The following is a 121,896-nucleotide window of genomic DNA, read 5'->3' as shown; positions in this document are numbered from 1 at the left end:
AATGTAAATTTTGGTCTGAAAGTTCATTTTCATATAAAGATCATGTTGAACAATTTAGATCAACCATTTAGACTTTGAAAACCAAGAAATGAATCCATAATGCAGCTTGATGTGCACATTGAAAATTACCATAGCCTCACTCAGTATCCTATATTTAAATTTTAAAGCATAATAAAAAATAGGTGGAATGCAACTCTACGCAGATAGATTATTTCTACAAATATAAAAACTTATTCTAGAGCAAAATCAAAGACAATGGCTGACATTCACAAGTCCGCAGATACACAAAGAAAAAAAAGAAAAATAGTAAATTCCAGCAAAAAAGGAATCCTATTAATCGAGTCTACAAGTACACAACTTCACATTTCTCTATAACTAAGGGTGGTCCTACAATAGCAAATAATACAGTAGCCCCTCTGAAACAAAAGGACTAATAGAAGGAATATTGAAAAATTTGCAACTACATCCAATGTAAATGTGCATCAAAATGCGTGCACAGCTTTGCCGGTATCATATTTAGGCATAAGAGCAGTCAGCTGTGTGATAAAAAGATCTCCAAGGGCCCCACGTACATCCATCTGCATTGAATGAAGCATAATTTATCTGTTTATACCAATCAATATTTGCATCTCTAAAAACCGGCAAAATGGACAACTTTTTGCAAATAACCCCAAAACTTTTATCGCATATGCTAAGAAACACCACCCTTCCCAACAAACACTTCCTAATGTTTTCTGTGGATACAGTTGCACATATAACAAACATTCTTGGTGTAGATTTACAATGAAGCACAAAAATTCCATGTTTTTGCAAAGTTAGGGGTACCTGATCGCAGCAGATGAGTTTGGTAATCAAAGGATAAAATTCTCTTAGATGCCTCTTAAATATGTCAGAATCCATAATGCACATTCCCTTCAGCACCTGAAGATATACCCATAAAAAATAGTATAAGAAAATGCATGCATATATATCTGACATGATGCAAAAAGCACATAGTGATGTTTGGTTGTGGACTGAAGTTACAGAGAGGAGTAAAACTTGAAAATAGTCACTGACAGTGGGTCCAGGTGGAACACAAAATTAAGGTACCAGGGGAGGTGGTTTAGTTTAGCCAGTTTATGCCAGCCTAACTTTAGGCTTAGGCCTAGTTAGGCAGCCTATTTAAGGCTTGTTTGGTGGAATAACTGAGGACTATACCCCTTATTCCATTGTGTAGGCCTCAACCAAACATGACCTAGTAGAAAAGCACGTCTTATGCATTGGTGTCAAGAAAATGTGTACCTTAACAATTATTGGAGCTCTTAGATCAAGTACACGGTGTATGTCAGCACCAGTAGTAGAACCAGCTGCTTCAACAGTATTAGGTTGTAGGTCAGAGGCTTCTCTCAACACATTTCCACAAAAAGAGACCAGTTTCTCCTCAGCTAAACCCTTCAGTTTTTGCTCTTCCTCGAGACCGTCAAAACTGGCACCGTTCAACTCTTTGCTGGTCGATTTGTGCAATATCTCTAGGTATATGGTCATGCCAGATATCTCTTGGCGAAGTAGATTCAGCGGTGGTCTGTTTTTGCACCACGTAATAGTTATTTTAAATGAAGGATGAGCATTCAACTGTTTTGTAATACTCTTAATAAAACTCCACATTTCTAAGCTTTTGCATCTAATATCTGATATTGTAAAATTATTGCAACAAGCATTCTAATGTTAGCTTAGCTTGATTGCATAAGAGAAATCCAATACATAGTAATTATTCCACTCACAACATTATAAGATTTATATTTTCCTAGACCTAAAACAAAACAAGATCAAGTGAAGCACTTAAATTTTGTTCTGTAAGTTTATATAATCGCATAATTAATTTCTTGAGCTAATATGAAAAGAAGAAAGAATATAATTATTTTGTTCAACTTAAACTTGATACAGATGGTTGAGTCTAATTGACATCTAATACAAAGACTAGTGGGCCTAAATTGCAGATATGAGATATTGTCACTGTTATTTGCACTCCAGTGAAACAACAGGTGCAATTCCCTTACTATAAATCAGATCCAACCATTATTTGGAAGCTTGTCCTGATAAAATATTCCACGTGCCAAGTGAAACTTGCAAAAATAGATCTTAAAAAACTGTTATACCATGACTTGTGAGTTTCTGTTAATGCCAAAAGGTCATTTCCTAAATTCAAAACCTCTACAAGAAAAGAGTTCTCATAAGAAATACCGTTCAGCTGATGTGTGATGCATTCGTATTCTGAGATTAGATGGAGAATTATATGATGCTGCAAACTCTAAGAGAGACAGGAGAGTATCCATTACTGCCATTTTGTGTCCTGTTTTCAGCTTGCCCCAGTATTTCATCTGCTCATTTTCGAATAGTCAGAACTTACATCACAAATGATCCTAACAATTTTTTTTTTAAAAAAAAAAAGGAAAACAGAGCATGCGAGTTTGTTACAGTTGTACCTGAATACTGTTAATGGCACCAAGAAGAAGTAGCTGGGTAATGCACTTGCTTCTAACAGTCTCCATTACAGGGTTATCTTCTTCTTCCTCTTCTTCTCCAGTACTATCAGGTACAGAAGACTCCTGTGCCTGTTAACAGCTTCCAGTAAATATTCAAATCTCAAAAGAAAAAAGTTATATTCACTCAGGGCGGAAACGTAAAATGTACAATATGTGAAAAATACATAATATGTGGTCATTGGGATTGTCCGCAACTGCTAAATGGGTTTCCAACCACTGGGCTACAAGCACACTTTATCATTTTATGAGGGGGCTGAACTATATAAAAACTTTAAGAAGAAAATGAAAATTCAATTAAATATCAATATATATGATTAAAAAGTTTTAAATCATGGGGGTGGCTAAGCAGCCCTTGAGCTATACGTAGATCCGCCTCTGTCCACGCTGTAACATTCTCAGACTTCCTTTCTTAAGTACTGATTTTGTATATTGAGGTTTGCTTCCCGTAATAAACGAAAAAAAACAGAGACTATGTTAGAGGAATATATGTGTACCGGTTGAGGGCTAGCGGGCTCATCAGTGGGAACTCTAGATTTGGTAGTGAGGTTGCGCAATAGAAGGTTGTCCATAATCCTTTGACTAAAGGATGGCGCTGCCTTGTCAAAAGTTGCGACCTGTTCTCTCCCTGACGGCGATGCCAACCCTAAGGAAATTTTAAGCAAATATGTGTGAAATATAGAAGTTAATCCGTCCTTTAAGTTGATACAGTGTCTAATTGGAGTCTAATTGATTCAGCATTTAGCTAATTAGAGTAAAACTAGGGTGTTCTTAAGCTCACCAAGTTTTGGTGAGCTTAAACTTCAAAACCTGTAGGAATGACATCCAATGACAAATCAAACTCATTAAAAAAGAATCTACTTCACTAGTGATGCATTTACACGTCAAATTTATAAATGTTCAATTAATTTAGTATAAAGTCAAGCGATAAAAAAAAAAAATTAATGAATTAACATCAATACGTTCTTTTTTCATTGGATTTTTACCGCTTGACTTTATACTAAATTAATTAAAAAATTACTTCTTGGTGAGCTTAAGAATACCCTAGATAATTAATTACCTTCAGAATCTGCAGGGCTAGCCTGGTCATTGCTTTCATCGGGTGCCTGTGATTGAGTATTAGTCTCAACATCAGAGTTGTTCGCACTAGCGGCAACACCAGATTCACTTTCTTTATCAAATCTTATGGAATTGAGAAGCTCAAGGGGTTGAGTTGTGTATGTGGCATCCCTGCCATATCAAACCATTTACATCTCATTATAATCAACATTACCGGAAAAGAAAATAATAATGACAACAACAAGCAAAGAAAGAAAAGAAAAAAAAAGTGCCTGATGCTCTTGAGTAGGGTATCCCAGTCAGCTTCACTAAAGCGGTTACCGCCAACTTCAATGAGATGCACCAAGGCACCAAGAGCTATTGATACTACAGTTTGGTCTGTTTTCTTTGCACAATCAAGTAGTAGACCCAGCAACGGCGGAAGCATGAAAGAGACCTCTTCATAGAATGTATTGAAGAGGTTGCAAACCAATTGGAGAGAATGGATGCTGGTCTCACGGATCCACTCTTCCCCGGATGAATCTACAGAACCATCCCTGCCGGCATGTCTCACATGGTCAAATATAGGGAACAGCACTCGATGGAATATACTCTCCCAGAAGGCGGAAGAGAACTTGTGCCCTCTCTCATTCAACAGATCAAACAACACCTCCAAGGCACAACTCCTAACCTCAGTTCTCGGGTCCAAAGTCAGATCTGATAAGCCAGCAAGCATAGGGAACCAGTAGTGCTCTGTTATGTCAAAGTGCATCTCATCTGGCCCAGAATCAACTGGTTTCAGTGCCCCTCCTGGTATGAAACCCTAAGCAATGAAAAAAGACAGAAAATGAGAAAGTGGCGCTCATGTTACCTGATGCAGGCCTGAAAAAAAAACATCGAAAACTAGCCTGAATCTTACATTACCTGACCCAATGTTTTCTTAACATAATGATCTATGACCACGCCAAATGCAAATAAACAGTAACTTGACTAACCAGCAGTCAAGCCTTACTTGGTCTGATCTGATTTCAACCTTATATATTGGTCTGATCTGAGCACTCCACTTTGCCACCAATTTTCCACTCGGCCACCCCCCAACAGAAAAAAAAAAAAAAAAAAAAATGGGCAAAAAGAAAGGGAAGTTGACGCAATACAAAGCTGAATAGACCTGCCTGTTTGGCAATTGGGACAAGTGACTAAGAAAAAAGATGTACCTCAGCTAGGCGGTCCTCACAGATACGGAGAAGAGCAATAGCCTTGAGACTGATACGAGGAGAAGTCTTGTTATTGGCGAAGCCAATGAGACAATTGACGCAATCCATGAAGCAGTCACCAACGACCTGATCGAAATGCTCCAATATGACCTGCTCCACGTTCTCAAAAGCACTGTCGACGATTCCCTCCTGGTCATCATCTGCAGCAGCAGTGAATATCATGAACACGCTCTTCCAGCCCGACTTGATGCTCCCCACTTTCGACCTTATCAACTGCACAATGCAGTCAACTATCAGCCCCCGGATCTTGTCGTTGCGGCTGTTCCTCATGAGCACAACAAATGGTTTCAAAATGTCGTTTTGGAAAGTGAACTTGTTCAGCTCTGCTCGCTCCAAGTACTTCATGCCCAGTTGCCTTAGAGAGTCAATGGCATACATCGCCACCTTCTCGTCGCTGTGGCTCCCTGCTGTGATGAAATGCTGCGACAAAACTGTCCATATGCGGGCCCACACCTACAAAAGAGAGTTCAGTGACCAAATTGTCAGAATGATATTTGGAACTAGTTGTAAACTTCAGCAGTGCAAGATAGGCCCATTCAGCTGTAGTGACAAGCACAGGAAATGGTGTTCAGCACAGATGGCTATTTTTTTTTTATTGAAGGGCCGAGGTACACCCCCAGCATCTTTTAGATGTTACTCTCAAGAATTGAACCTCAGTCTCTCCGAAGAGAAACGAGCGCTCGTATCACTGCACTAAGCCAACTTTTCAGCACAGATGGCCAGTGACACTGCTGTTTCGTCAAAGGGAACAGGTTCAAATTCCACAAAGGGTGCTGGAAATTTAGAAATTTTCACTAGGGAGAGATTAGAGAGTAGTTAGGGAGCAATATGATGTAGAATAAAGGGAACTAGGACATCTTTGGATGCCAGAAACTCAGAAAATTCATCCTTTCTAAACCATAGACTACAGAAAACTGTTTAAAATATAATGGTTTATTCAATTTAAACAAATGACGTTTAAATACCCAAATTTATAAAGGTACTATTTTGTAGCTATAATCAAATACAAGTATGTAGATTATGCCAAAAGGTTGTTTACTAATAGTTTAGTTTACCTGGTCCATTTAATTTAGTTTGGTTTCCATTATCAAGCAAAGCCACAGGAAACAATGAATATTCATATTTTTCCAACAAAACAAACCAAACTGAATTAACTAAACAATCATGCATATGGCAGAGCATATGTTGTTTATGTATACAACCGGAAACAACCATTCCAAATAAATAAAATCAGTACCCAAGAATAGCTAAGAACTATACCAGACGGATACGGGCCATATTGTAGTAGCTGATCTCCACCAGCTTTTGCAAGCTAAAGACACGTGCAGGTGTTTGCTTTAGCTCCTCTGCTGAGACACCGCACAATGCCATAAAAAACTCCACAATGGTGTCACTTGGCAACTTGACACTATTCACAAACACTTGCTCTGACGGTTTGCCAGACAACTCCTTCAGCACTTGAACAACCGAGTCACGTGAGATCTGGTTCATGCCTTGCATGACCGTCTGAGTGATATTTGGTATAGAGGTGATATGTTCTAGTCTTGACACACACTCTAGCACAGCATTCCATGTGTCTTGTAGTGCATCGGTTTCTGTATCTGCTAGGACTAGCAGGGTTCTCAAGGCCTCAACATTTTTACTTCGCATCTCCTTTGGGGCATGTAGGAATGTAAATCTGAATTTGTAAGAAAATTTTATTAATTTCTAAACCCATAAAAAGAGAAGTTCTGGACAGAAATATTTTCCATCTTGCAATTCCATTTTTCTTTTTTCTTTTTGCAAAAGACTCAACTTGTTCCAATCACCCTCAGCGCTTTTCAGGTATTGTGATAACCATCCAAAAATCAGCTGAAGTTGATTACATTCGTGCATGCCACTAAACATTGTCATTCCCCAAGGCCACATTGAATGTAATTCATTTTTACCGTGTAGTTGGGCCCACTACATTAGTTTATGATTCGTTTTTAGTTCATACGAAAAAGTTGCAGTGTAGTAATTTTTCATACAATGGCCTTGGCTTTCAATAATTGCGTGAAACTTCAAAATACAAAAAACAATTGGATTTTATTTTTGCAAAAAATCTTTCTACCTTACCGCAAAGTTGTAAAATTTTATGAAGAATAGAAACTACAAATGAGCACATATTTTACAAGTGTAACCTCTTACAGTAATTTGTTGGTTAAACAGCAGCAGAACAGGTTATCAAGGTAATATAATATTTTAAGTTAACAATGAAACCCTTGAGTACCTTATCAAGGAGGTCAGAAAAGCATAGCGCATGGTATCCATTCCAAGAACACGGGTGAGGTGAATTCCTGCCTTGAACCCTTCCATGCAAAGCACAACTCTAGGTTTGCTCTCCCCTTCCTCCATAGTAACTGAAAAGGTTGCCAATAGAGGCCACCCAACAGCTTCAAGCATTGGCCTCACCAACTCGACTTGTTCAGCGGTGTAAAATACGCCCCTCTTCTTCCCCTGGTTTTTAAATATAACCTGTGTCTGTTTGACAATCCGTTCACTCTCTGCTTTCGTATCTGCACTGGACTTCCTCCTGGGGAGGGCCAGATTTAGGATACTGACAAGTCCTCTCTCAGTGCGGCCTTTAGTGGGGTCAGAGGGGCCACTATCTGTATCCTTTATCTTTATCTCTTCTTTCACAATAGAGTCATATATCTCTTCTAGAAGCTCCTTTGGAGGGTTCTCTTCTGCATCGGAAATCATGTTCATGCGGACAAAATCGGCTTTTGACATCTTTGACGATACCATGGGATTGTGAGCATCTGTGTTGAGCATTATGACCGAATAGGCTAAGAGATATGCCGTGTCGGCATTTTTGAAGAGACCTGGATTATCAGCACAGTACCTACAAATAGAGAAAAGAAAGAATTTTATTCAAATTAATTTTACAACATACAAAAATACAGGTTCTAAAAGGGTAGTCCAAGTACATGGTACATATTAATTCATACCTTTCAGCAAACTTCTCCATGATGCGATCGATCTTCTGGGCTTCGCCAGGGAGGCGAAAGCCTTTTAGGAACTCACGTATTGCCACATCAAATTTTAATCCTGCAAATTTCATAGATTCAACATATGCATGCATCACTGCCAGTGGGAACTCCTCGTGCTGCCCCAAGTACTCACCAACCATTACCTGACATCAACAAAAAACAAGAACTTAACAAATAAACAATCCTTCAGAGGTCATTCGAAGTTCTTATGTACATTATTACGATAGAAGAAATTTTATATACTGGATTTTCTCTAAATTGCTGCTAAGGGCAATTTTCATAATAAAAATTTGGAGTTAAAACATGCAAAAGTCTGTAAGAGATGACCTTATCCAGAGTAGGAGTGCTCTTTAGAAACTGCGAAATAGAAGAAGGTGTGTTCTCCACCAATTTGTTTGACAACAAGTACTCTATTCCTTTAGAAGGCTTTCGATTAAACTACATGTATAAAATAATAGAAGGAAACAAAAGTAATTAACTAGTGTGCATGTGTGGATTCAATCAAATACCAGTTTTTATACCATGGTACTACCTCTGAGACAGCAGCTTCCAAAGTGGATTTATGAGCTTTCGCCTTTTCAAAGTGACTAAGTCCCTCTTCTCTGCTCTTTGGCTCCTCTATCGCCCGATCCTTGGTCGAAGCATTTTCTTCGAGAGATTGCACCAAAGTGCTATGCTTTGTTGAATCTCTTTTCATTTTCTCCCAATCAACCAATGATTTTATTATACTAACCAGGCACTACAACATTAAAATTGTTATTTGAAAACATTAGTATGCAATTGCAAACAGTAAAATACAGATTTATTCTGAGGATTTAACAGAACAAAATTGAATGCTGAACAGTCCCTTGTGCAATAAAAAGTTAGTCTGGCATGAAACAAACCTGAAGGGATGAGCCTTTGACAGTATTCATCTGATTTGCAGTAACGGAGTTGGGATCTGCAGTAACAGTCCCTTGTGCAATTTTTGACAGTGCATTCACCTATCAATAAACAAATCAAGAATCAAATCATCATGTTGAATCAGGTATGATAACTTAACTATACTAAGCTTACCATGCGCTCATAAAGATTTGGAGCCTCAAGATCACAATCGTAGTTAACAAACAGATCAGCAAGCATTTGAGAATCTTTGCACACTTTCTCCAGCATCCTACCATGCAGTGAATTTTAGAACAAGATGCTAAGAAAAGCAAAACAAGGAATTGGTAATGAAGGCCAAAATTGGAAAAGAGTAAATGGAATTACTTAAGGACAGCTGCTCTTTGTGTTAGGGGAGTGTCCGAGCTATCTAGAGACCTCAGAACTATTAAAGGAAAGAACACTCCAATTTCTCCCTACAAAGGCATTATAGTATAAGTAAGAAGACCAGTAAAGTCAAAGATAGAAATCATATACAAACCAAGATAGCATGAACACAATTCAACAAACCTTCAGACTTTCCCTAAATCGTATCAAAAGAACTGAGAAGATGCCACTTGCATACTGCAAACAGGTAATACATAAAACAAATTAGCAACTGTTACATCAATATAGAAGATGAAGAAGGATAGTTAATAGAAACCTGAAAGATGACCGGCGAAGAAACAGAAGCCCTGAGAAGAGCGTATGAAAGGTACGCTTTGACAGAGTCGATGAAGTGAAAATTCTTTGTGAAGGAATCACTCACTCCTTCCAATAATCCCTGGATAGCAGCAAACAATGATTTTTTTAGAACAAATCTCTCCTCCCTCAAAATATGATAAAACAGGAGAGGAAATTCAATTCACCTGTAAAAGTTCAAGAGACAAAACCCTGGTCTTTGAGGTAACTTCATCCGTCTCTTCTTTCATTCCCATCTGTGCTCACATTAAATACAAGTGTTAGTGCATTGGTTATGATTAGCATCAAACATATAAAGTATTTCGAACTTAATACCAACCTTGCACAAAGTTCGGAAAAGCTGCAATGCATCACGATGTGCTATGCTCATACTCTCTAGATCAATCCCTCTGACACAAACAAAGAGAAAACTTGTAAAGCAACAAAAAATGGAAGAGATTTGAATTAAAAAAAAACTAGAAAGTTTCATGAAACTTTGAGAAAACTTGTACGTACCGGGTCACCTTTTTGCCATTTTCAAGCTGAACAGCCTTGTCAAGGACAGCTTCCAAACCCTAATTAAACAAAAGACAAGCTTAAGCTCATTTTTGTATAATGTAGGTCTCTTTACAATGAAAAAGGTAAATTTTATCTGATAATTTTAACCCCCTTTACTAATCTAGTTCTTTTCCTTAAATTCAAGAAACTTTTAAAATTTACACAACAAGAATTAAACTGATATCAAACAGGACACACAAAAATACAAATTTTAAAGTTCAGAATTGAACAGGAATGTAAGAGTTTCTTTTACCTCAAAAAGAATTTCTAGTTTTGTCAGATCAATACAAAAGGAGTCATGGACCAATTGGTAGAATGGTTTCAAGTTCATCAACTATTCTCATAATTGGTGTGATAGTAATAAAATAATTCCAAAGGCAAGTGAATCATCCAGGTATACAAAAATTAGAGTTGCTGCTAGTTGGGTTCAACTACAGTAGAATTCTTGGTTCAATTTAAAAATTCAAAAAAAGGACAAATAAGGGGCTTAAAAAGGTCAGGAAAGTACCTTAATGTCGGCCCCACCAGCCATGTTATGAAGCTCCTCGACTGAGGCGGGACTTTCCTCAGTTGTAGCTGTTGTTGATAAAGCATCTCCCAGTGTGACTCCCTTCTCCTCTTTGTCTTCTTCAATGGCTGAGATCTCTCCATTTCCAGAATCTTTTTCGGTGCTTGTCGACACAACATCTTTCTTCTCTGGAATATCATCTGATTGCAGCACCATCACCTGCAGTTGAAATCAATTTTATAAGTACCACTTGACTTCACCATATATGCCATTGACTATTTGGCTAGAGAAAGGGGAGGTAGCACAATTGGCTAGGAAAATGTCCTAGAGTTGTTATACCCAAAGGTCGAGAGTTCGATTCCCCCTCACGAATCTTGGTAGCTACTATCAAGTTTTCAAAAAAAAGACTATTTGGCTAAATTGCAAATGAACCCTTTCAACTATGACATTTTTTTCTTCAACATTATAAGCATATATCTAAAACCAATTTTACCTTGCTAACTATCTAAATTCATTTGAGGTAGGAAGCTTTGATTGTGCATATATCTACATTTTTTTTGTTTGTTGATAGTAGATTATTCAACTACAAAGGACAAGTGACAAGTTATTTACTTCTTTGGCACACTAAATTGGATAGGGTACATGTCCATATAGATTTATTATTTCTAAATCCTTTGTTTGATTACACTCTTAAATCAACTATTGGTACTTCTGGTAAAAGCTTATTTTAATTATATTCAGAGTATGCTAGTACTTTAAGCTTGAATTATATAATTTAAGAGGTCATATAGATGCTTCGACAACATACAAATGACAGAATTAAATGCAATTAAGCAGATGCAATTCCATTAGCACTAATTTGAATAAACTAGGAAAAACCTTATCAGACTCCATTCGGCGGAAAACAATACTGATCATCTGTGTCAACATAGCCTTCGAGGTTGCCTGATTAATTGGACTCTTGCTACAAAAATATCCCAAAACTGAAATCATCAGCCTAAACAACAATTACAATATATTTTTGTTATAATTTGCAAGCCAGGCACCTGTTAAGTGCTATGTTGTAGCATACTCTAATCACCCCTAGCAATGGTTCTCCATGCACTGCATCACACATGTCGTCAATTAAGTCAACAGTTGTAACTTATAAAAAATGAGAGAACACAAAAAATGCATGCACAAATATCATGAAACGCACCTCTAAACTTGTTTGACGCCACTGCATTAAGAAGCACCTTCAAAACTTGGAGAATCGTGCTGTGAAAATTCATCCAATTATAAATTAATCTCAAATAAAACAGCAGCAATGTTAAAGAACAAAATCCAGAGGAAAAGAAAAGAAATGTAATGTTGCAAGGTTACCTATCAGAAGTGGAATTATCGACACACCCACAAACCATAGTTAGGATATCTGCAAATAATTGGGCATTTTTGCCACCTTCTAGTCCAGGGTCACCTTCTAAATGATCATATGCAATAAGTTTCTGCACAACGAAAAACAAAAGAAAATAACATGATCATTAGGACATTGCATAATTGCAAACTAGCCTCAGAAACCTCAAATTCAAACATAAGAACTGACACAGGAACTGACTGAAAAGCTGAGACAACCATATTGTTACATAGAAATCCTAAGGAATAATTTCAGGCAAGCCCTACAGAGTATGAATTTATCATATGCACAGCCCTGTATAACAATGCCCTATAATACACAAAAAATCAGAGTGATTCTCAAGCTTTGTAGAGATGCTTTGTCGTATCCCTTAGGTTCAGTAGGGTATACATAGTTCCTCATTTTGTGGGGATATATATTGTAAAATTTGCAAGGGGTATTCAATAAACAACAGAAAATCTTTCTTGCAATAAAATCCAGTACAACAAATCTAAAGATTTGTAAATAACTCTCAAATGTTGTTATATTACACAAACAACATTCAATTTTTTATATTTCCCACTGAAATCAAATGTTCTTTTCTATATGTTGACGGCAAACAGAAATTAGCTTGGTTCCATGATACGGCATACTCAGTCAAGGAGCAACTTCATTGCTCATACCCTAATAGGCCTTTTTACTTGAACAGGTACCAATTTACATACATTTATTATCAAGGGTTTTAATGAGGTTCATTTAGTACGTTTTTACTTAACCTTTCTTTTGGTAGTTGAATAATATCAAGCAATTGAGTAAAAAAATCAAAGATAATGGGATCATTTCAAATCCAGTCAAATATTCACAAAATAAACAAAAGAGGAGAGAGAGAGAGAGAGTGAGGATTCATACATGGAGACAGTCAAGCGCAGGTTCGACTAGCTTAACATTCTTATATTCAAAAGCAAGCCTGAGCGGTTGCAAGATAAGCTCTGCTTGGGTCCCTTCTAATGCACGGCCTGCTGATGCAAGAACTTCGTTAATCGGCATAACGTTTGCCACAGATTTTGGTTCGTCGGCTGGTGGTGCCAATGTGGTATCATTATCTTCTTTCGATACATCACCAGTTTCACTTTTGAGATTATAAGACAAAAACACAACAAAAAATATTAAACACAAAATTCTCTAGCAGACATTCAACTTTTCTTTTTCTTTTCTTTTCTTTTTTCTTTTTTTTTTGGATTGGAACCAACATCTGATAGTTTAAAACAACACCCAATATTTCTTGTACTTGCAATTAATGGCTACCATTTTATTGAGTAATTTGAAAACTGCTAATTACATAAACTAAACTAAGCTTAGGTCACACCATAATATATATTAAATGACTAACTTGTTCTCAATTTTCCTTATTAAACCCACCAACACCAAGATAGCAAGCTCATGTCAAATTTACCATAACTTAATTTAATTTCCTAAACAATAGTTTAACATATGATTAGGACAGTCAGGAGGAAAACAGTCAACATTTAATAGTAACCTGACCATTACACTGACAGTGGGTTGCTATTTATAGATATCTCACATAAGAAAGGTCTGAGTCGCAAAAATGCCATTGCAATTATTTAGCGGGTGTTATGTAACAGGAGACAAAAGGTCACCTAACATCAAGTGCCGGGGGAGGTATGGCATGGCTAGTTGCTTCTTCTTTTACCCCTTTTATAACATCTGTAATCAAATGCACATGCACGCTTAAATTTCACTTGCAATTTCACACATAAGTCAATGGCTTTACTAAATCACCTTTTAGCATCTAGGATCAGCTCTTCCATTACCAATTTCTCCAATCAAATACAATCATATAACTCAAAAACCAAAAGGCCGGCTCATTCACCAAATGCTATCCCCTCTGATCCCAAATGATGCTAAATGGGAGATAGAGAAGACCTCATTTATTCGCCATTTGATGCAAAATGTAAGAGAGTTAGATAAAGAGAGGCGCACCGAGATAAGACTGGATTGACTGTTGAAGAAGCGCGTTCTTCTTGTTAGAAGCGCATTCTTTGAGCATAGCCTCGAAGGCTCGCGTGACAAACCCACCCGCCGCTCCCGCCATGGCTGCTCCGTGACAGATCTCCGCCTCTTTGACTGTCTATCGCGACTCGATCTCGTCTTCTTCCCGCTAGATTTAGGTTCGCACGAGAGATCTATAAAAATGACATGGATCTGAGAAACATAACTATGTCTCTCTCCCCCTCTTCTCTCTCTCTGCTTGTGTGATGTGTAGACCGGGATTTTTTTCTCCGTCATTCACCTAAGGTACCTCATTTTTTTTAGTTTAAGTTTAGTCCGTCCATTATATTCTCACACGAATCTTGAAGGAGAACCGTCACCACAGACTTTGGCCGGATGGGCTTGGGTTCTGATCGAACGGACCAGATTGAAATTCAAATGATGCATTACTTGAGAGGATCTGGACTCAGATATTACCCGCCTGCCCTTGGAAGTTTTAGAATTGACTATTATGTACGGCCCAGTTGCAGCTTCTGAAGACGGCAATCACACACTGACACGTGTCAACTATAAAAAATTGGCACGAATCGTAATGGCACAGGTTAATTTCTTTTTTTTGAAAACCTTCGCAGAAGCACAGGTTAATTTCAGTCTAATGTCAAATCATAGGTAGCAATTTTAATTTGCAATTTCAGATAGATGTATCATAATTTCATAAATAAATAAAACTTGACGAAATTAACTTCAAATAGCTATGTTGGCAAAAATATTAATTCTTATCCACTCGTGTATTCAGAAATTAATTTTTCCAATGCATGAGACTTTCTTTTTCAAAATATGAATCCTAGAAGCAATCAAAATTAAATGCATGAGTGCAGTGCTTTTATTTTTATTTTTACTTTTTCTAATTTTATGAATATAGATGATATAAAATGTTTTCCAATCGATCATGCGTGCAATTTGAACGTAAATGTGTTATTAATATCAACTTTTGTCAGCTAAAAAACTTAAAACTATGTAAATTAATGTGCGTTACAAAAATAATCCAAAATTATATTTACAACACGTTAGTTAATGCACATTATATATTATTTTGGATAAAAAAAAAAGTTATATGTGACCAAAACAGATAATTAATTACGTGCTTCTGTCTAGACTTCTAATTCCATCATCAACCGTTTTCTCTGATTTCCTATTATCTCAAGTTTTGGAAAAAGAAATTGTTAAAAAATGAAATTTAGCAATACAGGTGGAGCAATGATTTACAAAATTCGAAAACTTTTCTCAACTTCCATCAAGATTTTTTTTTTTTTCTGATAGTATGATATGAAATGAGGCAAGAATTAATTTAAAATATCAAAAGACGTATAAAACATAATTGCATTATACATAGTTGAAGCAAACAAAGTTATGTTCCAAATATTGGTAATATTTCAAGAACACTTGTCAACAATTTTCAATAACACATGTCAATTATAGTGATAAGATGACTTAAATGAGTCTTGAATTGATTAGAAGTTTGGAACACTCGTAAATGTAAGCAATGTGTTATAAAGGTATTACCTTTTTTTTTAAGATATTGACAGGGGCTGCCATGTAATAAAAGTATTGTAGGTCTGTATTTTGCACAAATAAATTCCTTTTACAATTTACTGTGTTCCTCTTAGTAAATTACCTTTACAATTTGCTATGTTCCTCTTTATCCCTTCATCCCCACTTCTTAAATTCTCTTTTCTTACTCCACTTCTTATACTCCTACGGTCCTACCAAACATATTCCCTGTGTTTCTCTTTATGTTCTCTTTTGTAAGTCATTTGCTGAGATAAGAATCTGATCCATTGCTTCATATCTTCATTCATGAATATTTTGGATTTGAATTTTTTTTTAGAATTAGTACTAATTGATTCTTGTGTCTATCTCTGATTTGGTGGAGTGCCTATCCCTGACTCAGATCTATCTTTTCATTTGCTTTTGTCCAGTCAGTATTCTAAGAAAAAAAATATGATTTAAAAGAAATTTGAGATTTGAACAAAATTAGTTGGAGAATAGGAATCATCTAGAGAAGAAGGAGAAATTGAAAAAAACAGTTAAGACAGTGGAACCATTCATTTATTACATATGACATTTACTTTTTTAGCATTTCAGCCCAACGGGCTCACATAAAGCTCAAACATTACATACACAGATTTTTTTATTAATATCCAAAAAACAAATAAAATTTAAAAAAATATACAAATTCCAAATAAATTTCAAAAAATATCCAAACCGGTTATCCAATAACCGGATTTGGGACAAATGTCCGGTTAACGGATTCCCGGACTCAAAAAATAAATCCGGTTAACCGTTAACTGGAAAGTTATATTTATATTTTTTATTTTTTTTTTAAAAAAAATCCGGTTAATGGTTAACCGGACTTGTATTTTTTTTTTAAGTTGTGCTTTTTTTTTAAAAAAAACAGGAATTTTTTTTATTTTTTGTATTGAAATATTAGAAATGTTGAATATATTTCTTTAAAAATAGATGGAATACAATATAATTTGATTTATTAGAAAGACTGCAACAAATAACCCGGATCAATATTTTTCAGGCCGGATTTTTCGTGGCTGTAAGAAAAATTAATATATTTCTTTATGTGTTATTGGAAAAAAAAATAAAAATGCTTAGATTCTGAGTTATTGATCCCGGTCCAAAAGTCACTTCTATGTAATCCAGAAAATATTGTGATCCTTTAGGACATTTAATTTATGAAAAGTTGTATCTATTTTTGAAAAAAAAACAAAAACTTTAAGTTATTTAATTATTGTTATTAAAAAAAGAATTATTAAAATAGATACAACTTTTTATAAATTAAATGTCCTAGAAGGATCACAATATTTTATGGATTACATAGAAGTGACTTTTGAACCGGGATCAATAACTTAGAATCTAAGCATTTTTATTTTTTTCCAATAACACATAAAGAAATATATTAATTTTTCTTACAGCCGCGAAAAATCCGGCCTGAAAAATATTGATCCGGGTTATTTGTTGCAGTCTTTCTAATAAATCAAATTATATTGTATTTCATCTATTTTTAAAGAAATATACAACATTTCTAATATTTCAATACAAAAAATAAAAAAAATTATGTTTTTAAAAAAAAAACACAACTTAAAAAAAAATACAAGTCCGGTTAACCATTAACCGGATTTTTTATTTTTAAAAAAAAATATATATATATATATAACTTTCCGGTTAACGGTTAACCGGATTTATTTTTTGAGTCCGGGAATCCGTTAACCGGACATTTGTCCCAAATCCGGTTATTGGATAACCGGTTTGGGTATTTTTTGAAATTTATTCGGGATTTGTATATTTTTTTTAATTTTATTTGTTTTTTGGATATTAATAAAAAAATCGGTTACATACATGTGACAACCAAGTCTTGATATCTGTCATCTAATTAAAGTGGGAATTTGTTTTATATTTTCAAAAGATACCTAACATAAGTTTTCTCCAAAATACCCCAGACACTAAGCTAAAAAAACATAAAATAAAGCATCAATTTTTGTACCAGGAACTGAAGATCAAAGAAGAAAAAGAGATTTTGTTAATAGGAACAAGAAACTGGTTATAGTCATTGCAATATAAATAACTATACTCATTCAAGCTACAGGAATTTAATCTTTTTTGCATTTTCTTTGCTTCTTAATTGTTATTTTATTTTATCATGTTTGTAATATTATTTGTTGTGTAATATTAGAATTTACAATTTAACTCTATTAATTTTACAATTTATTTTTATTTTTGTATGATTTTATTGTATATAAAAGTGGGTCATACAACAAATATACTATTGCACCCGATAAGTTAATGGATTTCAATCAAATTAGTTATTTAAATCCTATTAGTGTCATATCCTGACAGAAATCCTGAATCCGCCCTTGGATGTGCTCACCAAAAAGGGTTGGTGAATGAGACTACAGTAATATGCATATCACATATTGACCCGTATTATGAATAAATGTCTTTATTTTCAAAATTCAAACAATGAATTTGAGCCATTCAACATGATCTTCATATGAAAATGTAATTGTAAATAAAATTTTAATTGTTTCTTTTTTTTTTTACTATTTTTCTAAATAAGTAGAAAATCACTTGATCTAAAAGTAGTGATTTTTTACCTATCTAGAAAAATACTAAAATAATTCTAAAAAATATAAAATGTAATATGTAATATATTTTCATATAAAAATTATGTGAATGGTTCAGATCGACAATTTAAACCTTGAAAACTAAAAAAATGATCTGTAATACAGATCAATCCGTACTATACATAGCACCATAGCCTCGCTCTAAAAAGATATATTGCATAAGAAACTTAAAATTGGCAAGTGAACAAGAGGCAAAGTATTAGGAAAAAAAATATAAATACAAAGCAAATGTAGCTGCAATAAATATTTCCTGTCATGCTAGCTCTCAGTACTATTTGCTCTATATATCCATATATACAATCGTCAATTTTACATGCGAGAAATGATCGTTGCGTGCCCAAAATATGATCTATGTTCATTTCACTATCTTTTTAATCTAAAAGAATGTTCTCAAGTGTGTATAGTCTCTTGTTACTCTTTATATTTGGCTTGTAAAAACAAGGTCATATACTCATAGTTTAGTTTGCTTGCTTCAAAATATATTACTAAAACTTCCCTGTACTTGCTTTTTCCTATTTACCTGAAATTAAACTAATTAGTTAAATAATGGACTTTATATTGCCAACATATTTGCCAACAAAGGAAAAATAAAGTGATAACTCAAAAGTAGAAAATAGTTACGAACCTGAGACAATAACCAAATTTGATATCAAATTCCCATCCACGTATCGGGTCATTCTGCACACAAATAATAATCAAAACATTTCTCATGTATTACAGAAAAAAGAGTAAGGTATGGTACTATGCATAGCCTGGATTGGTACGTACTATGAATCTTCGTTTTCGAAGTTCAAATAGTCGATCTGAACCGTTCAACATGATATCCATATGAAAATGTACTTTCATACTTAATTTTACATTTTTTTTAGAATCTTTTTACTATTTTTTTTTATAGGTAGAAAATCACTACTTTTGTATGGTCTAGAATTTTTAGATCAAGTGATTTTCTACCTATCTAAAAAGATATTAAAATAATTTCGAAAAATGTAAAATGTGATCATCAAGTACATTTTCATATGGAAATCATGTTGAACGATTCAAATCAACTGCTTGGACTTTGAAAACCTAGATATTGATCCATAGTACAGACCAATCCGCGCTATGCATAGTACCATAGCCTCACTCATGAAAAAATCGTTCAGGAATCAGGTACCTGAATGTGATGCCATGCACACTTCCAGGCGGACCTTGATAAAACTAGCACAATTGCTTCAATCCATCTGAATCAAAAGATTTAAAATGAATAAGAAAAAATATTACTCGAAAATTGAGACAGGGGTCAAATTGTCATTTTACATTCTTACATAAATGTATCCGAGGAGAGAAACAAAAAAAAAAAAAAAAAACCTGGTACAAGGAGGTCCTTCAGCAATATAACAGTTTCCGCTTCCTTGCTTGTTATATTTTCTTCTGAAACAATTTGTTCTTTCATCAGAAAACAATAGATAGTCAATTACACAAGAAAAAAATAAATAAGAGAAGATAAATAACTCACCTGTGAAAAAATGCTTCCTTCCTACGAACATTAATTTGGTGGTATATTTCTGGAGATTTTGGATCCAGTGCTGGATGCGAGACCTCCAACCCATCTGATTTCATTACATTCGCATACCTACAGAGAAAAATAAATAAATATCAGTCCATGAGGCTAATTTGTACAAGATTTTTTTCCTTTGCGACAAGTAACAATCTAGCATATTTGAATATTTGAAGCATTTTTAAACAATAATAAATCATTTGTTCAGTCGGATGGAGAAGTCAAATTTTATTAAATGATTTTACCTTTCCTAAAACAATTTAATTTCAAGTAAGATGATATTAGTCAACTGATATCGAACAATGCCTTTCTGTTTTCAGATGAACTAGGAATGATTAGAAAATGAAGGGTAATTTAGATATATTTTAAATTAGACTAGCTCCTTACATTGAGTGCTGGTTATTATTTTAAAAGAATAACATAACACATTGGCACAAACATAATATATTGTGTCTTTATCTCCAATATTATAAATATACTGAGTGTTAGTGGCAAATACAGTACTGTATGTGTATGTGGAGTTTTGAAACTCCAAGGAATATTACCTATTCAAATAAGCATTTAATTTTACCTTCTAGGCAGGAAGTTCTTGACCCGTGCATTTTCATCCCAAAAAAAAATATAATCGTACTTTGACACTACATCTGGGTGGAGAAATCTTTTTGCAAACCACCTAGAAATAAAAAAAAATAAAAAAAATCATTGCTTAAGCCTTTGAGATTTTGGGGAGGAATTTCCAGAATCACTCCAAGGGAGAACCCAAGAAAAAAAAAAAAAAAGGAAACTTACCTGAATAAAGAAAATAAATAGTTTTATAAATTTGAATTTTGCAACAAAATATCAAGAGTTGTTTATACAAGTTGGCAGAAAGCACCATGATTATTATGAATTTGCAAGGAAAATCAAAATTTCCATGTCTATAAATTTATGTAGGTATTATTGAAATTAAGTAAGACTTCTTATTTATTTATTTTCCTTTTTTAAACTTTATCTAACATTCAGCTAGAATCCTGTCAACTATATGTATCTCTGCAAATGTAAAACTCAACAAGGGTGCTCTTTGTAAATACTCACATTATATAGTGGGTGGTTAAGAAATGTCCCAAAATAAAAAATTACCATTTAGTCTGGTTAATGGCAGATATATGGATAACATTTTTACTCCACTTGAGACTGTGCCAATCATCAACATTCCCATCATAATGAAATAATATTACCGTGAAATTCTCTGAAATAAACTGAAAAAATGTGAAATTAGGTTTTCTATTTTATACACAATGCTGACTAAGAAACTTGGTCATACCTTCGAAACAATAGAATTCACACTTCTTTTCTGATTTATTCCAGCTGGCATTGCAAGTAAATATCGATGGCCTTTATTTCTTTCCTACAATTATTTACTAGAAAAACTTAATGCTCTATTTTTTATTACAAAGATATTATGTACAACATCTACAATAGAGGTCAATATTTCAAGAAAACCAAGCAGCTTGCCTTACTAATAACAATTCAACACAAATGTAGGCTCTGTACTTCAACATTTTCAGAAAATGATAAAAAAAATTGGTATGTACTTATTAATTTATTATAGTGCTACAAAAGTAAATTGATCATAACAAAGAAAATTTAGTTTTTCAATTAAATTAACACCTCGGAACCATAATTAAGAAAATATTATCAATTGTCAGAGCTAAAATTTAGTTTTGTAGTATGCCTAGATTTGCAAATGCCCTCCAATTATCATAGCTAAAATTAATTAGGATCAATTGTATCACTAATATATCATAGCAGTTAAGTTGATTCACAATCTACTAGATCTTAAAAAGATATTTCGAGCTGACCTTGACTTGTGATGTTTTAGTACCCCAAAGAGATTTCATTTCCAAGTCTGAACGAGGCTGTAGTATACCATCAGGCAGATAACCCACTTTGGCAGTTTTTATGTTGGATTCCTGAAATCATCAAGTATAATAAGGAATTATAATTTCCCAAGAAAATAAGGATTCCTCAACAAATTGCTTTTAACATTTTTTTTGGTCTACTTGCAACTGACACTTGAGCACTAAATAAAGGTCCAAGCATGTACACAAATGACCAAATTGCCCCTCAAAATAGGAAAAGCAGTCCAAAATTGCCCATCGAGTCTAAGATAAATTATAGTTGTTAGATACTTTTTTCTTTAAATTTGATTCTGCATATCTCCTACAGAATGAGAACAAGCCCATTTGATTGAATGAGTGATTTACACCTCTGTGGGTCTTTCTTTTTCTTTGGGTGGCAAATAATGCTAGGCACCAACATTTACAATCAGCTCTCCCGAATTTTGAGATTTTGCATCTATCACTAAGTTATTAATTTAATGTCATGGTGTAAGCACCATACGCCAAATATTGACCATATTGCACAATCCTCTATAATTTTTTTAATTCTAATATTAGCCCAAATTAATCTAAAATCAGGGGAAATTTTTTTTGAACTCATATTGATCTAAAACTTGAGTTTTGCTCAACTTATTATGAATGAGTTACACTAACTTTTTTACTTAAGTTTGCTGGTGCTATTTGGATAGAGTCCAAAAAATATGGGTTGATGTTACACAAGCACATATAACAATCAAATTTGAAAAAGAAATGCAAAATACCGTTATTGAGTCGAATGGACGAGCCCTTCGTTCCAACTGCACATAAAGTAAATAACAAGAAATCATAATTGATACAGAATAATTCTCCTTAGTCATGAAAAACTAAGATTGCCCAAATACCCTCCTTTGCACTTGGGAAGAGAGAGATTTGTAAATGAAGTGAGATACTGAGATCCATTCGTTCCAGACATATTTTGAAGGAAATGGAAAAGCAGGAGAACCAAGGTTATATTCTCAACTCTCATGTTAGAAAATTTGTAAATTACAACTCGGGAAAGTGAGAAAAAAAAACATAAGAATAAAAATAAAGTGAGATTCACCATTGTCTCCTCATGCTGGTAATTCTGCATGTTATAGAAAATGAAGACCAAGGCCCCACAGAAGACTAAAATATACCTTGATCTCATCTTACACTTCTGACCCTGATTAATCAGTTATTTGCATCAAAAATAAGAATTAGAGAAACCCAAAATAAAAATTGCTTTGAAAATGTGACCTACCCATCGTCTCTCCCTTTAACACTTAACACCCAACACTTATGTTTAAAGAAAAAAACTTCCAACTATCTAAAATCAACACGAAGATTAACTGATACGAAAAAGGGCTAATTACACGAAACTTTTTTCATTTTGACTTATTCAAATCTACTCGTATAAGCTCAGGTAAACTCAGAAAATGACAATTAACGATATTTGCTTCAATTTAAATCAACTTTAAACAATTAAGGGGAAATGGTCAGATGTCAAGTGCAAACAATATATTGTTACAGAAAAACAAAAACAAAAAAAATGACCAAATTCATTAAGGAAAAGAAGAATTAAAGTATTGTGGCTTTGGAGAATGTAAGAACACTAACCTTACCCCATGAAGCTTTGCTCTACCCTTTTATCTTATCAATTTTTCAATATTTAAGTTCAACACCTTTGATATACTGCAAAAAAGAAAATTAAGTCATGAAGGAAGGAGATTTCACCAAATAAGTTTTTAACAATGTTTGCAATTAGTAAACCTCCAAAGGTGGCAAAAAGTTGGGTCCATTTTGCACTCTATTTAGAAAAGAGCTGGTCGAGAAATTCTAAATATAACAGTAATCAGCTCAAAAATATTGTAGCGAGGTTATATAATAATCTTAATCTTTCATAGCAAAATCGAGAGAAAATTAATCAAGAAAATTGTACCAAGTCAGTGAGAGAAGGCGATCGTAGAAACTGGACTGAAGCTTAGTTCGCCTCGCGCTGTATCATACGGTAGATGCGATTCTAGAGAGAGAGAGAGACTTGCAGCTGTTGTCAAGCTTTGATTAAAATATAGAAGAAAGAACGAAAGGGGAAGAAGGGGAGAGAAACTCGGTAAGAGCATCTCCAACGGCAATTGTTTAGGAATTGCTTATTCTGACGTGGCAATTGTTAATACAATTGCTGGGCTGCAGATAAATTGCTTATAAAACAAATTTGCTTTAAAAGAAATCGTTGCTTAATTGACACGCTGGCGAAATTATTGGACCAAATTCTTTCTCTCTCCGTAAACTCCAGCGCTCTCTCTTCTAAAAAAATGAAACCCCTTTCATTCCATTTTTTCAGAAATTTGGCTACTACCGGCTATCATTGTTCTTGCCGATTTCTCCAACAGATTAGCCAATATTTTCTCTTCATTTTGACATCTCAATTGTTGAAGGTATTTTTATCTCAATTTCTGTATTTTCTACGACCGCCAGTTCTCTCAGGAGAGGTGGGATGGACGGGATTTGGAGCTAGGTCGAGGTGTGCTGAGTGCCAAAGTCCTTCTCCACGATGAAGAAGCCGAGGTGGCCGCTGTCATAGATGATGGTACGCTCGAGGAGGTGGCGAGCCGCATTCTCTCTCTCGCTCTCTCGCATCAGATCGGCACCATCCCTGACGCACCATCTCTCTTTTGATCTCTCACCAGCACAGACGCATCAAATCGGCACCAGGACAGCACGAGTGTTTCCGTCAGCCTCAGCTTCACCCCTGCACAGACGTGCCCCGTCGTTTAGCACAGACCCTCACCCCTTTTCGTGAATTGAAGCTTTTGTTTGGTAAATCCCTCTATGCTTCCTTGCGTTTTTCTTTTTGCTTCTCTGTTGTGCCTTATAAGGCTTGAAATCTGAACTCGTGTTGAGTTAAATCTGCACCTTTGTGAATTGCTTGCTGATTTTGCTTGATTGGGGCTCAAATTGCTTGATGACATTGAATAATTGGAAAGCTTGTACCTTTGCGTAAAAAAATGCTGGTTTAGTTCAACCTTTAGTAACTTTTATTTCTGTTTCATGATATTCTTTTTTGTCATATTCTAAACCAGAATATACTGAATGCGTAAAATAATGCTGGTTCAGCTCAACCTTTGGTACCTTTGCCTTAAATTTTGTATTATTATTGCCTTAATTTAAAATGGTTCTGTCATGCATTTAGTGTACCTTTTATCAATCCGATTAAACGGATCGATGCTCCGCTACTTTCTCTGCTCATAGCTTCTCTCTTTATTTTTTTCATTGTTATTTAGTTTACATGCACGGTACAAATTTTTACAAGGTACTAGTTCTAAAGTGAATGAGCTGGTAGTTTTATCTAACTGGCTTACCAGCAGTTTAGACCTACCGTATTCTGCCAATGGCTTTAGTGTTATAGAAAGGGATAAATACTTATTTCAATCCTTCCTTTTAATACGTGAAGAGCTTGCCCCATCTTTACATTTTTAGAGATATATACATAAATTACAGTGTTAGTCAATGATGAATTTTCTCATGCTTGTCTATATGCATTATTTGAACCTATTACAGATCCATGGCACAACAGAGCTGATAACATCAAGCAAACGGCCGGTCACAGAGCTGATCACAGGTCAGATCTTATTTATTTTCCTCTTTTTATATGCTTTTAATCGAAGACTACTATTTCAGACTATTATTTTTTTATTTATTTCTTAACAGTCGGTCCCCAGTATCAATGATTCGGCTATTAATCTTGCTATTGTGCATACCAGAACATAGACCAGTATGGTACCAAGCATGTACTGGAGCTGACTGCTCCTCTGGTACATTATAAATCACAGTGAAATTGTTCTTATGGTTTAAGCAAAACGAGTGTTTTCTATTTCTTTTATAATTAAGGAGAACAAATTAATATTTGTAACGAAAAAAAATTACAGCAAACCATTTCTATGGAAGGATAAAGAAATTAACATCAACTATATTGATTCATCAATCATCACTCAAAACACTCTCAAGTGTTTTGTCGTACACCTTTTTTTGATCTTCAGTCATTGTTGATGTATCTAGTTCCATAAACTTAAGTGCGAAATTCTGATTGTGCACCCTTTTAATCTCCTTGCACAACCCTTCCATAGTCTTAGTGAAGCTATCAATTTTTTCGATCTTCTGTAATTCAACATTATGCTGAGCCTCTAGTGCTTCCTTCTTTTGTTCTATTTCCCTTGCCGACACCTCCTTTTGTTTTCCCTTGGCCTTCGAAAATTTCCTACCTGGAGGGCGTTCAGATATAACTGTATCGGAATCTTCAGTCGAGGTGTAGCTGTTGCTAGTGTTAGTTTTGCTTCTCTTTGAAACTGCATGTTCAGTTGATGGGGTATCTTTGGTGTTTACATACTGGCTGAGCCATTTCTCTTCTTTTTTCAGAACATCCCATGCATGCATGAAGGCAAAAATTTCACCTTCATTATGATGATACAACTCTAGTGCTCTATTTTTTTTATCATCCTCACTCAACCCACTTTCTCCCCGATCGTGGATCTTCTTAATACAACCTGAAAACTTTGATACGGCGTGGCTTAATTTTTGCCATCGACTTACCACGGCCGACATACTCCGTTCGGAGTTCTGATTTTGAGACTGTACAAACTCTTTGTATATACGTTTCCAAAAACTTTTGTCACTTTGATCCTTACCAGTTACCGGATCTTTGCTAACTAATAGCCATGCGCCACATAATTTCAGATCATCGGTTGGTGACCAACGGAGCCTTTCTTTGCTTTTTTGTTTTTGAATTAGTACCTCATTTGCAGAATTAATTGTTTGGGCATCAATTTGTGGAGAGATATTAGCTGTGGGTTGATCTTGGGTTACTGGGTTGGGTGGGGGCATCATGCTAGAACCCTGCTGCGGACTTTGATACATGGAATTGAAAGGAAATTGCATGTTTGGCATTTCTGGGTAGCTCCTTTGGCTATTCATGCAATAAGGATTGAAGTAGGGGTTGAATGGAGGTCTATTGGGATCCATTGAGAAACGAGTTGAACAGTGAGTAAATTGGTAATAACGAGTTTATTTTTTTGATAAAATGTTAAAACTCTGAAATGGAGGTATAGATGAAATTCATGATTGTAGGTGAGCATTTATAATGTACGTTTAAGACTAAAATTAGGAACATTGGTAAATTTTAGTCTATACTTACGACAAACACTAAATAGATATTTTTTACTCTGATTGGCTTTTTGAAAAAAAAAAAGAATTATACTTAGAAAATGATACAGCAGTGCTGAAATTAGACTTATAAAAAATATACTTAGAAAAATGTACAACAGTGCTGAAAACATTATACTTAGAAAAAAGTATAATGATGCTGAAAAATGTAATTAGAAAAATTATATTTAGAAAAAGTACAACAGTGCTGAAAACATTATACTTAGAAAAATTATTTTTCCAATTTCATCTAATGTTACGGAGTACTGAGAGAGATGTCTGCTAAATAAAGCATTGACGTGGAGTGTGATTCTTATGATCAAACTTTATTCATACTTCAACGGTGATTTTTTTATGAAAATTGTTGATGCTGTAGAGAAAGACACCACGAAGACCACTGTTTCTGATGGCATTGTTCGCCCCTTGACTAGCTATGTCATAAACTCTGTCAAGTTTCTCTTTGAGTAAGTGCACTTTGATGTGAAATGTGTATTTCTTTCCTATACATTTCTTTACACTTGTGATAAACAAAGTAATTGTTTCTTTACCATTACTTCTAAAATTATTAATTTTGCACTCTGAATCAGCTGTTTCTTAATAATTTATTTGCATGCAGGGATGAACTCTTCAATTGATGAAGATTACCCGATTGATCTTGAACAAGTTATATTGAGCGCTGGGTATATCGGGCAACTACTATGGGACGATACACATGCCAAATTAACCCGAGAATACATTGAGATGTTGGAACTAGAAGATGACTCATCTTCCTCAAATCAACCAAAAAAGAAAAGAGTGTACATTGAGAGAGGGCGTGAAGAAGCAGACCAAAAGTTGTATGAAGACTATTTCTCAGAAAATCCAACATACGATAAAGAATTCTTTCGTCGTAGGTTTAGGATGAAAAGAGATTTATTTCTTCGCATTGTTGACGGTGTTGCTGGTCATGATTCATATTTTCAGAACAAGCACGATGCGACAGGTCGGCGCAGCCTATCACCCATACAGAAATGTACAGCAGCAATACGGATGTTAGCATATGGTGTTGCTGCAGACTCCGTGGATGACTATATCCGAATTGGTGAAAGCACCACACTTGAATGTGTGAAGCGATTTGTACGGGCTATTATTGAAGTCTTTGGTGAGGAGTACTTGCGAAGGCCAAATGCAGAAGATCTTCAACGATTACTTAGCATAGGTGAGAACCGAGGTTTTCCAGGTATGTTAGGTAGTGTTGACTGTATGCATTGGGAATGGAAGAATTGTCCAGTTGCATGGCATGGCCAATATGCCAGAGGAGATCATCGGCATCCAACTATTATGCTCGAGGCAGTTGCGTCACAAGACCTATGGATATGGCATGCATTTTTTGGTCTTCCAGGCACATTGAATGACATCAATGTGTTAGACCGTTCTCCACTTTTTGAAGATGTGTTGGAAGGAAGAGCCCCGAAGGTAAACTTCTCAGTTAATGGAAATAATTACAATTTGGGTTATTACCTCACAGATGGTATATATCCTAGTTGGGCTACCTTTGTGAAGTCAATCACATTACCTCAAACTCCCAAACATCAGCTATTTGCAAGGCACCAGGAGGCTGCTAGAAAAGATGTGGAAAGAGCGTTCGGTGTGCTTCAAGCACGTTTCGCTATCATTAGCGGTCCGACACGCATGTGGGATAAGGAAACAATCGGTGATATTATGAGAGCTTGTGTAATAATGCATAATATGATTGTGGAAGATGAAAGAGACGAATATGCTACAAATAGAAACTTCAATCATACGTATGATCAAGCTAGTTTTAGTGTATCAAGACCGGAAGTTTCTCGAGTTCATCTTGCTGAATATCAAGAATACTTACGAAATCATACAAAAGTTCGTAATAGATCTACCAATCAGCAACTCCAAGCGGACTTGGTTGAGGAGATATGGAACCGTTTTGAAGGTGTGGATGCTGCATAATATGATTGTAATAATATAGGGTAGTGTTTTATTGTTTTTAATGACTAGGGTTGTTGCTCAAAGCAGAGAGGTACAGCTTTGCCATTTCAATATTTTTTTTTGTGCTCTGGACTATTGGGAGAAGGATATAATTTATGTGGAATAATTATTAATTTGGTCTTGTTAGAATATAAATTGCAGTAAATATTTCTCTGTCATTGATTTATTTGAAAAATTGTTGGTGTGACTTTTGAAATATTATAAATTTTGCTGTTTGGTTGGAGTTGGTACCAGCAGAGAAGAGGAGAATAGCGAGCGGTTAATGAACTTCAATTTTTCTTAAATTTTTCTTGAATAATACTGTATCCCAGCAATTCTAAATTATACTGTATCGGAACTTCAATTTAATTGCTCCATTCGAAGGGTTAATGAATTTAGGGAGATAAATAGCGAGAGAAGAGGGGACAGAGACAGCAACGGAGAGAACAGGAAAAGAATAAAATTAATTGACGGAGAAGAAGAGAAAGGAGCCGTTTTTTTTTATTTTCGCTGATGTGGCATTAATTGCAATTATTTGCGGATTGCTGGGATGGAGTGTTTAGCAATTTATAAGAGTCTTTAATTGCTAAAAGTAATGATGTGGCTGTTTAGCAATTAAATTGAATTGCTCAATTGGAGATGCTCTAACTCACAAAAAGAGAGCTTTCGTTTCGTTACAGCTTCACAGGCTTCTCAGGCTCAGTTTACTAATTCATATCGCATAAGGTACCTTAAATTTTGAGTTTAAATACTGACCGTTCGATCCTATTCGGCTCGAATATTAAAGCAGATCCGTTTACCAGACGGTCCAGATCCGGACTTAAAATTTGAGTTACTTCAGGGATTGAACTCGCTTATTGGGCTGTTTGAAGTTGAAATAAAAAATTAAAATTGTACCTTGATCAATGTTGAATTTGGGCCCACATTATTTAAGACTTATCACCATGTTTGGTTGTGACCTAAATGGTGGAATAAAGAGTTTAGGCCTTGTTATTCCACCAAACGTGCCTTAAATGAGCCGGCCTAAGATGACATAAGCCGATCTTTAGGCCGGCCTAAATTAAGCCACCTCACATGGTGGTTTAATTTTTATTCCACCTCGTGGCCTAACTTTAATGATTATAATAATATTTTATTTGTATATAATTAGTATATTATTGTTAATAATTATTATTAGTATATAATTATATAATTAATATCTTATATTGTTAATATATTAAATAATTATTATAATAATATTATATAATTAATATATTTTATTAATAATTATTATTAATAAATAATTATATAATTATTATGTTATATTGTTAATATATTAATATTGTGTAATTAGTATCTTATTAACGATATATAACTATATAATTAATATGTTATATTGTTAATATATTAAATAATTATTATAATAATATTATAATATATTAATATTATATAATTAGTATCTTATTATTAATAATAATTATTAATATATAATCAATACCCTATATTGTTAATAAATTAAATAATTATTATAATAATATAATAATATATTAATATTATATAATTAATATTTTCTTATTCATAATTATTATTAATATGTAATTATATAATTAATATGTTATACTGTTAATATATTAAATGATTATTATAATAATATTACAATATATTATAGTTGTTATTAATATATTAATATCATATAATTAGTATCTTATTATTAATAATTATTAATAATTAATAATTAATATTCTTAATATAGTAAATCATTATTATAATAATATTATAATATATTATAGTTGTTATTGATATATTAATATTATATAATTAGTATCTTATTATTAATAATTATTATTAATATATAATTATATAATTAATATTTTATATTGTTAATATATTAAATTATTATTTTAATAAGATTATATAATTAGTAATTATTATTAATTTATAATTATACAATTAATTTTTTATTATTAATATATAATTAATATTTATATTGTTAATATATTAAATAAATTTTATAATAATATATAATATATTACGATTATTATTAATATATTAATATTATATAATTAGTATCTTATTATAAATAATTAACCAATTTAGGCTTTTAAAACTTTAGTCCTCCATCAACTCTAACCAAACAAGGAATAGTTTAAGCTATGGTTTAACTTTAGGCCTCAACCAAACATAAATAATTTTGATCGGCCTAAGTTGGAATAACCAATTTAGGCCTCCTTAACTTTAGGCCACAACCAAACATGGAGTATAAGACTTCTCTTTGACTCCCAGTCCCAGGTAAATATCTTTAATCCAAGCCGTCCGATTTGATCAGCGATTTCCTCCTAATTGCGGAAGCTCCTTTTCGCATGTGTTAAATAATTGAAGATAATAAAGAGGACATTGATATAAAATAATTGAAGATAACAACCCAGCACCTTTATATAAACTAAAGAAAGGACAAGGTACATAGAATAAAGCACAATAGCATCACATCTCCTCATGTTTTCATATACTGTTAACTGTTCTCATGACTTCGTTTAGGAAAAATATATTAAAAATATATTAATATAAAAAGTAATTTTTATAAGAGAAGGGTTCAAATGCACCCAAATTTTTGTGCACCCAAATGCACCCTATATTTTAAATCCTTTTTCTCCGTTTTCAAAGTCCGAATAGTCAATCCGAACCGTTAGATGCGATCTATATATTAAGATGTGCTTGGAGACCAAATTTTACATTTTTTGGAATTTTTTTACTATTTATTAAGCCACTTTGAAAATCGCTGATCCAATGGTCCAGAAAATATAAAATCAGCGATTTTCAAAGTGGCTTAATAAATAGTAAAAAAATTCCAAAAAATGTAAAATTTGGTCTCCAAGCACATCTTAATATATAGATCGCATCTAACCGTTCGGATTGACTATTCGGACTTTGAAAACGGAGAAAAAGGATTTAAAATATAGGGTGCATTTGGATGCACAAAAATTTGTTGATTTACATTCAGAAAATTTAAGCAAACATAAATATTTTTTTGAACTCTGAAGAATATAAAATTAACAAAAGTTTAAACAAACTGCACAATAATTCAACCGAAGAACACAAAAATTATATTGTTTTAAGAGTTATATTAAACCGTAGACAAATCAAGTAAGTATTTTTTTTTTATATGAAAAGGATAAGAATGGTATATGATTCTTTCGATTAAAAAAATGAGAAGAGATAAATTGAATCAAACAGATAAAATACGATGATCTCGAAAAAAGTTTATAAACTTCACACTTTTTTTTTTTTTTGTGAAGTATCATTTCCCTTCCTTAAATGAACACATTATAAATAAAATTAAAAAAATTGCAAAATATTAAGTCCATCTTCAATAGACGGTAGAGAATAGTTTCTACTTAATTTCTAGCAAATTTGGGTTTGTTAAAAGTGTCCAAATTTTGAATCTTGAGCCGTATTATAAATAATGAAATTTTGTATTTGCAATTTTTTATTTAAACTTTCATGCGTTAATTTAGAAAATTATACTGTCAAATAAAAGAAAATAATATTGCGTACCGTTACAAGCACGTCGCATGGATGCAATAGAAATATACGCGAAAACCTAGCAAAAGGGGATTATTAATTAATTGGGATTTGCATTTAGGTGTTACCTGACTAGTTATGACCTTCACATTTGCCATTGTTTCTTTATCAATCAACATTTTGTTTTTCTTGTTTGTTCACATCAAGTCATGAAGTCATCAACTATTCAACCTAGGCGTTCTTTTGTTTGGTGGTTAGAGGCCCATAGGCTTTCTATTTATTGATATTGATTTGTGTTTGGTATCGTTCCTTTTCTCTGTCAGTTGTTGTGCATGTTGGTCAACTTCTCATTAAGACTTCCTGGGTCTCTTTTAAACTCCTCTATCCAAACAACATTCTCCTATTTAGAGTTGGAAAAATGGCACAGCAGAGTCGGTTTCGTCACAGAACAACACAATTACAGCACAGTTACAGCACGGCATGCGTGTTGGTTATGTGTCGTGACTCGTGTGTCTTGTGCTGTGATCATTTGCGTGTCGTTACCATCTTTTGAAAATTTGGTATGACACGTCACGTGAAATATCTAGTCACGACCCGGCATGTGATCACGCGAGTCACATGTAATTAGGACCGTTAGATCTTGATCAAATGATGAATCTTAAATAAACTAATTTAAATTATAATTAAATGGTCACATGAGGCACATTTAGTCACAGCATGTTTGGACACGGCGTGACCATTCGCGTGCTGTGACTACCCTTGACATTTTGGTCACGGTACGTGGAAAATTAACTTGATCACAACATGGCACGGTACGAGACCAATGTCATGGCGTGTTAATCACGGCATAGTACGGCACAGTTTTTGTACTCTACTCTTATTAGTGAAGATTAAATTTTTCGAATTTTTTAAGACACCATGTTGCTTATATTAAGCATCCTTAAGATTTTCTTAATCTCCTTTTAGTCTTCTTCAAAGGAGCTTCATTTCTTATTTATCAAATATGAGCTTCTTACCACCACTGCCTAGCGTAGTTGGTTACGATATTCTTCCGAATTTTTTATTAATAGAAATAAACTAAATTAAATATTTAAAAAGAACAATGATTTTAATTTTTCTCGAAAACTAGGTAGATCGGGCCTTTATAACCCGTCCCACCGGACGGGATTATATAACCCGTCCCGGTTAATTAAAGGCTTAACCAATATCACGGAAAAAAAAAAACAATTGTCGGCCGGGTTTAAGCATCCCGTCCCACCCCGAAAAAAAAAAAAAAAAATTTCGCAGGCCGGGTTGAAGAATCCCGTCCCACCCCGTAAAAAAAAAAAAAATTCGCAGGCCGGGTTGAAGAATCCCGTCCCAACCCGTAAAAAAAAAAAAATTTCTTGGACGGGTCCCGTCCACTAATTAACGCCCCGCTGAGCATCTATTTCTCATTCTCCGCGTAGTTCTTCTTCTCCACGCAGAAAGCAGAAGCGAACGTCAGAAGCGAATGTCAGAGACAGAAAGAAGTTGTTAATTGCAAAATCAAATTTCAAACAGGTAACTCAATTATATTTTATGTTATATTATTCAGTAATTTTTATAAAATAATTTAATTAATATTAGTTTTTATTAACATAATAATAATAGTAATATGTAATTTATTCATTATGGTGTAGGTTATGTAATTTTTATTTAATAGTATCACTAAAATGTTATCAAACTTAATTTGTTTTTACGTAACTATTGAACTTTATGTTTGTTCAATTAAATGATTTTGTTATTTTCTGATATGTCATTTAGTAACTCTTGTAGAATAATTTAATTAATATTAGTTATTATAATAATAATAATAATAATAATAATATGTGATTTATTTATTATTGTGCAGGTTAATTTATAAAAATAATTAATCATGTTGATGTTGAGAATTTATTTTGGTGGTGAAATACGACAGGGTCGTAAAGGAGTAGAGTATAGTATTAGTCCTCAATTTTCATTGAGTGTGACTGATGAACACGGTTGGTATGATGTGAAAGGTGAAATTTATCGCCAACTTGGATATTCCGAGAATGAGTATAACCTAAAAGCACATGCACGGGTTAATGTGGGTACAACAACCCGACGTTATTATGAGAAAATTGAAATCGTGTGCGATCAGAGTTGGAGAGGTATTTATATCCAAAGTATGCGTGCCCAAACCCAGTATACTTTTCTTTATTTATACATTGAGTTGGTTCCAATCATCGGTGAAATACAACCGCAGTTATTTGTTAATAGTATGGTACCAGAACCAAATTCAGAACCTCGACAGACCCAACATAGTGATAACTATGCGGGTCCCAATTTCTTTGAACCTTATCAGACACAACAAACACCGAGGCAAGACCCTCAACAGACCCAATATAGTGATAACTATGCGGGTCCCAGTTTCTTCGAACCCTATCCAACACAACAAACACCGAGGCGAGACCTTTATCTACATCCTTATCCCAATATGAACGAGTTGTCACCGTCTGTTCAGACAGAATACAGTAATCAGAATAGCCCATGGATCGATCCACCGGAGGTAGCTGATCCTAATGCTGATTTTGATGATGTGCCGCAAAGTGATGATGAAGAGGACGCTGACTCATGTGAGGATGACGCTGACTGGGATAATGAAGCTGATTCAGAAGGGGATGTCCGAGATGATACGTCAACACAATCACACCAAACACCACGCGTTCAGGCTGAACATTTTCCCATAAGTGACCGCGGTGTAAGTCACCCTGTGGCAAGCTTTAATGACACCTCAGCATTTCAACCCGCAGATGTCAACTTCTTCAGTAGGCCGAATCATGTTCATGATACACTTGCTGTAGGTAATGAGTTCTCTTCAAAAGAGGCCCTACAATTGAAAATAAATAGTTATCACATCAAAAAGAATATTGAAGTAAAAATTACGGGGAGCAATAGAACTAGCATGGTAGTCAATTGCAAGGACACGAGGTGTACGTGGCGTTTGTATGCTAAGTCTGGATTATTTTCATCTAAGTGGGAAATTAGAACAATTTCAGGACCACATACATGCCATACTGATGCTTCTCGTACCGATCATGCACAATTAACTGCAAAAATTGTCGCCGATGTTATACGAGAAGATATTAGGGAGAATGTTGCCTTAACCATTAAAAGCGTTAAAGGGCTAGTCCGTAAAAAATACAAGGGAATCATTCCCAAATATAACAAGTTGTGGCGTGGTCGAGAGCTGGCAATCGCACAACTATTCGGTAGTTGGGAAAAATCTTACGACCTTCTCACTCCATTGTTGGAAGCAATTAAAAAAGACAATCCAGGAACAAAATTCGGAGTTGCGCACGAACCCACAGATGATCCAACAGAAAGGTTGTTTAAGGCAGCTGCGTGGGCTTACGGTCCGTGCATTGCTGCAGTGCCTCATCTCAGGCCAATCATTAGTATTGATGCATGCTTCCTTTCTGGTAGGTATCAAGGGAGATTGCTGATAGCGTGCGGTTACGATGCTGAGAACCAGTTGCTTCCTCTGGCTTTTGCATTAGTCGGGGAAGAGAGTTTCCAGACATGGGGATGGTTCATGAGGTGGTTTCGTCTGGAGGTAATTGGTAATAAGTTCATGTGCGTTGTTTCTGATCGGCACATGGGAATCAAGAAAGTATTCACCGACAGATACGGTGGTTGGTACGAGGATGGTGGCGAGTGCGTTCACAGATTGTGCTCACAACACATTGCCGAGAATTTGATGAAAAAAGTACACAATAGAAAACTTTGTGACCTATTTAAAATACTTGTGAACAAAAAGAAGCCACGGAGGTTTGAGGAGTTCTTCGAAATATTACGAAAGAAAAATCCAGATGCAGTTGCGTACTTAAATAATGTCGGTAAATATCAAGATACCAATCATAATGAGATCCCTAAACCATGGAAGGTGTATCAATGTATGGACAACGGCGCTCGTTGGGGAATTATGACTACTAACGGATCTGAATCGTTGAATAATGTATTCAAATTTAGCCGGAGACTGCCAGTCGTTGCACTGGTGGAAGACACATATTACAAGTGTCTCGCGTGGTTTAGGGATAGAGAAGAGAAAGCAATGGCTCGCTTAGCTAGTCAACAAATTTGGTCAGAGCGAGTTGAAAAGTTATTGGCTAAAAGAATAAAAAAGTGTATGAACATGAATTCCATGCCACTCGGTGTGCACGGTGAACACGAAGTCAAGGTGAATGATGAGAGGGTCGTGTACAAAGAACGAGATGGAAATTTTACTTATAAAAAAGAAACTTTCCGGTATAAGGTCATCATAAGCGATGGAAACATAGCACAATGTGCATGTCTCAAACCACAGCTTACCGGTATACCGTGTGCTCATGTACTTGCCGTGTGTCGAGAACGGAGATACAACCACAATATATTCGTGAATCATTTGTATTCCGCAAAGACACTTGCCGAAACTTGGAGTGGCCAATTTCACGGCTATGCCAACCAATGTGAATGGCCTCGCTATGATGGTCTAACTATTGTTCCGGATAATAACAAAATCAAGAAGGGTAGGAGAAAGCACGCTCGTATAGTCATGACGATGGATGAAATGCAAGGGAGGAGAGTGGGACACCAAGCTAGACGTTCGACGTCCGACAGACGTGCAGCAGGTTAGTTGCATTATTTTTGTGTCATTCTCATTTGAGATGTATGTACGTAATATATTAATGACCTTGTTGTTGTGTTATTTGTTTAGAGGCTTCCTTCAATAGGAATCAGGGACAACAAGCTAGACATTCTGTGTCTGACATATATACAGCAGGTTTCTTAATATTTTAATATTGATTAATTTTTTTTCCTTATCCAAAAATTGTGTATTCTAATTAATGCTTTTAAATCAGGAACATCTTCTGGTTACAGTCGAAGATGAAGTCGTATGTTCGAGACTCTTTGTAAGTAGTTCATTTTTGTTATTCGGTTTGTCAGGGATGTGATTATGTTTGTAGCTCATTTTAAGTTTGTCGTGAAGTTTTTTAATTCTGAGTAGTTGGACTTTGGAGATTAATTTCCGTCAATTGGCTACACCAAATTTCATGTTCTTTACATGAAAATCTTCCTTGAGTCATGACTTGTATGCATGTAAAACAGTTTTATTAAACTCAATTCAGAACTATATGAAACAGGCATTTTTGTACAGGGAATTCTGCTGGTAAATAGCTGTTGTTACCATGCTGGTAGCTAACTTCAGAATTTAATTGCAAGAGTTCTGCTGATCCAAATTTTATGTTCTTTATATGAAAATTCTCAGGAAAGAGTCTTCTATGTTCTGGTAAAATTTCGTGAATTTTGGAGTTACCTAGCTGTATCAGACAGGGGTTGAACACAGGGGCATAGCTGGTAAATCTGACAGAAAATTCAGCATTTTATATTTTTAAGAGATGAACTTTGGAGATCCGTATCTTTCTGTAGAAAAATCCAAATAACATGAACTTTATATCAATTTTATGTGTTTTTAAATTATCTATCCAATGGTGAGGTCCATTTTACATTCGGCCTATGCAGTGAATTTGGCCCAAGCATCTTCAATTTTATATATTTTTCTTAACTAGGAACCGTGAGCTTCCTTTTCATTTTTAGGATTTAGATAGATGTATCCATTTCAAATCACAATGGACACATTCAAATCACAATGGACACATTCATACAAAATAAGAGCAAAGTGAAAACATTCTCAAGAAACATAAGCTAAAATAAGTAACAGTCCATTTAACTAACAATCCATTTAACTAACAGTCCATTTAAATACATTCTGGCGTAACACAAACTAACAATCTATTTAAGTAATAGTTCATTTAAATACCTAATCGAAAGTGAACAAATCTGGTGCTCGACGGTTGCGCTCGGGGTATCTTCGTTCTTGTATGTCCGCTTTCTTACGCCTAACGTAAACATTATTGTACGATGGAAAAAAGGCATTCACTGCTTGTGTACGTGGCGTAACGACCGGACTAGGTCCTATGTTGTCTTGTGCACCAGTAACATCTAACGGGGCCAGCTCGATATGATCCGAATCCTACAACATTCACTTTAGCATTTAGTAAACATAATCGACTCTTATTTAAATAAAAATTAAAATTTGAAAATTATTACCTAATAGACCAAACTAGGTCCTGTGTGACCCGTGTATTGCGCATCCGGAGGATAGGCCTGATCGTATGTCTGGTCCCAACTGACATGCGCATTCATACCCTGAAATAACTATGTTACTATTTGTATCAAACACAATAAACGATTATTTAAAATTTATTTCAAGAGAGTTAAAATTACCTGATAAACCTGACTAGGTCCTGTGTTGTCTTGTGTGAACGTGATAGGAACTTCTGATTCCTATAATAATTAATTTAGTACTTAATAAACCGTATCAACGAGCATTAAAATTAAACATTATAAGTGATGAAATTTATACCTGATGGACCTGACTAGGTCCTGCTTGATGATCTTCGGAATATGCCGAGCTACACAACAACTCTGAGAAGAATTGCCCATCTGTGTTTCCTTGTGCAGCCGTGCCATGATCCTCATCTCCCTATAAATATTACTTTTCTTAATAAACATAATCGACAACCAATTAAAGTATTTTTTTTTATACTTACCAGCTCAACATGACTAGGTTCGGGTTGAAAGCTTGCAAGATATTCATTTAACCCATCATTTGTTTCTATCCATCTCTCGTGATAGTTGGGATTTATGTCTTGTGGCAAGTCAGGGATGTGTTCTGGATTATCACCGTCTGAGATGTCATCGATATTGTCTGGAAGATCGGCCTCCCTCAACATACTTTGCAATTTAGCTTCCATACCGTTGTCTCTGAGAAGGCCACAACTTGCTTTCAGAAAATTTTTTCCTATTTTCTTGAGTGCCCTCGATTTCGTCAATCCCACAGCTGCTGATATTATCTTTATCCCTCGTAATGTCTACAAAATAAAAAAAATGATAAGTCCATTGAAAGAATAATAACATCTCATTAATATCTTTAACTTATAAAACTTACATCACGTGTAGATTTCGGGGCACCGGGAATGTACCCTACTTCGCCAATCTCGTCTCTGTATTCTGGAATGGGATCATCAAGACCCTCTATGCACCGCTTTCCTAAGAAGATATTGAACATGCCATTTTCCTGGAACCAACTTCGATATCCCAATATGTCGTAATGACTCCAATACCCGGTTGGAACAACCAAGTGGTCTCCTGGATTAGATGCCTCATTTACGTAATTCTGGTGCACATTAGACCAATTTACTATGCCCACATTGGAACTGTGAACAAATTTATGTAACCGGCGTACCTCATCCTCGGGGAGCGGCAGTGGTGGCGGGAGCGGCTGTGCATACCCAAATTGCCTCATCACACGATCTGGATAATAATGCTCAATTATCCAAAAGTGCACAAGTGGCACACGAGCTAGCCATACACCCCTTTCGGCATTAACTCGTGATGGCAGCTTACACGGTATCTGATTTAACAATGCGTTGTAGGGCTCCCAATTTACCATGTAATCTTCGAGCTTCTGCAGTTCGTTGCGGAAGTAACTAACTCCACTCCGATTGTGACCTTGGCGATAATCATGGAGACAACACCACTTATCTCCGAATGCTGGACACTCTTGCTCATTTGGATTGGACCAATTTGGACTCCAATCATTTAAGGGACGAGGACGGCCGGTCGGTAAACGAGACCAACACCAATGTTGTAGAAGCACAGTTGGCCCTGACATAAGCTTTGTTTTACGCTGAACCGCAACACAAAGGCTTCTGTAGAGATAAGCTAGAACAGCCCCACCCCAGTTGTACTGTTCCGGGGAATCAAGATTTTCTAGAAATTGCAAATACATTGCCGGAACCGAATCTCCCGACGAATCAGCAAAAAACATAGACCCGAACAAATCGAGTACATACGCCCTTGTGTACTGCCGTATCTGCTCCTCTGTCGGCTCACCCGGGTTCGTATTTGGCATTGCAGCAAATCGAATACGCAACTCCTTCAAACTTATAGCATACCCAGAAATTGTTCGAACCTCTTGCGTTTCGTCTGGCCCCGATCTCTTTTTCTTTTTAAGCACCGCACTTGCGGTTCCATTTCCAAGAAGTCGATCCACTAAGATAGACCAAGTACGGTCTGAAGGACCTGTCACCGGTAACCCTACGATCGGCAGCGCCCAGAGACAAGAAACATCCTGTAGCGTAATTGTCATCTCTCCCACGGGAAGATGAAAACTGTGGGTCTCTGGTCTCCATCGCTCCACGAGACCAGCGAGGAGTGATGGGTCAATCTTTATGTGAGCCATTTGAGAAACCTGATACAAACCGAGACTAAGCAAGAATGGTTTGCAAAGGTCGTTGTACTTAATCTTAGTCCAGATACCTCGAGGGTCCACTCCTACATCTCTGTAATCCTGTCAATGTCATACAATTTAATTAAAGTAAAATATTGTAATTCAAATAGTTATATCATTCTATAAAAAAAAAATTTATATGATTCATGGAGTAACTTACAACATCATGGATTCGTGAGACCTTATGTTGGTCATGCGGCATCCATAATAATTTGCTAAAATTATTTGCTGACCATGCCGATTCAAGACCAAAATCATCATGTGCAGCTGCAGCATGTGAAGGGCCACCCGAATCACGACTAATTGACATTCTGCATGCATGATATTTAAAAAAAAAATAATAACAATCTAAATTTACTAACCACTAACATTATTAAATAAATTACTAAATTAAGCAATTACCTATGAACTCTAAAACTCACAAGAATAAATAAATTGAGAAATAAATAAAATACGAGTTGAATAAATTATCTAATTTATCACTTCTTGCAAAATACACTTACCAAACTAATAAAATGAAATCTAATTAATTCAATTTATTTTCATAATAGATTAGAAAAATAAGTACCTACATTACCTAAATTACTTGTATTACCAAAAAATCTAAAATTAATGAACTATGAACTTTTAGCCTAGAATATTGTCCAAATAATCCTATGAATTATTCATATCTAATAAATTGCAACTAATAATTGAGAGTAGATAGTTAATCTGAAGAATAATTAAAATAATGCTATCAACACTAGGGGTGTTCATAAACCGGGATATTAACAAATAAACCGGGGTGGTTCCGATCAAATTCATATTATATGAAAGTTCAATCGGTTCATCTATTTCGATTTTAAATTTTTACCATTTGAACAACCCTAATCAACACTCTTAATTCTATGCTATGAACTAATTTAAACTAAATTAATTTATACCATATCAAATGAGTTTAAAAATAAATCAATTTTTCCAAATTCTAAAACCCTAATTTATTAGTTTTTTTAAAATGCAATTAACAAATTAATAAAATTTACTATAATTCATAATTTGATAACAAATCAAAATATAAATTATTATTAATTAACAGATTTTAACACTAATTTATTTTAGTTATATATAAAAAAAAACAAACCTTTAATGAGGAATTGAGGAATGGAGAAGCACAGCAGCCACCAAGGTGAAATCCGGACGGATTGTGTTAGTCCGTCCTTGAGCCTCGTCCAGTTTGGTCCGACAGTTCTTGCGGTTTGCGTCGCTGCTGGCTGGGTCCGACAGAAGGAAAAGGCAGAGCAGCGGGTGAGGAGAGCAAAGCGAAAGCGAAAGGGAAGGAGGGGGGTTTTACGCGCTGGGGACAGGACGGGGTCTCTTAACCCGTCCGGGTTAATTTTTTTTTTTTTTTTTGCGTCTGGACGGGACGCCTTAACCCGTCCGCATTTTTCCTTTTTTTTTTTTTTTTTTGCCGGGACGGGTCTTCTAAATCCGTCCGGGTGTCTTTTTTTTTTTTTTTTTTTTTATTACGGCAAAGGGTATTAGGATTAACCGGGACGGGGTATTTGGATCCGTCCGGTGGGACGGGTTTAGGCAACCCGGTCTACTTAGTTTTCGATAAAACTCAACAGTATTGTTGTTTTTAAATATTTAATTTATTTAATTTCTATTAATAAAAAATTCGGCGATATTCTTACGGGAGAATCAGGGTTCGAGTAGAGTGGGTGAGCTGTGTGGGAACCATATATTCATTTTTTAACAATCTGTGAAAAAATATGAGCTTCTTAACAATCTTTTCTATGGAATCATATATTCATTTTTGAAGTTCAAAAAATTGATCTGAACCGCTCAACATGATCCATGTAAAAATATACCAAAATTTACATTTTTTTAATTTTTTGTTTAATATTTTGTAGATAGGAAGGAAATCACTAGATCTAAAATTTCTAGACTTTCAGTAGTGATTTTTTTCACTTATCTAAATTAACAGGAAAAACAAATCCAAAAATTGTAAATTTGATCTCCAAACACATTTTTATTAGGAAATTATTGGACTTTATTTAAAACAAATCATGCGTAGATCCCAAATGCATCGCTAGTTACGATGAAGTATCATGATTCTTGAATCTTGAGTACTATTCTGGTTACTGGTATTAAACTGCTGGCAATATGTCGCGCTATTCCAATATAACCGAGATTTGCTGCAGCATTGCATCATGTACAGTGCAACGCATCTCAAACCATCAAACTGGGAGGATTGTGCGGCACAAATCTCGAGAAGATCAGACCCGAAGGTTGGACAGACAAGTATCCTCATAGGTATTGGACAGTGGGATCCACAACTCTACGGTCCAGATTAATTCAATCCGATGCCTCTTTGACGGTAAGAGTCCCCTCTATGATTCATGCGACTTTAAAATAAAACGGCCCGGATCTACTAATTCTAAAACATTCGCTTGTTCGGTACCGGGGAGGATCCGAATTCTGGTTGGACCACACATACCAGAGCATCGACGTGGATTTATTCATCTCAGTACCGAAGAGGTCAATTATGCACAAAGCAGAGTAGGAGTGTAAACGATTGGATACGGATCGGATAGTGATCTTATCGTATTCTTATCTGTGATAATTTTTCGGATACGAATAAAGATACGAATACCGATCAGATATTAAACATTACAAATAGGAATCGATTATCGGACGGATACAGATATTTTTCATAATTAGTTTGTTGATTACAAAACATCTATTATATTATTAAAATATTAGTCACTAATTATGTCATTGTTGTATTGTTCATCAAAATATATATCTATATGCAATTTAATAAATTAATTTAAGAATATATAGTAAATTTGTTGTGATTTAAGAATGTAAATAGTCGGATACAGATATTTAAAAGTCTTATCGTATCTTTATCCGTTGCAATTTTTCAGATATGGATACAAATACGGATAGTTTCAGATACGATTCATAAAATTTAGATAATTTTTCAAATTCAAATCCGGACAAAATCGAATAATATCCGATCTGTTTACACCCCTAGAGCAGAGCCAAGTGAAGTCATGAGTAAACACTTGCCACTTGCCATCTTTAGTATATTTTTATAATTTTTTCAACAAAATATAAAAATAGAAGTAAAAATTATAAAATATACTAAAGTTTTTAAAAAATTATAAAATTTGACCTACTATTGCTTACAGCCTGCACATGATATTTACATTACAAACTCGTGTAAACTAAAAAAAGTAAACAAGACTAAGAACTTGAACAGCCTTTATTTAGCAACTTGAGCTTTTGAAAGATTTGACATTTTTATCTAAATCATAACAAAGCTATGATAGATAGATCTATAGCTAAGTTAAAAAAAAATCAAAATCAGAAAAAAAATAAAAAATATAATGCCAAAATAATTACACAATAAAATCAGCACTATCCCTAACTCAGGATTGTATCTTGTTGATTAAAATTCAATACAGAGAAATAAATACCCACGTAATGTAAAGCATGCATAGTCAGTGACACAACCACTCATGCATTAATCATGAGATACATCACACATGCATGAAGAATTTAAAAAAAAAAAAAACTGTACTGTTAAAGATTGCACTTGCTTGGATTAGATGCCTTTAGTTGTGTCAGTGTGTGTCAAGGGTGAGAGAGGAAGAAACATAAGAATTTCCCATTAAAACTTACAGCATTAAAATGAAAATTAAATCTTTACAACAAAACGCTCGCCTCTTGCAAGCCGACATTGTTATAAAAAAAGAGTGAAGAAAAGAGGAACTGAGAAAAAAAAACCTCCCCTTTTGGTCACCTTCGAGCTCTCTTTCTTCCTCGGTTAGTGGCACCTCTTTGGCCTCCACCACCCCTTACCGGTCGATCTACTGTTTTTTTCTTTATAAAATTTCCACTTCTAGTATTAGTCAGAGGCTTCCTAGGTACCTCGCTATCCAATTTTTTAATTTTGCCCGGGTCTTTATGCAATTCTTTGTTTTTACGAGGCTCTTTATCCAATTCTTTGTTTTTACGAGGCTCTTTATCCAATTCTTTGTTTTTCCGAGGCTCTTTATCCAATTCTTTGCTTTTGCGAGGCTCTTTATCCACTTCTTTGTTTTTGCGAGGCTCTTTATCCACTTCTTTGTTTTTGCAGGGCTCTTTATCCAATTCTTTGTTTTTGCTAGGCTCTTTATCCAATTCTTTGTTTTCCTCCTTCACGCGTACCAAATCTTCTTTGATTTGAGGCTTCTCGGGCTCAACCTCTTCATTTGGGCTCAAGTTTGTATCTAAACTCGAACTCAAAATCCTTTTCAGGGTTTTGCTTGAAAGGTCGCGAAGTGTGATTGCCGAGTTGTGCTCGGGAGAATTTTTCGGGTAGAAAACTAAAGCGTTGTTTGCAAGTAAAAGTAGATCTCTTAATAACTCCTTCGGAGAAGAGATCAATCCCTTGCTAAGCTTTGAACTTACAACTTGTAGGTCTACATGTCGGCGAATCATCCTCTTGTATCGATTTTTTTTCTGAAGTTTCATGACAAAATGCATGTCCATGTAAGAAATGGATGTCACTGTATACATTAATTTTAACATGTACATTTATGCACTTGACATTATTTATATTATAAACAAAATGCAGTACTCTAACCATCCACTCATAACTGCTTTACAATACACACGTGTCCGGATACTCTGAAGTAACTCAAATTTTGAGTTTGGATCCGGACCATCCAATCAGAATCCGGCCTGAGGTAGAATGCACGGGGCCCCTTTAATATTCATGCCAAAACAGATCGGATTGTCCGGACCCAAACTCAAAATTAGAGGTACCTTAAGTATTATGAATTCCAACACACACCTGCTCACTCAAGCCCAAATTAGAACTCAAGCATAAGATGATGATATAATTAGTATCATTACCCCAGATGTTAAGAATATCTATACACAACAAATATCATGTTACACTTAACCTTTGTGCTGTTATGCCACTATTTTATTTTCTATAAGATGGATTTATTAAATAAATCGTTGTTTAAATATAAAAATTAACCATTTTCATTAGCTAATTAGCCCTAAATTTCCCATTACCCCAATCAGATATTTATTTTTTTAAATAAGAATAATTAAAAATATAATTGAACCAAAAAATGAATAAGGCAAATTCACCTAGGTCTTTGTTACTACTCACTTGAAATCTTACTTGTTGATGTATTAAAAAATGAGACACTATATGCCTATATCCATGTCAGGGTTACAAGATATAACATACCATGGCAAAAGAAAATAAAATAAATCATAAATCCATCTAACCTGGCTCTCAAGCCGCTTTTGGAAAATGGAGCACTCTTTATTCTCCAAAATTGTTTTAAAAATAAGCTCCAAATCAACTCGTTTTACATTTTCATCCTCACTCTTAACTGATGCACCACCTGATTCGGTGATGCCTACTTCAGTTGATCCTTGCTTCTCAGTATGCGAACTAGAGTTCGCTTCCGAACCCATGATACTTTCTGTATCTCTCTTTCTCTCTCTCCTCCTCCTTTTCTTTTGTACCCCCCAATGCCATCTATTATCCTCACACTTCTTCGAATCACAAACGGAGTCAGAATTGGACTGACACTCTTTGCAAGAAGAGGAGATAATATCACGGCCGTTAATTACGGTACGGGAGGTCGTGTTGGTACCACTAGAGCTAAGGGTTGCAAGCTTGGACTGTAGAGATCTGCAGTATTTTTTATAATTACTTAGAAAATTAGCATCTTGCCATTTGATTGATCTCGAATTTGGTGTCTCCCCGAATTCATATGAACTGAATTAACTCAAGATTTGAGTTTAGATCTGGACCGTCCAATCTGCTTTAGCACAAATATTAAAGGGGCCCCGTGCGTTTTGCCTCGTACAGAATTGGCCCGGATTCTGATCAGATGGTCCAGATCTAAACTCAAAATGATTCGCTCAGAGTATCCAGACTCGTGTCTCCCCTTGCCCCATAATTTGCATGAGCTTTTAAATAAATTTTAAAACATGTATTACTAACCCAATAGAATTTTCAGATTTCTCAAGCTCCCTTTTTAGCTCATCTACCCTTTGCTTGCGTAGTTCCTCAAACCATGTTCTAAAAGTTAGAAAATAAACAAAATTAATTGATTTAGAATCATTTAACTTCAAAAATTTTGGTCTTTGTAAATAATAAAGAAAATAGATTGGATTTATGATTATTGGGAAAAGAACTTACTCAGAACCAGAGTATCGTATTTGCACTTGAGCAAACTTTGCTTCGCATTCCTATAGTCAACATAAATTCTACATCAGAAAAGACCCAAATTTTTCTTTGTAAGGACACCAATCAGATCGATTTTCAGTACAGTCCTAAAAACAGACTAGACAGATTTATCAAACACAGAAATTTTAACAATGCTATGGCCCATTGAAAATTACAATAATGCACTGTAAATTTTGCAAATTACCAAAAAGTCTTGGTCAAATTTGATTCTTATTTTCCACATTATTTTGTGCATCTTTACAACTAAACTCTATAATTATCAATAATTTATAAAAATATTCAGGCTATTTTAGTAATTGATATTTTTGGAAGTGGTTAGTAATAATCAAATTTCCCAATATATGTTTGAAATGACAGTATTTTCAAACTTCTATTTTTTAATATTTTCCTCCAACATAAACTCTAAAACGGGAATAACATATTAGAACTTCCTCTTTTAGTTTTACAAAATTGGTTTCAATGCCTTCCCAGAATTAGTACATTTGACTCGATATTTTTTTCAAAAATGCAGCCGATATTTGCATTCTTTTAACCAGGATCTCGCTGTAAATTTGTTCATAATTCAATTGATCTGGGGAAGAGAACCAACAAATGTCAGGCATCTAGATATATTTTTTTCTCTTGACATGAATTCACAAAATAATAGATTAAATTCATTCTTTCTGGTAGATAGTCCATAGTCTCATAAGCACGTAATTTTACAGGGACGAATTTGTAATTGTGCCCGGACATACAAACCCTAACCCTAGGTAGAAGAAACCAAGGTTGAAGAGTCAACCTGAGGAGAGAAGAGGTGGTCTAAGCGGGTCCGAGACCGGAGCTCGGAGGCGACGGCGTTCCACGCGGCTGCGCCGTGCCGGAGCACCGCCCCTCCCAGCACCAACTCCTCCCATGTCCCCCATGCCTTCTCCATCTCCATCTCCTCCGTCTGTTTTCCTATCCCTAACATCGACGGCTGCCACGTGTCCTCAAAGGCGAATTTTGATTATATGTATATGTATATGTATTGATTAATTCAATCGATTTGCGCGTCAAAAACTGGAGAATTTTAGGAAAGAGCCGTGGAAGGTATATTTGAGTGGTTCCAATTATTTTCTTCATTCAAAATTTATTTAATTCATTGGATATAGGCTGTTTTCAAATTCCAAATGTTGGTGCCTGGTTCGTTAAAATGTTCTACATAACGGGATCTGTTTCTACGACTATTCACTTCTGCTTATGTGGAAGCTAATTATTTGTCCAATTAAATTATTGTATTGCCATGTCGTCAAGTAAACAAGAGATAGTCTAGATGTAATGTGGAAACAGAAAAGCTGAAATCTGTTGGGTGTCTCCGTCTTTTTTTCTATTCGAGGATGGGGATGTTGCTCTGGACAACTTAGGATTGTCTGTGGCTCTTTCTGTAAAGGCTAAATGCGTGTGGTTATTTCAAAAGGCAGATGATAGTTTCTTTTGCCCAATAATTTTTTTTACTCGAAGATGTATATGACTTAAGGCCACAGAATACCCCAGTACAAACATTAGGTTGGTCATCCCAGTTTCTTTTCAAAAATAAAATTATGCACATATACCCAGAAAACTCTTTCCTCCTTTACAATGAACTTCCTAATTTTACAGGTTGACTTTTTTAGTAATTGTCTAAATTCAAAAATCAAAGGGATTCACATAAAAATAAAAATAAATAAGGAAAATAAATAAATGGAATCTTTCTTTTTATATTTATTTTATTTTATCCGAATCAGGATCTTTTCAAGGGTATAACCTAAGTATTTTTTTTTTTAAGATTTGTAGAATCAAAATAGTTAATTTTGAAGGGGCCTACCAAAAAAGGCATATTTTAAACGCTTTATTCCTGGAAAATTATTTGTTTTCCTGAAGTGGAACCGGAGGGGCTTGTTTTTTCGATTCACTGGGTAGTTTCCGTACATTTATTTATATAATGGATTAAGTAGTAGCTTTGATTTTCTAACAAAATGACCCGCTTTACAAGCTTCAATAAAAATATGCCGTAGTAGAATCGGTTTCAAAGTCTTAATGCTTAAGCAGTGCGGGGCACGGACGCAAGGGGGAAGGTTTGCGTGCCTTACGGAGCATATTCTTTTGTTTATACTCACCTCCCGGTCTGCTCACCTCCTCTCACAGGAATTCAATATCACCTGAATTAATATCCAGTCCGTCCGATCTGTTTTAGCACGAACATTAAAGATATCTCATACATTTTGATTTGAGCGAGTCTATGATACTATGCATATCACGGGTTGGTCCGTAATACGGCTCAATATTCGACTTTTCAAAATTCTAACGGTCGATCCGAACCGTTCATCTTGTTCTCCATATTAATATGTGTTTGGACTTTGGAGACCAAATTTTACATTTTTTTTAAATTTGTTTACTATTTTTTTAGATATTTAGAAAATCACTTGATCTGAAAATTCTGGACCATCCAAAAACAGTGATTTTCAATAAATCTAAAAAAATATAAAAAAATTTCAAAAAATGTAAAATTTGGTCTCCAAACACATATTAATATGGAGAACAAGATGAACGGTTCAAATCAACCGTTAGGATTTTGAAAAGTCGAATATTGAGCCATATTACAGGTCAAATCGTAATATGCATAGTACCATAGACTCACTCTTTTGATTTTGTTTTTATGTGAATCAACAAGATAAAAAAATCAACGTCTAGAAATTATCCACATTAATATATATTTTCACAAACTCAAGATGACAACCAAAACAAAGTTGAAATGCCATAATTTTTTACACGTCCATAGATAAAATGATGTAGTTCATATTCAACGGTTTTATTTTGAATTTTAAGATTTAAATTTTAAATTATTAAAGTTTTTAAAAATTGAGGCATAATGAAGGTACAAAAAATGAAGGCATTTGATGCCTCCTCATTTGAGAGAGAAAAATATAAATTTTTATGATCAATTTGTGATATGAGACAAAATCCTGTAAATACCGAAAAAATATATTCAAAAATGCTATCTAGTTTTTGTTCTTTTTGTTCCACCTAATATCTTAAGTCAAAAAATCAAAACGTGTTCTTATTCAGATCCGGATTTCAAATTGCAAAAACGATACCAACCTCGGTAAAAAAATAATATGGATCGTTTTCAATTGTTTGAAAATAAATTGGGTTCCAGACATACCTACCTCGGTGAGTTGTTTCAAATCCAAGAAGAGGACTATCCGGAAGATTGTTTTTTATTTTTAGAAATCTATTCAATATTTTGTAGAGAACTAGATAAAAATATATTTAATATTGTAAAGCATTTTCTAAACTGTGGGTTAAAGAACTGAACTAACGAATCAGTTCCTTATATAACAAAAAAAAACACTTTTATGGTTATTTAAAAATATTTTATATATTTCTAAAATAAAATAAAAAATTATGACTATCTAAACTATCCAATAAAAATTTGTGGGCCCGTTTCAAAATAATTTATTAATTTGTGGACCAGCTAAAAATCAACATATTCTGATATAAGCATATGGTCCCAGCCTATCTGGTAAATTCCAAATACATTCTGATGCAGAGGTAGAGGACAAGGCACCGTGTCTCATAAATTATAATTGGAATAATTTACTTGTCATAATTTGAAATTTGAATCCATTTGGTATGGGCGACAATTAGCATTTTTGTAGATCGAAGCAAGATTTAGCATCCGGTTTTTTAGTACCCAATGACGAAAAAAAAAAAAACCCAATAATAACTGTAGATTAAACCAACAAATAGGATTCAATTGTTCAGATATGAATTATCATCCAGCCAAGCAAAAAAATTAGCTCTGATGCCTCCAGTAATTTTGTTCTTATTTGAATTTCTTGATGATGTAAAGTGACTGTCAAGAATACAAAAATTCAGACTATTTATCACAAGTGAAATGTGATTGTCAAGAATAAAAAAAATTGAGGGACTATTTATCACTAGTTAAATATTTACATGCATTATTTTTCTTTTTGGTTCATATATCTGGAGCGCGCCAAAACACTTGAAATGTCATTACAAAATTGGGGGAATTTCACGTATACCCCTCAAACACTTCAAAATTACGTATTTCCCCCTCTAAAGTTTGAAATTACGTATTCCCCCCTCTAAACTTCAAAAACTCACAAATTTACCCATTTTATTGTATTTTATATTAAAACTCATTCTAAAATCTTAAAATACCCATCAAACTCAAATTTAAATCTAAAGGGTTCATCTACTGTTTGATCTGTGTGCATCGCATTAAGATCTGTGCATAGTGCTTCAATTTTGTGTTGATCTAGCATGCACGGATCTTAAAGCAATATTGATTGGTGCGCATCGCATTAAGATATGAGCAGGTCACATCAATATACGTGCGTGTTCGCATCAAGATTCGTGCTGATCTTGCGCACGCATATTTAAAAGCAGTTTGGACGGTAGAAAAATTGTCCAGATTCAATTTTGAGTTTGATGGGCTTTATATGCTTTTAATAAAGGGTAAAATGGGTATTTTAAGATTTTAGAATGAGTTTTAATATAAAATACAACAAAATGGGTAAATTTGTGATTTTTTGAAGTTTAGAGAGGGAAATACGTAATTTCAAACTTTAGAGGAGGAAATACGTAATTTTGAAGTTTTTGAGGGGTATACGTGAAATTCCCCCTACAAAATTAGTATATTTGCACAACAGAGAAAGTTACACGTTGAATTCGTTGGTCAATACCTACTCGTTCAAATCTAATCAAGCGCCAGCCAAGACTTTGCAATAACTACCACATGATGACATGAAAACTAGGTTGCCATGATACCAACCACAAAGAACCATGTGGAAGTATAAAATTTAGAAAAATAGAACTTTGCAACACGAACATGGATCCATGCTATGGATCTATATTCTCGTTTTTATAGTTCAAATAGTCGATCCGAATTCATCCAACACAATCTTCAAATTTCTACATTTTTAGGATTTTTTACTATTCTTTTAATAGGTAGAAAGTAGTAAAAAAAAGTTATCTTCTACCTACCTAATAAAATAGTAAAAACAAAAAAAATGTAAAATTTGATCAGTAAATATATTTTCACATGAAGGTCTTGTGGATGGATTTGGATCAACTGTTTTGGCTGTGAAAATAAAAATATAATCTATTGCACAGACCGATCTATGCATTGCAAAGTACCATAGTCTCACTCAAAAAGAAACATCACAAAATATAAATGAAGTTAACCCATTCAAAACTAAGCCATCAGATGACTTCATCAAACTTGGAAACAGATAAATTAAGTTAATACTAGCTTACATCATACTAAGAACTGTACAAAAAGAAAATAGTTAGAAGCATATATAGATGCAAACTAAAACTCTGCTCGTACTGATCGAAAGATGTATCCTCTTGCCTTACTCGAGCAAAGCAAAGTCACCAAAGAAACATAAAAGCTTGTAACAGCACTAATCCAAAATGCCCCTACTGAAACCAATCCCTTTCCTTCGCTTCCCCCAAAACGCCCCCCATCACCCATCTCCCCCTCTTCCGGCAGCTTTGCCTCTGCAGCTGTGCACCCTACAAGACACAACCTAGGGTTTCCAGCAAATGCACCTGGAAACCGCCTCAATTGGTCACCTTGCGGGACCGGGCCTGATAAGCTGTTATATGAAAGATCCAATACCTCAAGCCCTTTGATCTCTGACAACCCACGTGGGACTTGACCCGTCAACCCATTATGTGAGAAATCAAGTTTTTTTAACCTCTCCGTTTTAACAAAATCTGTTGGAATCTGGCCATATAAACGGTTATACGAAAGGTTTAAATATTCTAACCCTTCAAACTTTAACAAACCAGTTGGTATAGCACCTGTTATTTCATTATGTGATATATCAATTCCAACCGTTGGATTAATTAAATATCCCAAATCAAGACGTCTGCCCCTGGCCAGATCAAATGACACGGTAACTACGTTAACTGACCTGGCATATCCGTTTAACTTCAAGCTAATATTAAAATCCCCATCTGGTATAAACCCTGAAAACCTATTATCAGATAGATCGATCCACTGGAGATTTACAAAGGAAAATATCCAATCAGGAAGTAATCCCGAGAGTCGGTTTCCGGCAAGTGAGATTACACGTAAGTTCTGCCACTTCAGTATAGCACTGCTTAGTTCACCGGTAAGGTTGTTACCACTTAAATCAACTGCTTCTAGAGATTTGCACCCAGCAAGTGGTAGCGGTATCTCACCCCAAATCTGGTTACTCGACAGGTCTAGTACTCTAAGCCCATCCAATGCATCTAACTCGGGTCGGATCTCTCCAGTAAGTAAATTGTGACCCAAATTGAGATGACTCAGTTGGAAGCACCCGGCAAGCCCGACCATTACGGGTCCAGTAAGCATATTAAAAGAAAGATCCAACACTTGGAGGTACGTAAGGTTGCCAATTGAAGGTGGTATCTCCCCTGAAATTTGATTATTTGAGAGGGATAGTGCTTGCAAATTTCTCAAGTTTGTAATTTGAAATGGGATTTCACCCGTAAGTTGGTTCCTCGACAAATCAAGAATTATGAGCCGTGATTTATCAGGGTTTTGCACCAAGCTACCGGGTATGGGGCCAGAGAGACAATTTGAACTGAAATCGAGAATTTCAATCCGGTTAGATAAAATTAGTCTTGGTGAGATCCGGTACTGCAACCCATTAGAAGACAAATTCAGCTCTTTTAATAATTTTAGAGAAGAAATACAAGTTGGAATGCCTCCTGATAGAGCATTACTGGCTAGATTTAAAGAAGAAAGAGAATTGACGGACCAAGAGAAACACGGCACTGAACCATCTAACTGATTGCAGCCCAAATTCAAATAGTTCAAAGAAGACTTGAACTCTTGAATATGTCCCACCAGTCGGTTGTTCGACAAATCAATGTAAGTCAAAGAACTCATCTCAAAAAGGGTATATGGAATCTCTCCAAGAAAGGCATTGCAGCTCAAATCAAGTTTGGTTAAAAACGCTGAGAAATTCCCGACCCATGTCGGTATTGGGCCGTGTAACCTGTTATTCTTGCTTAAGTCCATGGTTCGAAGAAACCGCAATTGAGCTAAACACTGAGGAATGGGGCCCACAAATGAATTACCAGAAAGGATGAGCATCTGGAGACTGGAGAGGTTGCAGAGAGCAGAAGGGATCGGACCAGAAAGGGAACAATTAGCGAGGTCAAGCATAACAACCCGCCCTGTCCGGTTGGAAATGGAGACTCCAGTCCAGTTGGTAACCGGATTGTGGTTGCTCCAACTGGAAAGAACCAACTTGTTGTGAATTTCAGATTTAAAAGACATCAGGGCTTGTTGATCAGACGCATGGATAAAATGAGCGAGGCATAGAGGTGAGAGGGAGAAGAGGAGAAAGAAATAAACAAAGAGAGATGACATTAGAGGCATCTCAGGATATGAGAGCATCACTGTAGGTGTCCAGTCCCGCCTATAAAAATGCAAAATTTTGTCTTAGTACTAATTAAAAAAAAAAAATCAACCTATAATATTTATATGGATCATATCATGCATCTATTGTCATACCATAAATCATGACACCTTTCTTTGAGATAATTCAGTGCTAGCATAAATTGAGTAAATTTTAACCTCACACGGAGGGGACGGGGTCAATTAGGGTTTTTGATTGAATTCAAACTAAACTAACATGTATTAACCTAATCGGAGGCCTGATCAGCTCAAATCTTTAACCTGATCCCTGAGTGTGTGTGTTGTGTGCCAGTTTGGCAGAGAGAGAGAGAGACTCACCAGTGCACTACGAGGAGAGGCGCGCTACTGTGCTTTCCACTTGAGAGTGATGGAAGTTCATCGTCTGAGACTCAGAGAGTGAGGTAGTGAGAATTAGTCCGATCTAGGGTAGAGAACAGATTCTCCCTTCGCCTGGGACGTACGATCGATCGAACGGGCTTTCTCTGATCTACGATTGAGAGATAGATAGCCGTTCGATTCTGTTCTCTCTTTTGTTTTTTTGGATAGTTCGAGATAACGACGGGGGATTTAAACGAGTGCGTATCCTCTGAGATATCTCATATTTTGCGTGACCGACGTGTCCGGTGCCTATTCGGGGGTGACGTAGGGGGCAGTATTATTTGAGCTTTGAGATTCGTGCAGAACGTATTGCAACGGTTGACATTTTCCAAAATGTCACGCAAAATATGAGATATCTCAGAGGATGCGAGTTCGATTTAAAGTTTTAAACACTGCTCGGGATCCCAGTCCATATTCTCTGGAGTAATTCAAATTTTGAGTTTAGATCCGGACCGTCTGATCAGAATCAGGCCAACCAGTCTGAGGTGGACACCACGGAGATCCTTTAATATTCGTACAAAAATAGATCTGACGGTCCAGATCTCAACTCGAATGTTGAGTTACTTTAGTTGATCTGAATTATAAATGCAACCTTTGATAGCACGAATTATGAAGCATATCGGACGGTGATGCGAAAGGAAACACTTTTGCTGGGACTCTACATCTGTGAAGTACCTGCCTAGCAGAGGAAGAATCTGGATCGTCCGTTGTAGATTTTTCATCGATCGTACGATTCAGATTACTACTAGCCCAGAACTGTGATATCAAGAACAGCGTCTGCATCTGTTAGAAACTTTGCATCTCAAATTTCAAATTTCTTCTCTTCCTCGAATTGTCAGGATTTATTTGTACATTTTAAATTCTAATTTTCTTTTCTATTTTTTTGTTGAAGGTGAAATTGGATTTTTATCTATAAAAAAAATTATAACTGAAAATTTTCATATTAAATTTATAATATTTCAAATATCCACGCCCAATATTAAAAAATTTCACATTTACCATTATATCCAATTCTTTTCTTCCACTTTCTAATTACTCGAATTTTTCATCGGAATGTATGTTTGTCATTTTGTGCCCATAATTATTGAGCCGATGCTCATTTCTTTCAATTAAAACATAATTGTTGACAATTTCCACGCTGTTTTAATCAAATCAAAACTCGTTTTGATAGCTGTCTTTATATTTTAGATCCGTTCTCAAGACTCCTTAAAAATACAACACTTTTTATCAATACACACTTGTTTATTTAATATTTTAAGAACTTCAAAAATAAATAAATTTGTTTTGGAGTGAGAAATGATGACTACATATAATATTCCTTTTGAAAAATTAAAATCACACATAATAATCTCTGGAGGTTAGCCATGTCGGAAAATTAGTAGCTACAACCCTGTCATTCCTTGTCTTGGTAAAACATTTCATACTTCAAATAAGTCACTCAAAATTATTTGAATACTAAATGGTCTCTTTGGAGACACATTGGTAGAAATGAGATATAATATAAGGCTAGATTACACAAAATAGGTCTTCATTTCTCCATAGCTCACTTACAAGTTAGCCAAAGAATTAGCTACAAAACGGCTTTGCATACACACAAATAAATTAATTGGAAACCATAACAAATAAGGGCTAGATACTAAATTGGCTAACAGGGCAAAAACTTGAGAAAATGCCCAGAATTATACCCTGAACGGAGATTATTTTGCATTAATAATCTTCCCCTATGCACATAATTAATCTGAAAAGTTAAAAAACTTCCCAAAAATTATTTTCCAATGTTGGCTTTTTGTCATTTTGAGGGCTCCCTAGATGGTCTAACCATAGAAGCTAAGTCTTGAACTATCTCTGACATCGGTGGCCTGAACTCCGGTTCGTTCTGAATGAAGAAGAAGCCAAACATTAGTCATCACAATAGTTCAACAAGTTCCTTTTCTTTTGACAGATAAGAAAAATTGAATAGATATACATATTTTTAAAATAAATCATAATTTCCCACAACTAATTTCACGGTACAATTGAACATTCATTCAGCACATTCCCATAACTATTCATGTGCATACGTACCCAAGAGTATGGGTTCCCGAACCGAAATAATCCCATCCTGCACAATCCCGTGACAACCAAAACTTGCATTTCCAACATCATCGTAAGCTGGGTGTGCAAAAAGAATTCAAAAAACCAGGCATGTCTTTTTTTTCTCGGTGAGGAACTGTGTGTGCGCCCTTTGATTTTCATCAAGCCATTCAAATTATTTTGTTGTTTGCAACACATGAGAAATATTAATGGCAATACCTGAATGCAGCGGGTGATGATGTCAGCAAAATTGGAGAGTGATTTTTCAGAGCACATCCCTTTAATGGCAGGATCAACCATGCTTGACAAAGCATCGATGTCATGCAATTGAGAGCTGGCCCACCTCACCAAGTGCTGCTCTGCTCGGGGCCTCGACCTGCATTTATTTGATAACTAATAATGACAAAGTGCACAAAAATATTAAAATAATTTGTGTTCTTCTTGGGCGCCTTGGAAGCAGCTTAGTATTAATGTTAATTTGAACAAAAAACAAGGATTTCATAACAAAGTGATTATAGAACTGAAACTCTTGGAACAGGTATTGTCAAGATGGATTTCTACTGGCAAAGAGTTTGAAAAAAGACACTTTGTAAGAGGCAACAAACAACAACCAACAACAACAAAGCCTTTAGTCCCAAACGAGTTGGGGTAGGCTTGTAAGAGGCACCCTACATTTTATCTGAATTGCTATCAACACGGTCATCGCACATTTTCAAAAAAGAGAAAAAAGAAAAGAAAAGAAGGTATGGTCATTGTAGTTTCCTAAGATATAATAAAGAAAATACAGAAAAACTTACGTGTCATGAGGTTTACGGCCTGTAAGAAGCTCCAACATAACAACCCCAAAGCTGTACACATCACTTCTATCTGTAAAAGAGGATCCCGATTCATTGATTTCTGGGGCTTCGTAGTACAACGACCGCATCCTCCCCGACAACTGTATACCAAGAAAAATAATGCCGTACACTTTGTTCAAACTTTCTGTCAGAAAATATCAACTCTGGTAAAAAGTTGAAAAAAAAATATATATATATCCTAAAAATATGCACCTGGGCAGCTGAAATGACTGACATAAGCGAGGCTAGGCCACACTCAGCAACACGCACCGACATTTTTCTATCAAGAAGGACATTGGATGGTTCAAAACTCTGATGTACAATCTGTGGCTGACATCCCTCATGTAGATACCTACAAATAAAATCTCATAATATTACTAAATAAAACCTCATAATATTACAAAATAAAATCTCCTCTATCAAATTTGGCTCTTTCCTTTTCACTTTAATCTCATGTTTTACTCTTGACAAAAATATAAAAAACAATCTTGTTGGTATAAGAAGCCCATTTATTGTATTTTCCACATAGCAGATATCAATCCATTGTAACTTTTGATCATTTTTGTGTTTAACATACTGTAGTTTTGAGCAGTGTTGTAAAAAACGTCCATTTAGGCCAACTAATCGACAAATTAGTCGTTGGCGGTGACCAAACCATCAATGATTTTCCCAACTAATCGGCCGATTATTCCTGATTAATCGCTTGGCAGTACCCTGTCCGTCCGACGAGCGCATACCATTATTTACAACACTAGTTTTGATACCATGTCGCACTGCCAGTGTTTTGAAGCACCTCACACCAAGTGGTGATAATTGAATTCCAGATTAAGAATAAATGACACAAAATGCACCAAATTACCTCTCCCATTTTGGTGCCATTTGTATAAAATAGATATTCAAGTAGTGGTCCACTATCATTCTAATTTCTACTGTTTCATGCACCGACTTCTTTACCCAATAAAGCATGACAATCCTAGAAAACATTGACATGGAATGATCTATCTAGGTGATGTATTTTAGGTCAAGAAATCTACAAACAACATGCAACGATTTTTAACTTCTTGGGGTGGTTGGGACCAAAAGGAGAGAATTTAGAACATCAGTGAGCAAAACAGGAGATGGGGTGATTCTCTCTCGAGTGAGGCTATGGTAATATGCATATTACACAATGGCCCAAGCTATAGACATATCTTCGTTTTTAAAGTCTAAACAGTCAATCTGAACCATTCATCATTCTCTTCATATAAAATGTACTTGCAGACCAAATTTTACATTTTTTATAATTTTTACTATTTTTTTAGATAGGTAGAAATCACTTGATTTGAAATTCTGGACCATCCCAAATAAGTGATATTCTAAAAAAAAGTAAACAAATTTAAAAAAAAAATGTAAAATATGGCCTACAAGTATATTTTCACATGGAGATCATGTTTAACGATTCAGATCGACTATTTAAACTTTGAAATAGAGATATAATTACATATTACGGGTCGCTCTGTAATATGCATGTTACCATAGCCCCACTCTTCTCTATAACCATCTCCAAATTTTACCTTTTAAATGAAAGAATCTTCCATATATTGACAAGAATAGGCCTGTATGAAACTTACTCAAGGGCCCTAGCAGCACCTAATGTAATCTTTACACGTGCATTCCAAGAAAGCGACCTCCTGGAGGCATCGTCCTCATGAAGCACATCTTGGAGGGTTTTTCTGCTAAAATGCGTGTACACAAGAAGTCTTTGGCCAAACTCAGCACAGTATCCAACAAGCTCAAGCACATTGTGGTGTCTCAGCTCAGATAAGTTCGCTACCAGCTCGAGAAATTCGTCTACTGCTATTCTCGAGTTCACATTGTCTATCTTCATCACTTCCAGTAACTGCATTTGCACAATAAATTATTCAGATTTGTAATAAGATAAAAAAAATAAAGATGTAAGCTATAGTTAGTCCTTTCTGGCCATTTTTTTTCTTAGAGCTACAACTAGACACTGCTTCAGATTTTTTTGTACCTCCCATTATCTTAGCAGGTTTACATATTTCATTTTTGAGTGAGTAACAAACTAGTTAACCAATTAACATCACAGGCAATTGATTTATAAAAAAACATTTTATTGGCCCCAATATGAAGTAACCGGTTAGCAACATGTTAGGATTGTTGAACTTAAGTCAGAGGGGCCAGTTTTTGTTTCATTAGTGGACAGCTAGTGATTAAGAATAATCTGAGCTTTTTGCGAAATACCGTAGATCACTATAAATATCAGAGTGGTTTTTCCAAAAAGCTCACTATACACACTCTACATTAGAAATTAAGCAATGAAGCACCTTTTTTTAAAATTTACATACCTCTCCATCAGGGAGTTCAGCCAGGTAGACTCGGCCAAGCCGGCTCTCTCTTATCAGATTATCTTCACCGAAACTGCGTGTGTACTGTTGTAGAGACGCAACTGAATAAGAAGTTGCTGATGTGGCAGGGACTGTGGATGTGGATGTGTTAGTAGCTTCACGTACAGGCAACGCCGGAGGAGGTGGTGGTGGCGGCGGCGGAGGTGGCGGAGTTGAAGGTGGAGGTGGTGGTGGTGGTGGTGGAAGCATTATAAATTCATCAGTGCTGTTTTCTGTGTCAATTGCATAGTTGTTTCTCTTGTCAGATAGCGTCTCTCTTTTCGGAACAGCTGCTGATGTACAAATATTTAGTGAACAATTGAGTTAAAATTGACACTTTGGGTAAGACCCCATCTAACACCCTCAATTTACAAATTTTAACTGGTTTTAACCCAAAGAGTATTATCAAATTCTATAAATTTGAAGTTATTGATATTATTCAAAACCATCTCATTGGTATTCTCTTGGGTATATTTTACTTTTTTTCAACTAAAAACTGTGTGGCGTGAAGTTGTAAATAGCGAAGGCTTGGGTTAAGCATTCTACCTGGTATCGTATGACCCATCTCAAGGTCAAGCCTTGCACGGGAATCTTCTTTTGTTGCTGAAAAGGATCATAAACAAAATCTCAAAACAAAAAACATATTTCTCCTCATTTCTTTTTATGATGGTGCACAATTCCATTATTTCTAAGAAGTCTACTGAGAGGTTCTCCGAGGAACATATTTAAAAAAAAAAAGAAAAAAAAAAAGCATATTTCTCTTCTTTTGAACTCAAGACCTCTTGGAAGTCTACTGAGCGGTTCTCCAAGGAACATATTTACAACTTTCATCTTCTCCGTTAAAAATCCCTTACATGCTTTAACACATTTAGGCATCATTCTAGGGTCAATAACCCAGTTCCTTTTCTTAGTAACGAGGCACATGGACCTCGGGTAGTCAATTGAACCCGCTGAATTTGCAAAAGAACCCTTGTCCGATACTGTTCTTTTATTACAATGAAAGAAGATCAATTCAATAAACTGACCCCACTCTGCCAATAGTGTTCTTCTTTTAATTCCTTTTAACAAATTAAAAAGTTCCGTGCACGTTAAAAGATATGGAATTTTGCTAACAGAGTGAGGCTATGGTGATTTGCAATGTACACCTATCTAGGGTGCTTTGATACAGCAATCATTGGATGTGCTTCGATTTTCATCCAGCGCGCATCTTGACACAAATCCGACGCCGGCTCTGTCAAAGCAAACTAGGTAGGTGTACATTGCAAATCATAAAATAAGCACGAGTTCCTCTGCAAACAAGAATAAGTAGCGAATGTCAAGTTGAATATGTTTACTATCTGACAGTAGAATTCTACCTTTTTTAACATCATTCTTCGGCTTGACTGGTGGGTCTCTAACGATAGGTGGTTCCACCCTTCCATGCATCCGGCTCGCCTGAGCCTTGGGCAAAGCATATTCACTTTCTCTAGACCTTTTCTCTTGAATCTTTGACAGACAGAAAAGAACAGTCAAAACCAGCACTATAAAAGACACCACCCCGACAAGCACATATCCAATGATCTTGAGAGTGGATGTATTGCTGCCCTTTTTGGAAGAGTTTGAAGGAGATGAAGGAGATGAGTTTTTGTTGTTGGACCCACTGTCAGAGGGAGAGGAGTTGTTTGTATGGTTTTTAGGTGCACTGGGTGCACCTGAGAAAAAAGGGGGTGCTGATGTTGCAGGTGGCTGTGCTGATGGTGCAATAATAATGCTGGTGTTAAATGGATTGCCATCTTTCCTGCACAATTAATTTCAGTAAATTTACACGAAATTCAAATCTCTAAGGAATAGAAATTCCTTTATAGGTCTAATTTTATGTACAACCTTGCCAAAGGACAAAACACAAATTATCACATGTAACTGAGGAAGAAATAAAATAATAGCGATTTTACCTTTTTACAAGTAAATTATACAAGGGGAGCTGACATGACTTCATAATTTCCTAAAGGGGCATATGAGACAAATTGCCTTACCAAGGTATATGATAGTCTGATTCTATTTAGGAGCAATATGAAATTATTTTTTTTACTTGGGTCTGAGGAATAAACAGAAAATAAGATCTTACTTCAAAGTGGGAATGCTGAGTAATTTTTCAGGAATGGGCCCGGAGAAGGAATTGTTCTCTATGTTCCTACAATCAGTGATATACATTAAGAATATAAGCGCAAATTATTTGTGAGGTGAAATTAATTAGAAAATTTGACAAGGTGTAAGGTGGAAAAAAGTACAAATCTTTGAGAGGAAGGTCTTCTAACACATCAAGGACACCTGAGAATTGATTTTGTTGTAAACGCCTGCAATTAGTAGATAGAGGAGTCTCAACTTTCAAACAATAAAAAATTGTGAAGTAGTGAAAATTTAAATTTCTGTTCTTTGTTTAGCTTGCACCCAACACATCAGTGTACTTGAAAATATACTACCAACTTTCCACATATTACGTATCCTGGTCATACATTTTTTAACACTAGTTTGGTATGATGGAAAAGGCTTATAAATTGGCCCGCCTAATTTTGATGATATCTTGTTAGAACAAAGTGTGAAAGAAATTAAATTCAAATAAAATAAATCCTTATTTAGCAGAAAACAAAAGGCCAATAAATAAAACTTAAATTTTCTTTTAAAATTACTAGATAAGAACAAATATTTGCTCTATTTCAGAAAGCAGCTTGATTAGCATACTACAAAAAAGAAAAAATATTACTTCAGAGTTCATACTAAAAGGTGGGTTAAACCATAGAAATAGGTAAGCCAGATAGAAATACAATGATTGTCAACTTCACTTGCAAATACAGTAGATTTTTGGGTGTAACTTGCAAAACACCCTTTATAAAAAGGATGAGCTAGAAACTAACAAGGTAGTCAATGCCAATAAGCTTGCCATAGAGGGAGGCAATGGGCCACTCAAGTTGTTTGAAGAAACATCCCTAAATTAGAAGAAAAGGTTACAATGTGCTCTGAGTTTTCAAATTTACAGAAAAATAAATCCTGAATAAAAGAAAAATTATCTTACAAATTAATAAGGCCAGTGAGTGACTGAAAAGAATCGGGCAGTTCTCCACTTAAATGGTTGCCGTTTAATGACCTGAGAGTATATGATATGAACCAGAACAAATTTTAACAACAGATTGAGTGAGTGAAATTACAAATTAATTGACTTTTAGAATAGTTACATGTCCGATAGGAAGGTCAGTTGAGACAAAGAGGCCGGGATGCTTCCAGTTAGCTGGTTAGCAGAGAGAAATCTGCACAAATAAATAATCCAATGCACACATACATTAATAAATAAACAGATAAAGAGAAAAAATAAGTAGCATCTTTGGCAGTCGCACCCGGCATCTGCAGTTTGTACTGACAACACCAACCCTATATTTTTCATATTTATAACCTGACCCCCAACTTTCTTAAAATATTTTGAAATTACATCTAGCATTAAGTTAAGATGATGGGAAATAAATGCTCAGTTGATTTGACACCTATTGTACTTATCTAAAATGTCAATTTTCCATAAATCCAAATTAAGCTATCAGCCCATCACATCTTATGCACACAGTTTGTATTACTGGTCCGAAAGTGATTAAGTTATGAAAAAGTCAAGGTTAGTGTAGTCATTTTCAATTAACTTCTCTAACAATGATCAAGTTCTACTTGCAGAAAAATAAAGAAAGCAAATAAAAACTGCTGTTGATCTTTGGTGAATATGAAAGAAAAAATATGGGGATTTACTAATTACTCTTCAACGCGTGACATTAATTAGATAGGGGAAAACAAAATATACATTCGTTGGATGGTGAGAGGCAGATTTTCCGGAATTGACCCTCCAATGTTATTGTTGCTAAGATCTCTACAACGGAAGAAAGCAAAATATGTGTTAGCATCTAGAAAAAATGACACACAAAACAACACATGAAGGGAGATCACTTACATGGTTATAATAGAGGTAAAGTTCCCCAGGCTGTTGCCAAGCTCTCCAGCCAAATTTGCGGCATTTATTGTTCTATTAAAAAAAAACCATTAAAAAATAACTAAAAGAAAATTAAAGTAACAACACAATTCAGGTTTTATTGTTTGGAGGATAATTATACGGATCAATAAAATTCACTGTAATAATGGGAGTTAGAGAGTAAAAATAAAATCCTTACATAGATGTAATGTTAGAATTTACACATAGAACCCCCTGCCATTGCTCACCGCATGGATCCCCAGCACTCGCAGTCCATCCAGGTATTGCAGGTGATCCCAGAGATGTATATAGGTTATTTATTGCATTTACTACATCGCAATAAAGCACAGAAATTAATAAGTATCACTTCAACCGAAGAAATAGAAATAATAAAGACTATGTTGACAGCTAAATGCTTAATTTAAGCAAATGGGTCACTGGTCAGAAACTACATCTTACAATCCACAGATAAGTGTTAAAAATAATAAAAATATTCTACCATAAGCTGTTAAAAAAAAAAATTATAAATAGTAGAAACATATTACCATCTCTTTCATCTGTGAAAGAATTGCAAAATGGGGTATGTGAAAGGGCCAAAAGAATTAAAGGAAACCAAAATGAGATCCATGCTCTGTTCTTCTTGTCCATCAAATTAAACTTGCTAAATATTCAATTTTGCAATGCCAATGCAAATCATAGAACCACCTGGACAAAAGAAAAAATTTTGCTTGTTAGCACTAAATTAGTATAGTTTCTAGGCTGAGAGTGACCAAATTTCCAGCTTCTAGCAACCAGATAATAGTAATTACAAGAAACGTGAATTTTTTTTTTTTTTTACTTTACAGAGAGAGAGATATATAGAGAGAGAGAGAAAGAAGGGAGAAGACGACAAGTTAAAGACAGCTCAGAGCCTCAGAGTGACAGTAGACAAAGCAAAACCCTTTAAGCCTCAGTTTGTTCAGTCCATACTCCAATAAAGTATTTATATATGTTATCACAAACCATTATTTTAATTGATACAGTATTCCCGTTATTGATGCTCATTACTATAAAAACAAAGATAATTAACTTTTTCACTTAACAAATTACAAAAAAATTAGCTTTCAAAAATTGCAATGCAGGAAATTAAAGTGGAGTATAGTTCGACAAATTTCAGTTTCCTTTCACGACTATTCAGTGAAATTATATACAACTTCACCTTTGAAGAAATGAAGTATCGAAGATCCCCCAAATCGAACAAAAGAAAACGAGCAAACTTCGAAAGAAGCAAAAATTGAGGATTGCGATACCATGCAATTAAGCAACTGTCAAGAGAGTTAGATTATACCTTGGAAATACTGAAAAACGGGGGATTAATGGAGAAATCGTAGCGTGGAGGCGTAAACTCGAAACCTTAGCAACGATGATTCCCACTCAGAACCTTAACAAAAGCAATAATTAGATCTAGAGATATAGAGAGAGAAAGTGAGAGAGAGTCGTGTAAGCAAATGCAAAGAAAAGATTGCAAGTATCAAGTATGAGAGATCAACGAGAGGAGAGAGAGAGAGAGAGAGAGAGAGAGAGACGATTGAAAGAGATAAGAGGACAAAAGGCACACTAGAGAGAGAGAGCGTGAGTAAAAAAAGGCGTCAGTAGAATATTGTTTACTCGAAAAGAGAATCTGGAGCGGAGTTTCCTCTGGCTCTGAGACTCTGGTTCTGTGGAATTCACATCATCTGAGGTAACATCAATTTTGTGTTTAGATCTAGATCGTCCAATCTGTTTCGGCACGAGTATTAAAGGGGATCGTACATTCTACTTCAGGCCGGATTCTGATCAGACGGTCTGTATTTAAACATAAAATTTTGATTACTTTAGAGTGTCGGACTCTATGTGCCTTGATCTTTTGGGAAATTGAAAATTAAAGAAAATAGAACGGAAAGCCGTTGTTTAGACTTTTTTACTTCAAAAGAATTTGTGAAATTTTTATTTTGAATTTCCAACTGATATAGAATATTTGGAAAATGGCGGTGTTACCCACCTCGATTGTTATTTATTTATTGGATAATTTTAACACGCATCAACTTTGATAGTATATTTATATGATAATTTTAAAAAATATTATTCAATGTAAAGATTAAAATTATAGATCTGTTTTTCTATAATTAAAACATAGGGGGAATTTGAGTTTGGATTAATTTCTAATAGTTTAGCCTTTATAAATATTTTTTTTTAATTTAAGAGTTGGGTTTCAAACTTTCAATAACTTTGTGATAGATAATCAATTAAATTCTAATTGACTCATTTTGATTTTTGATGCATGTCATATCTAATAGATATCAATACACACACATGTACAGAGTAGAACTAGGGTGTTCTTAAGCTCACAAAGGTGTTTGGTGAGCTTAAGTCTAAAATCTATTAGACTGGCTTCAAACAATAAATTTAAACCGTTGAAACAGATTTACTTCACGACTCACGAGTGATGAATTTACATGTTAAGTTTTTAAAATTTTGAACTAATTTTGTATAAATTCAAGTGGTCAAAAAATATTAAAAAATAAATGCACTAAAATTAATTTACAAACATTTTAATTTTGATCGTTTGACTTTATACTAAAATAATTCAAAAACTTAAAATTTTTACATATAAATTCATCACTTGTGAAGTAGATGAATTTCAGCGGTTTAGATTTGTCAATTGAAACAGATATAATATATTTTAAAGTTAAGCTCACCAAATACCTTGGTGAGCTTAAGAACACCCTGGTTTTATTCCACGTGTATATCTCTTAATTTTAACAATATCTTTTAAAATATCAAATAGATTTACCATTAATTACTTAAATGTACTCTAGCATTATCCTTATTCCCTTCTAATGATCATAAAATAAATCCTTATTGATTTGGTGGGTCTCTATATTGATTTTCTTATTTATTACTATATCAATTTTTCTGTTGCTATATTCTGCAATCTCTTACTTTGTTTTTCTTTCAGCAATGAACGCATATTTGCAATCTCTTACTTCATTTTTCTGATTATATCAACGGTCAGAATTCATCAACTCTACATTTATGACTTTTAAATTGAAACATGGTTATTATGTTATGTTAAAAAGTTTCACGCATTTTCATGCGCTGAAAATTGAGTTAAATTTCCACATTGAAAATGGAGGTTATCAGATAGAACACGGAAAAAAATGTACATAAAATATTTGCAGTGAATATAATAATTCATTTCATTTATTTAATGATGTCCAACCTAACATGTCATGATTTATTTAGCATTGAATGCACTATTGTTTAGAACTCTATAAAAAATTGAAACATGTGGAACAGAGCAAATAAAAAATAATATAATCAATAGATAAAAATATAATATTTGTTATGAATAAAATATAATATGATAAAATTTAGCAAGAGATAATATTTTTTTATAAAAAAAAATCGAATAAATTGAGGACATAGCAATATAAAGAGTTGCTCTGTAGTCTGTACAGTAATATATGGGTAAAAATATTAACCGTGTTGTTTTACGTAACACACGAGTTATATATATTTTTTAATTTTATTATCTTTGTATTGCATGAAGTCAAAATAATATTATTAATATCTTTTTTCTGATAATTACTTCTTCTTTTTTTGTCAATTTCAACAGCCCGTAGGGAAATTTTTTTTTAGAAACTATAAATAAAAATATATATTTTACTAAAATAACTTGATTGCTTTGATTTTTACAAAAAACATAAGAACCAAGATGCCATTTCAATCCGAATTTTTTTTTCAGACCGAATTGGCATTTCATTCCGAGCTATTTTCACATATTTAGAAAAAAAAATATGTTGAAAAATTGTGAAAATACCTCAGACCGAATTGTCATTTCGGTCCTAAAAAAAATTAAGACCGAAATGATATTTCAGTTCTTATAGTTTTAAAAAAAATTATATTGGTTTCATAAAAATCTTTTTTTTTTCAATTATGGTTTATACAAAAAAAGTCATGCACGCCATAATTACTTTGGAAATATCTGGCAGATATTTACTTTGGGAATGTCTGGTAATTTAATGGACTATTTTATTGCTTCTCTTCATCTCCTTTGTTTGGTTGGTGCCTCCTTTTGTGCTGAAAACATGTGGCTATGCAGTTAATTTGGATTGGACCAGGGTTTGTTTGGTGAATTTATTTGTATTCCAATGATGTATTATTGGCATTAATTTTGAATTTTTTTTTTTACTTTTTGGAAGTTGTAATAGTTAATGCCTAACTTTTTTGGAAGTTGGCATCATTGGGGATTACCAAAAAATATGTTGAATGAATATTTATGAACCTTTTCTGTACCATTTATGCCACGTCATCACGTGAGAGAAGAACTATATAAAAATAATACGTTGTGATATAAAAAATTAAAATGTGAGTTTGCGGAAAAAAAATTAAGGTGTTAATTTTCAATGGAATGTTGGATTTCATAAATTTTCAAAAACAAATAAAATAATTAATATGAGATACAAGGAATGGAATTTGAAAAATGAAAAAAAAAAATAGAAGAAGCTGAAATGTGATAATAAAATGAAATGAAAGCAAAGCAAACACAAAGTGAACTCTTGAAGGTGATGAAGAACCTAATTGACTTATGAGTTATGACTTCAGATTTATTGTTGTAATAGTGACGGCATGATAGTGTTGTTTTTCCTTGGTATCATTTGATTGAAATTGAAATAAAGTACTTTAGATCATGTCAAGAGATTATTAAATGTAGATACAAGAAATCATTATCAGTATATTTTGGGCGGGGTCAAGTGTTGCCAACTTGGATAAGTTGGATTGGAATATATATGTCACTGAAATTTTTATTGAAGGTTTTAAATTTTTTTAAAAAGCTATGCATGTAAATTTGGTACGTTTGGATGACACAGGAATAACTGTTATTCTCACTATTTCACGTTTGAGTTTGGATGAAAAAAACGCTATTCTCAACATAAGGAATAGTTCGGATTAGCTACTATTCCGCTATTCCTTAGAAATAGTTGAAACTTTTATCTCGTCCAAAATAATCTGGATTATTCTTTTGATAAGAAATTGGAGTTTACTGGTGCGTGTTTTATTTTGTAAATATTACACGCATCAAATTTGTGTAATTTTTGTTTTGGAAAACTTGGTAGTGACTACCAAGGCTATATTAATAGATTTGCTTATAACATCAATTCCAAATTATTTTACATGAAGGCTAAATATGAACAGCAATTGTAAAATTTGTACAAATTTAAAAGTCGTTTCGTCTTCCATCAAATAGTTGAAATTTTAAACTATTAATATTAACATTCTTTATTTGGATGATAACATAAATTTTAATTTGAACCAAATAATATACACCTCTATAATAACGAAGAACACGTCTATAAATTTAATTCATCAATATATCATTTTTTAAGATGTTAGATAAATGCACCGAAAAATTCACTATATTTTGAAAAGGAAATAATGCTTTCAAGCCAAAGTTCATCCACACGAATACACGATCATATAACAAACAATTTTATGTCACAAAACGGAGATACATCTAGATTTTCTAGACCAAAATGCTTTTGGACATCTTTAGAATTAAAAAAATAAAACAGAGAGAAAAAAGGAAATTAAAAAGAGAAAAAAAAGGCTTCTAGAAGGTACAAGATGCAAAAGAAGCCTCTCAACTTCAAATCAAAATATTTGATAATGATATTATCAATTCATGATTAAAAAAAATCCATTGGTGAGTGTGTGTGGGTATCTACATGAAGATTTGACCAAACAAATCGTAGAAATGAGATTATGTCATAATGATATCATGATTTAGTAGCCGTTGTAATTTGACTAGTGTTTCATTTTCTAACCTGCGTGTCAGCGAGTCATATCCCCCCAGGTACCTGAGGTGCAATTAATACAAATGGACGGCCCAGATTAATTCCATCCAGGCAAAACTCAATCCGATAGCTGTTGGCCTGATTTGAGATTCGTGCCAAGTAAAATGAATGGTCCAGATTCACCACTTGCACCTCAGGTACCTGGGGTGATGCGGATTCCGTGTCAGCCGCCTCGCTTTTTAAAATTTATTAGTTTCCAATGTTTAATCGCAACTTACAAGGTTACGAAGTAACGGCTACATAGAAACAATTAAAAACAAACTTACAATTATTTTTTTTACAGATTCTGACAATCAGGATTTCGGAGCATGTGGTTAAAAAAACAACTTGGAAATATTTTTAACAGTTTCTGACAATCAGGTTATTGGAGCATGTGGTTTATATTTTATATAACGGTATCTGAGACACGTGAACCAATTATATTTTTTAAGTACAAGCTTTAGTCATCCAATTTCTCGAATTTTTTTTTAGAAATCATAAATAAAAAGTTAGATTTTTAGCAAATTTAACTTGATTGTTTTGTTTTTTATAAAAATTATAAGAACTGAGATATCATTTCGATCATCTTTTTTTTTGACCGAATTGTCATTTTGATCCTAGCCGTTTTCACATATTTCGAGAAAAAAATATGTTGAAAAATTGTGAAAATACCTTGGACCGAATTGCCATTTCGGTCCCGAAAAAAAAATTCGGACTAAAATGACATTTTATTCTTATGTTTTTGTAAAAAAAAAAATTATGGTTTATAAAAAAAATCCAATTTCTCCAAATTTTTAAAAATAAATGTTTGTGTTTCCAGATTTTGAAACGAATTTTTAGATATTGATATGATATTTAGAATTAATTTACATATATTGACTAATATATTCCGTACGATAAATCAAGTCTTAAAGTAGAATTTACAAAAAAAAAAAAAAACTCTAATGAAAAATGCTCGTGCAACTTTCGATTTTTAAAATCCTTTAGGATTCTTTTTTTTTTTTTTGAATCAAAACCGGGCAGTGACTGCCAGGGATTTATTAACCGAAATAAATTACATCAGTTTGATTTCTCATTTACCAGAAATACCCCTGTCCATTACCTGGTAACCAGACAGTAAGCCTACCACTTCACTATACTGGTAAAATGAGAAACAAAAATCCTTTAGGATTCTCAAAACATAAACAATATAAAAAAAAATCTATTGTTTCTTAAAACTTTATAGCATGGCAAAAAAAAAAATACACTTGTTATTGTTTAACATTAATATGTTGCTTGTTTATTCGTTTCTAATTTATACCATCTAGATATATTTCCATGACAGAAGACATTGTTTTTTTTTGTATATAAATATTATTTTCAAAAAAAGATAACGTTCAAATCATTGTTTTTTACATAACGAACTAATAAATTGATGACGCTATTAACGTCACATTTACAACATTTAACAGCATCTTAGAGCATCTCCATTCCAAAAATTAAAACTGATTTTGCTAACGCAAAAAAAAATTTAGAAATTAAACAATTCACCCCTACATTGGTACAATCAACCATACACTTGAGAATTATATTAGCAATTGGCACATTCTATTAGCAATCAAAAAACAATTACAATGCAATTACCATTGTAGATGCCCTTATACTTAATAGTATTTCGTATAAGAATTTTAAATTTTTGTATACAAATTTAAAGGTAAAAATTTATATTTCACAGTTTTTTTTCAGACTATCTCAAAGGGCGTGCCCCAAAGAGGAGAAGAACCTCCTTCATTAAAGGAAAGGAACAGAAACAAAGAGGAACTCCGCGCGCGCCCACGGTCTATTCACGCCGTTCACCCGCTTCAGACGAAGGTAATTAGAGAGGGAATGAAAACAACAAGCTACCGTAGCGAGAATAAGCACTGTAAACTTCCGAAATTCGTACTCCCTAAATAGAAATGCAAATTTCACTGTAACAAAAGAAACTGTGCGCTACTTCTTTTCTCTCCACACTGGTGTTGTGGAAGTGTGAAACACACTCCAAGTATCGAATCGAATAAAATAATTATTATTGGATCAAAATAAAATATGTGCCTATTTAAAATATAAAAAGAAAACCTATTTTGAAATTGAGGAGGGTTCAAATGCCTCCATTTTTTGTGCCTCCATCATGCCTCCATTTTTAAAACGTTAATAAATCAAAATTTAAATTATAAACTTCAAAATAAAACCGTTAGATGTGATCTATGCCATTTTATCTATGTGCTCAAATTTTTTTTATCACATTTCGGTTTTCTTTTTATATGAATCAATTAGTTGAAAAATCAACGTCTAGAAATTGTCCACATTAGTACATTTTTACAAGCTCTTGATGATAACCAAAACAAAGTTGAAATGCCATAATTTTTTACAAATGCATAGATAAAATGATGTAAATCACATCCAATGGTTTTATTTTGAGTTTTAAATTTTAAATTTTGAGTTATTAAAATTTTAAAAAATGGAGGCATGATGGAGGCACCAAAAATGGAGGCATTTGAACCCTCCTCTTTGAAATTTATACCAGAATATAATCACTGCCAATTCAAAACCAATTTAGTGTCTATTTAAAATATCGAGGAATTCGTTTTGAGATTTGTGTCAGCTTAAAACCAAAACCAATGACGATTTCATTCTACCCGGTCAGGTATTGCACTGGTTCTGAATTCCATCTTTCTTCTATACAATTATATGTCCGCCGACTTAAGTCACCTTCCTCTCTAAAACTCCGTGCGCGTACCTGAATTGTCATTCTGGATTTCTACAATCTGAACTCTGCAACTCATGGTGTAACGGATCACATCTAACGGACAGATGGGTCGTCAAAGACATCATATCAACTAAATTAGCTCGAATTTCGAGTTTAGATCTGGATTTTTGGATTGGCATGAATATTAAAGGACCGCGCGTTTCACCTGGTGCAGAATTGGATCGGACTTGGTACTCCACAATCAAACGGGAGGATTTTTTCTTTATAGAAAATATTTTAAAATAAAAGAAAAAAATAAAAAATATATACCTAAAAAATTTCTTACATAAATGGACCGAAGAAAATTTTCGGAGTCCTAATTCTGGACTCAAGATGACTGGACAAAAAAATACTTTAGAACAGAAGAAAATTCAAATTCAAATTTGAGAACCGAAATTTCTGACCAAATAACTTTTTTCCTCTATTATTTTATAATTTTTTCTATAATTTTTTTTTAAATATTCCAATTTGAGCCGCCGCAAAATGCCAGGTGACATCGCGTAACCTCCATGCACATGCACATGCCAGTGCCAGGCACATGGTGTCGCCGCTTTTGCGCGTCCAATCACGGAGCGACAGTCCCGATTTTAATTTGCGCTGCGGTATATTCTGTGTCCCTCGTATGTCGAATGGGATAAAGCGCTAAATTAGGCAGGTTATGGCTCGCCACATGAAAGACTATATGATTGAGGGTTTAGGAAGGTATGGACGATCGATTATTTTGTATTGCTCGCTTTTGCTCTTCACCCCCCAGATTTTTATCAATTGCGGAATGGTCCGAACTGAATGTAATTTTAATTGAGTACAACTTGTATGTTCCTAAGTTCATCAAGTATCTTTGTGAACTCAACTCTAAAATCTATCGGATTGGCTTCACACGCGAATCCAAACTGTTGAAATTCTTCTACCTTACGAATGATGTGTCTACATTTATAATTTTTTAAATTGTAAATTAGTTTCGTATAGAGTTAAGTGGTCAAAAGGCGTCCAAAAAATAAATGCATTAAAATTAATTTATAAACCTTTTAATTTTGACCACTTGAATTTATACTAAATTAATTCAAAACTATAAAATTTCACATGTAGATGCATCACTCGTAAAGTAGAAGGATTTCAATGGTTTGAATTTGTCGTTTGAAACCAATTTGATAGATTTTAGAGTTGAATTCACAAAGAGACTTGGTGAACTTAAAAACACCCTAGTTCTACTCATTTTAATAATTTATTTGTATATAATCTTATTTGCTAATTTCAAAGTGGTCAAAATTTAAACCCACAAGCCTACGGAGATTTCTGACAAAAAAAGAGAGAGAAATTTAATTCCACGGCATTCGTCTCATTTTTACAAGCTGAACAAGTATAATATTGAACTAGTAATCGCGTGCACAGCAACAGAAGCAAATTATGTAGTAGAAAATATCAAACTTCTTATTCCAAATTATGTAGTAGAAAATATCAAACTCCTTAATAAGAAGGAGAGATAATTTAAATCAAATTTGTAGAGAAAAATAGTTAAATACTATATTTATCTACAAGATAACACATGTGAACTCTAGTGTAGTGGTAAGAATTTTGGCACCAACAAAATCCAACTGGGTTCGAGTCCCGCCTTCAGCAGAAAAAAAGAAAAAGGGTGCGCGGTGCACAGGCTGTGGTTCAGAGGCGCGGTCCACGGATGCGGCGCATCACTGGGATTATATGCGGCACATCACTGGGATTATATGCGGCGCGACCAATGCATACTTAAGTGTTGAAGCTCATAATTTGGAAAATTCATCTATGTGCCATCTGGAAATTCAACGGCTGAGCATCATTCCGAAAAATAAAACAGTAAATCAGGACCCTTGTAGGATCTAGACATTAAGCTCCTTAATAAGGAGGAGAGATATATTTTGTAAATGTTTTGCTAATTTTTTTGGCCTTTTTAAAGATTAATCTTTAAAAATATGAAAAAGGTTTTTTTCGGTTTTTTACTCTCTCTATTTGTGTCCACCACGAGAAGATATTTGTTGTATGTATTTTGAAATAATTACATGTATATGATTTTTTTTATCTGATCATCCCCTTCATGCCAACTTATATGTTGTTAGTATTTTAGACACAAAAAAAAAAAAAAAAACTGAGTAACTTGATTGATAAAATGAAAAGTTTTATGCAAGTCTCGTACTCATTTGGTTTGTAGAATTTGCAATTGTTATTTTCTCATTATTCAAATAAGCAGAAAAAAAATTGGGTTTAATGATTTTTTTTATATATTTTAGAATCAAAGATGATATGTTGCTGAAAATGTTTTGTACTAACAGAAAACAAGTAATGCTTTATACATTGTTTGATTACTTAGACTTTACAATTATTATATAAAAATATAATATTTTTTTAAAAAAAAAAAAAGATAGGCTAAAAGCCCGTTCCATTAAAGGAACTGTTAATTACATACCAGGCAGTGTTTTTTCAGCTCATTAGGTGATATCCTGAATGTTGCTGTCATAAAAAAAACAAAAACAAAAGGATAGTAGTCCTAACTGGCAACAGATAAGCCAGCATACAAAGTTAGCTAAAAACTAGAAATATTCTAAGTTGGAGATAACTAAGCCGCAACACAATGGGCTGATTTTACTACGAATAACAAAAAGTAAATGAGAATCACAAAGTGTCATATATCATTGTTAGGAACACAGGGAGGCTCCTGATACATCACCAGCTCCCTTCCAGGGGGAATGCACGCCAGGGGATAGCATCTTCAATAAAAATATAATATATTCACATGATGAATTATCGGTTGAAATATTTATTTTTATTCTTCATATTATTTTTTCTACTACAGATGGACTTATTTCTAAATTTTACCAAGAGTACTTTTTTTTATTTCTTTTATTATGAGTGGGTTACAATACTTGCAAAACGCATAATGATTCGCGCTATGAATTAATATCTTTTTAAAAAGTTTACACAATCAATCCGAACCTTTAAAATAATCTCCATATAAAAATGTACTTGAACATAAACAATTTTACATTTCTAGAATTTTGACTATTTTTGTAGATAAGTAGAAAATTATTCGATTAATTTTTTTTAAACTATTCAAAAGTGGTGATTTTCAATCTATTTTAAAAGACAGTAAAATAGTATTAAAAATGTAATATTTAATTTCTAAGTAAATTTTCATATAAAAATTATTCTGATTCACTGTTTAAATTTTAAAAATAAAAATAGAAATTCACAGTCCGATTCACATTTTAGAAGGTACTGTAATCTCACCCCTTTATACATAATATCAAAGGTTTAAATAGTGTTTACGCGACATAGCGGAACGAACAAAATAATGACGTTATACCCATAGAGCGTCGTTATAGCGTGGAATAACGCCGATAGCGCAATAGCTTTCATAGTCTAAAAATGCTATAAGGCGCTATTTAGAACATTGCATAATATAATAAAATATTGAGCCGATGTAACGCTCCTTGGAATCTAGTAATAAGCAGCAATGATGTCAAACAAGAATTTATAGAAAGACCTGAATGAGAGAAATGAATTTGGATGTCTTTCCACCGTGGAAAAATGGAAGGGAAACAAAAGTAAACTAAAAATAAAAAAAGTTAACCAAAAAGTGAACTAGAAATTACAGCGACCTTTTCCACGTGTCTCTTTCTGACAAAGGTAAAAACTAAAATGCTTGGCGTACTCGTAGATTGAACCCAGCAACACTTTCCAAACTATGATTGACCTATCAAAATATATTACAAAGTTTGCTAATCATCATTTAAGAAATTTTCATACCAAACTTGCACAGTAATGACCAAAATATAAATTTATCTATAATTAATGTTTAGATCGATATTATACGGACAATATATTTCATATTAATAAAAGTAGATTGATTATATACATACTAGCTGTGTCAGCAAGTGATGTGTAATTCACACCTAAGCAAGTCAGAGACAACATTTATTGAGGATCAAATGATTTTTCTTTATATTATCTTGTTTTTAATTTGGATTAAAAGTATATTATTATGTTTTGAACTTTATCGTAATGTGAATTATGTTGACAACTATAGTTTTAATTATTATTTATTCGTCTCTATGTTTCTACATTGAACTAATTTGCACCATGTAACATTCAAATCATATGTTAATTTGTAACGACACATTAACTAGTAAATGCTTGCATATACTGCTTAATAAAAATAAAATATAAGTAAATTACTATGAATAATTTTTTTAATTAAATATTAATCCAAAGTCAAGGTACTCGTAGAAAACAAAATTTTATTATTGAAGCATGCACTTTTGAAACTTTAAATAATAAAAAAGCAGGATAATGCCTTAGGATATTTTTTTTTCTAGAAATAATCTATCACGATAGTAAAATGTTTAACATAGTAAATACTAAAATAATACATGTATAATTGAAATCACATAGAACGTTAGATTGCTTGGGCTGTCATGTTCAAGTGAATTTAACAGTAAATGAAATGCAATTTGCCAAGAAAGTTGGCTGTTAATTTATATTATTATATTTTAAACTAGGTCAACTCCAAAGTGAGCAACCAATTTTGTGTATTTATGAGCCAACCACAGCTCATTTATTTATACTGAGGAAGACCACCTACATCTTTTGGTGGTATCTAGCTATTTATTATATTCGAAAGGACAACAACAATACTGCTTTAGGCAATTGTGCTCTTTTGTTTTGTTTAAGAGAATTTACTTTTGACCTTATAATTATTGAAATTGACTACATTTTAGTGCTTTCGACAGTTCAATTATGTCCATTAATTTCTACATATTTGCACTTGATTGCTAAAATTTTGCTTGCCGCTTTGAGAGTCGCAGAAAAACCCTAGCCGATCTGTTATTATTATGTTAATAATTTTGAGTTCTAATATAAGTTTGGTTCTTACATTATTAAAAAATTTGATGATTGAATCCATTAGTTACATTATTTGAGATTCGAACCTAAATAGTGTGCGAATTAATTTCGAACAAATTATATCCAGTTTGAGTTTGATTCGAATAAGATTCGAACCGAACTGTTTTGACTTGTTTCAGAACGAACTGATTTCGAATCGAATTAATTGCAAACTTTTTTCGAATCAAACTCAAATCGAATCACGAACTACGAACTTTTTGTGCAGCCCTACTTACACTTGCTATAATTGAACTCAGCTAAATTATTTTCTCTATTTTTCAATTTTCAATTTGCAGCCCTACTTGCATTTATTTTTTTAAACACATTTACTATGATAATTAAGGAGGAATGAACCGGTAATACCACATAATTAGAAAGATATATTCTGAATTATAAAATTTCCACTAGGAACCTGAAGAAAATTACAAGTTTCTTGGAACTTCATTTTTGTGTCATTCAAAAATCAAAATTCCTCTTAAATTATTTTCAAGGAGAAACAATTCATATAGAACTCCTCCTTGTGACATAAAGAAACTCACAGGAAGATTCCTTATGATTTATTTATTTATTAATTCTACAAAGAAAACAACAAAGACAGTTTCATTGCAGCACTACCTTTATAAAAGTAAGAAGGATATTAATGCAATGATTGATTTTTGCAAGGACATGAGCAAAAAAAAACTGCCAACATGAATTGACTAACCCTTATCTTAAGTCTTGGTCTAAAATAAATCTATATATTATAGGCCATGAACCGATGTCAATCCTTATCTTGGTTCTGATAGAGATAGATTAATGTTAGAGATAAAATGTTAACTTCCAGTTCTACCAGCTGTGCGCCTGTGCCTGTCTCTTTCCCTCTCCTATAAGATCAGAGAAATCACCAGAGAAACTAGTAAGAACAGTGAGACAGTGAGACCAAAATTATTTTCTCCATTGAAACAGATTTTCGTCTATTATTTAAGTATTTTATTTTCTTTTTGGAAAATTTGGGAGAGATCCATTTTAAGAATGAAAAATGCGTAGGAAGAAGCATTAAAAAAATTAGATTAAGAATACTGATATATAAAATGCATAATGTGGAATTTAGCATTTTATGAGGGACTAAATTATATAAAAACTAATAAAAACTGAATAAATTACAATATATATAAAATTTTAAAACATCCGTAACTTGACCGTAAATCTGCCCCAAAAATGTGAACTTCGCAAAATTATGTCAATTGTGAATATGACCGTTTTAATCTAAGTGGCCCAATTTGTACTATTATAGTATTGGAGAGAGAATTCATATCTTAAACCGTATTAAATGTTGTACAAATATAGCTAGAATCGAGATCTTCTCTTCAGGAATCTAGAGCTAAAAATTCAAATAAAACCCTTAATTTGCGAAAAAGAAAAAAGAAAATAGGCATAGGACTAAATATGCTTTGAATGGCCATTTTATTTCACTTGAGGTAAACGCCTGAAATATCTAAACAGGCCCAATGTAAAAAAATAGACTTGTAAACAAGGCCCAAAATACTTAAACAAGCCCATAATACCTAAACAAGGGCCATATCCCCAAAATACCTAACCATGGCCCATGTATCAAAACTGAACATGCAAACATAATAAATTTTGGGCCTATAATCTCATAGTACATTTACTCTCACAAATTATTAGATAACAATACACTTGAATTCTGATATTATTTCTTTATTTGTGCAGTCTTAAATAACCGAAGAACAAGTCCAAAGAGAAAGGAGCAATTCATACATTGAAAATAGCAAATGAAAAATCAATAATATTTTAAATAATTAAATAGAAAAAGGCACAACACTCTTGAGCTCCGGATTCATATCCGCTGCTCTTCTCCTGCTATTCTCTCTATCTCTCTCCTCTTTCTCTCTCTCACATGATTCCCTTTCTCTCTTTACTCTTCTCTCTCTACTCTTCTACTAAGAAAAGCATAGTAGAAAAGCAGCGGATATGGATCCTTTGAGCTCCTATCTTCGGATAGTAACACAATATTTCTATTTAGATTCGGACTGTTTAGTGCCAATCCGATATGAGGTCGAATTTACGGGACCTCTTAATATGCACGAGAATTCTGATCGAACGGTCCAGATCTAAACAAAAATATTCTATTATCTTAGATGCTATGAATTCCCACACTAGCTGTAATTGTTCAAGTGGGATAACATCAATCTATCTTGCTTAGCACCCGTTTTATCTCCATATCTACTTTTGTATTCAGATCCAGTACAATACTTGACCTAATACAGTGAATTTTGAGACGTCGTCAGTTTCAGTATGGTCAAATTTCAAAACGGATCTCTCTTTATATAAATAGACACCATATTACTTTTAATCTGACGGGGAGTGGAAATAAATCTGCTGAAGGGAGCCTGCTTTTCCAAATCCAATTGTTTATCTGTTTTGAGATTCGTGCAAAAAACAATTGCTATTGAGATTCGTGCATTCCAAAAAAATAACGGTGAAATTTGGAAAAGTAGACCTCCTGTGTGATTTCAAAGAATCGCAGCAGATTTATTTCCGAAGGAGAGTATTAATATACTCAATCGGATACAGAGTGAATTTTTTATTCATAGTAATTATGAAAGAGTTTGGCTAATATAATATCAGTGTCATTTTAGTCTATATAACACCAACTCTAAAACCTATCAAATCAACTTCGAACGACTAATCCAAACCGTTCAAACTGATTTACATTATGAGTGATGCATTTACATACAATTTTTTTTTTATATTTTCGAGTTATTTTAGTATCAAATCAAGCGGTAAAAATATTGAAAAATGAATGTATTAAAATTAACTTAAAAACTCACACATTTGACCGCTTGAATTAATACTAAATAAATTCGAAAAGTTATAAATTTTGCATGTAAATGCATAACTAATGAAGTAGATCGGTTTGAATGGTTTGGATTCACCGTTTGAAGTCGATTTGATAGGTTTTAGAGCTGGTGTTATATAGGTTGAAATGACACTAATGTTATACTAGCCAAACTTATTATAAAATTCAGATGTACGGAAACAAATATAGTACATCGTTTTCAACCAATATATAGTAAAATCGTCAGCATTGATTGCGATCCAACATTTTAAGGATCCGAGGCAATGCCCATGATCCATCTTTTTTTTTTTTTTTTGTAAAACAGTTTAAAATTGTAGTCTAAGTTTAAAAAAAAGAAAATAAAAAAAAATGCTTCAGCGATTAAATTGATTATTTATTAATGCTACCAATAAAAAAATTGGCTTCGCTACTTCAATGATCTTTATAAAAAAAAATCACAAATTAAGTAACCACACTTTATTGTATAAAAAAAGCACGGAAGTAATATCTGAGCTACTCAAGAAAGCAAGGAAGCAAGATGTAAAAAAAAAGGAAACAGAGAAATCTAAATATCAGGAAAAAGAGAGTCAAATTTGATATTTAATTATCATACACAATTGTGGCATGTGAAATATAATTAAGGAATTGACGGAAGAATTTTTACCGCTTTTAATTTGGGCTGTAATATATAGTTTCAAATTAGTTGCACCATTTTTTTCTTTTCTTTTGAAAACGGAGTAATTTTATGATTTTTATAACAAAGTAAATGTTCTTTTCGTATATGTAATTGACTACTTGATAAATAAATATTATTTTTTTTTGAGAAACTTGGTAGATGCTACCAAGAGATATATTACATAAATAATATTCTTACATGAGCCAAAAACAAAATTACATCAATACAAAAAACTGTAAATTAACCAAAACAGTCCCTAGCTTTCTCCAAATGTCATCCTTTTCACCTGGACGCCTAACAGAACTTCAACCAAAGTTTGACTTTTGACTCAATCTTCCTTGCAGAAGAAGAAGAGGCGGTAACCTTTTTATCTCGGAAGATAACAGCATTTCTCTGTTTCCATATCTCCCAAACCGTGTACATAAACCAGACCATCCACACATCTCCTTTCATTGTTTTTTCACTTAAAATTCTTGATTCAGAGAATTCCCAAACCATTTCCATTTGAGATCCCTGGTACCATGATATGAAAACCAAGACTCCGAAATAAACATTATCAACGAACAAAAATTAGAACTAGAGATATAATTGTTATCCACCCAACTAATTAATATTCACAAAAGATTGTCTTTTTTATTTTATTTCGGACCAGTGACCTCCTATACAAAAAATATTGTCTTTGCCAATATACTAAAAATTGGTTCTTTAGAGATATAATTATTACTATATGCTGCTCACATTTTATAGCGTCCCATGTTGTTTTATATAAAACATGTTACGGGATATTTTGTTCATTTCTACAAAAATAAACAAATATTAGCGCATGAACAAGACAATTTCTTCTTCAACCGAAGCAGAATATGATCAAAGTTGGTTGAAACTTCAATTACTTTATTTATTTTTTATTTTTTGATAACTTTGTAACTTGAATCACTTTATAAAGATAAAAAAGCTGCGCTAAATTACATAATGAAGATATTATTTAGTGTTCCAATTTATTTATATAAATATAATTTTATTCATGTACCTTTTTTTTAAGGTTAGTGAGAAAAATTCTCACTTACAAATTGTAATAAAAATCTTGTAGAACTCCATAATGAAAATTAAATTACATTCTAACTAGAAATTGGAATTTACAAAGTGAATAGCATTATCAAGAGGCAACAATATGCAATAGCGAAACACATGTTCAATATGGTTTGAGAGTGATTTTGTGTCTCCTCCGACACCACATGTATGATTTTATTAATATAGATGTGTGGTCAGGGACGCAACTAGGATCTGAGTAGGGGGGGGGGGGGGGGGGGTAAACAAATATTTTTGTTTAATAAAAATATATTTATATAACACAAGATAATAAAATCTTTCACTATTTGATTTCATAAAAAGACACAATAAATGACTAATACTAACAAAGTATGAACAAGAATCTCTTTGATATAATTTTATGTGTGCAAATTACAGACAAAAAAGAATCATCTAATTAGAGGTGTAAGAAATAAATTGTATTTGGTGGACTGATATAGTATTTTAAGAGGCTGGTCATTGAGAGGTCAAATTAATAAAAAAATTACAAATAATTATGCTTTTAGGTTAATTATATATAAATTGAAAAAAGTTAAGAGTGTATTTGTCTAACACGGTAAGTGTTGGTCCCAAAGGCACCTAGAGGGGGGTGAATAGGTTCTTTTAAAACTTTTAATCTAAATTAAATTATCTAGCGTGTCTATAAGTTATTCTTGGCAGAAACTTGAATAACTTAAATCTAAACTAAAATATAAAATAAATAAAGTAAAGAGTAGAGTTTAGAGACACTTGACACGAGAGATGTTTACGGAGTCTGGCACTAATGCCTACGTCTCCGAGGCTTCGTGGCCTTCTTGATGGCGCGTCTTTCTTTACCCAATGAGAAAAGAATATAAGGTGAAACCGGTGAGCCCTTACAAAGCTTGGGAAGTCACATGGTCCGAGCACGGAATCGGCTCAAGAGCACTAAAGGCTCTAATACAAGAGAAACGAGCACTCAAGGCTCTAGGGCTTGTATGAATAAAAGATCTCTCACAAATCACTCGAGTTCTTACAATAGATCATTTAGTATGGAGAAGATTTTCGGCTGTTGAATGAATATTGAAGTTCCAAGATCAAGCAACCAAGGTAGCTCTCTAATTGAGTTGAGAAGAAGATGTTTGACAGCTGGAGCACCACTAGAAACCTTGCTTTGACTTCTACATAAAGGGAGAGAAACAAATCTAGGTTTATTCTTGTTTCTATATCTAATGTCTGTCTTCCAAGGGTTATACCGATCCATCCGTTCATATTCTGAACAAGAATAAAAACATAGAAGTTGTAGATCTCGGTCTCCTGAGAATTTTAACTTTTGATTCACTCAAATCAGAGTTCGTATGACCAAACGGTGGTCAAAATACGAAAGGTGGCAGGCTGACAGAATTCTAGCGTTGCAACGGTCCGGGTAGAGTTGCAACGGTCCGTCTCTAGAAGTCTCTGTCTCATCTTAAAGTCTGAACCTCGTGAATCGATTTAATGAGGTGTGGTCAGTATTTATTCCGTTATAACGGTCAACAACTGTTCTGGAACTTCAGTATTCTTCAAACAAGCGTATCTTGGTGCTCGAGTGTCCGATTTCGGCATATGACCACTTTTCGGAAAGCTTGTGAAGAGTAGATGTTGATTATGAAGTTTTGGCCATCATTTGAGCAGTGATGCAGTCAGTTATCTCAAGGATAAGGGAAATAGCCTCAACAGCCTCAACAGTCTTGTTGTATTTTTAAATCTTATGAACCTTTACACATCTCAACTAAAAAAATTTGTTAAATACAATTTATCTATGTTTTGCAAATCTAGTCAAATAGATAAGTCGAGGGTTCTCAAAAGCCAACAGTAAGAATAATAAATTACAATTTGATTGGACACTTTCTTTTTCTATATTTTCTTCTATGTTTGATCTTTCCAAGAGAACAATGACTTTTCCTTTTTTGTTATCGCTGATGATGATTCAGAAACTGAAGCGTTTATATGGAAATGAAAAGGCAATATAAGCAGTTTTGATTTCTGAACTTTAATATAAGGAGGCTAATATATATAAAAATATTTTTTCAGTGAAGGTTTAATATACTTGGTAAGCAATTCTTGAAATCATAGGGTAGCTTAGCACCCTCCGGTATGAACTAAGATCCGCCCCTGTGTGTGGTTTCAAATATAATGTTCAATTTACAAAGTAAATCTCCATTCTATTATTAAGCACGTTGGGTGTCCGATCCGCCAATGGCTACGATTGAAAGATGAAACTTCGGATTTGATCTCAGCTCTCCAATTACATAATTTGTCTTCTTTTGATTAAATACATCTGATTTATGTATAGAAGTCTAAATTTAGTTAAAAACATACTCACCACATGTGCTGACACACAATACGTTACAATTAAAATTGAACAAATATGAAATTTAGCGATATATTTATCCATTTTCTTATTTCTTTGTTTCCATATTTTTTTTCTTTAATTAAGAAGACTCCACCTTCCATCTTTTTATTTTTTTGTTTCCTTACTTCTTCTTCGTTTCTATATAGATCACAATGAAAATCATTTTTTTTATTTCCTTATTTCTCTTTCTTTGCTTCTATACATATTGTTGTGGGCAATTTAGAATATATTTCTAATAATATATCAATGTGTGTGTGTGTGTGTGTATTCTAAATTGGAAACAAAGAAGGAGAAAAATATAAATTGAAAACAAAGAAGAATATATATTAGAATGTGTGTGTGAATATATATTTCTCTTATAATATGTATGTGTGTATATATATCCTATACATACACACAATAACACTTTTTATTTATGTTTTTTGATATCATTATATGTTGATATTGAATTATTGTATGATATTTGATATTAGATTCGAATCGATCTATTATTTGATATCATTGGTACTTAAAAATAAAGAATCACCACATCATCAAATTGTTATTAGAGTTCACGATTTATTAAAAATACAGAATCATATAAATTTTCTATTAACATGTGTCTTAATTTTAGATAATTATTATTTTCATTGATATATATTTTTCTTATAATATGTCCCCGTTGCAACGCACGGGTATGATACTAGTAGTATTATCAAGAAGCAACAATATGCAACAGCGAAACACATGTTCAACATGGTTTGAGAGTGATATTGTGTCCCCTTCGACACCACATGCATGATTTTATTAATATAGTTGTGTGGTTTCAAATATAATATTCTAATTCAAGAATATTACAATATGATTGGAACTTTGTAGGGTTATTTATTTAAAATTAATTTTGTCGGCAAGATACTGTTTAAAAAATAATTTTTGTATAAGCGGGTAGTGATCGAATAAAATAGTAAGTTTTGTAGAAATTTCTCTTCCTGCTTTATATTACATAATCAATTATTATTATAATTAATGCCGGTAGAATTTAGATAAATTTCTAATTTTAAAGATTTGAAATCTCCATTGTTTTCTTATCGGAGAATGGATAATTAATTTGGTCCAGATGTTTCTTATCACATCATATCTGCAATAATGAAAACAGTAACTGTTAACATCTGCACCCATACTGATTTTATTCTCTCACATCATATCTGCAATAATTAAAAGTTTAAAACAGTAACTGTTAACATCTGCACCCATCAAAAAAAACATCTGCACCCATACAACTTGTCAACTTCTATACCAGCATCACTGGCGCGCTTAACTGAAGTAATACTGATTTCTATTCCTTCTTCCAGCGCTGAATTCAAACTTAACCATAGATATTAACTGTAGTTTGGGCATAGTTACTGGTGTACTACAGTTTAGATCTAGTTTAGCTCATTTCTTTGTCTATAAGTACCTTGTATCCTCCTCTTTACATATCAATGAAAAAAGCATACAAAAGCAATGTTAAAACATTCTTAATTAATCTTTACTTTAGTCATCATCCCCAATACAAACGAGAACAACAAAAATGGAACTACCTCTCTACTTTCTAACTTCTCTTCTCCTACTATTCTTGCTCTCCCTTCGATTCCTCCGGAAACAAGCTACACATTCTAAATCTAAACTCCCTCCAGGTCCCCCAACCCTGCCTTTTATCGGAAGTTTACACCACCTAGCAGGTAGTTTGCCGCACCATGCCCTGCACGATCTTACAAGGTTACATGGACCCATTATGCTCGTTCGTACTGGCGAGACTGACCTTGTCGTCCTCACTTCTCGTGAAGCTGCAAAAGAGGTAACTTTCTAGCTGATCAATCGTTTAATGCTAAAATTTTAAAGTACCTTTTTTGTTTTGTTTTGAATAATGGTTGGCTATCCGTGATTACACTGCAAAAGCTGCCTTAGGGAATTTGATCTCTCTGGCATTTTCGGCTTTTAGCAAGTCCTACGATTTGTTCAATGTGTCGACAGTAGAGTTAATTGGGGCCTCTGCTGTTGCTTTTGGCAAATTTGTGGTTTTAAAAGGTACAATGTAAATAGGGACTTGGATATGCAGGACATAAGAGTAGAAAAGTTAAATGATGTGAAGGTTTTCCAGCTAATTAGTATAACATCTTGTTGGATTTAAATATGAGTAGAACTAGTACTAGGGTGTTCTTAAGTTCACCAAGTTCCTTGGTGACAAATTCAAACAGTTGAAACCCGCCTATTTTACTAGTGATGCGTTTACATGTAAAAAAAATTAATTTTGCATAGAATCAAGTGGTTAAAGTATTTTCAAAAAATGAATGCATTATAATTAATTTATTTACCTTCTAATTTTGACCGCTTGACTTTAAACTAAATTAATTCGAATCTTTAAAACTTTCACATGTAGACACATCACTCGTAACGTAGGCGGGTTTCAACGGTTCGGATTCGTCATTTGAAGCCAATTTGATGGACTTTAGACTTGAGTTCACCAAGTAGCTTGGTGAACTTAAGAACACCCTAGTTCTACTCATATGAGGAGATAACATATTTGAATAATGTAATGTATAATCAATGTATCTTAATGATCTTCTACATACATAATGAATCGATACGGCTCGAGAACAGGCCAAATCAGGCCCATAACAGACAAGAATCTCTCTTATAACATGTAATTTGAATTATACATATTTTGAGGATAATTGGATAAATATCTAATAATCTTTGTATTGAAATTCGACCGAACTTCATTGTCAACAAACAAAAAAAAAAAATTAATCGAACTTGGGAAAGTTGTTCCAGGATCTATGGAATGCCTTCCAATTGTTTCTGTATTTGTATAATCCCAAGTAGATATGCAAGGTATAGATAAGGTCTAAGAAGGTTAATATATAGTAAAAAAATTAACACGATTGCTGCTAATTAATTACAATTATTTTATTTCTTTATATTCATATATGATTTACGACAGTTTGTGGTCCTCAAAATCAATTATACCTTTTAACATTGATGCATACACACTGCATAGGTGATGCATACACAGGATGCAAACTTTGCAAACCGCCCTCCAAATAGTGCAGTAAAGGTTCTCATGTATGGTTCCGCGGATATTATCTTCTCAAATGGCCCCTACTGGCGCGAGCTGCGTCGAATTTGTACCAGTGAGCTCTTAACTTCAAAACGGGTCAAATCTTTTTCCTCTATCCGGCAAGAAGAGATTAATTCCCTATTGAAGAGCTTCGCATTAGTTGCTGGTAAATCACCAGTCAATTTGACTGCAAGGACGTATGAGCTTTTTAATGATATTATTATTCGTGCAGCATTTAGTGGAAAGTGTAAAATGAGAGGAACTTTTTTAGAAATATTAAGGGAGATACAGGAGCTTTTGTCTGGGTTCCAACTATCTGATCTCTTCCCATCATTGAGTTGGTTGGATGTGAAAATGAGAAGAAGAGCTGCGAGAGTTCATAGGTAACACTACACCATTTACAAGTTCGGACAATACACATAATTTGATTGCATTAAATCATTTTGCAATGTTCAATTATTTGGTTGTAAGTCATTCGTTTATTGTAACTATATGGGCGGTTGCTATTATGCTTTTAACACAATGAAAATATGGTAGTAATAATATAGTGTATCGCAGTGAAATTCATAGTTACAACTTATTAATTAAATACAACCAAAGTTTAGTTACTAGAAATGCGTAATAATAATATTTCAATCAAATAAAAATTTATTTGAACACATTTAACACAACCAAGCTACAATAGCAATCAACTTTCCAATCATGCATCCTGTTTTTGTTCTTATCCTTTACTGTTTGAGTGAGACCCATATGTTATTATTATTAATACATGTAGCAAAATGGATTTGGTACTGGAGGAGATTGTACAGGAGCATTTGAAGAATCAACAACAACAAAAGAAACGAGAAGACCAGGAGATTGAGTATGATTTCGTCGATGTCCTTATCAATGTAAAGGAACGTGGTGATTTGGAAGTGCCTATCACGATCGATAACATAAAAGCTATTATCTTGGTATGTGCCTGATTAACTTGTGTAATAAATATAGAAAGGAATAAAAAGCCCCAATAACTCCCAAGAAAAGAAAGAAATGGTGCATTATAAAAGTTTATTCTCATTTCCACGTATAACTATTCTCTCATTATGCCGAACAACCCCAACTAAATAAATATTTAATGTACTAGCTAGAGTGTATGTATGATGTGGAAAGAAGTAGTAATTGAATGTTCTCTCTGATGAGGTACTCTTTATTCAGGATGTATTTATTGCGGGAACTGAAACATCAGGGATAACAATTACATGGGCCATGACAGAACTAATGAAGCATCCTGAGGTAATGGCTAAGGCACAAGCGGAGATAAGGCAAGCTGCAAGTGATAATACTAATTTTGACGAGAATACGTCCAGTTATATACAATTAGTCATCAAAGAAACCCTGAGAATGCACCCACCCGCGCCTCTTGTAGTGCCACGACTATGCAAGGAGAGTTGCCAGGTGCTTGGTTACACAATTCCCTCTGGGGCCCGCATAGCCATCAATGCATGGGCTCTGGGAAGAAACCCCGACTACTGGAACGATCCAGATGAATTCAAACCGGAGAGGTTTGAAACGCATGCTATTGATTTTAAAGGGATGAATTTTGAATTTTTGCCGTTTGGTGCTGGGAGGAGGATTTGTCCGGGACTTAAATTCAGTGTGACTGCGATGGAGGAGGCTTTGGCAAGTCTGTTGCTGCACTTTGATTGGAAACTACCTGATGGGATGAAACCGGAGGATGTTGACATGACAGAGACCTATGGAATAGTAGCTGCCAAAAAAGAGCCACTGTATTTGGTACCAACGTTGCGTGTTCCATTGCCTGATGTTTAGATTAATTAATAAATCCAATCTATTAATATTATATTATCAATATATTACCTTCTAAGTTTGCATTATCAATTAAATTAATATCCAATCAATTATGATTGTCTTTTGTGTAATAAAGAAACCTATTTAAAAAAGTTGAACTATTATGATTATGACTTGTGATTATGATTATACCTTCTAAGATGAACTATTCTAATAAATTTGAAGATGAACCATATATCTTTGAGGATAAGAGTTGAGGTGAAAAAAAATACATTAATTATATAGTCGTAACACAATAAACCGATGCCAATACTTTATCAAGGGGATAGAGATAGATATCAGGTTTTACCAGCTGTCTCTTTCCAGAAAAATTAGGGAGAACAAATGAGACCAAAATTATTTTCTCTATTGAAACAGATTTTCATTTATTATTTCACTACATTTTTTTTTATAACTTGAGAGAGTTCCAAATGTGACCTCACAAAAAATATGTCAAAAATTCGTATCATAAGATGTGATTTTCATACTACAACATTTAATTAATGTTTACAAAAATTAATAATATAATTAGATGTGATTTTCATAAGATGGAACGTAATCCATATCATCATAAATTCGTATCATCGAGATTACGAATTTTCTTTGTAGATTTCTTGGTTGGGTATTAGCCAGCTTATTTTGGATTTCATGAATTAAACATTTTTTGTTTTTTCTATTATAATGATCAATTGTTTTGACACGATCTTTGGTGATTTGTTACACGCAATTTGTTCACGTAGCATATTGCAGGGCAGCCCGGCTATAGATAAACTTAAGTCTCCAATTATATATCTTAAAGTATACAGACTCCAACTTACTAGCAAGATGTAAATTGTTCCATATTAAAGTAAAAAAAATACTTCGAATGATTGTTCACAAAACAAAATAGAAAAAATGTTTAGAGGTATACATGTGTTCTTTGTTTTCCGGATTTCTTATATAGAATTATACTTCGAGAGTAATTAATGGGCATGAGTTATTTTTCAGGCTTCGCTATGTTAAAAAAAAAAATGTTTTAAGAAACAAGACAATATTGCAGAAACTATTTTTCACTCAGAACATTTAAGGGACAAGTAATTAAATATAATTTTTTACAAAATATTTAAAAGATATATAATGACAAACAATTTATATAATTAGCTGTTTTATAATTCATTAGAAAAACACAAAATTGCACTAGTTTAAGAGATATATAGCACCTCAGACAAATAAAATGCGTACTTTTTGAATAAAGAGAGAAGAAATTAGATCTGAGCGCTATCGAATTAACATATAAATTAAAAGAATCTGAACTAGCTAGATTGAAAGCATAGATGATGAAATATATCAAAATAAATTTAGAAGTTAAACACTCTTTATAAAATAGTAAATTTAAACCAAATTAAATTGTCACCTTTTGTTTACAGACGATCGATGCTTAGAATCAAAAGCTGATCATTAAAACATAAATGATACAAAGACAGTTTTCAAATGACCGCTTATGACGTCTCTATAAGCATCTATATATGGCGATTTCTAGCGATTTTGTCCCTCCCAAATCCCACCCCTCGTATTCACCTCTTCTCCTCCGCTTCTGCTTTTGGCCTATTCCATCTTTGAGTAGGTGTTACTGTCTGATGGAATGTTCACAGTGCTTCGGCATAGCGAATCTGAATTGTCACCTTTTAAATTTAAACCAAACTGAATTGTCACCTTTTATTTACCGATGATGCTTAGAATCAAAAGCTGATAAAAACATAAATTATACAAAGACACAGTTCTCAAACGACTGCTTATGGCATCTCTAGAATCACCTATGGCGATTTCTAACAATTTTGTCCCTCCCAAACCCCACCCCTCCCTCGTATCCACCTCTTCTCCTCCGCTTCTGCTTTCGACCTATTCCTTCATTTTTGAGCAGATGTTTATGTCTGATGGAATGTTCACAGTGCTTCAGCATAGCGAATCTGGCCACTGTTTTCGATGCTTCCGCCGTTTAGTGGATTTGGCCAGTGAGGATAGAACAAGAGAATTAACTGTTTTCTTCTCTTCTCCCGAACTCTTTTCGATGCCTATCCCAAGTGTTCCCAAAACAAAATTTCGATTGTTTTATCATTAATCAATAAATGCACTGGCTTACTCTTGTTGGAGAAAAATCTTCTATTTCTCTCGCGCCACAGCCCAAGCTCCTGCCGCCCATATCCTGTTACTTCTCAGTACCTCTTTCGAAACATTTGGCTGAGACAAATCCCATTTACTCTTGAAGCTCCCTCCCCCGTGATACGGGATGTTGTGTTGCGCAAATAAGCCTTGCCAGAATCTTGTTGCATACGGGCATGATCACATAATATAATCACTATTCTCTATATCCGTTGAGTCGCATAGATGACAACCATCTTGCACTGTGCACCCTCGAATTATCAATATCTGTTGTGTAAGGATTTTATTCTGCTGCAGTAGCCAAATAAAAATCTTTACTTTTGGAGGAATTCACATAGCCCAAAGAAATGCCTGATATGACTGCCAGATCCCCGTATGATGGATGAATTTATATGTGGAGGCACAAGTGAAGAGGCTGACCAGCGCCACTGTAAACCAGCCCCGGAATCGATATAACTGTGTTATATAGGTGTATGAAACCCGCGATAACTTTGAGAAGCAGTGATTCTTCCGCGTGGGGCAAAAGCTGATGGGCACCAACGATCTCGTACAATTTAAAAATTGTAGTTGCCCAAAGTCCGTCTGGTTTACTCTCTATATTCCAAATCCATTTCGTGAGTAATGCATCATTATGGTCTGATAGACTGATGATACCCAATCCACCATTTTCTTTCAGTGCGGATACTCTTTCTCAATTAACGAGACAATTAATTCTCTTGCATGGATCACTGCCTTTCCATAAGAAGCTCCTTCGTAGCCTGTCGATATCCTTTATTACCCCTGATGAAATCTTGATTGCTTGATGGAATCTTGATTACTGTACATATAGTTACTTATATTATATGTTTGTTGTTTTGAAATTATGAATTGGAGGTTAAGTAATCCAACACACTTTCAAATTCCTATGTATTATAGAAGATTTCTCCACTTTGTGGATTTCAAATCCATAACCTTCCACATATGAGTCATGTGTCTTTGCCACTAGACCGAAGACAGGTTCTTATATTATATGTTTGTTGTTGGTCGTGGTGTTGGTTATTTGTGTTTGTTGTTTGCTTGTATTGTCGTTCTTCTCCTCCTCTTCTCACTCTCTTCATGAGCCTATCTTTATCTTCCTTCTCTATCCTTTTCTTCGTCTTCTTCTCTGGATTACCCATGATCACTTTATTTTCCAACCAACGCGTTTGTGCTGACAGCAATGATAATTGTTGACTCACTACTCTCTATCTAGGTATGAAGAACTACAAGTTCTTTATTTTTGTTTTTTCCTCATGTAATAGGAGTCAAATTTTATGTACTAATAAGAGTGGATTGATTTAGATTCAATAGAAAAATGACAAAAAAAATGTATTGATTTCTTGGTTCATTTGGGCCTTTATAGGCATCACGAATTACATCCGTAACCCTATTCTATCTTATAACTTCTTTCTTACCAAAAGGACCCTATAACTTCTATTAATGCAATAAACATACATTAAATCTCAACACTTCCCCTCAAGATGGACAAAAGATATCCATCAAGCCCATCTTGTCACAAAACCTATCTAGATCTATTGAGCTAAGTCCTTTGGTGAGACAGTCAGCTACTTGATCTCCAGTAACTACATAACTCAGCTCCAATAGTCCATTTTCTAGCTTTTCTTTTATGAAAAACCTATCGATCTCCACATGTTTGGTTCTGTCATGCTGTACCGGATTGTTGGCAATGCTGATCGCTGACTTGCTATCGCACCACAATTTCATTTGAGCTCCATGATTCACCTTGAGCTCTTCCAACAATCTCTTCAGCCACACCATCTCAGCAACTCCCAATGCCATAGCCCTGTATTCGGCTTCTGCTGTTGATCTCGAAACAACTGGCTGCTTCTTGCTCTTCCAAGAGACCAAGTTACCCCCTACGAACATGCAGTAGCCAGATGTGGACTTCCTGTCATCTTGGCAACTGGCCCAGTCAGAGTCACAATAGCCTAGACGCACCAGAATCAACTATCCACTCGGCTGATCTAGTGGTAGGAATAGATGCAAGAGCAAGTGAATCATAAGTACCTGTGGCTGACTGAGCAAACAGAGCAAAGTTACCCTTTGATGAAGATGATGTGGATGCACTATCTCCCACACTCACTGCCTTCTGCTTCCTCAGCATCTGAGAGAACCCATCTAAGAGTGCCTGATCCTCCTCGGTGAGATCCCTACCAGCTTCTTCCTCCTCCTCTGCAACCATCAGATGTGCCCGATTGCCTCCTCTTCCACCTCTCCGACCTCCACGGCTGCGACCACGACTCCCAAACTGCCCCCTCCCACCTGTGTCTCTCTCCTTGGGTAGCTTAGGGCAAGCTTGCTTCAGGTGACCTACCTCACCACAGTTGTAGCACTGTCGAGTCTCGCCTCTATACCCTGTGTTACCTGAGTTGGAGACTGCTAGAGCTGACTTCACCTGTGAAAGTCCTCCTGCCCCAGCTTGTAGTCCCATTCGGCTCTCCTCCTGTATCATAGCCGAGATCGCCTCATCCAGCGAGGGAATCTTCGGCTGAGCTAGTAGCACCGCACACCTTGGCTCAAATGCCGGGTTCAACCCCCTCATAAAGTGCATAGTCCTCCTCTGGACTCTATCATCTCCTTTCTTGCACTCAGGGTCCTTGCAGCACGCGGGTGGTGAGAAATGATCATAGTCTGCCCACAGTCGCTCCAGATCTGCGGCATACTCTTGGATCGATCTCTCTCTCTGTGCCACTGCCTCTATCTCCCGCTCAATCTGGAACACTCTCAAGTTGTTGTCGGCTCCTGCATAGATCCTCTGCAGCTTCCCCCAAACATCACTCACGGCCTCTATGCCATCCACCGTGACAGCGATAGACGCGACCATCGAGTTCAGAAGCCAGGTATGCAACAGGCTATGAGTAGTCTTCCACTCATTGTGCTCAACCGAGTCCTTCGCCGGTTCCCCTTTCTCACCTGTCAAATACCCCTCTAGATTCCTTCCTGATAGAGCCCTCTTAACCCGACGCGACCAGCTCAAATACGTGGCTGATCCATCAAGTTTCAGCTCCACATTATGAAGATCTAGCTTGACCGGCACCTGAGCAGGTGCTGAGATAGCAGGCTTGGTCGAGGCACTAGCTCCCTGTATGAGCCCAACCAAGACCTTCAAAACCTCAGGATCGATCTTCCCCAGACACTCCAATCCCGTACCTCCCGTACCATCTCCTGACATTCTCAAACACACGTAAAGATCCAATCTTGCACCTCAAGACGGATCTAAATCATCTCCCCCTTTTGACCCGATCTTGATCTACCACATCAAGATTCGAGCTCAAACCCGATCAAACCCCCCTACTCGGGTATCGTGGGGTATAGGCCCCCCACGCCGGCCAAATCACTCAACAAAAATCCAACGTCCCTTAGTTCGGGCTAGAAGAAGGAGAGAAAGTGGCTGGTTTGGACAAAACAAACAAACAACAAAAAAAAAAAACAGATCTGTGAAAGAGAAAAAAAACGAATCTGCTGGGTGAAAAACGGAGCTGTTGCTGTGCTGTGCTCTATTGAGGCGGAGCTAGGTCATCACCGGTAGATCTGTGGCAAAACTGGCGGGGCGGAGCTGATCAGATCTGATCTGTGCCGGCCAGGGCGGAGGTCAGCGGGCCAGGCGGAGCTCAGCCAGTGCTCAGCGGGGCCAGGCGACCCTACCGGAAATGGGCGGAGCTCCTTCTGCCTTGGATCTGATGGATCGGATCTGTGTTGGGCGGAGTACTGTAGCGCTACAGTAACTCGCGAAAAAGAAAAAAACGGCCAGAAAACCCTAGCTCTTGATACCAAATAGAAAAATGACAAAAAAAATGTATTGATTTCTTGGTTCATTTGGGCCTTTATAGGCATCACGAATTACATCCGTAACCCTATTCTATCTTATAACTTCTTTCTTACCAAAAGGACCCTATAACTTCTATTAATGCAATAAACATACATTAAATCTCAACAGATTCACTGATACACCTGGTATACAATTTAGGCACACACCAGGTTTATGTTCTGTGGATACATTCTGCTATTAATACTGCAGTTGTAATATACTTTATATATGAGTTCGGGTTTTTTTACCAAAAAAACTGATAAAAACATCTGTATATTTTTTTTTTTCTTTTGCAAATTAAAAAAGAAAGAAAAACATTTGTATATTTGTTTTAGTAAAAAACATGTGTATTGATTTCCAGAAAGAAACTTTTGGCTGCATGTGCACAATATACAATGATTCTAAATGAATGGCATATATTCACTTAAGGAGGGTTCAGTAGTTACAGTTTTAACGTCACAAATCTGTACAGTTTTTGTCTTTTTTTGTTTTTATTAATTTTTTAATTTAAAATTCAAAGAAGTGTATTCGAACTACTAATCTTATTTTCTACGGAACAGAGACTGATATTATTTTATAATTTTTGGGTTGGTTTGTACCAAATTTAGTAATTTTTAATTTTGAATACATCAGTAGTTTGTCGGGGAATTTTATAAACTATCATGCCTTTCGAAAAAAATCAATCTTAAATTTTTTTTACAAATATTTTCATGAGACCCACTCATATAAATTATTTTCACCCAGTTTTGTCGTTTATGTCTGAATCACTACCCAATTGTTTTAAACATATCAACTATTAGCTTCCTGAATTATTCATAGTCTGCATGAAAAAACCCACACGAATTAACAAGCTTTAACTGTTGAATTCTTTAGCGATTTAGCCTCTAGTCCCATGAATCAGGGGCCAACCCAGTATATACCGGGGGCAGTCGATCTTCTTTTGGATTTTGAATTTTAATGGTTATCTATCGGTTCCAACCGACTTTGCTCCTCTCTAGAATTCTGATTTATATTTCGAGTTAAATTGAGGGTTAAAATTAAAATAATTTTTAAATTATAATTGATAATTAAAATTATAAGTTAGAGCATCATAAATTATAAGTCAGAGCATTGAATATTATAAGTTAAAACATTATTATTTTTTTATATAGTATCCGATTAGTTAATGGTTTTGAACTCAATTAACTATTTAAATCCGATTCGCTATATTTTTGCCCCCTCTTAACGAAAATCCTGAATCCTCCCCTGCCAAGAATATTTGAACTTTCTTTGACCTACTGCGGACGTACTATTTTAATGCTCAAACTGGTTTAAGTTTAGCTCCACTGTTCGATCAAAATTCAGACAATTTAGTCCGCACTTGTCAATGTTATTAGAACTGGATCGGACTCGATCCTAAAGCCTCGGGTCAAGAGTTTATTGTCGAACTAGTGGATCAACCGATTCAATTGCAGATTCTTTTAAAATAATTATTAAACATATTAGCAATAAAACAACATAAATATTCATGATTTGAGGGAATTTTTAAATTACTACAGTAAATTTTTACCACCATAACTGTTTTTATTAATTTACTAATCTTTAACTTCTAATAATTACTCTATTAATTCTACTATATATTAATCAGAGAAAAAGATAGAAAAGGTTTGAAGAAATGAAAGCAGCAAAGATAAGAGCTTCATATAAACAATTAACATCAAAACCTAATTTGTAGGAGTATTAATTTGAGAAGTGGAAGACGAAGTGACAGAAATTGACCTCTCAATCCCAATAATGAAATCAAGCATAGATCTTTTTAGCAATGATTGCGACCTCTAATCATTCAATAATTGTTAATTTAATATTTTTTTTTATGGTTGTCGGTGCCGACAACGGATATATTGATTAATAAAATTTATATTTACAATATATACTATATTTATTACAAACAAATTAAGCACCCTCAGTCTACCTATACAATCTGGTGCTTATATCACCAAGTCAACAAAATGTTGTTCTCTATGGACCAAAATTCATTTGTTCGTTCATTCTAAATGCTCGTGCTCCAATGGTCTATCTCTGTCATGGTGTCTGTAATAAGACGAAATACGGTCTTGTGTTTATGTGAAAACAATCTCCTATTTTTCTCTTTTCACAGCCCCACGCCTCTGCTGCCCAAACCATACTCCAGCGCACTTTGTCTCCTTGGGCTTGCAATCCTGGCTGAGTCCAAACCGAGAGTAATTCCTCCCCCCGTTAGCTGTAAAATTATATTGCGTCATTAACCCCAACCAAAACCTCAATGCATACACACATTCTCACATTATGTGGTCCCTTGTTAATTTCTATCAGATCCGTTGAGCATAAATGACAACCTATTTGGACCGAGAATCCCCTATATATGGGTGAGTACCTCTCTTGCGTGAGAATTTTGTTATCCAACATTAGCTTTAAGCCTTTAATACACTAGTCCGGTCTGGTTTTAACCAAATTTTTTATTAATAGAAAATAAATTATTAAAATATCGAGATTCAATACTACCGTTTGCAGTTATTTTCGAAAACTAAGAAGACCGGGTTGTGCAAACCCGTCCTAGCGGACGGACCAACTAAACCCGTCCGGTGTTAACCCCTAACGTTTGATTAGTAATCAAATTCATCCGATTAAAAACAAAAAATCGGGACGGGGATGTCAAGCCCGTCCGAGAAATCGCAAAAAAAAAAAAAAAGAAAAAAAAAAAGAAAACTCCGGACGGGGACGTCAAGCCCGTCCGAGAAATCGCAAAAAAAAAAAGAAAAAAAAAAGGAAAACTCAGGACGGGGACGTCAAGCCCGTCTCCAAATTTACAATAAGTATCTATTACAGTAGTATAAGTGTAGACATCAGGTTTTATCCCTGCCATCTCCATGTCCCCCATTGTTTTCATCGCTTGTCCTAGGTTGCCAGATTTACAAAATCCATTGATCAATGAGTTATAGGTGCACAGGTTTAATGCAAGTCCCTTTCTGCACATCTCATGCAAAAGCTCATTTGCCGTGTCCAGCTCACCTTGTTTGCACAACCCATCAGACAGAGCAGTGTATGTCACCACATTGGGCTGCACACCCATTTCGAGCATTTTATTGTGCATATTAAAGGCTTCTTGTAGCCTTCCTTGTTTGCAATAGCCATCAATAAGACATGTATAAGTAACCTCATCGGCAATCAGCCCCTTTCTATGCATTTCTTCAAGGAGATGAAGTGCATCATCCATCTTCCCTTGCAGACAAAACCCACGGATCAATGTGGTAAAGGTGACTGCATCAGGTGCTAGACTTTTTTTCTCGGACGGGCTTGATGTCCCCGTCCCGAGTTTTCCTTTTTTTTTTTTTTTTTTTTTTTATTTGCGATTTCTCGGACGGGCTTGACATCCCCGTCCCGATTTTTTTTTTTAATCGGATGAATTTGATTACTAATCAAACGTTAGGGGTTAACACTGGACGGGTTTAGTTGGTCCGTCCGCTAGGACGGGTTTGCACAACCCGGTCTTCTTAGTTTTCGAAAATAACTGCAAACGGTATTGAATCTCGATATTTTAATAATTTATTTTCTATTAATAAAAAATTCGGCTGGTTTTAATAATACTGAACTCTTTAAGATTGGTGCTAATACGTAAGACAGTGTGTGCATCTAATTAAACTCAAACGGTGCATTAATGCAGAGGATATAAATTCAAGCGAAGAATTTTTTTTTTACAAAATAATATGAAGTCTCGCTAGTATTCAGTGTCATTTCAGCCTATATAACATCAATTTCAAAACCTATCGAATCGATTTTAAACGGTGAATCCAAACCGTTTAACCCAATCTAATTCATTAGTTGTGCGGTTATATGCAAAATTTATAATTTTTGAACTTTTTATAAAATATTTTAGTATCAAGTCAAGTGGTTTAATGTATTTACATGTAAAAAAATATTTTTTTTTCGAATTATTTTAGTATCAAGTCAAGCGGTCAAAAAATTGACTTAAAAACTCTCACATTTGACCGCTTGACTTGATACTAAAATAATTCAAAAATATATATTTTTTTACATGTAAATGCATTAAATCGGTTTGATAGTTCGAAGTCTATCCAATAGATTTAAGTCGATTCAATATACGGATAATCTATATCTTGAATTATGAGCCCCTCTCAATCATTCAGTAGTACTGTTGCTAAGAAGCAGGGTCGGTCCTGAAGATTTCGGGGCTTGGGCGAGAGAAAAGTTTGAGGTCTTAATATTCAACTTGGTTTTCCAAAGATTCATTTTGTGGTTTAATTTTCTTTCAAAGATTTTGAATAGAACCTTTTTGAGGTTTTAGTTTTTAGGTTTTAGTTTCTTCCTCTCTCTTTTGGTTTTTTTTTTTTTTTTCTATCTGATGCATATTTTCTATGAAATATTTTTTTAAATTAAAAAAATAAAAGAAAGTAATAGAAGGATAAAACCTAGGTAATGACGCAAAGGCAGTCCAATCGAGAGGCCGTGGTCTGCCGCCTTGCCTCACCCAGTTCAGTCACTGCGCCTCTGCCGCGCTATTCGATTTCTTAATTTCTTTCTTCTCTCGTTTATTGATTTACAGAGAAGAAACAGTGGAACTAGATTTTTTTTTAATATTTTTATTCTTACGACGGAACTAGGTTTGTCCCTCAACCACAATACATGCCATAAGCGGGTGCGTTTGTCCCTCCACAAGGTCAAGAAGCGCAAATGTTGTGGTTATACCAACAAATGCATGCTCAAAGCCTTGAGATTCAACAAAATCATCAAGCAACGCAAATGAGGTTCGACAATCTGGAAAAGGGGCAAATGAAGATAAGGAAACAACTGCGAGCACATGCTCGAGCTCTCAATATGCTTGATGAAGCACAATCCAGTCTCTCGAATCGCTTTGTCAAGCAATATGGTCTCTCGGGAAGTCCGGCACGAGCTCGTGAGAATCTTGTCGAGGAAGAAGATCTGGAAGATGAGGAAGAGAATCTTGAAAATGCAGGTGAAGAAGAAGAAGATGTGGCCGATGCACCAAACGACCCCATGAATGAAGAGTAGATCGGACAATTTTAAAAACTAAAAACTTGCTAATTCGGTTAATATGCTTAGTTGCATGAATTGTTTGTTAGTTGCATGTTTAACTTGAATTGTTGAATTGTTAGTTTAAATTATTGAATTGTTGAAGTATTGCTTTGAACTAGTTTAATTTAGTTGAATTGCATGAATTGCTTGAATTGCGTTATTGGAAATTTGGTGTGGATATGTATGAGATGTAGATGTTTTAAATGTGGTGTATGAATTCCTAACTTGTTAGGGGCTATATTGTAAAATTACAAAATTGTTTGAATATGTCCAATTGGATATCTTGGAGCCTTGACAAGTTGTATTGAATTGCTTGGATTGCATGAATTGAAATGTTTTATATGAATGGTTTATGCATATTGATATGCATAATTTGATGTGGTGAATTGAAACTGAACTATCTGGCATGTTAGATACCACCCTCAATCTTATTTTGTTTGAAAGTTATCGTTATTATATTGCTAAATTGAGGGGGAATGCATAATTTGAGGGGGAGCACTTTTAATTAGTGCTAATTTTTCACCCTTTCGTCGATTTCCAAAAGGGGGAGAAATTGGTACAAATGGCTTGACATGCAAAATCAAAATTGGATTAACTAATTTTTGAAAATTTTCGATTTATGCACTTACTCACATTGTATGTTTTTGCAAATTGCCAAAAGGGGGAGATTGTTGTTCGTACAATAATATTTTACGTCTATTTGACTAATTTGCAAAAACATACAATTATTGAATTTTACGATTTCTTCTATTTTGAGAACATGTAGGTCCAAGAAGAGTAAGAACTGCAGTATAATATGCTTGGACTGAAGAAATCACGAAGACTTTTATCAAGAATACAAATTGTAAAATCAGAAACTTGGTAAAGTATGTGTGAGGTTGATTAAAATGGGATAAAACGTTGGTAACGTTTTACATCGGTTTGAAACAATAAACAGATCAAAAGAAGAAACTATGTTACAGCGTTATAACGTTATACAAACGTTGTGACGTTTTACAAACGTCATAACGTTATACAAACGTTGTAACGTTTAACAGCTACAGAACTACTGAAGCACAGCTGTTCAGTACCAACTAGAAACGTTGTAATGTTTATAAAACGTTGTAACGTTTTAAGTATATTTAAGCTTCAAATAACTTCTATTTTGATCAAGTTTTTACAACTTAAAACGTTGTAACGTTTTATAAAATGTTGGTAACGTTTTACTAAGCTGTTAGAAAATTAAAACCCTAAAATCGCATTTGAATTAAACGTTGTAACGTTTTATAAAACGTTGGTAACGTTTTATGTCAAACAGCTCATTTTTGAGCTGACACTATAAATAGAGTGATGGGATCTCTTCCCAAATTATCTCAGCCGACCCTAATCATTTTAAAAGCGATTTTCTGAGAGCTTAGCCTACTCCATTGTTGTGAGAGCTTAAAACTTCAAAATCCCTCAAGCAACCTCAAACCTACTTCACTAATCTTGATATAGATTAGGTTAGAGTGATCTATTGAGTGTTTCTCTTGTGTTCTAGACAATCGAGACCTTGTTCTCATCTCTTTGAGTTGGCCGTTTGACTTCCCGCTTGGTGTGTAAGGGCTCAACGGTTCACAAGTTGTAATCCTTTCGTATTGGGTAATAGAAAGGTGCACCACACAAGGTTGCGAAGCCCCGGAGACGTAGGCCTTTGTTTTGCCAAACTCCGTTATCATCCCGCGTGTCAAATTTCTCTAAACTCATCTATTTACTTTCAATTGCAATTTAATTTCAGTTTTTGATCAATTAGAGGTGCCCCTTAGTGCAACACACTCGAGTTCTTACAATAGATCATTTAGTATGGAGAAGATTTTCGGTTGTTGAATGAATATTGAAGTTCCAAGATCAAGCAACCAAGGCAGCTCTCTAATTGAGTTGAGAAGAAGATGTTTGACAGCTGGAGCACCACTAGAAACCTAGCTTTGACTTCTACATAAAGGGAGATAAACAAATCTAGGTTTATTCTTGTTTCTATATCTAATGTCTGTCTTCCAAGGGTTATACCGATCCATCCGTTCATATTTTGAACAAGAATAAAAACATAGAAGTTGTAGATCTCGGTCTCCTGAGAATTTTAACTTTTGATTCACTCAAATCAGAGTTCGTATGACCAAACGGTGGTCAAAATACGAAAGGTGGCAGGCTGACAGAATTCTAGTGTTGCAACGGTCCGGGTAGAGTTGCAACGGTCCGTCTCTAGAAGTCTCTGTCTCATCTTCAAGTCTGAACCTCGTGAATCGATTTAATGAGGTGTGGTCAGTATTTATTCCGTTATAATGGTCCCTGGACCGTTATAATGGTCAACAACTGTTCTGGAACTTCAGTATTCTTCAAACAAGCGTATCTTGGTGTTCGAGTGTCCGATTTCGGCATATGACCATTTTTCGGAAAGCTTGTGAAGAGTAGATATTGATTATGAAGTCTTGGCCATCATTTGAGCAGTGATGCAGTCAGTTATCTCAAGGATAAGGGAAATAGCCTCAACAGCCTCAACAGTCTTGTTGTATTTCTAAATCTTATGAACCTGCACACATCTCAACTAAAAAAATTGTTAAATACAATTTATCTATGTTTTGCAAATCTAGTCAAATAGATAAGTCGAGAGCTCTCAAAAGCCAACAGTAAGAATTATAAATTACAATTTGATTGGACACTTTCTTTTTCTATATTTTCTTCTATGTTTGATCTTTCCAAGAGAACAATGACTTTTCCTTTTTTGTTATCGCTGATGATGATTCAGAAACTGAAGCGTGTATATGGAAATGAAAAGGCAATATAAGCAGTTTTGATTTCTGAACTTTAATATAAGGAGGCTAATATATATAAAAATATTTTTTCAGTGAAGGTTTAATATACTTGGTAAGCAATTCTTGAAATCATAGGGTAGCTTAGCACCCTCCAGTATGAACTAAGATCCGCCCCTGTGTGTGGTTTCAAATATAATGTTCAATTTACAAAGTAAATCTCCATTTCTCCATTCTATTATTAAGCACGTTGGGTGTCCGATCCGCCAACGGCTACGATTGAAAGATGAAACTTCGGATTTGAGCTCAGCCCTCCAATTACATAATTTGTCTTCTTTTGATTAAATACATATGATTTATGTATAGAAGTCTAAATTTAGTTAAAAACATACTCACCACATGTGCTGCCACACAATACGTTACAATTAAAATTGAACAAATATGAAATTTAGCGATATATTTATCCATTTTCTTATTTCTTTGTTTCCATATTTTTCCTCTTTAATTAAGAAGACTCCACCTTCCATCTTTTTATTTCTTTGTTTCCTTACTTCTTCTTCGTTTCTATATAGATCACAATGAAAATCATTTTTTTTATTTCCTTATTTCTCTTTCTTTGCTTCTATACATATTGTTGTGGGCAATTTAGAATATATTTCTAATAATATATCAATGTGTGTGTGTGTGTATTCTAAATTGAAAACAAAGAAGGAGAAAAATATAAATTGAAAACAAAGAAGAATATATATTAGAATGTGTGTGTGAATATATATTTCTCTTATAATATGTGTGTGTGTGTGTGTATATCCTATACATACACACAATAACACTTTTTATTTATGTTTTTTGATATCATTATATGTCGATATTGAATTGTTGTATGATATTTGATATTTGATTCGAATCGATCTATTATTTGATATCATCGGTACTTAAAAATAAAGAATCATCACATCATCAAATTGTTATCAGAGTTCACGATTTATTAAAAATACAGAATCATATGAATTTTCTATTAACATGTGTCTTAATTTTAGATAATTATTATTTTCATTGATATATATTTTTCTTATAATATGTCCCGTTGCAACGCACGGGTATGATACTAGTAGTATTATCAAGAAGCAACAATATGCAACAGCGAAACACATGTTCAACATGGTTTGAGAGTGATATTGTGTCCCCTTCGACACCACATGCATGATTTTATTAATATAGTTGTGTTGTTTCAAATATAATATTCTAATTCAAGAATATTACAATATGATTGGAACTTTGTAGGGTTATATATTTAAAATTAATTTTGTCAGCAAGATACTGTTTAAAAGATAATTTTTGTATAAGCGGGTAGTGATCGAATAAAATAGCAAGTTTTGTAGAAATTTCTCTTCCTGCTTTATATTACATAATCAATTATTATTATAATTAATGCCGGTAGAATTTAGATAAATTTCTAATTTTAAAGATCTGAAATCTCCATTGTTTTCTTATCGGAGAATGGATAATTTGGTCCAGATGTTTCTTATCACATCATATCTGCAATAATGAAAACAGTAACTGTTAACATCTGCACCCATACTGATTTTATTCTCTCACATCATATCTGCAATAATTAAAAGTTTAAAACAGTAACTGTTAACATCTGCACCCATCAAAAAAAACATCTGCACCCATACAACTTGTCAACTTCTATACCAGCATCACTGGCGCGCTTAACTGAAGTAATACTGATTTCTATTCCTTCTTCCAGCGCTGAATTCAAACTTAACCATAGATATTAACTGTAGTTTGGGCATAGTTACTGGTGTACTACAGTTTAGATCTAGTTTAGCTCATTTCTTTGTCTATAAGTACCTTGTATCCTCCTCTTTACATATCAATGAAAAAAGCATACAAAAGCAATGTTAAAACATTCTTAATTAATCTTTACTTTAGTCATCATCCCCAATACAAACGAGAACAACAAAAATGGAACTACATCTCTACTTTCTAACTTCTCTTCTCCTACTATTCTTGCTCTCCCTTCGATTCCTCCGGAAACAAGCTACACATTCTAAATCTAAACTCCCTCCAGGTCCCCCAACCCTGCCTTTTATCGGAAGTTTACACCACCTAGCAGGTAGTTTGCCGCACCATGCCCTGCACGATCTTACAAGGTTACATGGACCCATTATGCTCGTTCGTACTGGCGAGACTGACCTTGTCGTCCTCACTTCTCGTGAAGCTGCAAAAGAGGTAACTTTCTAGCTGATCAATCGTTTAATGCTAAAATTTTAAAGTACCTTTTTTGTTTTGTTTTGAATAATGGTTGACTATCCGTGATTACACTGCAAAAGCTGCCTTAGGGAATTTGATCTCTCTGGCATTTTCGGCTTTTAGCAAGTCCTACGATTTGTTCAATGTGTCGACAGTAGAGTTAATTGGGGCCTCTGCTGTTGCTCTTGGCAAATTTGTGGTTTTAAAAGGTACAATGTAAATAGGGACTTGGATATGCAGGACATAAGAGTAGAAAAGTTAAATGATGTGAAGGTTTTCCAACTAATTAGTATAACATCTTGTTGGATTTAAATATGAGTAGAACTAGGGTGTTCTTAAGTTCACCAAGTTCCTTAGTGACAAATTTAAACAGTTGAAACCCGCCTATTCTACTAGTAATGCGTTTACATGTAAAATTTTTTTTTTTTTTGCATAGAGTCAAGTGGTTAAAGTATTTTCAAAAAATGAATGCATTAAAATTAATTTATTTACCTTCTAATTTTGACCGCTTGACTTCAAACTAAATTAATTCGAATATTTAAAACTTTCACATGTAGATGCATCACTCGTAACGTAGGCGGGTTTCAACGGTTCGGATTCGTCATTTGAAACCAATTTGATGAATTTTAGACTTGAGTTCACCAAGTAGTTTGGTGAACTTAAGAACACCCTAGTTCTACTCATATGATATGATGAGGAGATAACATATTCGAATAATGTAATGTATAATCAATGTATCTTAATCTTCTACATACATAATGAATCGATACGGCTCGAGAACAGGCCAAATCAGGCCCATAACAGACAAGAATCTCTCTTATAACATGTAATTTGAATTATACATATTTTGAGGATAAATATCTAATAATCTTTGTATTGAAATTCGACCGAACTTCATTGTCAACAAACAAACAAAAAAAAAATTAATCGAACTTGGGAAAGTTGTTCCAGGATCTATGGAATGCCTTCCAATTGTTTCTGTATTTGTATAATCCCAAGTAGATATGCAAGGTATAGATAAGGTCTAAGAAGGTTAATATATAGTAAAAAAATTAACACGATTGCTGCTAATTACAATTATTTTATTTCTTTATATTCATATATGATTTACGACAGTTTGTGGTCCTCAAAATCAATTATACCTTTTAACATTGATGCATACACACTTTATAGGTGATGCATACACAGGATGCAAACTTTGCAAACCGCCCTCCAAATAGTGCAGTAAAGGTTCTCATGTATGGTTCAGCGGATATTATCTTCTCAAACGGCCCCTACTGGCGCGAGCTGCGTCGAATTTGTACCAGTGAGCTCTTAACTTCAAAACGGGTCAAATCTTTTTCCTCTATCCGGCAAGAAGAGATTAATTCCCTATTGAAGAGCTTCGCATTAGTTGCTGGTAAATCACCAGTCAATTTGACTGCAAGGACGTATGAGCTTTTTAATGATATAATTATTCGTGCAGCATTTAGTGGAAAGTGTAAAATGAGAGGAACTTTTTTAGAAATATTAAGGGAGATACAGGAGCTTTTGTCTGGGTTCCAACTATCTGATCTCTTCCCATCATTGAGTTGGTTGGATGTGAAAATGAGAAGAAGAGTTGCGAGAGTTCATAGGTAACACTACACCATTTACAAGTTCGGACAATACACATAATTTGATTGCATTAAATCATTTTGCAATGTTCAATTATTTGGTTGTAAGTCATTCGTTTATTGTAACTATATGGGCGGTTGCTATTATGCTTTTAACACAATGAAAATATGGTAGTAATAATATAGTGTATCGCAGTGAAATTCATAGTTACAACTTATTAATTAAATACAACCAAAGTTTAGTTACTAGAAATGCGTAATAATAATATTTCAATCAAATAAAAATTTATTTGAACACATTTAACACAACCAAGCTACAATAGCAATCAACTTTCCAATCATGCATCCTGTTTTTGTTCTTATCCTTTACTGTTTGAGTGAGACCCATATGTTATTATTATTAATACATGTAGCAAAATGGATTTGGTACTGGAGGAGATTGTACAGGAGCATTTGAAGAATCAACAACAACAAAAGAAAAGAGAAGACCAGGAGATTGAGTATGATTTCGTCGATGTCCTTATCAATGTAAAGGAACGTGGTGATTTGGAAGTGCCTATCACGATCGATAACATAAAAGCTATTATCTTGGTATGTGCCTGATTAACTTGTGTAATAAATATAGAAAGGAATAAAAAGCCCCAATAACTCCCAAGAAAAGAAAGAAATGGTGCATTATAAAAGTTTATTCTCATTTCCACGTATAACTATTCTCTCATTATGCCGAACAACCCCAACTAAATAAATATGTAATGTACTAGCTAGAGTGTATGTAGGATGTGGAAAGAAGTAGTAATTGAATGTTCTCTCTGATGAGGTACTCTTTATTCAGGATGTATTTATTGCGGGAACTGAAACATCAGGGATAACAATTACATGGGCCATGACAGAACTAATGAAGCATCCTGAGGTAATGGCTAAGGCACAAGCGGAGATAAGGCAAGCTGCAAGTGATAATACTAATTTTGACGAGAATACGTCCAGTTATATACAATTAGTCATCAAAGAAACCCTGAGAATGCACCCACCCGCGCCTCTTGTAGTGCCACGACTATGCAAGGAGAGTTGCCAGGTGCTTGGTTACACAATTCCCTCTGGGGCCCGCATAGCCATCAATGCATGGGCTCTGGGAAGAAACCCCGACTACTGGAACGATCCAGATGAATTCAAACCGGAGAGGTTTGAAACGCATGCTATTGATTTTAAAGGGATGAATTTTGAATTTTTGCCGTTTGGTGCTGGGAGGAGGATTTGTCCGGGACTTAAATTCAGTGTGACTGCGATGGAGGAGGCTTTGGCAAGTCTGTTGCTGCACTTTGATTGGAAACTACCTGATGGGATGAAACCGGAGGATGTTGACATGACAGAGACCTTTGGAATAGTAGCTGCCAAAAAAGAGCCACTGTATTTGGTACCAACGTTGCGTGTTCCATTGCCTGATGTTTAGATTAATAAATCCAATCTATTAATATTATCAATATATTACCTTCTAAGTTTGCATTATCAATTAAATTAATATCCAATCAATTATGATTGTCTTTTGTGTAATAAAGAAGCCTATTTAAAAAAGTTGAACTATTATGTGCTTATGATTATACCTTCTAAGATGAACTATTCTTATAAAGTTGAAGATGAACCATATATCTTTGAGGAGAAGAGTTGAGGTGAAAAAAAAATACATTAATTATATAGTCGTAACACAATAAACCGATGCCAATACTTATCAAGGGGATAGAGATAGATATCAGGTTTTACCAGCTGTCTCTTTCCAGAAAAATTAGGGAGAACAAATGAGACCAAAATTATTTTCTCTATTGAAACAGATTTTCATTTATTATTTCACTACATTTTTTTTTATAACTTGAGAGAGTTCCAAATGTGACCTCACAATAAATATGTCAAATGTGAACTTGGCGGGAGAAATTATAGATAAGGTTAAAATGTTCCATCTTTTGTGTTCTAATTATGCTCCAACATTCTTATTTTCGTTCTCAAAATTTAAACAGTCGACTGAATCACTTGACATGATTTTCATATTTTAAAAATATGATTGGACACCAAAATTTATATTTTATGGAAATTGTTTACTAATTTTTTTTTGGATAGATATAAAATTAGAATATAGACCATTCAAAAACATTAATTTTGTACCTATATATATACAAAAAGTAATAAAGTTCTAAAATATAAAATTTGTTGTCCAAGCACATTTAATATAGAGATCGTGTTGAACTGTTTGGATCGATCATTTGAACTTTAAAGATGAAGATCTCTATTTTGTTAAATCTAGATCTGTTTTGTCAAAATTTGAACAAATATAGCTAAATCTAGATCTGTTTTGTTACCTTACCATCCTGCTGAAAGTACAATAAGAGCTCAATATTGAAAGAAAAAAAAAACCCTAATTCGTGAGAAAGTGAAAAATGAAAAAAAAAAAAAAATAGCCATACGACTAAATATGCTTTAATCTGGTATACAATTTAGGTGTTAGAAATATATTTTGAAAACACAAAATTTATTTAAATAAATATTTATGTTAATATTAACGTTTTAATTTTATGAATTATGGAGCTTTTTTTGCAAGATTTCACGCCCGTAGGTTTTCCATTATCACATCTCAAAAAATGTTTGGAGTTACAATCTCATACATCACATAATTAAATAATTTAGCATACCCCATCTATTCCAAGTACAGAACCTACACACAATAGAACTTAAACAGAGGATAGGAAAATCCTTTGTAACTTTCACCCAATGAATTCCCCAGCTTTGCCAGATAATCAGCCACGGCTATTTGGCTTCTATCTACTTTTGTGCATTTGTATTCTCCTTCTTGTAGCAGGCCCCACACTTCACCAATTTCCTTATAGGCTCTCCAATCCGCTTCTAAAGGAGGATCCAAGGATGTGCATAAACTAACCAGAGTTTGATTGTCAGATACGAAAGTGCACGAGAAAATACCCAAGCTCTGAACAAATAAGATGGCATCCCGCAATGCTACTGCTTCGGCTTGTATGGGGCAGCAAACCTGACATGGCGCCACTTTATACCCAACCAACTCGCAACCCTTTTCTATAACACAACCGACGCCCCCTGTCCAAGGCAGTTTCCAAGAGCCATCCACCTTACACGTGTATTGTGCTTCGGAGAGATTGATTTCATTTATTGAGCTGTTTCGAGGAGATCCATGCAAGCTTTTCACTTATGCCGCCACTCTAGTCTCCAAGGAAACTAATTTGAGCAGTTTAGCAAATCTTTCAAACGAAGGTGCTTTTGTTGCCGTATGAAGCCAAAAATCAATTATGGGCCTTTGGCCCATGTCGCTATTTGAAGTGATAAATTTCCAAATGGAAATTTTATGAAGAGAAGCGGAGACAGAGAGAGATATCGGCAGAACAGAACCCAAGCCAAGCCGTTCCCTTTTCTTCTTCAAGCTTACTCTAGGGTTTTTGCTATCTTGATTAAATCCACCTAAATACACTAGCAAATCTCAAATTAGTGTATGATATTGTAAGAGGGTGTTAGAGTGAGTGCTATTGGCTTGTTAATCTCCTTGTACTTGTAAAACCTTTTGATCTAGTGAAGTTTGCGCCGTGTGCTCCCGTGGTTTTTTCCCGCAAGGGTTTCCACGTAAATCTTGTCTCTCTCTTTTATATTTTCTGTGCTTGATTGTTTGTTTGAGTTGGCTTCTCGTTTAACTTTCAATTTCTCCATTTTATTGGGTATTGGTGTATGCCCGCCACGTGCTCGACAAAATTACTCCTTGGGCTAAGAGCAACAATTGGTATCAGAGCTCTGTTGGGCTTTGGCGTAGGAGTGATTGAAGCTTGAGTTGGTTTAATTTGAGCTTGTGTCGTGATTGCATGTAAAGAATGGAGAAGGCTATGGAATTTGAGAAGTTGAATGGTAGCAATTGGGCTATTTGGAAAATATTGATGGAGGATTACTTGGTGTCAAGGGAGTTGGATTTACCATTGATTGGTGGTAGTGCACAACCTATGCATATGGAGGATCATGAATGGGAGAAGCTTGATCGGAAATGTTTGGCGGCTATAAGGCCGTGTATTTCACCATCGATCTTGTTTGATGTCTATCAATGTAAGACCGCTCATGAGCTCTGGACCACAATGGAGCAATCATATGAGCAACCTTCGGGTGTAAACAAGATGCATGCTATGAAGCGATTATTTCTCTTGAAAATGAAGGATGGCATATCAATGAGAACGCATGTGAGCGAGTTCAATTCGATTGCGGCTCAATTGAAGTCCTTGAAGGTAAATCTTGATGAAGAGGTATTATGCTTATTACTTTTGAGTTCTTTGCCTACTAGTTGGGATACTCTTGTTACTACCGTTGCGAACACAATGGGCAACCAATTCAAGTTGAGTGATGTTGTTGCTTCATTGTTGAATGAGGAAACTAGGAAGGCTACAACCCAATTAGAAACCGGGCCTAGTGAGGCATTGAGGGTTAGTGAAAGGGGGAGGCCGGTTACTAGGGACAATTTCTCGGGTAGAAAGGGTGTATCTCAAAGTAAGGGACGATCAAAATCTCGAGGTCGAAAATATTCTTGTTGGCATTGCAAGAAGGAGGGCCACATGAAAAAGGATTGTTATCTCTTGAAAGGCAACCAAAAGGATAAAAAGCATGATGGTGAAGCAAGTATAGTTTCCGATGAAAAAGGAGATGCGGTGACATTAAGTGTTGCTTGTACCGCAAGTTCAAATATGGATGTTTGGGTGTTGGATTCGGGTGCCTCATTCCACATATGCTCGGATCGTACTTATTTTGTCAATTATAAGGAGGTAGATGGTGGAAATGTTTATCTTGGTGATGATCGACCATGTAAGATTGTTGGAATTGGCGATGTTGAGCTTGAGCAAGCCGATGCGAGGCGATATAAGTTGAGCAATGTGAGGCATGTACCCGAAATTACCAAGAATTTAATCTCGACGGGTCAACTTGATGACGGCGGTTTTGTTGTGACTTTTGGCAAGGGATCATGGAAGATATCAAAAGGTTGCATGACATTAATGAAAGGGCAAAAGGATGGGAGTTTGTACATTCTTCATGGAGCACCTCGAAGAAGTGTTGTGGCTACGGCAAGTGAGCATGCGGATATGCAAGTGTGGCACAACCGACTTGGTCATCTAAGTGAAAGAGGTATGAAAGTGTTACAAAATGAAAATTTTATTCCTTCTTTTGATTGTTCATCTCTTGAATTTTGTGTTCATTGTATTATGGGAAAGCAAAAGAGAGTGAATTTTAAGAGGAATGAATCCCATAGAAAATTGAAATCATTGGAATTAGTTTATTCCGATGTGTGTGGCCCATTTAATGTCAAATCTCTTGGTGGAGCATCTCACTTTGTTACATTTCTAGATGATTTTTCTAGAAAGTGTTGGATTTATCCCTTGGCCTCAAAAAATCAAGTCTTTGAGACTTTTAAGAAGTTTAAAACCCGTGTTGAAAATGAGATTGAAAAAACCATCAAATGTTTACAAACGGATAATGGTGGTGAATTTTGCTCTAATGAATTTGATAATTTTTGTGCGAGACATGGCATTCGGAGGGTGAAGACGGTTCCATATACACCGCAAGAAAATGGGGTCATTGAAAGAATGAACCGGACCATTGTGGAGCGGATTAGAAGTATGTTGTCTCACTCGGGTCTTCCAAAATCATTTTGGGCCGAGGCGGCCAACACCGCGGTTTATCTAATTAACCGATCACCAAGCGTGGCATTAGACGGTGGCATACCGGAAGTCGTGTGGAGTGGTAAGAAACTTTCTTATGATCACTTGCGAATTTTTGGTTGCGAAGCTTATGTAAAAATTCCAAATGTGAAGAGGAATAAGCTTGGTTTCAAGTCACGGAGGTGTGTATTTGTTGGTTATGGCGGTGATGATTTGGGTTATAGGGTTTGGGATCCTATTGAAAAGAAGACAATTAGAAGCCGAGATGTCATATTCCGTGAAAATATGATGTTCATGGAAAATCAAGAGAATGAGCAAAATGAAGATCGACATGTGGAGGAGCATGTTGATGCAAGTGTTGCACCTAGAATGGTGACACGTCCTCAAGATGATGGTGATGATCATGAGGATGAGAGTGAGCCGGTGGAGGCACATGAAGATGAAGGCATAAGCGAAAGTGAGCACACTAGTACCCCGGAACAAGAGTTGAGGAGATCAAGTCGAGTTTCTCAACCTATACAAAGGTATTCCCCTTCTCTATATTATGCTTTGTTTACGGATGCGGGTGAACCCGAGTCATTTCATGAGGCTATTAATTGCCCGGATAAAGCCAAGTGGCTAGGAGCAATGGAAGATGAAATGAATTCGTTGCATTTAAATGAAACTTGGGAGTTGGTGGAACTTCCAAAGGGAAAGAAAGCATTGAAAAATAGGTGGGTATTTGTGTTGAAAAATGAAGCCGATGGTTCAAAGCGGCATAAGGCTAGGTTGGTAGTGAAGGGTTATGGACAAAAACATGGTATTGACTTTAATGAAATTTTTTCTCCCGTTGTGAAGCATAGTTCAATAAGAGTTGTTTTATCTTTGGTGGCTAATTTGGATTTGGAGCTAGTGCAACTTGATATTAAAACCGCTTTTTTTGCATGGTGACTTGGATGAAGAGATTTACATGTCACAACCGGAGGGTTTTGTTGAAGAATCAAATCCTAATCTTGTGTGTAGATTGAAAAAGGGATTGTATGGTTTGAAGCAAGCCTCTCGACAATGGTACAAGAAGTTTGATACCTTTATGCAAGAAGAGGGTTATAAAAGAAGCGACTTTGATCATTGTGTCTACATGAAAGGTAATGCAAATGAAACTTTTACCTTGTTATTGCTTTATGTTGATGACATGTTGATAGCAAGCAATGATCATGATGAGATCAAATCTCTTAAGCTTGACATGTCTAAAAGGTTTGCTACTAAAGATCTTGGTGAAGCAAGGAAAATATTGGGTATGCGGATTCAAAGGAATCGGGAGAAAGGAAAGCTTTGGTTAAGTCAAACGGAGTATGTTGAGAAAGTCCTTGAAAGATTTGACATGACCGGTTGCAAACCGGTGACTACACCTCTAGCCGGGCATTTTAAATTGTCTAAAGAGAATTCTCCAAAGAATGAAGAAGAGAGGACGAGAATGAAAAATGTCCCGTATCTATCGGCCGTTGGTAGCTTGATGTATGCTATGGTGTGCACTCGGCCGGACATTGCACAAGCAGTGGGAGTCGTCTCTCGGTATATGTCTAACCCGGGATGGGAACATTGGCAAGCGGTGAAGTGGATACTTAGGTATTTGAAAGGCACTCAAAGCTTGCAACTTTGTTTTGGAGGATCTCATTTAGCAATTGAAGGGTATGTTGATGCCGATCATGCGGGTTGTAAAGAGACAAGGAAATCTACAACGGGTTATGTCTTTACTATCGGTGGTGGAGCCGTTAGTTGGATGTCTCGTTTGCAAGACATTGTTGCCTTGTCTTCCACCGAGGCGGAATACGTTGCATTGACCGAAGCGGCCAAAGAGATGATTTGGTTGAAGGGTTTGCTTGGGCAATTTGGATTGAAGCAAAATGAGTATGTGGTGCATTGTGACAATCAAGGCGCCATACATCTTGCGAAGAATGCGGCGTATCACTCAAGAACGAAGCACATAGATGTGCGATACCACTTCATTCGTGATGTACTTGATCGTTTGCAATTGATCGTGGAGAAGGTTCATACGAAGGAAAATATTGCGGATATGTTCACGAAGGTGGTGCCTCCGGATAAGGTAGTCTTTTGCCGGAGGCATTCCGGGTTGGTTGAGTAACTCGGATGTTGGAGCGCGGTGTGGTACTAGTGAGGTCAAGTGGGAGCTTTGTCTTCAAGTGGGAGATTGTTGCCGTATGAAGCCAAAAATCAATTATGGGCCTTTGGCCCATGTCGCTATTTGAAGTGATAAATTTCCAAATGGAAATTTTATGAAGAGAAGCGGAGACAGAGAGAGATATCGGCAGAACAGAACCCAAGCCAAGCCGTTCCCTTTTCTTCTTCAAGCTTACTCTAGGGTTTTTGCTATCTTGATTAAATCCACCTAAATACACTAGCAAATCTCAAATTAGTGTATGATATTGTAAGAGGGTGTTAGAGTGAGTGCTATTGGCTTGTTAATCTCCTTGTACTTGTAAAACCTTTTGATCTAGTGAAGTTTGCGCCGTGTGCTCCCGTGGTTTTTTCCCGCAAGGGTTTCCACGTAAATCTTGTCTCTCTCTTTTATATTTTCTGTGCTTGATTGTTTGTTTGAGTTGGCTTCTCGTTTAACTTTCAATTTCTCCATTTTATTGGGTATTGGTGTATGCCCGCCACGTGCTCGACAAAATTACTCCTTGGGCTAAGAGCAACAGCTTTTCCCTCATAAACTTTCTCATTTCGGCATCTCCAAATACACCAAGCCGCGTTAGCCATCGCCGTCCAATCAGAATCGGAAATGTGAGAAGATAAATAGTTAAATATCATACCAAGATTTAACGGTAGGTTCTCAGTTCGAATTGCCAAAGGCCCCATTAGCCAGCATGCCCGAGAAAAAGGGCACAAGAATAACATATGTATCACGTCCTCCTCACCTTGACCGCACACTGCACAAGTTGGATCGCCTCTAGAGATTCTATCATGAAGAATCTTTGCAAGAGGTAGTGCACCGTGCATCAATTTCCAAAGAAACATTCTTAACCTCGGCAGAATATTCCCCTTCTTCTAAATCAATTTCCAAACCGGGTCATTTGCTCCGGCTGAGCTGTTACTTGTTGCTTTGTTATAAGCTTGCTTCACCGAAAATCTACCATGGGTTGAACCTGTGAAAATTAGCACATCCTCCCCCGTCCCTTCTCTAGGAATTTGCACATTTCAAATTATATATAAGCAGTTTTGATACCCAAAAATTTCAATTAACATCTCCACATTCCATGCATTTGAATCCGAGACTATCAAGTCTCTGACCTTTAACCCCCTTCTGCTAGCATTCACCTCAGCAGCAGCAACAGCCCCAGGAAACCACGGCTGTGCCAGCGCATTACACACAGAACCGTCCCCAAATCTCCAAGTCAGTAAGGGTAGAAGCGCACCCCTCACTGTCATGATGCCTCTCCAACCCGATGTGCATTTATAAGTTCGTTTTGACAACCATAAATCTGACCTCGGTATGTACTTTGCCTTCACTAAACCGACCCATAGCGCTTTGTCATTCGATGCTAACTTCCAAAGGAGTTTCATTAGAAAAGCTTCATTAACTCTTGACAAATCCCTGATGCCTAAACTGCCTAGACCATAGGGAAGAGTAATTTTGCTCCATGCCACATAAGAGAGGAATTTATCCTTATCCATTGCACCCCAAAAGAACCTTCTCATAATACCTGTTAAGGTCTTCAAAACTGAATCCGGAATCTTATCAGTAGTCATGTAATAAACCGGTAACGCTTGAAGAACCGATTTAATTAACACAACTCGCCCCGCATGAGATAAAATACGACCTTTCCATGAATTCAATCTAGAAGAGACCTTCTCAATCAAGAAATCATAGGATGCTCTAGATGTAATAACTGGTGCTCCAAGATAAGTGGGCGAGACATTACATTCATTCACCTCAAAAATATGAGATAAATGTTCACGTGTTGAGAGTGGCGTAGACTTGCTGAACCAAATACTACTTTTTGAGGACCTATTTGCTGACCCGAAACTTGTGAGAATAAGTTTAAGGTCTGAACAATGGTAGAAGCCTCACAAACAGTAGCTGCTCCAAACAAAAGCAAATCATCTGCATAGACACATGCTGTCAGAGATTGTGCTTGCGGAGCAATTTTTAAACCCTTCAAACCCCCCTTCACTGTCGAAACCTCCAAGGACCTACAAAGAAGATCCATGCTCAAAATAAACATGTATGGTGATAGAGCACACCCTTGATGCAACCCACATTGCGGCTTGAAAAAACCGTCACCTGCTCCATTTATAACCACCGAAAATTCAGCAGAGCGAATACAACCCATTATCCACTTGATTAGCTTAGAGGGAAAACCATACCACGGCATTATAGCTTGCAAATAATCCCAATCTATGCGATCAAAGGCTTTGGATAAATCCACTTTCAAACAAAAACCCTCAGTCTGAAAATCCTTTTGTTGGAACGAGTGTAACACCTCTCGCAAGAGAATCATTTGATTAATCCAATTTTATACATGAAACTCACTATCCACCGTCATAGAAAATCAAATCAAATAGATATGGTAGAGAGCAAGCTGTCTCATTGAATTAATTGATAATAAATTGGAGGCTTGGAGCACCTTGCGCAGGAAATAAATCTTTCCATTTGTGCTTTGTTCATGTCTGTGATACAATTTATAAATCTTGCCATACAATCAATTGACTTAATTTGCTCTAGCTTGCACAAGCAATAAAATCAAATTTCCGTTTGAGTTTCTGGATGTGGATAATTACCATCTATTCAATATGACCGTTTCATTTCCATTGATATCTTTCTGTTCAATTTTTTTAGTAACGAAAGAAACGGTAATATATTGAATATAATTTTTAATAGTCATGAATGCACAAATTGATTGATATCATTGTTATTTGCCTATAAATAACACATACCATTTGGAGAGCAATCATCCAATAATTCATATACTCTCTTCTTCCTGTTAGCTCCATATATCATAAATCAATTTCTATTCTCTCACAAAAAAATATATTCTTTATAGAAAAAAAAAAATTATTCTGCTATCATTGTTGAAAGAAGCTACATCAACCTCTACCATGGTTGCGCCCGCAGGTAGAGGAATACCGGCGTAACTTGGGGCAGTCTTAACCGATTATTCCTGCGCTTAGAACGGGAAGTTGCCTTAGGTCCGCATTTTGCAACTCCGGGTAACGAAGTTTTAATTTCTATATTCTTGATTAAATTTTAAATATATTTTTATTTATTTTATTGATTAAAATTCAGATTTAAATTAGTTGGTTAGTTCATATTTTTCCAACATTAGGCACACACCAGGTTTATGTTATGTGGATACATTCTGCTATTAATACTGCAGTTGTAATATACTTTATATATGCGTTCGGGTTTTTTAACCAAAAAAACTTATAAAAACATCTGTATATTTTTTTTTCTTTTGCAAATTAAAAAAGAAAGAAAAACATTTGTATATTTGTTTTAGTAAAAAACATGTGTATTGATTTCCAGAAAGAAACTTTTGGCTGCATGTGCACAATATACAATGATTCTAAATGAATGGCATATATTCACTTAAGGAGGGTTCAGTAGTTACAGTTTTAACGTCACAAATCTGTACAGTTTTTGTCTTTTTTTTGTTTTTATTAATTTTTTAATTTAAAATTCAAAGAAGTGTATTCGAACTACTAATCTTATTTTCTACGGAACAGAGACTGATATTATTTTATAATTTTTGGGTTGGTTTGTACCAAATTTAGTAATTTTTAATTTTGAATACATCAGTAGTTTGTCGGGGAATTTTATAAACTATCATGCCTTTCGAAAAAATCAATCTTAATTTTTTTTTACAAATATTTTCATGAGACCCACTCATATAAATTATTTTCACCCAGTTTTGTCGTTTATGTCTGAATCACTACCCAATTGTTTTAAACATATCAACTATTAGCTTCCTGAATTATTCATAGTCTGCATGAAAAAACCCACACGAATTAACAAGCTTTAACTGTTGAATTCTTTAGCGATTTAGCCTCTAGTCCCAAGAATCAGGGTCAAACCCAGTATATACCGGGGGCAGTCGATCTTCTTTTGGATTTTGAATTTTAATGGTTATCTATCGGTTCCAACCGACTTTGCTCATCTCTAGAATTCTGATTTATATTTTGAATTAAATTTAGAGTTAAAATTAAAATAATTTTTAAATTATAATTGATAATTAAAATTATAAGTTAGAGTATCATAAATTATAAGTCAGAGCATTGAATATTATAAGTTAAAACATTATTATTTTTTATATAGTATCCGATTAGTTAATGGTTTTGAACTCAATTAACTATTTAAATCCGATTCGCTTTATTTTTGCCCCCTCCTGACGAAAATTCTGAATCCTCCCCTGCCAAGAATATTTGAACTTTCTTTGACCTACTGGATGTACTATTTTAATGCTCAAACTGGTTTAAGTTTAGCTCCACCGTTCGATCAAAATTCGGACAATTTAGTCCGCACTTGTCAATGTTATTAGAACTGGATCGGACTCGATCCTAAAGCCTCGGGTCAAGAGTTTACTGTCGAACTAGTGGATCAACCGGTTCAATTGCAGATTCTTTTAAAATAATTATTAAACATATTAGCAATAAAACAACATAAATATTCATGATTTGAGGGAATTTTTAAATTACTACAGTAAATTTTTACCACCATAACTGGTTTTATTAATTTACTAATCTTTAACTTCTAATAATTACTCTATTAATTCTACTATATATTAATCAGAGAAAAAGATAGAAAAGGTTTGAAGAAATGAAAGCAGCAAAGATAAGAGCTTCATATAAAAAATTAACATCAAAACCTAATTTGTAGGAGTATTAATTTGAGAAGTGGAAGACGAAGTGACAGAAATTGACCTCTCAATCCCAATAATGAAATCAAGCATATATCTTTTTAGCAATGATTGCGACCTCTAATCATTCAATAATTGTTAATTTAATATATTTTTTTAAGGTTGTCGGTGCCGACACAACAAGAATGAGGCACTTTTCGCATGTATAAAAAAGTGACTTTTTGCGACGGACTACTCTCATTGTTCAGTTTTTTCTTTTTACGACGGACGACCGTCACAAATGCGTTTTTTTTCTCGTAAAAAGTGTCTACTTTGTTGTAGTGCGACAACGGATATATTGATTAATAAAATTTATATTTACAATATATACTATATTTATTACAAACAAAGCACCCTCAGTCTACCTATACAATCTGGTGCTTATATCACTAAGTCAATAAAATGTTGTAACTCTCTATGGACCAAAATTCATTTGTTCGTTCATTCTAAATGCTCGTGCTCCAACAGTCCATCTCTGTCATCGTGTCTGTAATAAGACGAAATACGGTCTTCTGTTTATTTGAAAACAATCTCCTATTCCTCTCTCTTCTCTCTGCACAACCTCCACGGCCCTGCTGGCCAAACCATACTCCAGCGCACTTTGTCTCCTTGGGCTTGCAATCCTGGCCGAGTCCAAACCGAGAGTAATTCCTCCCCCCGTTAGCTGTAAAATTATATTGCATGCGTCATTAACCCCAACCAAAACCTCAATGCATACACACATTCTCACATTATGTGGTCCCTTGTTTCTATCAGATCCGTTGAGCATAAATGACAACCTGTTTGGATCGAGAATCCCCTATATATAGTACCTCTTGCGTGAGGATTTTGTTGTCCAACATTAGCTTTCATACACTGGTCCGGCCTGGTTTTAATAACACTGACACCTTTAATACACTGAACTCTTTAAGATTTGTGCTAATACGTAAGACAGTGTGTGCATCTAATTAAACTCAAACGGTGCATTAATGCAGAGGATATAAATTCAAGGGAAGAATCTTTTTTTTTTTTTTTACGAAATAATATGAAATCTCGCTAGTATGACATCAGTGTCATTTCAGCCTATATAACATCAATTTCAAAATCTATCGAATCGATTTTAAACGGTGAATTCAAACCGTTTAACCCAATCTAATTCATTAGTTGTGCGGTTATATGCAAAATTTATAATTTTTGAACACACACACACATTGATATATTATATATTGGAAATATATTCTAAATTGCCTACAACAATATGTATAGAAACAAAAAAAAAAAAATAAGGAAATATAAAAAAAAAATATTTTTCATTGTGATTCGTATAAGAAGAAGTAAAGAAACAAAGAAATAAGAAAATGAAAGGCGGGGGTCTTCTCAATTGAAGAGGAGAAATATGGAAACAAATAAATATTTCGCTAAATTTCATAGTTTATTCAATTTTAATTATAACGCATTGTGTGACAGTATGTTTTTAACTAAATTTAGACTTCTATACATAAAACATATGCATTTAATCAAAACAAGACAAATTATGCAATTGGATGGCTGAGATCTAATCTGAAGTTTTATCTTTCAATCATAGCCGTTGGAGGATTGGACATCCAATGTGCTTAATAATATAATGAAGATATATATAGAGGTTGACTTGGGTGAGCGATGTTTACGGAAACTTGAATAACTTAAATCTAGCGTGTCTATAAGTTATTTTTGGCGGAAACTTGAATAACTTAAATCTAAACTAAAATATAAAATAAATAAAGTAAAGAGTAGAGTTTAGAGACACTTGACACGAGAGATGTTTACGGAGTCTGGCACTAATGCCTACGTCTCCGAGGCTTCGTGGCCTTCTTAATGGCGCGTCTATAAGTACCCAATGAGAAAGGAATATAAGGTGAAACCGGTGAGCCCTTACAAAGCTTGGGAAGTCACATGGTCCGAGCACGGAATCGGCTCAAGAGCACTAAAGGCTCTAATACAAGAGAAACGAGCACTCAAGGCTCTAGGGTTTGTATGAATAAAAGATCTCTCACAAATCACTCGAGTTCTTACAATAGATCATTTAGTATGGAGAAGATTTTCGGCTGTTGAATGAATATTGAAGTTCCAAGATCAAGCAACCAAGGTAGCTCTCTAATTGAGTTGAGAAGAAGATGTTTGACAGCTGGAGCACCACTAGAAACCTTGCTTTGACTTCTACATAAAGGGAGAGAAACAAATCTAGGTTTATTCTTGTTTCTATATCTAATGTCTGTCTTCCAAGGGTTATACCGATCCATCCGTTCATATTCTGAACAAGAATAAAAAAATAGAAGTTGTAGATCTCGGTCTCCTGAGAATTTTAACTTTCGATTCACTCAAATCAGAGTTCGTATGACCAA

The 121,896-nt window shown here is 34.7% G+C and overlaps 9 protein-coding genes across 14 annotated transcripts; 3 read left to right on the top strand and 6 right to left on the bottom strand.

Moving 5' to 3' along the window:
- Positions 1-211: 211 nt before the first annotated feature.
- On the bottom strand, positions 212-14,148 carry ATMIN7 (HOPM interactor 7). Its single transcript, XM_078300820.1, has 30 exons — positions 13,866-14,148; positions 13,523-13,589; positions 12,774-12,993; positions 11,855-11,976; positions 11,691-11,749; positions 11,539-11,596; positions 11,372-11,456; positions 10,493-10,711; positions 9,943-10,001; positions 9,767-9,836; positions 9,615-9,683; positions 9,410-9,529; positions 9,277-9,330; positions 9,094-9,182; positions 8,902-8,998; positions 8,730-8,828; positions 8,378-8,584; positions 8,173-8,283; positions 7,804-7,988; positions 7,083-7,697; positions 6,092-6,509; positions 4,772-5,284; positions 3,851-4,380; positions 3,580-3,749; positions 3,017-3,165; positions 2,463-2,591; positions 2,221-2,357; positions 1,282-1,561; positions 826-921; positions 212-578 (listed from the first exon to the last, which is right to left on the bottom strand). Exons 1-30 carry the CDS (start codon positions 13,975-13,977, stop codon positions 483-485), a joined length of 5,235 nt encoding a protein of 1,744 aa, XP_078156946.1. The 5' UTR covers positions 13,978-14,148; the 3' UTR covers positions 212-482.
- Positions 14,149-18,288: 4,140 nt separating this feature from the next.
- LOC144552818 (uncharacterized) lies at positions 18,289-23,570 on the bottom strand. Of its 3 annotated transcripts, none has more exons than XM_078300814.1 (13): positions 23,424-23,570; positions 23,102-23,176; positions 22,566-22,667; positions 22,246-22,281; positions 21,446-21,556; positions 20,908-20,991; positions 20,724-20,842; positions 20,176-20,277; positions 19,563-19,679; positions 19,415-19,492; positions 19,221-19,287; positions 18,693-18,745; positions 18,289-18,587 (listed from the first exon to the last, which is right to left on the bottom strand). In XM_078300814.1, the coding sequence occupies exons 3-13, from the start codon at positions 22,650-22,652 to the stop codon at positions 18,584-18,586; spliced, it is 858 nt and encodes a 285-aa protein (XP_078156940.1). In that variant the 5' UTR covers positions 22,653-22,667; positions 23,102-23,176; positions 23,424-23,570; the 3' UTR covers positions 18,289-18,583. The 3 variants fall into 3 exon arrangements, with proteins under 3 accessions (XP_078156940.1, XP_078156943.1, XP_078156941.1); XM_078300817.1 differs by having other exon boundaries at positions 19,415-19,474; XM_078300815.1 differs by having other exon boundaries at positions 18,316-18,587; positions 19,415-19,477; positions 23,424-23,569.
- Positions 23,571-23,729: 159 nt separating this feature from the next.
- On the top strand, positions 23,730-28,839 carry LOC144552816 (nuclease). 2 transcript variants are annotated; one of them, XM_078300812.1, is made up of 5 exons: positions 23,730-24,206; positions 24,242-24,301; positions 25,043-25,103; positions 27,057-27,144; positions 27,297-28,839. In XM_078300812.1, exon 5 carries the CDS (start codon positions 27,299-27,301, stop codon positions 28,640-28,642), a length of 1,344 nt encoding a protein of 447 aa, XP_078156938.1. In that variant the 5' UTR covers positions 23,730-24,206; positions 24,242-24,301; positions 25,043-25,103; positions 27,057-27,144; positions 27,297-27,298; the 3' UTR covers positions 28,643-28,839. The 2 variants fall into 2 exon arrangements, with proteins under 2 accessions (XP_078156938.1, XP_078156937.1); XM_078300811.1 differs by having other exon boundaries at positions 23,730-24,301.
- Positions 25,042-27,139, bottom strand: LOC144552817 (glutathione S-transferase T2-like). Its single transcript, XM_078300813.1, has one exon. The coding sequence runs from the start codon at positions 26,498-26,500 to the stop codon at positions 25,463-25,465; it is 1,038 nt and encodes a 345-aa protein (XP_078156939.1). The 5' UTR covers positions 26,501-27,139; the 3' UTR covers positions 25,042-25,462.
- A 15,098-nt stretch (positions 28,840-43,937) lies between the features above and the next one.
- Positions 43,938-47,885, bottom strand: BRD4 (bromodomain 4). 2 transcript variants are annotated; one of them, XM_078300810.1, is made up of 6 exons: positions 47,742-47,877; positions 47,567-47,710; positions 46,741-46,790; positions 46,543-46,620; positions 45,816-46,227; positions 43,938-45,029 (listed from the first exon to the last, which is right to left on the bottom strand). In XM_078300810.1, exons 2-6 carry the CDS (start codon positions 47,705-47,707, stop codon positions 44,325-44,327), a joined length of 1,386 nt encoding a protein of 461 aa, XP_078156936.1. In that variant the 5' UTR covers positions 47,708-47,710; positions 47,742-47,877; the 3' UTR covers positions 43,938-44,324. The 2 variants fall into 2 exon arrangements, with proteins under 2 accessions (XP_078156936.1, XP_078156935.1); XM_078300809.1 differs by having other exon boundaries at positions 47,567-47,885.
- A 4,121-nt stretch (positions 47,886-52,006) lies between these two features.
- CLV2 (Leucine-rich repeat (LRR) family protein) lies at positions 52,007-54,687 on the bottom strand. Its single transcript, XM_078301072.1, has 2 exons — positions 54,551-54,687; positions 52,007-54,233 (listed from the first exon to the last, which is right to left on the bottom strand). Exon 2 carries the CDS (start codon positions 54,209-54,211, stop codon positions 52,124-52,126), a length of 2,088 nt encoding a protein of 695 aa, XP_078157198.1. The 5' UTR covers positions 54,212-54,233; positions 54,551-54,687; the 3' UTR covers positions 52,007-52,123.
- Positions 54,688-56,123: 1,436 nt separating this feature from the next.
- SRF3 (STRUBBELIG-receptor family 3) lies at positions 56,124-65,498 on the bottom strand. Of its 2 annotated transcripts, none has more exons than XM_078300819.1 (18): positions 65,210-65,498; positions 64,428-64,587; positions 64,082-64,211; positions 63,865-63,936; positions 63,718-63,783; positions 63,113-63,184; positions 62,953-63,024; positions 62,795-62,866; positions 62,171-62,236; positions 62,008-62,073; positions 61,259-61,680; positions 60,450-60,506; positions 59,865-60,193; positions 59,130-59,398; positions 57,733-57,871; positions 57,481-57,620; positions 56,903-57,059; positions 56,124-56,486 (listed from the first exon to the last, which is right to left on the bottom strand). In XM_078300819.1, the coding sequence occupies exons 2-18, from the start codon at positions 64,528-64,530 to the stop codon at positions 56,400-56,402; spliced, it is 2,319 nt and encodes a 772-aa protein (XP_078156945.1). In that variant the 5' UTR covers positions 64,531-64,587; positions 65,210-65,498; the 3' UTR covers positions 56,124-56,399. The 2 variants fall into 2 exon arrangements, with proteins under 2 accessions (XP_078156945.1, XP_078156944.1); XM_078300818.1 differs by having other exon boundaries at positions 59,865-60,196; positions 65,210-65,486.
- Positions 65,499-85,818: 20,320 nt separating this feature from the next.
- Positions 85,819-89,277, top strand: LOC144552385 (desmethyl-deoxy-podophyllotoxin synthase-like). The gene is made up of 4 exons (XM_078300393.1): positions 85,819-86,185; positions 87,389-87,831; positions 88,224-88,401; positions 88,643-89,277. Exons 1-4 carry the CDS (start codon positions 85,919-85,921, stop codon positions 89,255-89,257), a joined length of 1,503 nt encoding a protein of 500 aa, XP_078156519.1. The 5' UTR covers positions 85,819-85,918; the 3' UTR covers positions 89,258-89,277.
- Positions 89,278-104,976: 15,699 nt separating this feature from the next.
- On the top strand, positions 104,977-108,509 carry LOC144553061 (desmethyl-deoxy-podophyllotoxin synthase-like). Its single transcript, XM_078301132.1, has 4 exons — positions 104,977-105,331; positions 106,526-106,968; positions 107,361-107,538; positions 107,780-108,509. Exons 1-4 carry the CDS (start codon positions 105,065-105,067, stop codon positions 108,392-108,394), a joined length of 1,503 nt encoding a protein of 500 aa, XP_078157258.1. The 5' UTR covers positions 104,977-105,064; the 3' UTR covers positions 108,395-108,509.
- Positions 108,510-121,896: the final 13,387 nt, after the last annotated feature.

The sequence above is a fragment of the Carex rostrata genome, chromosome 4 (genome assembly GCF_964058835.1).
Source record: "Carex rostrata chromosome 4, lpCarRost1.2, whole genome shotgun sequence".
NCBI classification, from domain to species: Eukaryota; Viridiplantae; Streptophyta; class Magnoliopsida; order Poales; family Cyperaceae; genus Carex; species Carex rostrata.
This window is presented reverse-complemented; position numbering and strand designations above follow the sequence as displayed.

Excerpts from the sequence above, each read along its gene's own strand:
- LOC144552385 (XM_078300393.1), top strand. The coding sequence starts at position 85,919 with ATGGAACTACCTCTCTACTTTCTAACTTCTCTTCTCCTACTATTCTTG. Across the intron at positions 87,832-88,223 it reads AGAGCTGCGAGAGTTCATAG|CAAAATGGATTTGGTACTGG; the intron begins GTAACACTACAC and ends TAATACATGTAG. Across the intron at positions 88,402-88,642 it reads ACATAAAAGCTATTATCTTG|GATGTATTTATTGCGGGAAC; the intron begins GTATGTGCCTGA and ends CTCTTTATTCAG.
- ATMIN7 (XM_078300820.1), bottom strand. The coding sequence starts at position 13,977 with ATGGCGGGAGCGGCGGGTGGGTTTGTCACGCGAGCCTTCGAGGCTATG. Across the intron at positions 11,750-11,854 it reads GATAATTCCACTTCTGATAG|CACGATTCTCCAAGTTTTGA; the intron begins GTAACCTTGCAA and ends GAATTTTCACAG. Across the intron at positions 1,562-2,220 it reads CATCACACATCAGCTGAACG|ACCACCGCTGAATCTACTTC; the intron begins GTATTTCTTATG and ends GTGCAAAAACAG.
- SRF3 (XM_078300818.1), bottom strand. The coding sequence starts at position 64,530 with ATGGACAAGAAGAACAGAGCATGGATCTCATTTTGGTTTCCTTTAATT. Across the intron at positions 63,025-63,112 it reads CTGACCTTCCTATCGGACAT|GTCATTAAACGGCAACCATT; the intron begins GTAACTATTCTA and ends ATATACTCTCAG. Across the intron at positions 60,197-60,449 it reads GATGGGTCATACGATACCAG|CAGCTGTTCCGAAAAGAGAG; the intron begins GTAGAATGCTTA and ends TTTGTACATCAG.
- CLV2 (XM_078301072.1), bottom strand. The coding sequence starts at position 54,211 with ATGCTCTCATATCCTGAGATGCCTCTAATGTCATCTCTCTTTGTTTAT.
- BRD4 (XM_078300809.1), bottom strand. The coding sequence starts at position 47,737 with ATGTTAGGGATAGGAAAACAGACGGAGGAGATGGAGATGGAGAAGGCA. Across the intron at positions 46,791-47,566 it reads ACCACCTCTTCTCTCCTCAG|GAATGCGAAGCAAAGTTTGC; the intron begins GTTGACTCTTCA and ends TGTTGACTATAG. Across the intron at positions 45,030-45,815 it reads AAAAGCGGCTTGAGAGCCAG|AAAAAAAATCGATACAAGAG; the intron begins GTTAGATGGATT and ends ATGAAACTTCAG.
- LOC144552816 (XM_078300812.1), top strand. The coding sequence starts at position 27,299 with ATGAACTCTTCAATTGATGAAGATTACCCGATTGATCTTGAACAAGTT.
- LOC144552817 (XM_078300813.1), bottom strand. The coding sequence starts at position 26,500 with ATGGATCCCAATAGACCTCCATTCAACCCCTACTTCAATCCTTATTGC.
- LOC144553061 (XM_078301132.1), top strand. The coding sequence starts at position 105,065 with ATGGAACTACATCTCTACTTTCTAACTTCTCTTCTCCTACTATTCTTG. Across the intron at positions 105,332-106,525 it reads CTCGTGAAGCTGCAAAAGAG|GTGATGCATACACAGGATGC; the intron begins GTAACTTTCTAG and ends CACACTTTATAG. Across the intron at positions 106,969-107,360 it reads AGAGTTGCGAGAGTTCATAG|CAAAATGGATTTGGTACTGG; the intron begins GTAACACTACAC and ends TAATACATGTAG.
- LOC144552818 (XM_078300814.1), bottom strand. The coding sequence starts at position 22,652 with ATGAGATCAAGGTATATTTTAGTCTTCTGTGGGGCCTTGGTCTTCATT. Across the intron at positions 20,278-20,723 it reads GCCATTAACCAGACTAAATG|GTGGTTTGCAAAAAGATTTC; the intron begins GTAATTTTTTAT and ends TTTTATTTCTAG. Across the intron at positions 19,680-20,175 it reads AAGAACTTCCTGCCTAGAAG|GTATGCGAATGTAATGAAAT; the intron begins GTAAAATTAAAT and ends TTTTCTCTGTAG.